The following is a 121,240-nucleotide window of genomic DNA, read 5'->3' as shown; positions in this document are numbered from 1 at the left end:
AGGAGAATGGACCGCTTTCCAGAACCCAGAAGCCACGTGCAGAGACCTCGCATGCTCCCCAAAGCAGTACCCAGAACCAGGGGCTCCACTTTGGTGCTCCCTGCTGTGGTCCTTGGGGGGTGGTGCCCTGGCTCGGTCCACACCCTTAGAAACAGGTCCCAGCCCAGCTCTGAAGATAGCGGCATCTCCATCCAGGCTAGCTGTCTGTGGTCTGGGCTGGGGAGGAAGTTGCCCCAGGCAGCCAAGGGAGATCCTTGCCTCTCCTGGAAGCTCACCTGGGACCCAAGTCGAGGATGGAGAACACAGCAGCTGGAGAAGAAGGGGTGAGGAGTGGGTTCAGCCAGGAGTAGGGAAGACATGGACTGTGTCTGTCCCAATCACCCTCTTCTCCTGTGGGGGGAACTTTGAGAATGCTTGGAAGTTATGGGATCACATTACCCCCATTAAAGAAGTTGTGCTATCTTTCCTGCGACCACCTTCTCTCTCTGCCCAGATTTCTTGCCCCTCTTAATGCTGTGTCCCACCATCACCACCACCTTTTTGAGTGAAAGAGCCTTGTAAGCCCAGAATGGGTCTCACCTTGTGGGCACCTGGACCCTGGGTGGCCACTGCCTGGAAGGTTGATGACAGCACAGGGGTCAGATCTTGTGCACTTGAACAGCCTGACTTCTAACTCTGGCTTTAGACTGACCGCCAAACCCACCCTCACAGTATCTTCCAACACTGTCCAAACCCAAATCCAAGCCGAGTCTTCACATTCTCCCCAAATGTAACCACATCCTCACCTCCAACCCTGCCCATTTACGGACCCCCAAATCTATCCTCTGTATGACTCCCAGCCCCTCTCACAGACTGACCCCTAGTTCTATGGTTCTATGGTTCTATGACTCTCAAACCTGACCAAGATGGTCTGGCCATGATGTGACCCTAACTCTAATAATTAACCAACTACTGGTAACATTCTGAGACCCCACAATTCTATTCCTACACATATACTCAGCATATACCTAGGGGAAACTTAAGGTCTTGTGTTCTGTATTCTGCGACACCTGTACAGCAATGTTTATAGTGACATTCTCTGTAATAGAAAAAAATTGAAAAGAACTTGTATGAGTGTCTATCATATGTAAGAAATTACCACAAACTTGGTGGCTTGAATTATTTATATATTATTGGCTTGAATTAATTATGTATTTTCTCATATCTTCTGTGGGTCAAGAGTCTAGGTGTGGCCAAGCTGGGTTCTCTGCTTCAGAGTTTCTCCTAAGACTGCAATCAAAGTGTTAGCTAGAGCTGTGGTTTCATCTGAAGTCTTGACTGGGGAAGGATTCATTTCCAAGTTTACTTGGTTGTTGACAGGGTTCGGTTCCTTGTAAGCTGTTGGGCTGAAGGTTTCACTTTCTTGCTGGTTGTTGGGTGGTGCTGCCCTCCTTTCCTTCCCCTATGGTCATGTCCAGTGAGTATGCTAGCTTACTTCACCAAAGCCAGCAAAGGAGAGAGTTAACAGAGTCTGCTAGCAAGATGGCAGTTACAGTCTTCTCTAATGTCATCATGGAAGTGACAGCCATCACACTTGTTGTATCCTATTTATTAGAAGTAAGTCATGAGCTCCAGACCACCTTCAAGGGGAGAGGTACACATGGGTGTGAATCCCAGGAGACAGGGATAATTGGGAGCCATTTTAGAAGCTGTCTACCACAAGGAGGAAAAAGCAATAAAAGGATAACAGCTAGGACAGCAGTTACCTTTGAGAGGAAGCAGAGGGCAGAGAGGCAAGAAGCATGCACATAAGTTATTTGTAATGTTTTAGTCCTTGGGCAGGTGGTGGATTTATAGGTGTTCATAGTGGGCTGTTTAGAGAAAAGCAGGAGAGAGTGTCATGAACTAAGGAGTATGTGCAGTCCAATTCTGTTCACCTGAGTTCCTAAAATAATAAACATAAAAATTGAGAACGACTCCTGACCTTGATCTGAGCCTCTTCCCTGCACTCAGCTTGGTCTTAGGTTAACACTGTCTTCAGCCTGATCTTCTACCTTCCCCAAATTAACCACCAGCCCTCACACATATTGACCCCAGCTCTAGCACTATTATTCTGCTATAGTTTGTCTTGAGTCTCCAGAGTTTTGTTCTCTGAATCCATTGTCATGGAGCACACCTGTAGACTCCTGTGTGTGGAGCTGGTAGGAATGGTGTGTAGAGGGGCTTGGGGACCAGGAAGTGGGGTAGGGCATGGATCTGCCTGACAGGGACACAGTGGGCCCAGAATACAGGTTTTGTGGCAGGAGTCCCCTCTCAAGAGTCTGCTAGCTCCCTCCATGGCAGAGGCTGGGCCAAGTCCTGGAGGTTCCTCTTCCTTGAGTTCCTCCCCTGACCCCAGCTATTCCTAGTATCCAGATATGCCTGAATCTAAAATCATATTTGACACCCTACAAATTAAGTTCCCAAAACAATGGAGAATTTTATTGAATGTTTCTTGGGAATAAATATGAAAGTGGGTTACATCACACATTATAATCCTATAACTCTTCTTGAAACATCCTTCTTGTTCTCCAAACTTCCCCTCTGATAGCCATTGTAATATTTCTCCCCCTCTGATCCTCACACTCCTCTTCACTTTCTGACCCACATGAAATCTGATTTCTTCTGGATCATTCATGAATTCATTCATTCCTCTAATGTTTATTTAGTGACTACTATGTACTAAATGCCAGGAACACAAAGATGAATATAAAACATGATTTGTCTCCCCCAGTGTTCACAATCCTAGAAGAGGAGAATGCATGCAAAGTGGTACTTAACATTTTTTGTTATTCAATGTTTTAAACAGATAAAATACACATAATTAAAACACACATAAAAAGTAAAATGTCTCCTTGATGCCCACAAACTTCAATAGGCTTAACTTTTTTTTATCTTTAGTTTTTGTACATTCTGCCAGAATGTCTTTTGGTGAATACAAGCAAATATGCACATTTATTGTTATTCTGCATCCTCCTCTTTTTTTTTTTTCTTACCATAAAGGGGAAGCATATTACCCACACTATTCTGTGTCTCGATTTCCATTCAATATGATCTCTTATAGATATGTGATAGCCAATGTTATATGCCAACTTAACTGGGACACAGGATGCCCATAATTTAGTCAAACATTCTGTGAGGGTGTTTTCAAATGAGATTGACGTTTAAATTTAAAAGTAGACTGAGTAAAGCAGATTGCTTGTCTTCATGTGGGTGGGCCTCATTCAATCAGTTGAAGACCTGAAAAGAATAAAAAGGATGTCTCTTCCCTGAGTAAGAGAAAATTTCTTCTTCTTGATGGCCTTTGAACTAGGATTTGCCTTTTTCCCCTGCCTTTAGACTCTAACTGAGATATCAATTCTTCCTGTGTCCTGAACCTGCCAGCCTTTGGATTTGACTCTCCTAGTTTCCAGTTTGCTGACTCATTCTGTAGATCTTGCAACTTGGCAGCCTCACTCATCACATGAGCTAATTACTTCTTATAAATCTCTATCTGTATCATCTATACCATCTGTCTCTATATCATCTCCCCTTAGTTTCTCCAGAGAATCTCAACTAATGCAAGATTTTTCTATATCAATACATTGAAAATTTCCTGTTTTTAAATCCATAAAAAATTCTATTGTCTGTACAAAATGTAATTAATCAGTCCTCTATTTGGACATTTAAGTCGTTTCTAACCTTCTGTTATTAGTAGCAATAATGTAAAAGTGAAAAACCTCATACATTCATAGTTCAGTATTCTTTGCAAGCATTATCTGCATGACCAATGCCAGAACTGGGTTTGTTAGGATGAAGAATATGTGCATTTGTGATCTTGATATTGCAAAATTTCCTCCACAAGGGCATGGTTCCGAGCAGAGGCTGAAGAGTGATGGCCCATTGCCCTGCTTTGGTTTGCACAGTGTCATGTTTTTACAAAACTAACTGCTAATTTTTTTTTAAGATTTTATTCATTTGACAGAGAGAGAGAGAGATCACAAGTAGGCAGAGAGGCAGGCAGAGAGAGAGAGGGAAGCAGGCTCCCGGCTGAGCAGAGAGCCCGATGTGGGGCTCGATCCCAGGACCCTGAGATCACAACCTGAGCCGAAGGCAGAGGCTTTAACCCACTGAGCCACCCAGGCGCTCCCTAACTGCTAATTTTTATATTGATGAGGATGTGAGGCAACTGGAACTCTTTTACTCTACTGATGGAGTATGAGTAAAACCATTTCAGGTAATGGTTTGGCAGTTTCATATGAAATTAGACATATGCCTATGCTATTGTATTAGTTTGGGTTTAATTGGAGAAGCAAAAAGCATTTGTTACAGGAATTTGGCTTTGGGTAATTGTTAAACAGTCCCTGTAATACTGTTGTTTTACATATGATGGTGGAGCTTAAAAGTCCCCAAGTCAGGCCACTGGGAAGGAAAGATGAATATAAAGTCGGGGAGAGAAAGAACAAGCTGGAATCCATGAGCATAAGCTGGAACCTTTGATGGCACACCAGAACTCGTGTTGGTTCCCACTACCTCCAAACTTGATGATGTGTGTGTCCTGTAGGAGAGGAGGGTGCCCTCTGTTATCTGGCCCAGGAGTCAAAGAAGCTGGAGGAGGATCTGGGGAAAGGGGGAGTAGGCGCCAGCTTGTTATCCCAGGTCAACGACGTGTGTCAGCAATCAGCAACAAAGTTCATGGGCTGCAAACCTCCTGTCCAGATTTTGCAAGTGTATGGACACAGCCGCTGCTTTTCTTCCACCCTCCAAATCTCCTGTAAAAATGCCTGTTGTGGCCCACTCTGCTTGGAAAGGAATTCTTGGAAATGTAGTTCACCATAGCTGAGTTGACACATTATACAAGAAAGTTGTATGTTATAGCCCCAGCTATGTTCCATCAATTTCATTCCTCAGTATATACTCGGGAGAAATACATATGGATGCTTATGAAGACAGGTACTAGAATATACAATACAGTTTATACTATTATGGGCCAGGGCTTCTTTTGCTCAATATCATCTGTGAGAATCATTCAAGTTGTTGCATGTATCAGTAGAGGCTGTTCTTCGTCATTGCTATATAATAAGCCATCGTATTGCTTATATATAAGCCACAGTATTTTTAAAAATTCATTCTATTGTTGTTGGACACTTGGGTCAGCTTCAGCTTGGGGTTATTACCGATGATGCCGGCATGAATATTTGTATACCTGTCTTTTGGTATGTAACCAAACCGGTGGATTGCTGGGTCAAAGCATTGGTATTTTCAGCTTTATTAGATACGGCCTGGAAGTTTTCCAACAAGGTTACTGTTGTCCAATTTTTATTAAAAAGAATAGAGTCCATAATACCACGTTTGGAGCTGGAATAGATGTTTTACAGGTGTTCAGTCTGTTCACCTAAACTGGAGTTGTTCTTAATTCCTTCCCGTACCGCCGCAATATCCAGGGGGCCTATGGCTTCCCTCAAAGCTCTGTTAAGCCCCTCTGCACAGAAAGGCCCAGAAAGGCCTGGGCAGCACTCTGATGTTTAGCATCTCTTCTTGGTGCACAGACACACTGAACTGCAATGGTGCAGCCACATACCATCCAATCTAGCTTCCTCCCGGCACAAAGAATCACATTTTCTCTTGGAAGCTTTCCAGAATCATCTGCAATTACTGTGGCCTTGGGGCCTTCCCTGGGAACCTGTAGTCTCCCCAGGCATGGACAGCTCTGTATTGCAGGACCTTCCAATTGGCTAGTCAGTGAGACTGTCCAGCACCTAGGAGTATGAGTGTTTGGCAGGGACAAGAAACCACAGCTCTTTTTTCATGGTGTACTTCCTATCCTGAACTGCGAGTACCTGTGATTCCAGAGCCTAGCACAGCAACTTGATCATCATACACACTTAGTAAATATTTGTTTAAAGGAGTTGACGGGGCACCTGGGTGGCTCAGATGTTAAGCGTCTGTCTTCAGCTCAGGTCATGATCCCAGGGTCCTGGGATCGAATCCCGCATTGAGCCCCGCATTGGGCCCCACATTGAGCCCCGCATCAAGCCCGCATCTGGCTCCCTGCTCAGAGGGAAGCCCTCTTCTCCCTCTGCCCCTCCCCCTGCTTGTGTTCCCTCTCTCCCTGTCTCTCTCTCTCTCTAATAAATAAATAAAATCTTATTAAAAAAATAAATGAGTTGACTGTTAGGAAATAGCCCCAGGCAATGCCCAGTTAGCAGCTAGTCTCTCTGTTTTAAAGAGCCCACCCTGGGGTGAGTTTTGAGGAGAGTTGTCTAGAAAGACATAATAAAGGCAGGCCTTCACTTGGTCTTGAAGGGAGGGTGAATTTTGCCTATGAGAGGAGAGTGGGAAGGGCATTCTACGTAGAAAGATAGCATAAGGAGGGCATCAGGAAATCAATGCCTGCACAGATCCAGAAGGTAAAATCAATGTGAGAAAATAGGGATTGGCGGCCACAACAGCAAGGTGAATGTGCCAGTCTCTGGTCCCAGGCTATAATGTGAGCCCACGCAGTTAGAGCTTCTGTTATTTCAAAAGGGAATAAGAAGGGAAAGAGGGGAAAGAGGGAAAAGAGAAAGAGGAGAGGAGAAAAAGGGAGAGGAGGAAGAAAAAGAGGAGACGAGGAAGAATTAGAATCTTAAAAAAAGCCCCGTGTGGGCTAAACAAGATAGAACTGTAGCCTGCTTTGGGCCCGACTGTCTGCCAACTTCAGAGGCTGAAGAATAGAACAGACATGGGAATGCACTTTTGGGGGTGGTGGGGAGAGGATAGTGGGGCACATGGAATTGTGGGTTTGGGTAGTTAGAAAGCATCTGACAGGAGCGGATGGTCTGGGATCAGAATGCGGAAATCTCCCAGGGCCCACGCTGGAGGGCAGCATCTCAAACGCCAGAGTGCTCACCAATCACTCAAAAATGCTTCTAAAAAGTTTGTGAAGCTCTGCTGGACACAGTCCCAGCACACGGAGGTTTTGGAGCAGAGGAAGGTGTGATGGAAACAATAGCTTAGAAAGATTAATTTGCCAACAGTGAGGAGACCAGACACCATGGGGTAGGTTAGGGACCATAGGGATCTAGCGGAGAGGATAGGAGCCTTGGCGGTTCCCCAAAGGCGGCGACAGAGGAGGTCCTTCTCGACCCTCAGCCCTGCCATACCATCTCTCCCATAGTTACACTGATTGGGAGACGGGAACCTCGTGCAACGGACAGCTCCCCGCAGGCAGTTTAGGGACCCTGTCACAGCCTGCGAAATGGAGGAGGGGGACTGTTATTCAAGGACAGCCAGGCGCTTGGCCGAGCGGCGGCTGGAACACTTAAAGACCCTAGGGCCACGCCTCTCGCTCCCGAGCTCTTGTGCAGGTGCCCACACACCGCGCCGCTGCGCTGGGCTGGGCGCTTCCCGCTGTCATGGCGACCGCCTCCATGGAGACCAGGAACATTTGATGTGGTCCCCCGAGGCTCATCCCGCCAGCCTTCTTTGTTCTGATGCTTATTCGGGCCGGCCGGGCTCCCGGGACGCGTTTCGAGTCAGCGTGAGAGCGCTTCCTCCAAGGAGGGAGGATGGGTGGAAGGGGAAGAGGCTGAAACCCCGGGGGTCGCCGACTGGGAAGGATGGCGGGTTCCTCAGCTGCGGAACAGGACCTAGCGATGCCCATATCGATGGGCTTGTCGATGCGGGCTTGGAAGCCTAGGGAGAAAGGCGACCTTTAGGTGCCCCACTATCTCTGAGTTCGGCCTAACGGCCGCTCTAGAAAACAGAAGCCAGGAGAGCCCCCTTCCGAATTGGGGCCCAGGCGGGAGGGCAAACTCCACAGCTGAAGTTGGAACGCAGGCGGGGACTACTCTAGACGCTCCTCCTTCCCTCGCCCCTTTCTGGCCCACGCTGGCCGCGGGCCACAGCTGGCGGCGGGGCTGCCTTCATCGCGAGAACTCGCGGAGCGGTGGATAGGTGTTGGCTGGCCTGGCGCAGCCGCGGGCTCCTTGCACATGACACTGTGGCGCAACGCCCGTTGGCGGTTCTCTGGCGCCAGCTTATTGGTCGGAAGCGTCCTCGCCCCACCCCCTCGGCCGGCCAATGGGCGGGGGTGGGGGGCGTGCCCGTGAGGCGGGCGGCGGCGGTGGCGGCGCGGGGATCTTTCCTCGTGCTCGGCGTTGAGCCCCCACAGCCGCCGTGACCGCCACGGCTGCCGCCGCGGTGGACCCTGCCCTAGCGGCCCCGGGGTGCGCCCTGCACGGTGAGACTGCTTCTCCTCCAGACATCTCCCGGTTCCGCCCCGTTCGCCGAGGTCCCCTCCGGTCCTAGGTAGTTGGTAACTGGGAGCCCACGGAGCTGGGGCGGCGGCTCCGCACTGGGGCAGCACCCGGGAGTGCTCCGTGGCATCTGAGCTGGGGAAATGTCAGCCCGGAAGCCGCGGGTGACCGTTAGGTGGTGGAGCGGGGATATTTTCCGCGGCGCACTGTCGGGGGGACGTGTGGCAACGCGGGGGGGGGGGGTAGGGGGGTCCCCCCCCCCAACCCCCCCCCCCCCCCCGCTATTGTCACCGCCTCAACGTGTGACCTTGGACAAATAGCCTCTGAGACTCTCCTGCCTGGACGCCTTCGGGGAGGAGGGCGGTGATGTCGGGGAGTGCGGGCTCCTGAGACTCCTGCGTCAGCAGAGGTGAGGGTGGGGAGGGCACAGGATTATCTCTAGGGGACCGAGCTGCAGCCTAGAAGCCCAGGAGGGGTGTGATGGAGGGGGGGGCGTCTACCTGCATCTGTCCCCCCTAGAAGATGAGAAAGGGGCGGTGATGAGGCACCACACCCACGGGAATGGAGGCATGAGAGGACAGGGTCCTAAATCTGGGCCCCTGATGCCTTTGGGGACTTGGCCAGCACCTCCCCATCACCACAGCAGAAGGGGTTTTATTTAGATTCTGGACTTGGAGCCCTGCTGGACTGAGAAGAGAATCCTTGGGTTGCCTTTCCTCTTGAATCTTCGCACTGGCGAGTGGGGGTAGGGCATTTCTCTTCCTAGGGAGCTGAAGAAGGTCAGGGGCAAGTGCCATCCCCTAGACCTGGCCTGGCCTCTACTTCTTGGGGCCTTCAGGTGATGGGCTGAGGGCAAGACCGGGGTGGAACAGGCAATCTGGAGGCTGGAGGGGTCTAAGGTCCCTCAAGCTGGGGCATGGAGGATGGGAAGTTTTGAGGAGGGAATGGACATTTTGGGGAGACACCAGGGTGTGGGATAGTGGGAGTCTCTTCCCCAGTTGACCCCTGCTTGTGACAAAGCGAACACCGTACTTATCCTTGCACTTTTGGCCTGGTGGAGGGAGGAGGAAATGGAGTCACATCCAGAGACAGTGGATGTAAAACTGCCACAACTAAACCTGACATCCAGTCTTGCCTTTTTAGGCCTTGTTCTAGGTATGCAGTCCCCTCACTCTGTGCCCAGACCTATGTCAGGTTCTGGGGTCAGCAGGTCAGTGTGGTCTCGGTGGGAACTCTGTTTACAAGCTGGAACTTTTTTTTTTTTTTTTAAGATTTTATGTATTTATTTTGAGAGAGAGACAGAAGGAGAGGGAAAAACACTCCCTGCAGAGCAGGGAGCACAATATGGGGCTTGATCCCAGGACCCTGAGATCATGACGGGAGCTCAAGGCAGACACTTAACCCATGGAGTCACCCAGGTGCCCCTACAAGCTTGAGCTTTAATGGGAGACTGGACAGTGCTGCTGGACTGAATGCTTAAGCCAGGATTTAGCCCTGGGCTATGGTGAGGTGGGCAGCGGAGTCGGGGAGAGTGGAAGGTTGTGGAGTTTTGTGGCTCAGAAAGTCCTTGAACAGGTTGAGAATGGAGCTAGAGGAATGAATGAAAAATGAGGCCTCAAGGGTTTGGGGCCGTGCCCCCAGCCACAAAGCAGAGGATGAGCTGGGGCTGGCCCTGTGGTGCCTGGGATTTGGGGGCTGCTTCCGGGGCAGGGAGGTGGTATAGGAGTGCAGCTGTGGGATGGGGTGCCAAGGTGGCATGTTCTGGAGCTCCACTTTGCCAAGGACAAACTGTCTTGGCCCTCCCTCCAGTCTGGAGCTTTGGGGCTGGAGTCTAGGGGGCTGAGAACCCTGGGTTTCTGTGTAACTCCATTGGTCCATCTGTTTGCTCACTTGCCATGTTCTTGGGCCTTCTCATGCCAGAAGTTCCCTGGGCCTGGCTGAGCCCTGCCCTGGATAGGGTAACCTTGAAACAGTCTTTCTCTCTAAAGCTTCAAGGGACCGCAGCTCTCTGTCTCCCAGAGAGAAGGTTCTTTCAATTTTCCTGAGAGTAACTGAGAGCCAGAGAAGCCCCCAGGGCCCTTGTTCCAGCTTTCCAGCCCTCCCCATCCTGTGACTGTCCATGGTATCACAGGTGGTCTGTTGATAGCCCAGCTAAGCTGGGGAGGGGGTTCCTTTCATTTTTGTTGTTGGGGTGGGGGCATTTCTCACAATATATGCTCCTTTTACATCTTCCCTGATTGAAGGGGACAGACTCTCAGCAGTCTGCTCTCTGGCAATCCCTGGGGGACCCCGCCGGCCTGGGAGTGGGGGAGGAGGAAGGCAGGAAAAGGGAAGGGGGAGGGCAGCCCCTGAATCCTTGAGCTGTTTTCTGAGAAGCCTGAAGTCCCTGGGGCTTCCCCCTGAGGGCCATTCGTGACTGTTCCAGGATTAGCCTGAAGAGCCTCTTTACCAGTGCTGCCCTGAAATTGCTGTTGCTTCAGAAACCGGGCCTTTGGGGTTTGCTTTTGCAAAGATGAGGGCGGAGTGGAGAGCGGTGTCAGAGCTTCAGGTATCAGCTACACCAAACCCTCAGAGGAAGAGGTCACAGCCTATTCCTGTGGCACAGAGGAGGAAACTGAGGCACAGAGATTCGAAGTAACTTCCCATGCCGCCTGAATGTGAACCAAGACTGCTGGGCTCTGGAGCCCATGCTCCTGACCATGGCCCTGCTGTCTCTGTGGGGCTGTGCAGCGTAGGCTGCATTCAGGACGTGGCTGGCATGGGAGGAGGCCTGGGGTCTCCAGGGGAGTTCCTGTGGACACGGCTGCAGCAGGGGGAAGTGGATACCCTCTCTTCCTGCCTCTGATGAGGAATTGTGTTTGGATGAGAGTCTGGCTCCCAGGGGACGGCGACTGACAGGGCTCTCTGCTGAGAAAGGAAGCTTGTTTTTTCCAGCCTCCTCTGGGCCCTTTAAGTCACTTGGCTTCCATCTCAGTGTTCTCACTGCCCAAGGGTTATGGGGGTGCCTGAATGCCTGCTCTGTACTGAGCTCCGGGCAGTGTGTGAGACACCGAGGCTGGTCTTGCCCTCAGCGGGCATTCCATCTCCAGGGGAGTAACAGATTGTGGCAAGGCCATAATAATGCCCAGTGGGAGGCCGCACTCTGTGAGTTGGGGGGAGGGGAGTACCCTCTTGGGGCAAGAGTTGGCTAAGAGAGTGGGGTGGGGAGTTCCTCTTTCTGAGAGCTTCCTGTGTAGAGTCACTGGCTTTGACATGTCACATCTACCTAGAGTGCCAGCCAAGGCGCATCCTTGGGTTCCCCTTAGTTTGGTCATTCATTCATTGAACAAATATAAACCAGACACAGCTGCTCCCTGCCAGGTGCTGGTCCGGGTCCTGGGGACACAGAGTTTGGCAAAAACATAGTCACTGCCCTGGTAAGGTGGGGAACATGAAGTGATCCCAGAGGTGGCAAAGGGGATCCTTTTAAAGATTTTCAGGTCTGTCTTGGGATAGGAGGGGGACTGAGGCTAAGGTATGGGGTGGGGGACAGGAGATTGTTCCTGGTTAAAGGGAGGGCCTGAGTGACGTAGGCAGCCAATAGGCAGTGGCTTGGTGGTGAAGACAGAGGGGGCCCTGCATGTCCTGGGTCAGAATATTTGGGGAAGGAGTGCCCTGGAGCCTTTGCCCACCAGCCACAGGTTAAGAGTTTCACCTGGGCCTCTAGGTAGTATCTTGGGTGCTGGGGTGGCGGGGATCTTGTGGACATTGGTCTGTCATTCCCATGTGGCTAGAACAGCTTCTGCCCCCTGTGTTTGGTCATTTTTCACTTGTCCTGAATCTACTGCTTCAGGGGATGGCTAGAGTGGGTGGGGTGGGAGAGGCTTCTCTTCAAGGGCCAGGCTCTCTGGGGATAAGCTGAGGGCTAAGGGGGTGCCCTTCTGGGACTGACCCCAGATTGGCCCTGACCAGAGATAAGTCAGGGCACAGTTCCCTTCCCTGGACCGAGGCCTGGAGCTAGTTTTCAACAGTTGGGGTGGGGGATGGTGGAGTGGGTGCTGGCCTGGGACCTGAGATCCAAACCTTGCCTTTCTCTGTACCTCCCTAGGCCTCCTACCTGGGGACTCTTGGTGCCTGAGGTGTTTACCCTGCCCATGAGGCCTTTGGGGCTGGGTGGGCTTCTCTCACACTGGGAAGTGAAAAGGGAGTTGAGACCTGCTCCCAGGGCAGCTTGGTACCTAAGAGACCTCGAGGTCATGTCCTCTACAGGCCCAACCCTCAACTGTGAGGCCACCATGTGGTTTCTCTTCTTTCCCTGAATTAGCCGAAGTCATTCATGGATTATTCATCCCTAAATACTTCAGCGGACATCTCTGAAAAATAAGGACATATGTGTCTATACGATATAATTCCATTATTTCACCTAACAAGATTAGCTTTTCTTTCTTTTTTCTAAAGATTTTATTTATTTATTTGACAGAGAGAGACCCAGCAAGAGAGGGAACACAAGCAGAAGGAGTGGGAGAGGGAGAAGCAGTCTTCCTGCTGAGCAGGGAGCCCAATGTGGGGCTCGATCCTGGGACCTTGAGATCATGACCTGAGCCGAAGGCAGATGCTTAACAACTGAGCCACCCAGGCACCCCTGCTTTTATTCTTAATGTCACCATCTAAGATCCATGTGAATGTCCTATTCACATTTCCCAAATATCCCCTAAACGTCCTTTTTCTTTCTTTTTTTTTAAGACCCCCCCCACCCCATTTATTTTTCCTCTTGTAGCTGATGTGGTAGAAAAAACCAGGTCAGCATCCCATCGAGTCCCCTGGCTTGGTCTCTTTGTGTGTTAATTTAGAGCAGTGGTTGGCAAACTTTTTCTGTCAAGGGCCAGACAGTAAATATTTTAGATTTTGCAGGCCATGTGGTCTCTGCAACTACTCAAAGTAGCTTCGCTTTAGTGCAAAAGCAGTTTTAGACACCACGTAAACAAAGGAGTGCAGTTGTGTTCCAGTAATATTACAGAAAACAGGCGGCCGCCTCAGGCTGCGGCTCGGCCAGCCCCTATCTAGACCAACTGCTGCTCCTTTATTTTTCTTGCAGTTTGGGGGAAAAACCAAAATGATGGGTCAGTTCTGTAGAACATTCTGGCCTTCTGGGTTTGTTTTGTTGCTTTCCCCAGGCGTCATCTCCTCAGAGATGTCACTCACCTCAGCGTTTTCAATAAGCCAGAAGCTAGGGGTTTCCTTAGATCCAGGTCAGACATTTCAGGTAGGACCCCCTCGTCCGTGATGCTGTGACTTCATGCCCCCTCCCCTCAGGAAGCCTCTGTGTGTCAGGTTGTCCCACTGGGAGTGACAGGTGATTGAAGAGTGCGTGTCAGCACATCGCTCTGTTGCACACTTGTTTTGGTCCCCTGATGTGTCCGTGGGGCACTGGGCATCTGTGAGCACCTGCTTCCTCGACCTTTGCCCTCAGGGTCCGAGATTCCCCTGCCTCCCTGCCTCTAGCTTTTGTTTCTTTGGTGGTTGCAGAATTGTTTAGCATTTGTTCTTTCTTTTGTTGTTGAATAGTGAGAATTCTTCTGTAAAGAAGGGTTTTCCTTTAACCATCAGATGATTTAGTTACCTGAAAGGCTAAGAGGCAGGCTGAATGATTTCTCTTTATTGCCAATTTTCTTTCTTTCTTTTTTAAGATTTTATTTATGTGTTTATTTTAGAGAGAGAGAGCTCCTGCGTGTGGGGGCTGTGGGGCGTGGAGAGCAGAGGGGAAGGGAGAGGGACACCAGCAGACTCTGCACTGAATGCGGAGTCTGACTCAGGACTCTGATCTCACGACCCTGAGATCCCACCCTGAGCAGTAATCAAGCAAGAGTTGGGTGTTTACCCCGACAGCGTGACCCAGCCACCCATCCTTATTGCCAATTTTCAGAGAGAAGACTTAGGGTATTGCTACTGTCAGTGGTGACAAATGAGGGTTTGGGTTTGTTTATTTTGGTTTCTCTTTCTGTAATCTCTGTGAATGTTCCAATTTTATGTATTCCATCTGTTTCCATCAGTTGGACTCATTCTTCTTCTTGATGCTTATTAGATGGACCATCAAGGGCCAGGCTGCTCACACAGGCTTCCTGGAGTTGCCTCCTACTGCCCCTGCCCTGTGGCTGCCCTGGGGGAGCTAAGCCAGCCCAGTGAATCAGGCCAGAGGCCAAATGTTGCATTGCCATGGGACAGCCCCTTCCCCTGGCCCTGAGCCATCACCTGGAGGGAAGCTCCAAGGGCCCATCTTATGGGGGGCCCCCATTCTTACTCTGGATCAAGCATCCTGACCCAGCTGCACTGGGTCTGTAACCTGAATAATGTGGTGTCTGGCTGCAGGAGGGGAGAACCCCTGAGATTACCAGCATGAGAAGTGGCCTCTGAAAAGTGCCAGTCATGTCCCCTTCCTTTCCAAGCTGTCCTTCCTGCCAGCTTCGGGTGGGTTGTGTACTGGCGCTTTGGCACCCAGAAGTTGCAGTTCAGCGCATGCTGGCAAGGCTCTGGGTCAGTAGGGCATCAGGCAGGCATGAGGGCTCTTGGGGAATGTGGGGAGTGGGGGCAGAAGCCCCCCTATGCGAGAGGGTATAGGCAGCCCTTGGCTGTTGAAAGCAGCAGGGGGTTGGGTCTTAATGTCTTCCCCTGAAGGGAGGTCTCTGCTTTGCTTTCCACCAACCATGGGCCCTTGGGTGGCCTTGACCCCTGCCCTCCTGACTCCCCACCCTTCAGGCTCCTGCTGGTGTCCCCAGAGCATGGGAGGCTGCTGCGCTTGAGCGGCGGTGCCTGGCAGGAGCTGCATCTCTTACCCTGTGGCAGGGCATGGCAGCAGCCAACAAGGGTGAGTGCCTTCCTGGCTGGGCAGGGTTTGCACCAGTCTTCCAGTGGGCCCTGGCGGGAGGGCTGTTGTTGCATGTGGGGCCTGCATCGGCTGTGTGTGCGTGTGTGTGCGTGTGTGCGCGCGTGTGCGTGTGCGCACGTGTGTGCGTGTGCGTGCGCATGCGCGTGTCGGAGTGAATTACATTACATCAGTGTAATTATACCAGTGTTTGTGCTGGGTCCCGGCACTCACCCAAGCCTTAGCAGGGAACCAGAGACTCCAGCTGGCTCCCTAGTGTGCTGGTTTATGGAGGTGTCTGCCGTCTAGTCCCCATGTTCCAGCTTCCCTGTTCTGCTGTGGGGACTAGGGGGCATTAGAGCCTTGGGGTGAGCCTGGAGGCTGACGGGGTAGGTAGGGCCATAGGAGGCCACAGAAGGGAATTTGGGTTTCATTCAGGGTCCAGAAAGGCTCTTCAAGGGTTTTAGGCAAGGGAGGCCAGGTAAAATTTGAGGGTCAGTTCTGGGGGGAAGCTCAGCAAGGAATGTGGGGGGGCGGTCAGGCTGCCCCCTCCTGCCTCCTCAGACCAAGCCAGGCCTGGCCTAGTCTCACCAAAAGGGCTCTGGGCAGAGGTCTTGGGAGGCCTAAAGGCTGTGGCTGTGGGCCAGAGAGGATTGGGGTCCTGCTTATGGGAACATGTGCCTCCCCCAGCCCAGGCCCTCCCCACAGCTCCAACTGCTCTGCCTGTCTAAACTCCCTGCCTCCAGGCCTCGGAGAACGGGACCCAGCTAGGAACAGCTGATGGCCTTGTGTGTGTGTGTTTGGGAGGGGGGTGGTTAAGTAGAGGAGGGTAGGGTGTGTCTGGGAGGGGTCTGGGAGGCTCCCCTGGGTACCTCCATCTTCCTTGCTGGTGATCAGGGATGAGGTTTAGAGCCTCTTCTAGGTGGGCTCAGTGTGGTTTTTGGCTCCCTTTGTTTCTTCCACCTCCAGAAAGGTCCCATAGAGCCTGCTCCAGTCCTTGCCCTGCTCCTCCCTCAGGTTGGGGTCATCAAGAGGGGCAGGCAGGGGCCTTGGCACTGATAGACCTGGAACCCAAGGCCTGGGGCTGAGTCTGCACTATCTGGGGCTTGCTGAGAGTCTGCAGGACTGCCTCATCTCCTCTAAGTAAGGGGTCATACTAGCGAATCCCTGACACACCCATCCTCAGGGTGCTTATATTTTGTGGGAGGACTGGAAAGGTAGAGGGCCTTAAGCCTCATGACCTCCAGTATCCATTAGGATGTGGCTTAGCCCTGAAAGGAGCCCACCCAGTGGCTGCTGAGTGATGTCAAGGGCAGTTGTAGGGGGTGGGGGGGGCATGGGGGTGACATGGGGGAGTCGTCTCCTGGGGGTAGAGGAAGCCAGCAGCCCCTGGAGCCCTCTCCTCTTTCTCTTCCCAGGCAACAAGCCCAGAGTCCGGAGTATCCGCTTTGCAGCAGGCCATGATGCAGAAGGCTCCCAGAGCCATGTCCACTTTGACGAGAAGCTGCATGACTCTGTGGTCATGGTCACCCAGGAGAGTGACAGCAGCTTTCTGGTCAAGGTATGTGCCCTCCCCCCACCATCTACCTTGCTCCCTCGGCCTTTGCCTGGCCTTGCCTGGCTTCCTGGGCCTATTTGTTTCGTTTGCTTTAAGTGGGCTTCCGAGGCACATCTTGGTCCCTCCCTGGGCCTTGGTTTCCCTGTCTGTAAAGTGGGAGGTAGCAAGACTGCAACGAAATGAGTGCTTTTAGGATGTTACTCCAATAAAGTGGGACAGAGCTGTTGTCAGTGTCACCCCAAGAGCAGTGGTGGAAGGTGGTGTTCAAGCTTGAGGTGCCCAAGGCCTGGGTTCCGGTCCAGGCCTGCTGCTCTGGCACTGGGACCTCGGGCAGGTCACCTCAGTTTCCTCTTCTCTGAGATGAAGAACGTTCACACCCCATTGAGTTGGTGCAAGCATGAGGTGAAAGAATGTGTGTGTCATACAGGTGTGACACATAATTTTGCTGATGACAGGGTGTGACTTCTGTTACCCCCCTTTGCCAAACCTCTGGTGGCTTTAGGCTGTCTGTGGTTTTAGTGTTTTCTTATCACCCTGTGTCTCCTGGTGGGAGTCCCACCTCACACACACTCCATCATGGCTTCTCTGAGTGCTGGGGCACCGGCAGATCCCACATTCACTTGGGAGGGGCAGGAGGAAGTGTCTGGAGGGGACAGATTGGTGGCGAGACAGGGAATGAGGCCCTTAGGTTGGACAGTAAGCCAGAGCTCTGGAGATGAGTGGGAATGCCCCAGCCAAGGGGAAGGCATCTGGTCCATCGGGGCCTCCCTGAGGAGAGGCCCAGATTCATCATTTCTGCCCAACTGTAAAATCCTCACTCTTTTCCTACAGCTGGCAACTTCCTCCAGGGAATTAACGGAAGGAACCAAAACTTGAAAGAATAGCTCCTTCTCCCCCTGCCTCCCCGTTGCAAAATCCATTGACGTCCACTAGGGAAATTTGGAAGCTAGAGAAAACTGTAAAGAAATTTAAAAGCGTACACAATCATACTCTCCAGACAACAACCACAGTTAATAGTTAATATTTTGATGTGTGCCATTTCAGGACTTTTTTTTTTTCCCCTTCATTTCCAAAAACAAAAAGCTGGTATCACAACAGACATGCTGTTTCTTGCTTGCTTGTGAACCGTCTCCTGTCTAGGTCAGTAAATAATTTTCTACGAGATTTTCAAACTGCCTGATAATTCCATTAAATACATCATCATTGATTTAGCTGGTTCCCTATTCCTGGTATTATGAACATTTCTATTTTTTACTTAAATTGGGCAGCGATGAATGTTTTTTGAACATCTCTAAGAGTTCCTCTGGAAAACTCTGTAGTTGGTGCAGCTGGACCACAGGGTCACCATTGGCAGGACAGCCAGAAAGGCCTCTTGAGAAATGTGTCCTCCACCTGCAGAGTGTGGGAGCCCCTGGGCTGACCTTTATCATGTGGTGATGTCTGTCCCGCTGAGCTAAGTGCTTCCCGCAGCGAGTCCTAACAAGCCCCGAGGCCTGGACTGTCCGGCCCTTGCCACTGTGAGCACACGCACCCCCGCAGCCCCCAGACTGCACTCTGGCTAGCCTGCCTGTTCAGCAGCCACCCCAGCTTGTGTCCCGTCATGCGACTGGACTTAGCAAGGTTGGCATCTGTTTCAGGGGGCACTGCTTGCCAGTCACTGTGTATGAACAATGGAAATGGCTTGGGCCCGGAGTTGGGGCTCTGGGCACACTGATCCTTTGAGTGGTAGGCAGACATCCATGTTCAGGTGCCGGTGGGCCGGCTGGAGACTGACACAGATGGTCTTGTGTCTCTTTTTCTAATTCTGTCTCCTCCTCCTTCCTGTGCAATCTGTCTCGCCCATTATCTCCATGCGAGTGATGAAAGGACCAGTGTCCCTGACCCCAGGCTGTTGGCTCTGGGCAGGTGCTGGCAGGGGTGGGGCCAGGTGAATGGCCATCTTGTGGGACTTTGAACTTCCCCTTATGGGCAATGCCAGGTGCTTGCTATGTGCCACAGGTGGTAGGAGTGGCTAAGAGGCCTCGGGAGGGCTTTACCCAGGCCACACTGTGTGGTGTCCCCGCCAGTCATTGTCTGGCTTCCATGTCCTCATCTATAAAATGGGCCACCATATACTGTGGGGCCCATGAAACAGATGTTGAGTAGCAAGCTGGAGGGATGAGGTCCTCAGGCGAAGGGCTTGGAGCCACTGGGCTTGGGGTGTGGCCAGGCTGGAGTGCTGGAGGGAGTTAGTTCCCCCTCTGGGATTCCTAAAGCAGCAGGTACAGGGGCTCACAGGATCCTAGGTGGAAGGAGCTGCCAGGCCCTGGGGGAGGCTGAGTGAAGGTGCTTCCCTCTCTCCCCCGTCTTCTTGCTACAGGTTGGCTTCCTGAAGATCCTGCACAGGTATGAGATTACCTTCACTCTGCCCTCAGTGCTCAGGCTGAGCAAGGATGTCCGAGAAGCTCCAGTCCCCAGCCTACACCTCAAGCTCCTCAGCGTCCTGCCCATCCCAGAAGGTGTGTCCCCTGCTCAGGGTGCTGGAGGCCTGCTGTCCTCCAGCAGGGCCTGGGTGGAAGTGGGGGTGAGTGCATGGGGTGCTTCCTCTCCCCCTTCCAGGGTGGATGGGCAATTCAGCAGTTGGGGGACATGAGGCCTCTTTACAGGCTTGGAGTGTCGCATCTTGGCAGGTCCCATACCCCAGGCCTTGCTCCTGGACAGAAGTCCGTGGGCTCGCACTACTGGCCTGTGCCTGTGCATCACGTGGTAGTTCCCTCAGTAAGGACGGGCTCTGGGCCTCCAGCTCTCCCTCCTGCCTGCCCCTCAAGAAAAATCTGCCAGAGCCCCAGGAATCCTGGGCAGCTACGTCCTAGCACCTGCCAGTCACAGGCTTTGGACTTGGGGCTGCTTCTCCCTCCCCTGCCCCCGCCAAGAGGCTAGGGTGTCAGTTTCATAGTATGCTGACACCCCAGCTTCAGTTTCACGTCCCCCGACTTCCTCTTCAAGACCTTGCCCCTGCGGGGATTTGGCGAGCTCCCTCAGGCCTTTACCTCTTGCCACCTGATCTGCTGAGGGCTTGCCCTGTCCCTCTTCCCCATCACCCCCTCTCCCTGTCTGCCTTTTTGGGGAATCAGCAGGCCCTCCTCCTGGAAACCTGAGTTTGACCCTTGGAGCCCTAATGGGGTTGTCCACAGGCTGGAGGCATGTAGAGCTCAGTGAAGAGTGGGAAGTTTCCAAGGCCTGTTTGCACAGCCCTGGGGATGGCGGGGGATAGGTCATGGGCTGTCCTCGCTCCTTGGGAGGGGGTGGCCAGTCTTGGTGGCGGGTGGGGGCCGGGGGGGGCGGGGGGGGGGGGGTGGGGGGGGGAGACCATGGAGGTGCTGATGACCTGGGCAGGTTACAGCGTCAAGTGTGAGTACTCGGCACACAAGGAGGGTGTCCTCAAGGAGGAGATGCTGCTAGCCTGTGAAGGAGGCACCGGCACCTGCGTGCGAGTGACAGTGCAGGCGCGCGTCATGGGTGAGCTTTCGAGCCTTGGGTCTGGCTACAGGAGGGGGGTGCCAGCTTGGCTGCAAGGGCTTTCCGCTCTCCCTGTCTGAAAAAGGTGTCCTTACCCTGGCCTAGGGTTCGCAGGTGCCTTTCTCCCGACTCTCCTAGCAGAGCCCACAGGGAAGCGTGGGGGGTCTCCTAAGAGTGGGTGGGGCCAGGGCCCAGCCCGGCATTCTGATCTGTCACCTGCCTTGCAGACCGACACCATGGCACACCCATGCTGCTTGATGGGGTCAAGTGCGTGGGTGCTGAGCTAGAATACGACTCCGAGCACAGCGACTGGCATGGCTTCGACTGAGGCCTGCGGCCCTGCGCGCCTTGGGGCCTCACAGCCTTAAACCCCACCTCATCTCCCCGAATGCTGTGTGATGTGGCTTCCTCGCCCCTCCCCAGGGTGGGGGCGGGGGTGGGGTGTCCAGGGGCCTCTCACCTCTGCCTTCATTGTGCCACCTCCCTGCCTCTCCTGTGTCCTCCTCTCCCACTTCCTCCTCCGTGTGCCTCAGTCTCCTGCTGGATGAATTGGGTTGAGCCCCCAGGGAGGCTATCTGAGGAGGGGAAGGGGGGGCCTGGGGTGGGTTCTGCCCTCCCCCCACCCCAAGCCATAGGGGCTGTAGCCAGGGCTTGGGAGAGGGGGGCGCTGGCTCTGTGACGCCGTTGTCACTCCCGTTATTGCTGCTGCCGTCTGGCTTTTGCCGTCCTGTGCCCCCTCCCTCTTTCCTACTGCTGGCCGAGCTCAGTCGGAGGGAGGCACAGCCCCCATGTCCTAACCCCCAGGCCTGTGTTACTTGGTTTTTAAAGGACTGATTGGGATAAAACCCTAAAGAAATAAAACTTTCAGTGGATACCGGAGGCTCGCCAGTGTTTGTTCTCCAGGGCTCTGAGAACACCCAGTCCTCCACAGATGGGCTAAAGAACAATTTTGGCTGTATTATTCTTTTAGGAGATGAGGGCACTCCATGGTATTCTAGCACCTAGCCCCAAAAGAAGTATGCAAGCTAGGTATTTTAAGCCTGGGTATAACTCACTAGACTTCAGATGGGGATGGGGTCTTCTCCCTAGGCCAGATAGAAGTCTTAGGGAGTAAGTTCTGTTTGGGATGTTTGCGACAGAGACAACAGCACCCCCTTCTGGTCAGTTCCCAGAGCTGCGCAGAGTGGAAAGCACTCTCCCCTTTTTGAACCCAGTCCCTCTCCACTACTCTGTTGAGGTCCCCTCTTGTGAGGTACCAACAGGCTATACCTTCACCTTAAGCATAAACGCTTTATTGTCACCTTAGGGTTCTTAGGCAGGTGGGGCAGATGCATGTCATGGGTGGGCAGGGAATGTCCCAATGGCACATTGAGTTGATTGCAGAGCCAGGATCAGCCCTTAATTCTCCTTCTGTCTCCCTGCAGCCCCCCAAACCCTACTGCCCTTTGATGGCTAGGACAGGGTGCAACTGGGTCATTCATGGGCTGCCCTTGGGGCCTTCTTAGAAGAATTAATCTGTCCTGAAGGTTCCCCCCAGCCAGCATCCCCCACATCCTCTCATAAGTGCCTTCATCCTGCATCCTCCTCTTTAGCCTGTTAATTGAGAAAGTTTAAAAATTAACAGTCACACTTGGATGGTCAGTACCACATCCAGAAAGGTCCTCTACCCCTGTGTTACTTGTGCTAGTCTCCAGCCATTTTTCTGCCCCATAGGGCTTCTCCGCCCAGCGCCCTGTGCTGGCTGAGCCTATCAGTCCATGCACTGGGCCCTTCAGGCCCAAGCCCTGCATATCCTCCGTCCTCCTGCTCCCCCTCCCGCAGCGGCCCTGCTCTGCCTCCCAGCTGCCTCCACCTCCCACCCCTTTACCCTCACCCCCCCCATCCCCAGTTCAGGCCAGGACTTGGTCTTCTGGTGCATTCTGCCTTCGGGGTCACCCCTTATGGGCGCACCATCTTACAAACCTCTTCTGACTCCTTTATCTCAGCCCTTGCTTGGCAGGGCTCTAAAGCCTTCCAGTCAGCCGCCCCGGGCCCAAATCCAAAGCGAGAGTCTGTCCCCACCCATCCTGCGACCTCAGCCCCCCGGCAGGAGGGCGGGGGGGGGGGGTGGGAGGGAAGAGGCGCTGACTTCAGAGCCAGCAGCTCTGTCCTCCGCAAGCCGACGCCCCAGACCCCCAATCGCAAGAGGGCGGGGCCTGGCACGGAGTCGGGCTGGCACCGTGTCCTCAGTTGGAAAGAAAGTCGATGGCGGCACGCACGGAGCGGTTGGTGCTGACGTCGACGGCGGTGACCTTGATCTCGGTGTCGCCAAACTGCATGGCGGCGCGGATCTCGCGGCGGCCGGAGGACGCGCCGTCGGCGGGCTCCAGCTCTAGGCTGAGCGCGCCGCACTTGCGCACGCCCGGGTCGGTGATGAAGCGCGCGTCCTCGGCGGTGCAGCAGTACAGGTTGATGAGCACGCGCCGCTGGCCCGGCCGCGCGGGACAGTAGCTGCGCCGCACCTCCTCGCCCAGGGCTACCGACTGCTCAGCGGCCACGAAGCGCTCGAAGACGTCGGTGCACCAGCGGCGGCCGTCGCGGACCAGCAGTTTTTCGGGCGGGTGGCGCCCGGCCACGAAGCGGTTGAGCACGCCCACGCCGTAGGTGAGCGGCGAGCGGCGCACGCGCACCACGCCCGGCGCCTGCCCGAACAGCACAGCGCCCTTGAGGATGGTGAGGCCCACGTCGTGCGGGACCACCACGCGCAGCCCGCGGGCGCCCAGTGCAGTCTGCACCGCGTGCTGCAGCACAGCCGACTCCGCGAAGCCGCCCACCAGGAACAGCAGCTTCACGCCCTGCACCTCCGGCCTCGCCAGCAGCGCCTCTGCGGGAGGGGGCAGGGTGGGGTGCAGAGAGGAGGGAACGCGGGGTGAGAGCGAGCCCCAGCCTCTGAGGCCGCTGCGGTGTGGCCACAGGCACCTCCCCTCCGCAATCCCGTACCCAGATGGCAACTAGACACTAGCTCCTACACCCTCAAACGGTAGCCGCGTTCTGGGGAACATGGAGTGTTTTCATTGAGTGCTTCTGGCAGTCGTCACGGGCTCTGCTTCTGTGGCACTCTGCCCCCTTTCCTCTCCCACCACGACGTGGAGGGCGACAAGGATGTGCATTTGCGCGTACTAAGTGCTCCTGCCGACTGTGCACGTCTCTAGATACTTGAGGTCATTTAAATCCCTGGGATGACACTGGTACTATTACCCCATTTTATAAACAAGGAAACCGAGGCACCTGACCTCGGTCAGAGAAGAGACTACACACATCATCCCGCCTAGTTCTTAATACCCACTACACTGTGTCCTCCAGGTGTTTCAGATGATTCTGGGTCTCATTTCAGTGTACGGGTGTGTGGAGGCTTCCAGGCATTATCAGGAGGTGGAATCATTCCTGCATCTGAGCGTGAATGTTGGGGTTAGTGGAGGACTCAGGCAGGCACTCACCTATATGCTGGATGATCCCACTGACCGTGGGCTGAAAGAGCTCGTTCATGGCCTCGCAAGACATCCTGAGCATCCCCTGTGAGGACCATTTCACGAAGTTCACGCTGTTGGTGAAGGGGGCACAGGCTTATCGGTGGGGGTCTGGGGTTCTACCCCTACTCCAGGCCAATGTGCCTGGGTGCTGACTGCATAGTGTGTGTCCTCCCAGCCTCACTCCCCAGGGGCTTTAGCTGCCTGCCTGGTCCAGTTCCAGGCATGAAGTCCCAGGAGAGGAGCCTCCCTTTGTCTCTGGGCAGAAGAACCAAGGCACACTGGCTGGCACCGTGTGTGTGTGTGTGTGTGTGTGTGTGTGTGTGTGTGTGTGTGTGTACGCGCGCACGCGCACCTGTGTCCACTGTGGTGCGGGGAGGAGAAAGATGTCAGCCCTTCCGCCAGGGCTCAAGATCCTGGTCCCAGTTCCTGCCATGGATTCTAGCTGGGATGTTCATGCCCCTCTCCTGCTGTCCGCTGGCAAGAAATGCGCGCGGGGCAGTGGCGGCAGACTCCCACTGTCCTCTGGGGCCCACGTCCTCCCTTGTGGGGGCCTATCCCACCGGCAAACCCTGCTTGAGTCTGTGGTCCCCAGACCCACCTGCTCCGGCGCAGGGCTGTCTCCACGTTGTGGCCTCGCTGTTTGCGGTAGAAGTCGATGAAGGAGAATGGCAGCGAGATGTTGAGCGCCCCTGCGCGGTGCGGGCCTGCAGTGCGTTTGCGGGCCTCGAAGGCGATGGTTAGATCCACCCAGGCTGCTGGCCGTTGCCTTTTGAAGGTGGTGATGAAGTCCTCACCGAAGATGCGGCCCAGCAGCTGCTCAAAGGCCAGATCCACGCCCACCGCGCCATAGGGACCGCCTGGGGTTGGCAGGGGTAAAGGGGGGGGGGGCATCAGCGCAGACTTCACCGCCCAGGGGGCACAGGCGGGCCTGGGCATGCTGGCTATGAAGGGTGCTGCTGGCTGGCTACTCACCAGATGCCTTGTAGAGCTCCTTGAGGGTGCCATGTGGCTGCTCCAGCTGGTGCACGGTCAGGTCCACTGTGCCTCCTCCGCAGTCTGCCACCACGTAGCGGTCTCCTGCGGCGCCGAGCGTGAGCACACACTCCTGGCCTGCTTTGCACCCTCAACTCTGCCTCTCTTCCAGATTCACCCAGCACCCAGCACCCAGCCCTGCCCCAGCCCGGAGCCTTGCCTTCAGGGAGGATGGGGGGGTGGCTCTAAGGGGCTTCAGGTGCTTGGACCTTAGACCAGGTAGGGGCACCAGGTTTTGGGGGAAAGTGTTTCCAGGACTCTGCGACCATCCGCGGAAAATCCCAAGGAGAAGTGGGAGTTAGGGGGGCAGCTGAGTGGGATGGGGTGCAGGTAACAGTGAGGAGATGGCCAGGTTAGATAGAGGCAGCTGATGGAGGAGGAGGGGTGGGATTTTTAGGGTCTGACACCCACTTGGCGAATGTTCCCTTGCCCCCATCAGTATATGTTCCCCGCAGGAACCAAGAAACGCCCCTCGGTCCCTCCTTCCCCACCTGCTTGCATCTCTGCCCACAGCTCTCCAATGCCAGACTCCACCAGGAAGGTGCGGCTGTGGCGGGAACGGCGCAGCTGCTCACGGGCTGGGGGTCAAGGTACAGCAGGACGGTGGGGTTAGAAGGAGGTGCCTCAGCTACCATGCTTGGCCCCGTCCTCTCACCAGCACCCTCCATGAGCATCTGGACCAGCCAATTCTGAAACTCCTGCTCTACTCCTAACTAGGAGAAGGCAATGCTGAACCTTGAAGGGTCCAGAAAAACCCTATGGGGTAAACTCAGGTGCTGTGACCAATAGCTGAGGGGAAGTATTTCTGGCTGGAGGACATTCCCTTAATGCAGGCTGGCTCACAGCAGTGCAAGATTGGGGTTAGGACAGTTTGGAGGACCTTGTGTGGCCAGGGGAGGAGGTCCTGAGGGGTCCAGGGGGGTCATGGGAGATGGCATCTGGGAGAGTGACTAAGATTGATCATAGCTATCTCAGTGCCCAGTGCGGGCACTGGAGCTTGAGCTTAGTAGCAAGAGCTCGGGGCTATTGTGGGGGGGAAGGGGGATGACAGCTGATGTACTAGGATGGGAGAGGTGACTGGTTCAGGGGCTGTTGAAACTCTTGAAGACCACCTTGGATCAGAGTGGGGGCTGGTTTTCTCCTTTGTTAGTACCTGAGCACCTCCCCTCAGGACAGGTGGTTTCCCCTACCTTCAGATTCAGGACTGGAACTGAGTCCTACCTTCCTCAGACAATGATCTCCTAGGGCAAGGTGAAATCTCTGTCCTCAGATTGGACTCCCCCAGATCAAGGCTGTGCCTCCTCCCTCAGACTGAATTCCACCAGAGATGTTTCTGTCCTCTCAGACTGGGCTGGAGAGGGTTGGGGCGGCGGGGGGCGGGGGGCGGGAAGGTTGTCTCTTCTTCATGTCGGACATGGCTGAGCCTCTGGCCTCAGTGTCCCTCTGACCCTCCCAGGGCAAATGTCCTACCATTGGTCAGTGCCCCTGGGGGCAGCTCACCCTGCCGGAAGCTGGAATCGATGGAGCGGCGCTCACCCAGGCGTCCACTGCCCGGAGCCCGGCTGCTTAGGTCCAAGAGCTGGTGTAGACGCAGCTTGCGGCAGTAGACAGAGGCAGCCTCTGGCTCCAGGGCGATGAGTAGTTGCTCTGCATCCTCCCTGGACACCAGGCCAGCCTGGGGATAGGTGGGGGGCAGGGCCAGGGAATATCGTGGGCCAGGTGTCACACCTAAGACGGCACCTCTGGGAGGGTAGCCAGAGCCTGTGGAGCTCCCAGTTCCTCCCCATCACACCCCACTCATGGTAGGCCTCTCAGGCCCCTCCATGGCACTCAAACTTGGAGCTGCCTCACAGCTACCCTGTGACCAGCGTAGGGAGGGGCACAGCCACAGCCGAGAATACCATGGCATTGCCTAGCAGGAAGATACCTTAGTGAAAACCTAGAGCACCTGGGATCTGCCTCTCCAAGCTGCCCAAGGTGGCCCAGGCTGCAGCAAGGTCCCCCTCACAGGTGCAGGATAGCCAGCTGAGCACTGGCTGAAGGTGTTAGCTCAGACCCCAGCACAGTGGGTATGGGGATATAACGGTCAGACGGTGTGTGTGGGGCGTGGTTCCCCTTTGGCTCACTGAACCATTTTCCTTCACCAGGCTGGTGCCAGACGGTAACCACAGGACTCCCCACTCCCGGGAGAACTCTGTTCCCCAAGAATCGATCTAGGCACCAGGAGACAATCAAACAGTGAAATTGCAGGCACCAGGACAGGCCAGCTGAGGGGAGAAAAACACTTGGGATTTGTTATTTCCTGTATCAGGACAGGGGATCCCTGTGGGAAGTACTTTAGGGTTTTGTGGGATTCCCTGGATTCTGATGAGGTGGGGGTTGGGGATGGGTGGGTGTAGAGACTTCCTGCTCAGGGTCAGCCCTTCCTGAACTGGCAGCCAGGGAACAGTGTGGGAGGAAGCAGGGTGGATAAACCGGCAGGGGGCACGAGGGTGGGGGGTGTTTATTCTGGCTGGGCACAGCCTTGCTTTCATCCTGGTCTCTGCAGGGGGGATGCCCACCGCCTCAGGGTTAGCTCCTTCCGGTGACAGACCTGGTGCCTGGGCATGCCTGGCCAACAGATGTGTGGGGGTTGAGGGTTCTGGTATTTTCCAGGGGGTGTACCAACAGGCCTTTTAGAGGTCCTAGGGCATCTTCCGGAGGGCCCAGGGGGAGGACCAAGCAATAAGTCTTGCTCTGGGAGGCTGTGCTCCCCTTCTTCCCCACCCCATCTCACTGGAGGTGGGGGGACTTGAATTGTGCACCACTTCCTATTCTCCAGACCTTTGGGCATCTTATGGTAGGAAGCCCAGCAAGCATTGGTCCAAATCACCTCCCTCCATAGCTGGCGGCTCCTGTGTCCCAGCTGCCCCCTTCTCTGGAGAACTGCCCTCAGCTGAATGGAAATCACGTCCCTTGGAGAACTTTCTCCCACACCCCAAGGAACCAATGACAGGCTGATAGGGATGCATGAAAAGCCAGCCACCTTGCCTCACCGTGGTCAGCTGCTGGGTACTTCCTCCAGTGCTCTCCATGGGATCAGGCTGAGGCTAGACTCCGGTTGAGACCACATTCCTGCTCAACTCTTTCTCCTGTCCATTTCCCTCACTCTTGCTCCTGAGAGCCCTTTTCCAATACACCCCATGCACAAGAATCCCTATCTTGGGCTCTGCTTCTAGGAAACCTGACTTAAGACACAGGTTAAGCTGGCCTGGGCTGTGCCTCTCGTCCCTCTGCTCTCTGTTCCTGCAGGCTCACACCCTCTCCTGGTAGCAACAACCCTCCAAAATGCCCAGCAGGGGAAGGCCAGAGGTCTTTGTGCAATGACTGGTCCAGGGTTGTGGGTAAAGGATGGTCTTGGGGGCCTCCCTGGAGCCCTCCCGAGTGACTGCCCCCTGCTCTGCCTGCCCATGCTCACCAGGTAGGCAGCCTCACGCATGAATTGCTTGGCGGGCTGTTTCCAGATGGCGGGGACTGTCAACACCCAACGCACAGTGTCCTTCTCTGGTAGCGATGGGCACTGCTCCCTCAGCTCCTGGAGTAGGAGGGGGCAGTGAGGGGTGGGCTGGCTTGGGTTAAGGGGGTGTCTTCAGCCTTCTTTGTATGGGATCTGGAGGAGCTAATCATGCCTCAGGAAGGACTTCCCAGCTGAACTGGAAGAATTCCTAATGCCCCCCTCCCCAACACCTGTACATCCCATGCAGTCTCCATCAGACGGGAAGGCAGGGGCTGGAGAAGATGGCTTCTGAGCCCTGATGGATAGGCTGAGAGGAGACGATGGACCTGGGGGTCCGTGCCCCAGTGGGGAGGGATGGGGTCACAGCGCACCTGAAGGGCATGCTCCTTGAAGAAGCGCAGGGCGTGGGCGAACACCTCCAGGGCAGGCATTTTCTTTCCATTCACAGCCTCTAGCTGGGTCTTCAGGGTGAGATCCTGGCAGGGACACAGGCAATTCGGCAGAAGGCCATAGCTCTGCCCCCACTTCCTGACCTCTCTCTCTGAAAATCACCCATTTCCTGCTGCTTCGCCTCTAGAGTGTCCCCGCTAATCACACATTAGTTCTATCCCCAGCCCCTCTCGTCAGCACCGCCTCTCCTCTAATCCTAGCCCCACCCCCAGCCCCGCCCCCACTGGCTCCCAAGCTCCGCCCCCTCATCCTCGCCTCTCCTTTTACCTTTGCTCCCCTTCCGTGAGCCCCTCCCTTTCTACACATGCTCCCGCCTCCCTGGCTGGGGCGGCCCCGAGCCAGGATGTGCCTTACCGTAGCGCTGTGGATCTTCATCTTGAACTTCTCGAAGTAGAGCCAGTCTCGTGCCTCCTCAGGGTCCAGATCGTGGTAGTAATCGCGGGCGGTGTAGCCAAAACTGTGAAAGGCGCCCTCCGGGGTCAAAAGCAGGCAGGTGGGGGTCTTCTGGTGGGCCACTCCTGGGTCCCCGCCCTCCCATTTTCTGTGGAGGCACAGGGCTGTCAGTGTGGTCAGCGAAACCCTCCCTTCGTGGGGTTGGGTACTGGCTTGGGGATCACCTATGCGACCTTGGGCAGGCCACCTAGCCTTCCTGAGGTTCAGTCTTCTTACACGTAATATGGAAATAATAATAGTACCTACCTCTTAGGGTTCTTGTGAAGATGGTGCTGGGCATCCAGTTAAATCTCCATAAATGGTGTTCATGGCATCCGCCCTATCCCTGGGGCCACAGCACCTATCAATATCCTCTGCTCCTGCTTCCTCCCATGAGGTACACCATTGGACTTCGCCTCCCCGTACTCTTAAGCAGAAGCAAGCCTGCCTAGGTCTGGCCTCCTCATGGACCCCTAGAGGACCCTAGCAGAGGCTTTCTCCCAGCCAGACTATTCGCCCTCCTCCAGGCTGTCTTCCACCACCAAGCTCCTTCAAGGCATTAATCATTCCTATCTGACCCACCTCGGCAGCTATACCCCAGCTGACTGTACCTCCAGCAGTACCCTAAAACCTGAAACAGATTCCAAACCTCCCCATCTGCAGGTGCCATCTGGATCTCCACCCAGAACTCCCTGTCTAGTTCATTGGCCTGGCAACTTCTTTCTCCCCTTCCTCAGAGGCCCTGACGCCTCTAGGCCAAGCTTATCCCTGCAGGCTTTAGGGGAAGGAACTGGGAATCCAGGCAGAAGGAACAGTATGTGCAAAAGTTTAGAGGTGTGAATGATCTGGGAGAACCAGCTATAGGTTCTATGCAGCCAAAGAAAATCCAGGAACGTTAAAGTCAGCTAAGGAAAAGTGTCAAATGCCATGTCTGAATTCTGTCTTGATGGGTCTTAAGTAGAAGAATGAAGAGTCAGAACCACATCTGCCATTAGAAAGGTCCCTGGTTGATCTTTGTGGTGGCCTCAGTGATGACCACTGTTCAGCTGCTGGTACATAGCTTTTTGTTCATGCCCAGGGCCTATACACCCTTGCGGAGACTGGCCAGGGCATGATAGCCCAGATCAATGCTCATGCAGACTTGTTGGAGAGCATCACTCCAAGGAGATCAAGTCCTGTTCCTAGCAGGCACAACTCAGAAGATGAAGCTTCCAGGGCCAGTATCGGGTGGAGGCTCTGACCACTCTGGAGTAGAAGTGATGGATGGAAGTAACGATCCATATGCTTGGAGGGAAAGTCCGTGGTTCCCTGGGCTGTGCTGGGAGAGTATGAGGGCAGACCCAAAGTGGCCAGACAGGAGAAAAAGAAGACAGGACAGGCCAAGCAGTGGGTGCAGAACTGGTGTTTTGTTAATGCTTTGCCCACCTTTGGCCAGAAGAAGGGCCCCAGTGCCAACTCTTAAATCCTTAATCCTGGCTTTCACTAATAAAGCCATTTAGCCAGTCAAAAAAAGAGAGAGAGAGAGAGGGAGAGAGAGAGAGAGAGAAAGAAGAAAGAGAAAGGAAGGTCATTAGTCTCCAGGTGGCAACAGCTTGGGGGGGAGGAAAAATGGAGAAGGAAAACCGGAGAGAAGGATATTTATTGCTCCTATCCAGGTGAGAGAGGGTGAGGCTGAACTTAGGGGTGGTGGCCATGGAAAGAAGTGACTGGGTGTTCCAGAGATATTAGGAAGATAGAGATTACAGGTCTCGGTGGCTGGTAGGGGTGGAGAGGGTATGGGAGGAAGCCAAGATGTCCTCCAGTTACTTCCAGTGACTGTCCCCTCCACAAGACAGAGGGACAGCGTCCTTCCTTGGTCCTCAGCCCCAGCATGGAATCCAGCATGGCCTCAGTCGCTTACACTGACGAGCCTGAGCCTGCCAGCTGGGATACCCTGCAGCTCCTAGAGGGCTGTAAGTGCCCGGAGCCTGTGTGGCCTTATGTGGAGGTGGATGGAGCAGAGAAAGGGGGAGGATGGTTCCTGTGCATACAACACAGGTCGGTTGTATCTGTGGGGAAGTGACCCTTACGTTTGTCTCTCCATCCACCCTGCCATCTACCCTCCCAGGTCCAGGGGAAGCCCCTTGGCTCCCCTATCCCAGTCTGGGTTAGAGCTTTGGGGTCTTCTAGAAGGCTCTTCCACTTATTGGCTGCAGCTACACTAAGACACATTCAAAGGATCAGGGTCTTGAGGCCTGGAGGGGAGTGTCAAAAAATGGACTATTCGGGGGCACCTGGGTGGGTTAAGCGTCTGCCTTTGGCTCAGGTCATGATCCCAAGGTCCTGGGATAGAGCCCCACATTGGACTCCCTGCTGGGGGGAAGCCTGTTTCTCCTTCTCCCACTCCCCCTGCTTGTGTTCCCTCTCTATGTCTCTTTCTCTCAAATAAATAAATAAAATCTTTTTAAAAATGTGTTGCTCAAATAAAGCTTGGCTACATTAGAATGGGTTCTTTGCACATCTCCTTCCCAACAACTGTGTGACCTGTTACCTCAGTGACCCCTCTGATCCTTCACGTCTTTGACCTCCACTGAGGGGCTCACCCTAGCAATCTGCCTGTCTCCCGCACACACATCCCAGCACAGGTGTTCAAGGAAGGCTAGTCATCACAGCACTTTTTGTAATAGTGAACGATTAGGGGGAAGAAGCCTCTTAAAACCATCAACAGAAAAATGGGCGAATTATGACACACCCGTACTGTGGGATACTAGGCAACTATTAAAAGAAATTGTGGCTGCAACAGAAGCTGATACAGAGAACAGGCGTGTCAACCAAGATGCATGCTCAGAGCCCAAGGGAGCTCGAGCCCAAGGTGGCTGCCTTCTTTGTGTTGTTTGCTTGGTGCCTTTTCTTTTTCCTTTTTAATGAAAAAATAATGCAGGTGGATTTGAAAGCAAAAGAAAGAAAGAAAGAAAGAAAGAAAGAAAGAAAGAAAGAAAGAAAGGAAGGAAGGAAGGAAGGAAGGAAGGAGGGAGGGAGGGAGGGAGGGAGGGAGGGAGGGAGGAAGGAAGGAAGGAAGAAAGAAAGAAAGAAAGAAAAAGAAAGAAAGGGAAAAAAAGAAAGGAAGGAAGGAAGGAAGGGAAAGGAAAGGAAAAGAAAAGAAAAAAGATGAAATTGTGGCTTTATGTGTTGACACAAAACATCTACAAAATAATGTTGGAAGTTTAAAGTAAGGCAAGTTGTAGGATATCCCACTTTTATTTATTTATTTAAGATTTTATTTATTTATTAGACACAGAGAGAGAGATCACAAGCAGGCAGAGAGGCAGGCAGAGAGAGAGGGGGAAGCAGGCCCTCCGCTGAGCAGAGAGCCCGATGTGGGGATCGATCCCAGGATCTGAGATCATGACCTGAGGCGAAGGCAGAGGCTTAACCCACTGAGCCACCTAGGCGCCCCTCCCACTTTTATTTAAAAAAGTACATGTATATGTATATATGCATGTGTACAAGGGATGGAGGGAGCTCTGGGCAGACTCCATGTGGTCCTCAGTGACAGTCCTTCTGAGACCAGGCCCAGCCCCGGGACTGAGGACCCCGGACCCCATCTCCCAGCCCAGCCACCCTCACCTCATCATGTGGATGGCTTCAGGATCACTGGCGAAGCTGAAAGCATAGCCACTGGAGGTGGTGCCAAAGTCGATGGCCACCACCACGGAGAAGGGAGCGTGCTGGGGGGCCCGGGTCTCGGGCTTCTGTGAGGGCGAGACCCAGAATTAGGCAGCAGCCAAGGGCTGCGTGCCCGAGCCCCTCCTCTTCTCTGGCTGTGTTCCCAATGGGCGCTGCCTCCAGTTACCTGCCCAGGCTCCCCTCCCTTCCCCTCCCCAGGCTCCAGGCTAAGCCCTGAAGCTGCCAACTATGCAGAATCCCAAGGCCTCTCAGGTCGCCCTCTGCAGCTCCTGCTTTCCTCTTTGGGTTCCCGCCTGGCCGGCCTGACCCCACCCCCAGCTCACATCTTCTCAGGGCAGCTCCAGTAACACATGGACCTGTGTATATTTGACCCCCCAGATGTCTGTGGCCACAGTGAGACAACCAGACTCTGTCAGTTTTATGGCAGAGGAGAAAGGACAGTGCACAGGCCCACTGCGGTTCCTTCCCTCTCCCAGGCCAGGCCTGGGCTCCTGAGAACAAGGGAATCCCCAGGCTGGATCATTAGGCGGAGGCCATCCTGGGTGGGGTGACCCAGGGAGTTCGAGGGAGGGTTACATCCTGGATACTTCAAGCTAGTAGTTTCCAAACTAATTTTTAGCAATGTGTCTTGTCTCTCCCAGATATAACTTGTATTCAGGGAGGGCTGTGGTCGACAGGAGGGGGAGCAACTCTGGGAGGCCGAGTGCTCTAAGGACCTGAAGTCACTAGAGGCTCAGAAGTCCCCCAGCCCTAGGCAGGCTCTGGTCCACGGATGGCATCCTGGAGCGGGGCTGTTTGGGTGGTAGTTACGTGGGGCTCACCGGAGTAGAACTGTTACCCCTACAGTCCTAGGTCACCGGAGGCTAACTCTTCTGGGGGGGGACATGAATGGAGTGTGCAGGGGTAAGAGGCATGGTGCCACCCCCAGCCCAGCCCGGGCCCTGCCAGGCCTCTGTCAAACACCAGGCCTTGTTCTCTGGAGCACGACCCATCTCCATAGCACCCAGGCCACCCACCACCGGGAGCCCTGCTCCCAAGCTTACTGGAGACTGCGAGGGTGTGAGTGGGGCAATGCCACAGCTTTCCTGGGTCCTTGGGGAGCCGGGCGGGCTAGGCACGGGGGACCGCTCAGGGCTGGAGCCTGCAAAGAGAGGGCAAGTCACTCTAGCACAATCAGGGTCGGGGCGGGTGGCCAGGCCCTGGGAGGTTCTCCATCAGTCCTTGCTGGACTGAGGCAAGGGACACCCTGCAGGGGAAGGGGGACTAGTGGGGGAGGGGAGGAAGGACAAGACTGAGGCAGGGGCAGACTAAGGGTCTGTTATCCATCTGAGGTGACCTTCCCCTACAGGGTAACCCATACCTCACCTGGTGTCTTCCCCAGCATCCCTCAGACACAGCAGGGGAGGGAAGAGACAGAGAAGCACTATGGGGGATGGGGGCGGGGCGACCTAAGTCCAGAGACAGAAGGGCAGGAGAGATGGGGTGGGTGGAATCCTGGGGTGGAGGGTAGACAAACCAGAAAAGGTGGGGAACTGCAGATGGAACTGAGGCCGAGGTGGGGCTGCTCCGCTCCCCAGTAGAGTTTGGCAAAATGGTTCTAATCAGGACCCTAGGGAGTCTGCCTCCTTCCCATCCTCCCTCCCTCCCTCCACTAAGGGCCAAGCATAGGTCCAGCTGGCTGCTTGGTGAGGATCGAGAAGGGGAACAGTACTTCCCGTGGCCCAGCCCTGAGCTGGGGGGTGTCCACAACACTAGGAAGTTGGATTCTGAGCCTCCCTTCCCCGTGACACACAGGAACCTGGAGCCGGCATTTGGGGGCAGGAGGCCACAATGAAACCCTCTCGCAGGCTCAGGACCGAGCTGGATCTTTGCTGGGAGGGAGCAGAGCACCTCCAGAAGGCAGCCCAGAGCATGGCTTGGAGGATCAGGCAGCTTAAGGGCCTGCCTGGCTGGTCATCCCCTAGGTGTGGGCTGGTGGCTCCTCACCACCACACTGGGCCCTGAGAAGGCCCCTGCCCGGGGTACTGGGGCGTCCTGAGATTCAGGTGTAGGGACAGGAAGGCTGGCCTGGGAGGCTGACAGGGTCTGGTGTGAAGACCGGTGGACATGTTGAACTGGTCTGGCGGGCTTCAGGCTGAGCCAGGCCCGGGGCCTGTGTTCCTTCAGCAGCTGTCCTGCCTTGTGCCCTACTAAGTCCCCACTCTCCCTGGCGTTGGGGTACCCCAGGAACATATGTGAGGCATGAGGGGACTCGAAGAAGTGCCTGGCCAGGGCCAGAGTCTGTCTTGAGGTGCCGGAGGGTTCTCCCAGGGCTGCTTTTTTCTAGGTGGCAGGTCCAGGCTTGGGCCCTGCCAGCAGCCCCAGCTTGAGAGGCCGAGCTGCTATGGCTTGAGCCTGGGAAGGGAGGCAGGAAGGAAGGCCCAGCCCGCCAGGGCTTTGTTAATGGACTTCCTGAGGAGTGTCCCTCCTGCCTCCTGGCCTCCCACCCCTGCAGAGAATGTACAGCCTGCTCCCAGGCCAGGCCGCAGGCCACTGCAGGCATATACACGCAGAATTCCAGGCGTGCAAAGCCACCTGCCAATACACACGCTCTCACACGAGGCCCTGCACACAAAGACCTGCCCGCAGGAAGACACAGACACAGACACACACACTCATACCAGGTCCCAGGTACACAGATCCCGCTCAAGACACCCACACTCATATAGTCCTGGGCACACCCCCCCCCACCGTGCACACACACACTCAAAGACCCACACTCACGTACACAGCCCTGTGTGCACCAACCCTCCCTGCACACACACACTTGCTCAGCAATCTCTTCTGGGAGAGGCACCCATGGGCAGACCGGGGGTGGGTCTCAGTGCCAGGGTGAGTGGGGTGGTGGGTCAGGGCCAGGGTTGGGCTGGGGGGAGGGGAGACTTACCAATGTACAGCCCCTGCAGACCCATGTCTGGGACCGCCAGCATCTTTGCAGACCCTGGGACTGTGAGCAGGGACAGACAAGCAGAATGGCATTTATTTGTTCCCTTGTTTCCTCCCTCAATGCTTATTTATTTTCTTTGCTTGCTTTTGGCGGAAGTTCTTTGAAGCCAGTCCCAGGCATAGTGTTGTTTCACCTATAAATTCTTTAATACGTCTCTCCAGCAGATAAAGACTTTAAAAACAGGGCCACCGTGCCGACCTCACATTTAAAAGTATGAACAGTAATTTCTCAGGCTCATCTAACGTTCAGTCCCACAGTCCCCACTTGTCTCAAAAAACCTCTCAACAGCAGCTTTGTTGGAATCAGGTTGTTCCTGCATGTTTTCAAGTGCCCACTCTGTGCGAGGTGCTGGCGGACATCTGCAACCCAGAGAGACATTGCTGCTGCCCCAGAGGCCCACAGCCTGGTGGGGAGACTGATAAGGGTCAGAGAATCACCCAAGTGCATTTGAGGTTACAAATGATGCTGTCAAGGTCACAGCTGGATACAAACCAGGCAGAAAGGCTTGGTAAGGCTGGAGAGAGAGGCTGGGCTGGGCTGGGCTGGGCTGATCCTGTAGGCAGGCCCCTTGGGGCCCCTATTTCATTTATTTATTTACTTTTACTTTTGAAGATTTTATTTATTTATTTGAGGAAAAAGAGAGAGAGAGAGCACGTGTGAGCAGGGGGAAGGGGCAGAGGGAGAGGGAGAGGGAGAAGCAGACGCCCCTGCCGAGCAGGGAGCCCAAGGAGCTGAGCTCCATCCCAGGACCCTGAGGTCATGACCTGAGCCAAAGGCAGACAGACAGCTGAGCCATCCAGGCAGTTCTTGGGCTCCCTATTTTAGATCTGGTTTTATATGAAGAGCAAGAGCAAATCTGGAAAGGTCTGATGTAGTAGAGTAGAGATGGGGGTGTGACCTGCGTTTTACAAAGCCCCCCAGGCTGTAGGGAGGGTGCAGATCGCAGCAGGTGGCCGGGAAGCAGAAGCCCCATCAGGGCTCCAGGCAACAGAGGATGGTGGTGGCTGTGTGTCTTGAGACAGAGGTGGAGTTCTGAAGATAGAGGTTAAAAGTTAGAGGTTAAGGTTAAGTTAGAGGTTAAAATCAACAGGGCTGGGCACCTGGGTGGCTCAGTGGGTTAAGCTTCTGCCTTTGTTCGGGTTGTGATCTCAGGGTCCTGGGATCGAGCTTGGCATCAGGCTCTTTGCTCGGCAGGGCGCCTGCTTCCCCTCCTCTATCTCTGCTTGCCTCTCTGCCTACTTGTGATCTCTCTCTCTCTGTGTCAAATAAATAAATAAAAATCTAAAAAAACAAAAAACCCAACAGGGCTGACAGAAGATGGCCAAACTGGATAGGGGGGCTTTGCAAAGAAGCAGGTGTCAAGGGTGACGTTGTCTGACTGGAGCTCGGAGGTGGACAGTGAGGTGGAGAATACTGGTGAAGGTGGGGCTGGCAGGGGCCAGGGGCAGAGTTCTGGGTGCACTTTTGCAACCGTGGAGAGAATAGCCCAAGGGGCCGGCTGGTGTATGATGCAGAGCTCAGAGAAAGCTGAGATGGAGAGGCGCCTTTGGGAGTCTTGGTTCCTGGGGAGGGGGCCTGATGGGGAGTCGTGCGGGAAGAGAAGGAAGCACCAGCACAGAAGGCTGGCTGGGGGAAGGCCGGCTGCCCGAGGAGTCCAGATGCCTGCTATGGTTTCAGGAAGATCTCAGATCTAAGAGATGCGCATGAAATTAGATACCTTTAGAGGTTATTTGATGAGTCTCGAAACACCTGTTTTAATGGCCCAGGGCCAGCATTTTGGCAGAACGATGGAAATGGGGTACAAGTCAAGGGAGCCTAGGCAAGAAGTGAGCAGAGTTAAGGAGGACACAGCGGGCACTTACAAGAAACTTGGCTGAGATCAGGAGCTGGTGGGAGGGCAGTAGATAGAGGAACAGAAAGCTCGAAGAGGGGGGGATGGGTTTTCATTTTCCTTTCTAAGATGGGAGGAACCTGAGTTTGTGTCTCTGAAGTTCTAGGGGCTGGGCTAGAGGCAGCAGCATTGCAGCCCCTGTACTGCAATCAGAAATGCAGAACCTCAGGTCCTGCCCAAGAACTACTGAGTCAGAACTTGCATATTAACAAGATCCTCCGTAGTTCTGGGCACATTCGAGTTCTAGAGGTGCTCCTTGACGTGTCCCTGGGCCAGTCATCACCCATGCCACTATCCTCACCTGTGGGCCTGGCAGTCCGCCCAAATTAAGGTGAGGCTGCTCAGAGCCCACTCCCTCTCTGTAGTCAGTGGACTGATCAGGAGATTCGCTAACAGAACACAGGCAGACACAGATCTGGACGCCATGACATGTAAGCACACGCATGAACATGCATGTGCATGCTCTTGCTCACACACAGTTGACACAGCCCAGCCCCAGGGCAGACGGACACTCAGGCATGTCCAGAATATTCCCCCATGGCCAGCACCATAGAAATTTCCAGACACCTACAATCGTGCTGCCACACTGTTGTGGCACACGTTGGAGGCCCAGGAATGAGAATCACAGGGAAGATAGGGGCTGTTTGTGGGCACTCAGAGTAGCAGGGTGGTGCTCAGAAAAGGGAGAGCAAATAGTGGGCATGGGTATGAGCCTTGAGAGCCAGACACAGGCTCAGCTCAGGGGAAGGGAGTGGTGTGCAGGAGGTGGTTCTCCCCAGCCCCAGCAGCTGATTCTGCGTGTCTTCCCAACTCTGCACTGATTGACAGTACCTGGGAAACTTGAAACCAGCCATGATGGAAGCATTTACACCACCGAAACTGGCAAACACTATATATCAGGTTTTGGTTTCTCTGAGAGAGTTGACAGTGAAACATTCACCAGCGCACGTGTGGCTGGATCAAGGCCACAAGGGAGAAGCCCTATGTATGCTTGTCTCGATTCTTCAGCAAACACTGAGCATTTCTTTCTTTGTGTCAAGCTCTGTGCTAAGTGATGTATGTGGACACAGAGTGCCCCTCCTCGGGGGTCTCAGGGCAGACAAGGGCCTATTACGGCATCTGGTCAGAATACATCATGTCACCTCTCTGTGCTCCAGTGTCTATCCTATAAAATGGGTCACACAAGGGCTTGTTAAGACTGACAAGTTCAGGGGGCACCTGAGTAGCTCCGTCGGTTAAGTGTCTGCTTTCAGTGCAGGTCATGATTCCGGGGTCATGGGATTGAGCCCCACATCTGGCTCCCTGCTCAGTGGAGACCCTGCTTCTCTCTCTCCCTCTGCTGCTCTCCTGCTTATGCACGCCCTCTCTCTGTCAATCAATTAATAAAATCTTAAAAAAAAAAAAAAAAGACAAGTCCAGGTAAGGAAGGTGGTTGATAAAGGCAAGACTTGGACAGATGAGAGCAGTTGTTCTTTTCCTTCATAGTATGGATTCTGACTTTTCTCTTGTTATAAGTTTTTGGTCTTTAAAAAAAAAAAAGATTTTATTTATTTATTTGAGAGAGAAAGATAATGAGAGAGAGCATGGTGGGATGGGGGCGGGTGACAGGGAGACAGAGAAGCAGTATTAGCAGGCTCGTGGAGCAGGGAACCTGACACAGGGCTTAATCCCAGCACCCTGGGAATCATGATCCGAGCCGAAGGCAGACACTTAACAGTTACCTGACAAAGCCACCCAGGTGCCCCAGAAATTTTGGTCTTATTGAGACTTATTCTAATCATTCTGAGTTCTTTAGCGAGGGAGAGAGGACTTGAATCCATCTGTGTTGGAGGAGGATCCTGATGATTCTTTTTTATTTATTTATTTTTAGTTTTCATAAACATATAATATATTTCTATCCCCAGGGGTACAGGTCTGTGAATCGCCAGGTTTACACACTTCACAGCACTCACCAAAGCACATACCTTCCCCAATGTCCATAACCCCACCCCCCTTCTCCCAATCCCCCTCCCCCCCCGATCCTGATGATTCTTTGAGAGGTGGGGGTAGAAGGGGGTGGCAACCTTATGTGTCTTTGGGACACCTCCCTACCATGCATACACACCCAGAAACATTTAAGGACAGTGCTAATCATGAGGCACTCTGAGTGGGACTCGGAGAGGCACTCTAATCATGAGTGCTAATCAGGACAACACTCGTTCCCCAAAGCTAGGACTGGGCAGTAGCCACAGCTGGAGATGGGGCAAAGTAGACCCCCACCCCAGGGGCCCACTAATTTCAGACTGGTGATGCTTAATGGGTTTGAGTATAACTGGGTAGGGCAGTTTGATTTACACAGAAAGTAACTTCATTTCCTGGCAACAAGCACAGGCTAAACTCTGGCCCTAGCCTGACCCCTACCCTGCTCACAGACAGCCCCTTCACCCTCCTATGGACTGACCCCTAGCCCTTGGCTTCATATTGCTCTCTCATCTCCAGCTTCATACTGACCCCTGGCCCTGACTTCTACCCAATAGGTATGACCTATCATTCACCCGGGGCCAGGACAGGGTGTGGCTCAGTCCAAGAACTTGGAAACCGAGACTCCCATTCCAGAATGCTTCCCAGACTCACAAAAGCCAAGGACTTTGGGCCTGATGGAGAATATTCTCCAGGAATCTCTTCCTGGAGAGGGGAAATTAAGGCTGGATACTTATGCCCCCAAAGAGCACTGAGGGTAAGTGGTGTTGCTGGATTTCAGCGCTCCACACATACCTGTCCTCTGCCCATGAGGACAAAGAGCCCACCCAGATCTTTACAGTATCCCTCTCTCCCCTGCACACTTCCCTTCACTGGACCCTGCCTCTCCCATCCACTGTTTTCTGCTCAATATCCTGCCAGCTCTTTAACGGAACAGGACCCTGTCAGCCCACAGAGAGGCCACAGGCATTTCTCCCAAGCCACAGACTAGACCAACCAGGGCCAAGGATGGACAAATGAGAAATGGCACCCAAAGGGCTGTCCTAGTCTGTCTATGGAAAGGAACCCTCAAGGAAAGGGACCATGAGGAGGCTGTGGGGTAGGGGGGCTGCCTCCTGGGCTGGGGCAGGGGGAGGCATAAATGGCTTCCCACGGGGCCCCTCCCTGTCCTCAGCTTTTTTCCTCCATACATCCTGCCCCACCCCCGTTGGGTCCTCATCACGGCAGCAGTCAGTTCACAAACCAGTTCACAAACAACCTCTGTCCGGCAGAGCCCACTGAAGCCCCTCCCATCCTCTGCCCACCAGTACCCCCTCACCTCCCTTACCTTATGGGGCTCCAGGGCTGCACTTGGTCTCACAGGGAGACCATATTTTAGAGCTCACCCCCTCCCAGTCTCTCTGCCCCACAGGAGCCTGCTTTACAAACTGGGTCCACTGCCCAGACATGGAGCCCAGACGCCTGGCCACCTGGGCCCCCCAGCCGGCCTAACAGAAAGAAACCAGAGGTCCCTGTGCGGGAGGCCTGCCCACAGTCAGGAACTGCAGCATCCTGGCCACTGTGCCACTCTCGAGCTTCCCAGACCATAGGCCCTAGGAACCCCCTCCCTCGACCAGGTGACCCCCACCCCCACACTCAACCCCAGGTCTGGCGTAGGCATTGTATCCTCCACAAACTGGCTTACTGGAGCAGACCTCCCAGCTCCCAAACCCCACCCCTACCGCGGCACAGGGGTCTACTCAGCCCCCCAACCTCCGCAGAGCCGGTGTGGGGTCCCGACGCCAGGGTGGGAGCCCACGGTCGCCGCTCCAACGGCTATTCTGAACCCGCAGCCCCACTGGAGAGAACGGCTTGAAGGATCTGTCCCCAGCCCGGCTGCCCCGGGTTAGGAAGTCTTTCGGGGGACGGGGGGGGGCCCTCAGCCGACAGGCTGGGACCCCCAGGACGGCACACACCTAGACGCCGTTCTCCTCTGGGAGCCCCCCCTCCCCCGCTCAGAACTCACCTCCGCCCTCCCGACAGCTCGACCTCCGTCCAGCCGCCTCGATCCCAGGCCCGCAGCCCGTGGTTGTGCCCCGCCGCGGCGGCCGCTGCCCTCGACGTGCGCCCAGCCGGCGCCTCCCGCTCGCCCCGCGCCGCCCACCCCGGCCGCCGCCCCCTCCCCCAGGCCGGATGGCGGTGCGCTCCCGGCCCAGATGTGCGAGGCCGGGGCGGGGCCTGCCTGCGCTGGCCTCTCCGAGGGGCCCACCCCGGCCCCGCGTCCCCGCCCCTCCCTGCGCCCCTCCAGCGCCCCGCCGCCGCTGCGCCTCCCCACTCCGCCCAGCCCGCAGCCCCGGGGGTGGGAGGGAAGGGTGAGGAGGGGAGGTGGAGGGAGGGAAGAGGAATTCCAGACCCCTCGTCGGCCTCCTGCGGCCGGCAGGCGGCGGAGGGGCTCCCCCTCCCCTCCCCAAAGGGCCCACCTCGGGGCTCAGCTCAGGCCAGCGCAACTCGCGACTCCCGAGCCTAGCCGCTGGTGAGGGAGGGCCCTGGCCCAGACCCCTCCCGTCCCCTGGCCCAGACTCCTTTCAGTCCCCAGCCCATCCTACTCTCCTCCCCCCCCCTCCCCCCCCCCCCCCCCCCCCAGCCCTAGCCAGGTCTCCAAGGGTCAGACAGAAAAGGCGGAATCGAAGGTGAGGTCAGCCCCTTGGGCCCCAGGTTGGGGCCTAGCTCTGTCCTTGATGAAGCTTGGGGCATTGAGGAAGGGTTCTCGAAGGCTGGGGCCCCATTTCTGGCAGGGGGCTCACTGGGAACTCACCCAGCCTCCTCAAAGAGCACCCAACCCCTTTCCTTAGAACGCTCATAGCCTTCCAGTCCTAACCAGGCCCGGGGGGGGGGGGGGGGGGGGGGGGAGATGCTCGGACATGGCTCCAAACAGGGGTTTGCCAGATGGAGACCCCTCTCAGCTAGGCCCCTCTAAGGCAGCTAACTTACCTTGCCCTCCATCACCTCTTGGTTCTGGAGGGCCTAGGCCCGGCCCACTGCCCATCTAAAAGCTCGTCAGCTAAAGTGTCACATCTCCTGGGCTTGTTGCCCTTCTTATCCAGGTCACTGCCCTGGAGCACCCCTGCAGCAAGGCTGGGGTTGGGATGTGCTGCACCAGAGGGCTTGGGACGTCAGTAGCTAGTCAGTAAGCCAGCAAAGCATCCAATCAGCAGCCTCCACTGGCTGCTCCGGGGAGTGTGTGCGTCTGCGAGAGTGACTGCGGCTCTGGATGCCAGTGACTCCATGTTCATGTGTTAAGTGCGTCTCTTGGGATGTCTGTGTGACTGTGTCTTTGTGTCTGCGTATATGATAGATGTGTGTCTTTGTGCATGTGTTTGAACTTGTCTGGGTGTGTGACAGGTGTGTGATGGGGGCTGTCAGCCCTTCATGTCATTTCAGAGGCTGAGAGAAGCCTGGGACGGCAGAAATGGCTGCAGGGGAGTATATGGGGACAAGGCAAAGGGTCTGGCCCCTCCAATGCAGCCTGTCTCTCCTTTTCCTTTGCCCTTCCACTGTGCTTTCATTCCCTCCCCACCTGGAGCTCTACCTATTGGCTCATCTCTGAGGGCTTCGCTCTGAGCAGGAGTAAGAAGACTCATGGTAAGAGGTTCTCAGCCCGCAGCATCCTCCCACTTGGCAGCCTTCCGTCCCCACCCCTACCCCCCTTTTCAGGCCCTCTCAGTGTGACTTGGGACTCACAGGCCCCACCCTTGGGCAGCTTCCCGTCTAACAGAAGAGAAGGATGGCAAATAATCCCAGTGAATCCTCAAATTCGAGAATGTTTGACTCAGTTGCCAGCAGGTTTGGGCCCTGGAGGTCATGCACAAGGATCCTGCAGAGCCCCTGCCTTTACCACCCTCTCTCTGTGCACTTGCAACACCCTCCTCTCCCCTCCCAGGGCCACTTTGGGCCCACCCACTGACCTTACCGGCTTTCTGCTTCTCCCGGGGTGGGGAAGCTGGAGGAAGGTTTAGCCTCTGAGAGTATCCTCCCAGGAGCAGCCTGTCTCCAGGCCAGGTTTTCCCACTCTGACCTTGGCTCATCCACTCTCTCGAGGACGCCCAGCCCTTCCAGCCCATTTCTATGGTGCAAGTGAAGGTGATTCTCCAAAGTGCAGGCCTGGCCCCATCCCTTCATCACTTATATTCTCCGTGGCTCCCTATTACCTACAGGAGAAGATCCAAGTGATCCAAGGTGTGGACTGCCCTTGGTCGACCTCTCAAGCTCTCCTTCCCAGACCTAACCTCCAGCCTCATCTCCAGCCCTTTGAACACAAGCTCCAGAGCTCTGTTCCCCCTGGACCAGGCCCCTAGCCCTGACCTGCTCAGCAACATTCTCCTTTCCCTTGAGCCCTCGGGAAGAAACTGGCCCCTTGGACCCTGCTGTGGGTGCTGTGTCAGTTGGGAGAGGCCCCAGCCCTGGTGATCACTAGGGGTCTCTCAGGAAAATGCAGGATTGAGAAGGCAGAAGCAGGGCTCTCCTTTCCCAGTGCCCACAGCCTGGCCCAATGTGGCAGACCAGCAGGAAGTTTTAGCCCAGGGCGTCTCAGTCTCCCCTCCCTCCTGCCCAGGCCTGGCTGCTTGCTCTGCCCCAGCTCACACCGCCCCCCCGCCCCCCACCATGCACAAATACACACCAGCGGGGAAGGCCGGTGCCGGAAGACTTATTCACCAGTAGACTTTGTTGATTGAACCCCACAGTGTGCTGGTGCCTAGCTGGCTAGCTTACCCTGCCACCAAACACTTGGCGACAGGGCCCTCCAACCTCATTGTACAGAAGAGAAACTGAGGTTTGTGGGAGAACTGGGCACTGCCCCATTCGGACCCAGCAATGGCCTCAGGATCTATGTCCTTTGCCGTGTCCCATGCTGCAGGAGGCTGGCAGGGGAGGATGGTACCTAGGCACCCAGAGGTGGCTCCCTGATGGTTGTCCGGCCCTGCCTGCCCCTTCCTGGGCACAGGAGGGCTCCTGGGACAGAGGCCTCTTGAGTGTTCCTCTACCAGATTCCTGAGGTGCGAGCTTCCTTCCAGGAATTACTCCGCCTGCCCCCACCCAGCTGCACTTCCTCTCTGTGGCCCACAGCCACATCACTTTCCTTATCCGAGATGGGAGTGTGGGAGGCCCGGCCTGTGGCCAGCCTTGGTAGCGCCCTACCTCCACTGTCATATGGGCAGCTGGCGCCTCTTTTTTCATAAAAAAGAAAGCCCTGAGGTCGCACCTTCCTGCTGAGCCTCTCCAGCATCCTGCCCCCAAAGGACACCCAAAGGACCAGAATCGGCCCCTCTTCTGGAACTCTGCACCAACACTGTCCCACTTGCAGCCCCTTCTCCATTTTGATGTTATTAGGGTTCCCAGCAGGAACATCAGGAAGACTTCTTAGAGGAGGTGACCTCTGATGTGAGCCCTGAAGGATGACTGAGAGTTATCCATGAGGAGAAGTGGGAAGGACATTGCAGGAGGAGGAAATGGTGCAACTAAAGGCAAAGAGGGCAGGGTTTTGTGAGGGAACAGAAAAGGACCAAGACTCGAAGGGAACAGGACATGCTGGGGAGAAGATAATACCTCCATGTCAGCCATGTTAAGCTGGAGGAGACTGTGAAGCTGCCCCCTCCCCGGATATCTATTTTCTTGTTCTTAACTATACAATCTTCTCTTTTTAGCCATGCACATGGCCACTCAGCCTAAAGAAGAGATATCCCAGCCTTCCTTGGGGATAGCCACATGACTAAGTTCTGGATCATGAGATAGAAGCAGAAGCGATATATGGTGTCTTCCAGGCTTTAAATGCTGGTGGGTGCCTGTTGTTCCTTGTTCTGCTTTTCTCCATCCCACTCCCTGGAATGTTGATGGGATGGCTGGAGTGCAAACCACCATTTTGGAACATAAGATTCCGGGGTAACGGAATAGTGCCCTGCAGAGAGACTGGCACTTGAGCGGTATTCCCATGACAGCCTCGGGCTGTGCATATCCAGATGTTTAACACGGAAGAAAGAAACCCTTTTGTGGAGGACGCTGTGTTTTCAGGCTCTGTTACTCACAGCAGGATGTAATACTATCCGATTCGTCCCCAAAGAGAAATGTTGACTGGGCAGTTGGTTTATGGATCTGGAGCTCAGAGCCGAGTTTTGGGTTGCGGGTAGAAATTTGGCAGTCGCCCTCATGGAGATGGTAATTGAAGCCACGAGAGTGGATGAGATCACCCAGGCAGTGTATGCAGTGTGAAAGAGAAGAGTAGAAGGCTTCCCGGGAGGCAGCCCACCCCACCCTTTTGCCCACAAAAGATGACCCTCTCTTTGCGTCTCAGTGTCACCCCCTTCCCAACATCACATTAGGAAGGTTATGCCTCCCAGAACACTTTTTGTTTTTTTTTTTTGTGATGCAGAGTCAGGATGGAAGAGGGCTAGCGGAAAGATGTGTATGGATGGGGTTGGGAGAAATTTTAGTTTTTCAAGTTTTTGCCAGTGTGTGGCAAAGTGGGTGGAAGAAGAAAGTGTTTTATAATGTGTTGTTATAATCTAAGTATCCCTTTCATGGTATTCAAGAAACCACACAGAACTTGAAATTTGTTGAAATGATTTTTTGGTTGCCAGACTGGACCTCTTCTGTCATAACATCACCCAGAGACTGGTCCATTTGGATAATGGCTTTAGAAGGGTTACACGAGTATTGAAAGCCATTAGAGCAGTGTAGGTGAAGGAGAAGCTTGGGCCAAGGACACGGGGGTTTGTACGTTATAGAATCCAGGGGCAGAAAAGGGTGCACTGGGGCCTCACGAGGGCCTGGAACAAGGAACTGGAAATATTTCAGTAGCCATCGAGCTGTCACCTGGCCACAGGGAGTCTCCTCTCTGCTGCTCTCTGCATATCTGCTAGATTCTTCTCTTGTTATAGATTGCCTTTTAAAAAATAATTAATAGATTTTAGCTAGTATTATTTTTTATTATTTATTTATATAGTTTAGTTTTATTATTTATGTAGTTTATTTTATTATTTATTTATATAGCTTAGTTTTTTTTTTTTTAATACTTTATGTATTCATTTGAGAGAAAGAGAGAGAAAGCACGAGCAGGAGGAAGGGCAGAGGGTAAAACAGACTCCTCGCTGAGCTGGGTGGGAGGTGGGAGCCTGATGTGGGGCTTGATCCCTGGACCTGGAGATCATGACTTGAGCCGAACACAGACACTGAACCATCTGAATCACCCAAGTGACCGGTTTTTGTTACATTTTAATTGAAGTATGTTGACACACAGTGTTACATGCGCCACAGTGATTTGACAGGTCTGTACGTTATAACTTTTCACCACAAGTGTAGCTGCCACTGGTCATCACACAAGGCTATTACCATACCACTGACTATATTCCCTATGCTGTAGTTTTCATCCCTGTTACTTGTTCATTCCATAACTTGAAGCCTGTGCCTCCTACTCCCCTTTACTCCTTTTTGCCCATCCCCCACCCAATAGATTTTATTTATTTATTTGGGGAGGGAAGGGGCAGAGGGAGACGGGGAGAGATAAGCTTAAGCAGGCTCTATGCCCAGCCCAGAACCTGACACAGGTCTCCATCTCATGATCCTGAGATGATGACCTGAGCCAAAATCAAGAGTTGGAGGCTTAACCATTGAGCCACTCAGGTGTCGCCCAATATATATATATTTTTAAAGATTTTTATTTATTTATTTGACAGACAGAGATCACAAGTAGGCAGAGAGGCAGGCAGAGAGAGAGGAAGGGAAGCAGTCTCCCCACTGAGCAGAGAGCCCGATGCGGGGCTCGATCCCAGGACCCTGGGATCATGACCTGAGCTGAAGGCAGAGGCTTTAACCCACTGAGCCACCCAGGCACCCCTAGATTTTGTTTTTAAAAATAGTTTTAAATCTTGTTTTTAAAAATAGTTTTAAATCTTCAAAATATTGAGTGGATAGTACGAAGTTTCCATATATTCCTTGTACAGTTTCCCCTGTAGTAACATCTTGGGTTAGTTTTGTGTATTGGTTACAATTACTGAACCAACATTGATACATTATTAAGTACAGTCCATAGTTTCCATTAAGGTTCACTCTTTGTGTTGCCCATCTATAGGTTTTGAAAAAATACATAATATCATGTACTCACCATTACAGTATCACACAGAGTAGTTTCACTGTCACAAAAATCCCCTGTCCTCCATTTATTTATCTGTTGAGGGCCTGGTATCCACAGGCAAAAAATTTTTTGCCTTTTCCGGAATCAAATAGTTGGAATCATACAGAAGGTGGTCTTTTTTTTTTTTCCCCTAAAGATTTTTTTTAAAGATTTTATTTATTTATTTGTCAGACAGAGATCACAAGTAAGCAGAGAGGCAGGCAGAGAGAGGGGGAAGCAGGCTCCCTGCTGAGCAGAGAGCCTGATGCAGGGCTCGGGCCCAGGACCCTGAGATCATGACCTGAGCCGAAGGCAGAGGCTTAACTCACTGAGCCACCCAGGCGCCCTTCCCCAAAGATTTTATTTATTCATTTGAGAGAGGGAAAGAGAAAGAGAGCGAAGAGGGGCAGAGGGGAGGGTAGAAAGAATCTGAAGCAGGCTCCACACTGAGTGCAGCCGACGCCGGGCTCGATCCCACAACCGTGAGATCATGACCTGAACCGAAAATGAGAGTCAGACACTCAACTGACTGAGCCACCCAGGAGCCCACAGAAGGTGGCCTTTCCAGACTGGCTTCTTTCACTTGGTCATATGCATTTAAGCTTCCTCTGTGTCTTCTCATGGCTTGATGGCTCATTTCTTTTTGTCAATAAATTACATTCCCTTGTATGCGTGGAACAGTTTATTTATCCATTTACTCATTGAAGGATATCTTGGTTGCTTCCAGTTTTTGGCAATGATAAGTTAAGCTGCTATAAACATTTGTAGACAGAGTTTTGTGTAGACTTGAGTTTTCAGCTCATTTGGGTAAATATCTAGGAGTGGATCATATGGTAAGACTAGGTTTAACTTTGTAAGAAACCCACCAACTGTCTTCCCAAGTAGCTGTATCCTTTTGCATTCCCACCATAAAAGAATGGAGGTTCCTGTTGCTCTGTATCCTCATCAGCATTTGGTGTTGTCAGTGTTCTGGATTTTGCCATTCTGATAGGTATGTAGTGACATTTCATTGTTGTTTTAACTTGCAATTTCCCAATGACTTAGGGTGTTGAGAGTCTTTTCAAATGGTTACTTGCCAGCTGTGGATCTTTGGTGACATATCTGTTCAGATCCGTTGTGCATTTTAAAAAGACTTTTTAAATCTAAGGTAATCTCTGCACCCAACGTGGGGCTCGAACTCACAACCCTGAGATCAAGAGTTGCATGCTCCACTGACTGAGCCAGCCAGACACCTTACCCCTTTGTGCATGTTTTTCTGTAGTTGTTTGTTTTCTTATTGTTGAGTTGTAAACTTCCTCATATATTTTGGATACAAGTCCTTTATCAGATACGTGTTTGCAAATATTTTCTCCCAGTCTGTGGCTTGTCTTTTCATTCTCTTAACAGATTGCCTGTTATTTATGTTTTTCTTCTCCATGCATATGAGCATTCCTGAATTTATCTGCCCTCTTTTCAGCTATAAGCAGAGGCCTAATAGTGTCACTTTGTCCCAGTTCCAGAGTTTTGAGAGACACTATTATTTGACAGTCTGGTGAAGTGGGAAATTAATTTTGGCTGAACGGTCGTGTGGTGGCATTAAGGCAGCTGGAAAGGAGTCTGGGAAATGCAAATGTGGTTTTCCATCCCCTTCAGTACAGGCAGACAAACTAGAAGGAGGTGGGAATGGTGCCTAGTGCCAACCCTCCATAGAGACACAGGAGATAGAGGGAGGTGGGTGGTGGGGTTCGGATATGGCATAGTCTGTGTAGACAAAGAAATTCAACCGGTACAGGATGGGACAAAATGGAAGACAAAATTTCCTACACCCGTTCCACTCCTCAAAACTTTTTCTATTTTTAGATAGTCCAGAGTTTTAACATTATAGTTCTAAAGAATATGCTTTACCTCTATTTCTCGGGGTGCCTGAGTGACTCAGTCGATTAAGTGTAATTTCAGCTCAGGTCATGAACTCAGGGTCCTGGGATTGAGCCCCGTGTCGGGTTCCACTCTCTGCGGGAAGTCTAGTTGGGATTTTCTCTCTCCCTCACATGTGCTTTCTCTTTCTCTCAAAACAAAACAAAACAAAACAAAACAAAAAAAAAAACAAAAAAACAAAAACAAAAACAAAACAACCCCAAACAACTACCTCTGTTCCTCAATTTAGTAAATCAAGAGCATCTAATGATACTTCATTGTTAATGCAAGAATTTAAATCACACTAGCTCCCATCTCCCCCCCAAGCCCACTTTTTCAATTTTGTTGGCTATATTATTATCACAGTCTCATTTGCTGTTATTTATAGTTCTGATCAATCTATATTTAAGATTTATTTATTTGAGAGAGAGAATGTGCACACATGAGCAGGAGGAGAGGCAGAGGGAGAAAGAGAGAGAGAGATCTTCAAGCAGACTCCCTTGACTTGAAATCTTCAAGCAGACTCCCTGCCATGGGGCTTGATCCCAGGACCCTGAGATTGTGACCGGAGCCGAGATCAAGAGTTGGTGGCTTAACCTATGACTATGCCACCCAGGTGCCCCTGAACAATCTATATTTAAAACATAGACAACTTCTTGAGCCCCATCAATACGTAAAGATAATTAACCTCTCTAGTCCACCTGCCATCTTCCTTCCCTACCCCCATCTAATTTCTTTTGGTTTTACTTTCACATTTCCATGGCCAAAGTTTACAACATTTACATTTTGTTTTGTAATTATAACTAAATCTCCCATTCTTTACCTTCAAGTTGATCCAGAAAACTGAAAATCAGCCAATTTTATGATTATATAAACATCATTTACTACAGAACCAAGTAATGGGATAGCTCCATTGAGAAGGAAACGTAAAGCCATTCTCTCCATCCTCTGCTGCCTGAAGAGCATTTGATGTCTCAAACATCAAGGTCAAGCAGATTTTCTTTTCTTATACTTCACTAATTGTTCAAAATCATGCCTCACATGTGTTTGCTTCATATTCAGTGCCTGGAATAGATTTTGTTGTTTCTGGTTTTCTAATTGCCTTTCTTTTTTCTTCCTGAGAGAAGAAACAGATGTTGTTTCCATTATGTTACTGCAAAATCGACTTGCCATGCACACATTCCCATCCCTGGGCCCTTTGTCTGTGTAGTGAGATGTGGTAACTGCTGTCATGTTTATCCAGCTCTCCTTTCCCACCCCTTTCTTTCAGTGAACTGCTGCTTCCCCAGTCCAGTTTTGTGATTTGATTTGTTTTTGGTTTTGTTTCCGATTGCTGTGCCTTCAGGGGTGGGCTTGTACACCAGGCCAGGGAGTTTACCTTGATGGGGACTCATCTGAGGGCTGAAAACACAACCGAGGCAAGGATAAGTGGAGTCTTTCTATAGGATTTGATAAGTGGATATTGGGAAAGAGAAGCACTCACTCCTTTAGCTTCAGGTAAGTCTTGATCCAGGGACAGCAATGTCATCAAGGACCCAGGGTCACTATACATCTTTCCTCAGCCCTCAGTGTTGTCTCCATCCCTGGCTCCTCAGAGTGGACTGTCAGCAGCAACATGTTTCTCTTGTGTATAAAATGGGGGAAGGGTGATCAATTCCACCCAATCCACAGGCTTCAGAAATCAGAGGGAAATCAGAGTGTTTTAAAATTTTGTTATTATTTTTTTTCTAGCAAAAGAAAAATTTTGGACACCCAAACCACAGATGCTCACACTCCTTTCTATTGAGTTTGGTTTTTCTTAGTGATTCTATTTTAAATTTCTAAGAATTATTTCTTGCTTTTTTTTCATAGCTTCCTCTATTTGTTTTATGAATATAATAGAATTAGACTCTTATTAAGTTCTCTTCTGTTTGAATTATCTGTTTCCTCTGGGATCAGTAAGTCACTTTTTTTTGGTTTATTAAAGAGAGAGTATCATTGGAAGCAGCCCAAGTGTCATCAAAAAATGAATGGATAAAGAAAATGTAGTATATGTACACGATGGAATATTATTCAGTCACAAAAAAAGAACGAAATCTTGCTATTTGCAGCAGCTTGGATGGAGCCAGAGGGCTAAGTGAAATGAGTTAGCCAAAGAAAATTCATGTGATTTCACTCATATGTGGAATTGGAGAAACAAAACAAACAAGCAGAGAGAGAGAGAGAGAGAGAGAGAAACCAAGAATCAGACTCCTAACTCTAGAGAGCAAACTGATGGGAAACTGGGAGGAGGACATGGGGCAAACAGGTGAAGGGGATTGACACTTATCATGATGAGCACTGAGGAATGTATAGAATTGTTGAATCACTATATCGTACATCTGAAACTAATTTAACTGTATGTCCACTGGATTGGAATTAAAATAAAAAGATTAATAATAATAAGAAAGAAGCAGTAGAGTTGAGTAGTTCAGGGTGCAGTGCAGCAAACAGACTGCCTGGGTTCAGATTCTGTGTCTCTGCCCCCTCACGAGCTGTTTCAATCTTGACCAGGCCAATGTACTGTTCTGTGACTCAGTTTCCTGCAAAGTGGAGGTCACAAGAGCATCTAGCTCAGGGCATCGTTACATGGTTACTGAATGTCGAGGCTTAGACCACAGCCAGGCGCACTGTTGTTGCACTCAGTTGTGGTTTGCTCTGCTTTTCTGAATCTTGCTTTTGTTGGGTTTTCTCAACTGGCCAGTAATACCTCATGGCCAGTTCGTCTTTAGGAAGGGAGGGCAGGGCTGGCTGGTATTGGTATGGATGGAAGGGATTTTCTCTGCCCTGGAGCGTTAGCAGGGGCAGACGGAGAAGTCCATATGCCTTCACACTGTCCGGGAGCAGAAATGAGTGCATGAGCAGGGGAGGAGAGCCAGAGGGACAGACCACAGGCTCTCGGGTGACTGAGGGAAAGCCAGGGTGTGCTTATGGGAGCGGTCACCTTCGTGGGGAAGTGGGAGCAGTCTTTGGCTACTCTCACGGCACCCACAGAGCTGTTCTGACATTCCAGGCTTTGTGGCAGGCTCTTCACACTCACACAAGCTGTCCCGACGTCTCCGTTTTCAGAGTGGTTGAGTGACTTCCCCCGGTCACACAGCTGGTGGATGATATGTCTGAATTTGAACTCAGCTCTGTGGAAGGCCCAGGCTCCTAACCACTGAGCTATGTGACTCGCATCTGTCCCCAAGCTGACCACAGCAGGCCCTGAGGATCTTCTTTGGGCCACTGTGGGCTGAGCTGGTCATATGCCTCGGATATTGCTGTTGGATCCGAAAGGACAAAGGTGAGGAAGCAGAGGGCTCTGGCGCCCTCTATGGGAGATAGGAGGCTCTACAGAGATGCTGTCAGAGTTGAGCAGGGGCCTGCGGCTGAGATCCCAACAGTTCCAAGGAATGAGAGATTTTATTAGGACCCTGGTTGCTCCATAAAAAGGCAGGGCTTCATCCCTCCACCACCCACTTCTTAATAATGAATCTCTAGTATTTATCTGGGCACATCATCTATTGGAATAAAGACATAAGGCCATGTGACTAACTTCTGGCTAGTGTGATGTAAGCAGAAATGAAATAGGCAATTTAAGGAATTATCCTTAAAAGACGGGGGCATGGCCTGCTTTGTTCCTTCCTCTATCTTGCTTTCTGGAACGCAGATATAATGGCTGGTTTTCCAGTAGCCATCTTAGACCATGAGTGGAAGCGGCTCATTGAAGATGGCAGAACACAAAAATTAAAAGGGTTCTAGCTTCGTCACAGTTGGGCAGTTGCCACATCAGCCTTGATGCCAACACTTACTATTTTATTTAAATCCCTATTAATTCTAATTTTCTGTATTTTAGCCAATATTTTTCTTCATTAAAAAAATATATATATATGCTTGGGGCGCCTGGGTGGCTCAGCCAGGATCCTCAGGGTTCTGGGATTGAGTCCCACATTGGGCTCCCTGCTTGGCAGGGAGTCTGCTTCTCCCTCTGCCTCTCCTTCTACCTCCCCCTGCCTGTGCTTGAGTGTTCTCTCTCTCTGATAAATAAATAAATAAATAAGATATAAATAAATAAATAAATCTTTTTAAAAATTATGCTTATTTATTCCAGAACAAAAGTAAAAATAAAACATGTTATCCACATTTTACTAAGAGTAGCACCATGAAACCATGAAATAAATTCATTTATTAGCAAGATTTAATTTCATATTCAAGATTTCCCATGTCACGCATTGTCACTAAAAACATAATATGTGGCATCTCTGCTCATGCTCTTTCCTAATCCTGCAAGGTTCTATTATTTTAAGATCTGTTATTCTTAGGACAGATTTTGATCTGATAGTTTTAATTGCAAAGAGATGGAATTTCAGGATACAAAAGCCTGAGAATTGTTAAGAGAGTTTCTTTTCACCGACCTTTACTCCTTCTGTTTTACAATCTCCAAACAATAGGGATATGAAAGTGGCTTTGCACGCCACCTTCAGCCACCTGCCTGAGGCTGAAATGTCAGCTTCCCGAGTCAAGGGCCTGAGCTGGCATTGGCTTCAGGGGATGGAAGGTGGATGCCAAAGTTGTGGGCCTACGAGTTACAGCCAAAGTCTTGAGAGAATTTCTTTTTTTTTTTTTTTTTTTTAAAGATTTTATTTATTTGTCAGAGAGAGAGGGAGAGAGAGCGAGCACAGGCAGACAGAAAGGCAGGCAGAGGCAGAGGGAGAAGCAGGTTCCCCGCCGAGCAAGGAGCCCGATGTGGGACCCGATCCCAGGACGCTAGGATCATGACCTGAGCCGAAGGCAGCTGCTTAACCAACTGAGCCACCCAGGCGTCCCGAGAGAATTTCTTTCTTTTCTTTTCTTTCTTTCTTTCTTTTTTTTTTTTTTAAGGAACACACTTTTTTTTTTTAAAGATATTTATTTATTTGACAAAGAGAGAGGGAACACAATTGGGGGAGCGGCAGAGGGAGAGGGAGAAGCAGGCTCCCCACCAAGCAGAGAGCCCGATGTGGGGCTTGTTCCCAGGACCCTGAGATCATGACCTGAGCCAAAGGCAGGCACTTAATGACAGAGCCACCCAGGTGCCCCTTGAGAGAATTTCTGAGCTCTCACTCCAGTGGCTGGAGTGAATGGAATGAGCTTTGTCCTTTCTATTATTTTCTTTTCCTTTTTCTTCTTCTTTTCCTTTTCCTTTTTCTTTTTTCTTTCCCTTTCCTTTTTCCTTCCTTCCTTCCTTCCTTCCTTCCTTCCTTCCTTCCTTCTTTTGAACTGTTTTAGGGTCGCATCAAAACGAGAAGAAGACACACAAATTTCCCATATGCCTCTTACCCCCACCACATGAATAGCCCCCCCCATTATCAACATCCCCTGCCAATTTGTTGTCACCGATGAACCGGCGTTGACATCCTAATCACCTGAAGTCCACAGTTCACATTCGGGTTCACTCGGTTCTGTACAGTCTGTGGATTTGGGCAGGTGTTTAAGGACATGCGTACGTCATGGTACTATACAGAACAGTTTCACTGCCCTAAAAAATCCCCTATGTTCCACCTAGTCATACTTCCCTCCCCACTAGCCTCTGGTAACAACGACCTTTTTGCTGTCTTCCTAGTTTGGCCTTATCCAGAACGTCATATAGTTGGAATCAGCTGCACAGACCTCAAGCTCAACCAGCAAGTCTCATTTTGGGGTTGGAGGGGGAAACAATGGAAGAACACATTGTGTTTTGGTCAAAAGAGGAAATGACTCAAAGTTAGGAGAGTTACGGGGGGCTGCAAAGAGGCCAGAGTAAGTGACAGAGTGCTCATATTTGTGGGACTTGAGGATTTCAGGGCAGAATGTCAGGAGACAGTTGCTTTGGGCCACTGTGACCTGGGATCCTGGGTTCATCCTGATTCAGCGTTTCATGTCCTATTTGATCTGTACCTGTGGGTTTGCCCCCAGGGTCCAGGGGGCCTGATCTGCCATGGTTGGGCTCTCCACCGCCATAAATATGTAGGGGCTGAGTTGAATTAAATTTGGGCTGTGAAATGAGAACTGTGTTGTCATTTGTGGCCGCCGTTGCTTGGAGCAATGAACACCCTTCTCCATGTGCTATGTGTCTGGCAAATAGTAGGCCATCAATGAAATGGGCTCCAATTAAAAAAAAAAGTCATTACTAGCCATGGTGGAGGGTTTCTTTTTCTGCCTCAGCAGGGGTTGGGGGATGCTGAAATCACATGTGGGTGTAGTGGGGGTGTGGGGGTGTAGGAGAGACAATGGGGAAGGGAGGGGGAACCAGAGACACCCTTCCAGCCTAAGGAGTATCCTGGAGGTTGAGGGCCCTGTGTCTCCCATGACTGGGGCCTGTTTCTTGGCGGGGTGGGGGTGGGGGAGTTCTCGGAGAGTCCTGGCAGCATTGGGGTACTGAGAGGTTCACAAAGGGCTTGGAGAAGCAATACTTGCATCGGGGTGCTCTGTAAAGCTCCCTCACCCCAGGCTGGGCTTGTCTCCTTCTCAGTTGTCAGGAGGACCATGGGTAGAAAGTTCCCTTCCTCTTCTCTTGGGCTCCCTAAAAAGGCCAGTGGCCGCAAAGAAGAGGAGAATGAACATGGCCGGTAAACAGGACACCCCCCCACCATTTCATTTTGTCTGAGAGTACACCCACTGTGGCCCCAGATCCCACTTCTGCTTGCTCAAGTCCTTAAGGGCCTTCCCAGGGCCCTTCCCCTGCCTAGGAGGACTTTCCTGTCTTGGTATTATGCAAGGCCTCCAGCTGCCTCCCTGACCAGCCTCCAGACTGAGGCTTTGGGAAAAGAGGAAGCAGCCTCTGAGCCTGGATCTCCTCTCTTGGGGTGGCAGAGCCCTGGGAAGCCACCAACACCACGAGCATCTGGCCCTCGTTCCTGTTCTTCTTCCTGTGGTTCACCAGCCTTGCAGCCCCTTCCCCCTGCAGAACAGGTAACCCCATCTCCGGAGTGCAAGAGGAGGGCTGGGAGAGGGGTTGGGCTGAGACTTGCTGGGGGGCATTGGGAGTGGGTGCTGGGCCCCAGACCAACTCAAGCCCGAGATACTAATCAAGGCTGCAGTCATTACTGGAACCCCCAAATCTTCCCCAACCCATATCCCGGTCCCAGTCCTCACACCTGTCAGCCCTCCCTCACCCTCAGCGACACCCCCAACATTTCCATCATTTCCATGCAGCCTCAACCCTGACCTTCATCCTCTCCCGACCCATCACTCTCCCCTCCACGTCCACCCAATTCCATACCACACTGCAGCCGAAATTCATCTTCACGCCCGCCCTGGGGCCACCCACCATTCATCTTGGCCTCACAGGAGCCCAGTCCCACTCACTGCCCTCATCACCACTTTTTCCTCCCAGCAGGACCCCCAGCACTGCCTAGCACAGCCTGGGGAGCAGGAGTTTGGGCCGGAACGAAAAACGAGATGTGAAATCTCTACTGCCCATTTCAAAGCCAGGCGACTTCATTTATGGGCTATAGGGCTTTTCAAGCAAAACGTTTGGCTTATGTTTGGGGCTTTCCATTTTTATGAAGATCATATACTCTGGAGTCGCCCTCCTGTACCCTGATTTCTTATCTGTGGGGAAGGGCACTCCAGATGGCTGTATCCCCTCATTTCCCTCCTTCTGCAGCCTGATAGGGAAGTTGAGGGGGGAGCCCTGGTACTAGGAAATAGAAACTGAACCCTACATAGCTGTCTGTAGTGAAACTACGTCTGCCCTTCCTTCCCCAGGCCAGACTGGGCTCTGGGCTCAGAGGTCAGGGTTCAGCCAGCCCTCCCCACTTATCATGAGACACTTGGTCTCACATAGACTCTACCCGCCCGCCCACTTGCTCTCGCACAGGCAGCAGCAGACTCGGGCACCCACCTTCCAGGCCATCCCAGTCCCACCCTGATGCAACATATACCAATTTTGAGAGTGGGGATTAAAGCCCATGTTCAGAGCACCCAAGACTTGAAGCTACAAAGATGAATCTCAGAGCCCTGAGCTTTCTGAGGTCTGGGGAACAATCCTCTCCCGGATGGTCATTGCTTAAGGAAGAGGTTGTTTCAGGCTTGCAGGGCTCTGGTCCCCCAGGACACCCACCCTCTTTCCCAGGACTGGCAATCACCCCTTTACCACCAGGGGGCGCAGGGCGCCCACCAGTACACCCAGCTCAATCCAAGCCCTAGGAGCACCTATCCCCTAGCCCTGAGGTTTCCAAATAGGGACAAGGGTCTTCCATTCTGGGGTCTGTCTTGCCCCTTCTTTTCCCAGGAAGGTTCTCTAGGACGAGGATGGTCTTTGGGGTGAAACAGTTTAAGTCAATGAGTTGGACTCTGGTGGGACTTACCTCTTGGGTGTTGGGGCTGGGCTAAGTGTAGGTGACACCTACATGATGTGATTTGGGGTGGTTCTAGAAGGGGTCCTCTTTCATGTTTCAATAATCTCTGCTCTGTTCTGGGGTCAGTAGGTCTAAAATCCCACCATTTCTCCTGTAGTTTCAGCATTGTCCCTTCCATGGCCCCAAATGGGAAGAGCAGGGGCCCTGGGGCCGACATGCCACCCTCTCCCTCGTGTCCCTTCTGTAGCAGAGCTGACCTTGTTACCCACCCACCCCAAACATGCCCTGAGCTGCCTTTCAGCCCAGCATCTGGACCCTAGTTCCAGCCTGGGCCAGCATGAGCCTCTCCTGTGGCTCCTCCATCCTCCTGGGAGAGGGGCAGGCCTAGAGCCGCCTAAAGAACTGGGGACGAGCCACTGGGCCTCAGCAAATGACCAGCACTGTCAGCTGGGTTCCCTGAGGAACAGTGCTCTTCCTGGCCTTCCCATGCCTTCGCCTTTGCCCCACTCCCTGCAAAGACAGCCCTGCCCCCTTCACACTTGGCCAAGTACTGTCATCCTGATGGACAATTCAGATCCCATTTAGGCCCTGGGTGTCTGCTCAGCCCCTCCCCAGGAGTGCACCCTGGTAGCCGCCAGAATCAGCTGGGTCCCATCCTGCGGCTGATGGGCTGGGGGCTGGGAGATGTTATGAGTTTCCTGTCCCCGCTCCCAGCCTCCTCAGGCTCACCCCCTCACTCTGCCAAGTCAGCGTTTAGGACCAGGGAGGATTACGAAGTTGGCAACATGGGTTTTTGTTTGTTTGTTGTTGTTTTAAAGATTTTTTTTTTTTAATTTGAGAGAGAGAGCACATGAGTTGGGGGGGGCAGAGGGAGAGGGAGAAGCGGGCTTCTTGCTGAGTAGGGAGTCTAAGGTGGGGCTCGATCCCAGGACCCTGATATCATGACCTGAGCCAAAGGCAGATGCTTCACTGACTGAGCAATCCAGGCGCCCTAGCAACATGGGTTTTTGTATGCATGTTGTAAAATATACTTAACATAAAACTTACTGTTTTAACCATTTTTTAAGTGTTCAGTTTAGCAGCATTAAATACATTCATTATATTGTGTAACCATCACCACCGTCAATTTCCAGGAATTTCTCATCATCCAGAAGAGGGACTCTGCTCTCATTAAACATGAACTCTCCACTCACTCCTCCATGCTCCATTCCTTGTCCCTGTAACCTCTAGTCTGCTTTCTGCGTCTTTGAACTTGCATACTCTAGGTACCTCATATAAGTAGAATCATGCAATATTTGCCCTTATGTATATGACTGGTTTGACTTAGAATAATGGTTTCAGGTTTCGCCCTTGTCACACAGGTCAGAATTTCAATCCTTCTTACGGCTGAATAATATTCTTTGTATGGATGGACCACCTCTCTTTCATCCATTCATCTGTGATGGGCGCTTGGGTTGTTTCCACGTTTTGGCTATTGTGATTAACGCTGCTATGAACACAAGTGTTCGATTATCTGTTTGAGTCCCTGTTTTAAAATCTTTTGGTTGAGGGGCACCTGGGTGGCTCAGTGGGTTAAAGCCTCTGCCTTTGGCTCAGGTCATGATCCCAGGTCCTGGGATCGAGCCCCGCATCGGGATCTCTGCTCAGCAGGGAGCCTGCTTCCTCTTCTCTCTCTCTGCCTGCTTCTCTGCCTACTTGTGATCTGTCTGTCAAATAAATAAATAAATTAAAATCTTTTTAAAAAAATCTTTTGGTTGGTATCTGGAAGCAGAATTGCTGGATGCTACGGTAATCTATGTCTGACTTTTTTTTTTTTAAAGATATTTATTTATTTATTTATTTATTTATCAGCGAGAGAAAGAGCACAAGCAAGGGGAGCAGCAGGCAGAGAGAGAAGCAGCCACCCCCCCTAAGCAAGGAGCCTGATGTGGGGCTCCATCCCAGGACCATGAGCTGAGCTAAAGGCAGATGCTTAACCGACTGAGCCACCTATGCACGCCTATGTCTGACTTTTGAGGAACTCCCAAACTATTTTCCACAGGGACTGTGCTATTTTACATTCCCACCAGAATGTAAAGTGGGGAAACGGTGCATGGGGCTTCCCATTTCTCCATGTCCTCATCAACATTTATTATTTCCTGGTTTTGTTTGTTAATAGCCATTTTGATGGGTATGAAGTGGTAGCTGGTTGTGGGTTTAGTTTGCATTTCCCAAATGATTCATGATGTTGAACATCTTTTTATGAGCTTTTTGGCCACATATATCATCTTCGGAGAAACGTGTGTTGAAGTTCTTACCCCATTTTTTGATTTTGGGTGGTTTGGGGTTTTTTGTTTGCTTGTTACTGTTCTTGTTGGGTTGTAGGAGTTCCTTACATATTCTAGATATCAACCCCTTATCAGATAGATGATTTGCAGGTATTTTCTCCCATTCTCTGGGTTGTCTTTTCACTCTCTTGATAGTGTCCTTCGATGTGTACAAAAGTTATAAGTTTTGATCAAGTCCAATTTATCTATTTTTTCTTTTGTTGTTTGTGCTTCTGGTGTCATACTTGAGAAGTCATTGCCTGATCCCAGGTCGTGGAGATTTTCACCCATGTTTTCTTCTCACAGCTTTATAGTTTTGGTTATATGTGTTTCTGGGATCTCTTGCCCTCAGATTCTTATCTGTGCCACCCCCTTAGAGCCTCATCTCCAGCAGGGCCCCCCAGTGGCAGAAAGCCCACCTTCTTGTACATGGTAAACAGTAGGCATTTAACTCTGGGATATGTGTTGTACGGGGCTTGTGCCCCTGCCCAGACTGCCCTGCCACCAACTCCAGACACCCAAGGACCACACCCCTCTCTTGCTCACTACTGAAAGGCCTGAGGGCTCTGCTCTGCTTCAGGGTGCATGTCCTCAGTCCCAGCTTCTGAGAAATGGGGGTCACAAGCTGCCAAAAACAAGGCGAGCACAGAGATGGCTGTGGGGTGGCTCCAGGAACCCCACGGGGGAAGTCCCAGCTAGAAGCCACCTTCAAGCTGCACCTTGAAGACTGAATAAGGTTTCAGCAGGCAAAGATCATTTGTGGTGGGGGCAGAGCTGGTCAGCTGGAGAGCCCACATGTAGATGGGACTTGGCCACAGACCACGTATGTGGCCAACAGGGAATGGGGGCAGAACTGGGAGTAGGAACCCTGAGGACCTTTCAGGGATGTAAGTAGCTCTCAAAGAAGCACTTTGGTCAGTGCTCAGTCAAGCCCCATTAGGGCCTACAGCTGGTAAGGCTGGTGGTAAGGAGACAAGTTTCAAGCCATCATTCTTGCTGGGTGCCTTGGAGTGAGTCCCTGGGCCTCTCTGGGCTCTAGTTCCTGTTGGGCTGGGTAGTGGGGAAGAGGTGGGGAAGTGGGAGGAAAGAGAAACAGATGTTCATCTGCTCTGGGGGAGTGTCCTTGAGGGGTTGGGAAAGCAGAACTTGGGGTGGGGCTGAGGGACACACAGAGGGCTTTCTGGGGCACGACACCAAGTGAAGGTATTCCTGGATGTGGTCCGCGCCAGGAACGTGGGATCCTGGCTCCCTGCTGCTGGCTGTGCTAGGAGTCCTTGGCCACCCAGCCCTCTCACTGGGGTTAGGTGGGGGGCAGCAGAGCATGTGGGGACTCAGGGCTGGACTCTCTGCAGACTCTGAGGCTGAGGTGCCCTGAGGTGCCCTAGGAGGCCCTTGTGTACCCAACCAGCACACAAGGTATGTATCGCCTCTTAGGCACCAGAACCAGTGTGAAGCCTGCTATGGACTCCCTGTTCTGGCTTCTCCAGCTGTTCTCATCGATTTCAACAGGTAAGCTGTGCTGGTCTCGCCCGGCTCGCAGGGCCTGGCCGTGGGCAGACCGCACTGGACCTGGTCATAGGTTTGTCTGCTGAGGTCGAAGGAGGGCTCAGGGAGGCAGTGGCTGGGAGGGCCCCCCTGCTAGGGGGCTGCTCCAGGGGTGCCCAGCTGGGGGCTCATCTGGGGACAGGTCTGAGGGCTCTGCATGATACCAGGTCTTCATCACTCTCCTCTCCGTCTCGCCCCACCCTCAGGCCTGTCCTCATGGGGTGTCTCCAGTCCCCAGAATGTGAAGGGCGTGAGGGGGTCCTGCCTCATCATCCCCTGCGTCTTCAGCTTCCCAGCTGATGTGGAAGTGACCCGCGGCATCACAACCATCTGGTACTACGACTATGCGGGCCAGCGGCAGGTGGTAAGCCACTCGGAGAACCCCGAGCTGGTGGAGGCACGCTTTCATAACCGTGCCCAGTTCTTGGGGCGCACAGAGCACAAGATGTGCAGCCTGCTGTTGAAGGACCTGCAGCCTGAGGATTCAGGCTCCTACAACTTCCGTTTTGAGATCAGTGAAGGCAACCGCTGGTCAGATGTCAAAGGCACTGTGGTCACTGTGACAGGTGAGGGGCAGGGTGAGCTGGCTATGGCCTGAAAGTGTGTCCCAAGCTGCTACTGGCCCCATTGACTCACAGCCCCAACCCTCAGTCTAAGTCCATCCCCGGCCTCTCCCAGCCCTGCATCTCCTTTGCATTCACCCTGAGTGGGGCCGGGGGTCAAAAGTAGTCTCTCCTTCCTCTTGAAGGACCCTGCCCAGGTCTTGCCCCTCAGCAGGAGGGCAGGAGGCCTCCTGTGTGGTGAAGGGGAGTCCTGAGCCTCTGGTCTTTGTCTTCAGAGACGCCTGAGAAGCCCTCCATATCCTCCCTGGCGGAGCTCCATGAGGGCATGGAGGCCTACTTCAACTGCTCTACTCCCTATGCATGCCCGGAGGAGCACATCAGCCTGCAGTGGGAAGGCCAGGACCCCGAGCGCTCGGTCACCTCCAACCTCCAGGATCTCAGGCCGACAGGCATCAGCCACCTGGAGTCCCTCCACATGGCCCTGTCGTGGCAGGACCACGGCCGGACCCTGCACTGCGAAGTCTCGGTGGCCAAGCAAAAGGCTCGGAGCGAGATTCACCTCCAAGTGCAATGTGAGAGTGCTGGGGGCCCCACCCTTGGGACTGAACGCACATCTATGGCTCCCCAGAGGAAACCAGTCTCTTCTGTAGCCTGTAGAAAGAGAGCCCTCGCCCCTGAGGCAGAGCCAGGTGCACTTGGACCTCCAGGCTCAGCCAGGGGGAGAGACGCTGCAAAACCTTAAGAGCCACATTGAATGGCTCCCTTGTACCTCGAGTCCCTGAGGCCAGGTTGGGCAGAGAAGGGGAGACACGAAGAGCCAGAGAACTGGGGGCCGGGGAGGGAGGCCTTGGGGATTTAACCCAGCTCTGGAGGCTGCTGTGTGTCGGGGGGAGGAGGGTTCACCCTTTTCTTGCCTAAGGCTACTCAACAAAGAGGAGGTGGGAGGAAGCCTGAGTTTCTACTTGATTATGGAACTTCCCATCACGGTAAAACATGGCGGCCTATTCTAGAACAACTGCTGTTCACAGGCATCATCAGGCTGGCTGGGTCCACCACTAGCTGAGCAAACTGGGCAAGTTACTTGACCCTTGGGGCCTCCATGTCTACCTCTGTGAAGGAGAGGAGTTGTTCTCAAGGAACTGTTATGGAACTTGAAGGAGTGCTTAGCACATACTGACCACTCTAAGATATTAGCTTCTGCTATTTTCATATATCCCTAGATAAAGCATTTGAAAATAATAGCTTTTATAAGCCTATTTACATAGCCAGAGGCTTTGGAACAAGATTTCTAGAAATGCAGATGTGCTGTATGGTTGGCTCCTTCCTTCCAAACGGGTTAACCATCCTCTGCCTTTGGCCCCCTTCATGAAGTGTTTGATTCCTTGCCAACAGCTACCAAAAGCGGCCTAAGCAGGAACGATGGTGCTCATGATCCCTAGATAGAAGAGAGGGTGATGGCTAGTGTCACGTGGCAGAAAGCCTTAGAAGGCAGTGCAGGCTGGACGCTAGGCCTGCATTATTAGGCCCTTGGTGGAGAAGGAAGGAATCAGAACCTCCTCACGAGGTGGGGGGCAGTGTCTGGCAGGGCTTCTTGGAAGAAGAGAGAAGTGGCACCACTGTCTTCCCTGGGCCCTTCCTCTGACGCCACCCCCCCCCACCCACCTTGTGCCTTGCAGATGCTCCCAGGGGTGTGGAGATCCTTCTCAGCCCCTCAGGGCGGAACATCCTTCCAGGTGATGTGGTCATACTCACCTGCCGGGTGAACAGCAGCTACCCCGAAGTTAGTTCTATGCGCTGGATCAAGGACGGGACACCCCTCCAGGTCGAGGGTCGTATGCTGAGGTTGTCCCAGGCAACCTGGGATGATGCTGGTGTCTACATTTGCCAAGCTGGGAATGGCGTGGGCTCTTCAGTCTCGCCCCCCATCAGGGTCCACATCTTCAGTGAGTCCTGGGGGAGCCCGGGTCTTGACTAGAGGGTGGGGCGGGGTCCCCAACAGGCCCCTGTTGCTCAAGGGAGCTAGGCCAAGGTGCCTTCTGGGACACAGGTGTGGAGTCCTAGCCCTGCCCCAGATAGATGACAAACCTCCCCAGCAGGGTGGGCGGTTGCAAGAATCCCAGTAAACAGGACAAAGAGATGCGGTGTCCACCCAGAAGGGGCCTGGTACCGAGCATGCAGGGATTCAGGCTGATTGACTACAACCCCAGGATGCTGGAAGATGTCTGGGTGTCCCCCAGCATGCCCTCTGCTGCCCCCACAGTGGCTGATGTCCAGGTGAGCCCGGCAGGCCGCATCCTAGAGAACCAGACGGTGACACTGACCTGCAACATGCCCCAAGCAGCCCCCAGCGAGCTGCGTTACAGCTGGTATAAGAACCACGTCCTGCTGGAGGATGCCCACAGCCACACGCTGCGGCTGCCCTCGGCCTCCAGGGCCGACACCGGCTTCTACGTCTGCGAGGTGCAGAATGCCTATGGCAGAGAGCGCTCCGGCCCTGTCAGCGTGGTGGTCAGCCGTAAGTGGCCAGGGTGGAGCTGGGGACAGGGGCCCCACAGGAGGGTGAAGAGCCTGGGCCTGGTCGACTCTGAGCTCACACCCCAGCTCTGCAACTCTGGGCAAGCTTTCACCTCCCTGGGCCTGGGTGTTCTCCTGTTTTAGACCACTTTTCATTTTGAATGAGTTAAGCTTACAGAAAGTTGCGAGAAGAATACAAAGAATTACCATACACCTTTAACTCAGATCATCCATTTATTAACAGTGTGGTACATTTGTTCTCTGTCTTTATTTATTAATTTTTTTTAAGAGTGTTGGGGGGTGCCTGGGTGGCTCAGTGGGTTAAGCCTCTGCCTTTAGCTCAGGTCATGATCTCAGGGTCCTGGGATGGAGCCCAGCATCGCATCGGGCTCTCTGCTCAGCAGGGAGCTTGCTCCCCACCCCCCCCCCCCTCCCGCCCGCCTCTCTGCCTGCTTGTGATCTTCCTCTCTTTAAAAAAAAAAAAAAAAAGAGTGGGAAAGAGAGAGCACAGGTTCATGGTGCGGGGAGGGGCGGAGGGAGATGGGGAGATAGGATCTTAAGCCGGCTCCACGCCTAGTGTGTTAGCCTTCTTGGGCTTGGCCTCACCACTCTGAGATCATGACTTGAGCTGAAATCAAGACTTGGATGCTTAACTGACCAAGCTACCTAATCGATTTTATTTTTTAACAATAGTTTTATATTTACAAAAATATTGAGCAGATAGTACAGAGGTCCTATGTATCTTTCCTGGCACAGTTTCCCCTATCACATCCTGGATTAGTGTTGTGTATTTGTTATAATCACTGAACCAACACTGATACATTATTAACTAAAGTCTGTAGTTTACAGTAAGGTTCACTCTTTGTGTTGTACTCTTTGTGTAATATCATGTACTCATCTTACAGTATCATACAGAAGAGTTTCACTGCCATAAACATCCCCCGTTCTCCATTTATTTATCTGTTGACAACCACAGGGAAAAAAATTTTGCCTTTTCCAGAATGTCAAATAGTTGGAATCATACAGAAGGTAGTCCCTCTCTCTCCCTCTCTTTTTTAAAGATTTTATTTATTCATTTGAGACAGAGAGAGAGAGAGAGAGAGAGAGAGCACGCATACACAAGCAGGGGGAAGGGCAGAGGGAGAGGGAGAAGCAAACTCCCCACTGAGCGGGGAGCCCGATGTGGGACTTGATCCCAGGACCCTGGGATCATGACCTGAGTGAAGGCAGACGCTTAACTGATGGAACCACCCAGGCACCCCTTTTCTTGCCTTTCTTGACATTGAGACTTGAAGAGTACAGGCCAGTTGTGTGGGTGTCCCTGTTTGTGTTTGTGTGGTTTGTGTAGACTGAGCCTGCACACCCGGGCAGCAACAGCATGGGTATGACGCTGGGTCCATCCTGCTGTGTCACGTCAGGGGGCATGTGATGACAGTGTGTCCCATTGCTGGTAGTTCCTCACCCTGGCCCCTTGGATGAGGTGCTACCCGCTGCTGCCTGGCAGTTTTCCCATCCTCATAGTGGGCCCCCGAGCCCCCACTCACAGAGTTGCCACAGCTGTTGACTGAGAAGACAAAGAGACTGGCTCCACTCAGGCACAAGTGTATTCGACCAGCCCTTAGGAGCTCTGGGGTTGCTCCCTTCATGGGGTATTGCACGGTCATAGCCTATAAAGGGGGATCCGGGATTGCCCCCATCTGAGGGTGACCAGCACTCCCTCATCTCCACGCAGACCCGCCCCTTGCCCCGGACCTAACCGCCTTCCTGGAGACACGGGAGGGGCTGGTAGGTATCCTCCACTGCTCCGTGATCAGCGAGCCTCTGGCCACCCTGACGCTGTCGCACAATGGCCTCATCCTGGCCTCCACGCCAGGGGAGGGAAACCACAGCTCACGCTTCAGTGTCTTCTCCGCCCCCAACTCCCTGAACCTGGAGATCCGAGACCTGGGGCTGGATGACACTGGGGAGTACACGTGCTCAGCTACCAACTCCCTGGGGAAGTCATCGTCCACCTTGAACTTCCAGGCCAAAGGTAAGACAGGCATGGGGAGGGGGGCTGGTGAAGGGACACCGAGGAGGAGGCCTGCTCTGGTCTTCGTCCCAGGAGTCCAGGGGACTTAGCTGAAGGGACGAACAAGCTGGTTGGTTTAAAAAAAAAAAAATCACATCAAAGATCTGGGCTATAACCACCTGGGAGGTTCCTGAAGTCAAGGCAAAGGGGAAACATGGCAGGTTGCATTATTCCTTTTGTACACATTTTAACTCTGAACTTGAAGGGCCCTTCATATCCATTGGTTTTTTTATTTATCAAACGTCTGGGGCAGGCTCTGCTAGGAGTCCGAGGCAGGAGGAAAAATAGAAAAGAGCGGTCGTCCATACCTTCATGCATGCATTGCCATTCCCTCCTTCTGAGGCTGTGGAGGACAGAGCTAATCAATTGTGCCAGATTTTTGATGGAAGCCCGGGCTCTGGCTCACAATCCTTCTCGATCAAGCAGCAGCCAATAGATTAGAATTGGCATTGAAAGACAAACTCTCCCGATACCAAGACGTTCATGGAGCTGATGCCACAGAGTCCAGACCTACCTACAGTCATGTGGGGAAAGGAGAACCCTGGAGGTCTTCCTGCAGCCGGTGGCATGGGTACAGCCGGATGCAGGAGACCTGAGCCTTCCTTACTCCCTCCTCTGCCAGTGGCCCACCTCCTCATCAGCCCCACAGCAGAGGTGGTAGAAGGCCAAGGAGTGACCCTGAGCTGCAGGAGTGGTCTGAGCCCATCGCCTGACATCCACTTCTCCTGGTACCGGAATGGAGCGTTGTTTCTCAAAGGTTCCAGCAGCAGCCTTCACATCTCTGCGGCCTCCAGCACCGATGCCGGCTCTTACTACTGTCAGGCCAATAATGGCCACAGGGACAGCGGACCCTCCTCACCTGCCATCCTCACTGTGCTCTGTAAGTAGTCTTCCCACCAGCCCCTGCCTACCTGGGGAGGGTCAGCCCACAGGAGCCCGCCAGCCACCTCCACCTCCTTCAGGCCCTCCCACCCCGGGGTCTAGATCAGGAAGGCAGCCACGGGCCTGGGCACCACAGAGCTGCCTGCCCAGGACTGAAATGTAGGGAACAAACCTGGGGCTTGCTGCCTCCCCATATCCTGTCCCTCAACCCCAGCCTCTTTAGGGCCCTCTACTTTTAGCCTTAAAGGCACCATGGGTACCCTGTCCAAGTTTTGTCCTGAGCTGGCCCCTAGGACACCATAATTCCATATATGTGCACACACCCTTTGGCTGCGCTCTCACAAGCTCCCACAGCCTTGACAGCAGAACCTCTAAGCACAGGAACTGTGGCCTATCAAGGGTGGATGCTTCATATTAACCTGAGGGGCCAATCAGAAGCACACAATGTTATGCTAGCCCATACGACACCCTTGTCCAAGCTAGAAAATGATATTCCTTCCTCTGGGAAGACTCAGTACAGCACTAGAGCACAGCTGAGCATGAGGGCCATGGGCCAAATTCCTCCTTCTTTGGTTTGGTTGTCCTTGTGCAGTGAACAACCTACACAGCTGTTCATGGCAATTCTGAGCACATGCCTTTGTTTGCTGTGTTGCGGGAACCTAGCCAGCTTTGAGTGGACGTGGAGAACCCTGTGGAGGCCACGAGATGAATGCCTATGCTCTTCCTCCCTACAGATGCTCCACGCCAGCCCACCTTCACTGCCCAGCTGGACCCCGATGCTGCGGGGGTTGGGGCGAGACGTCAAGGGCTCCTCTTGTGCCGTGTGGACAGCAACCCCCCAGCCCAGCTGCGGCTGCTCCACAGGGACCATGTCGTGGCATCTTCCCTGCCATTGGGCTGTGGGGGCTGTTCCCAGCGCCTAAAGGTCACCAGAGCCCCCAACCTGCTGCGTGTGGAGATCGGTGACCCGGTGCTGGAGGATGAGGGTGTGTACCTGTGTGAGGCCAGCAATATCCTGGGCAACACCTCTGCTTCCACAAACTTCGATGCCCAGGGTGAGTCAGTGCAGGGAATGGGTGGCTCAGGGTCAGGGGCTGGTACGTTGGATGCTCCAACTCTCTCTGCCGTCCAGGGCAGGTCTATTGGGTGAAACCACTTCTGTTTGGCCACGGGAGCTCGTTTTCCTCCCCTACCCCATGGGCATGCCAGGGAGGGGTCTCCTTCCTGCCTTCCCCATGCTGGGAGGCTGGGCCCCCACCCCAGGGGGGAGGCAGTCAAGGGGAGGCCTGTCTCAGGTGGCCTGTGCTGCTCGCCCTCCAGCCACCATCCTGGTCATCACCCCATCCCACACGCTGCTGGAGGGCACCGGAGCCAACCTGACCTGCAGTGTGAGCCGGGAAGCCGGCGGCCCTGCCAACTTCTCCTGGTTCCGGAACGGGGCGTTGTGGGCCCAGGGCCCCCTGGAAATCATGACGTTGCTGCCTGTGGCCAGAACGGACGCTGGCCTCTATGCCTGCCGCATCCTCACCGAGGCCGGGGCCCAGCTCTCCGCCCCGGTGCTCCTGAGTGTGCTCTGTGGGTGACGGGCAAGGGCAGGGTTGGGTGCTTGGAGGGTGAGGGGGTGCGCAGTGCGGGGGAACGGTCGTGAGGGGCAGAGCACGGCTTGGGCGTGAGCAAGGGCAGGCCTGGACTGCGTGGGCGGAAGGGAGGGGCACAGAGTGTGGCAGCTGCGCTGTGGTGAACAGGACGGGGCGTGGCCTGAGCTCCTTCCTGTCTGCAGATCCCCCAGACCCTCCAAAGCTGTCAGCACTCCTGGACGTGGGCCAGGGCCACGTGGCTGTGTTCGTCTGCACTGTGGACAGTCGCCCTGTGGCCCAGCTGGCCCTCTTCCACGGGGAGCACCTCCTGGCCACCAGCCTGGGGCCCTTGCTCCCGCTCCGTGGCCGCCTCCAGGTCAAAGCCACAGCCAACTCCCTGCAGTTGGAGGTCCGAGACTTGAACCTTGGGGACTCTGGAAGCTATCGGTGTGAGGCCACCAATGTCCTCGGATCCACCAATACCTCCCTCTTCTTTCAGGTCCGAGGTGAGTGTCCGGTCCCTAGGGCCCACGTGCCCTGGGGGCTGCTCTGGCCAGGCTTTGGGCTGTGTCATGTGGATTTGGGGTAGAAATGTGAGCCTTTTTCAGTGACGGTTAGGGGAGTTTCTAGCCAGCCAGCAGGCCTCCCTTGGTCTCCAGCTCAATACCTTTCCCCATAATCACTTGGGTCATCCATGCTGGGTCCAGCTCACTCTTGGGACAACGGCCCTTGGCATGACCTAAACCCCTCTGATTTCAATGTTCTATGGGGTCAAGCCAGCATCTGTCCAGAGCTAACTTGTGCAGGCACTGCACCTGCCATGGGGTTGGAGGTCCCATAAGCTGGGCCTTCTGGTAGGTGAGATATGACCAACAGAGTGAAACTGTAGCTCCAGGTAGTGGGTGGTAAAAGCCGGGACAGACGAGGGCAGGGGAGTTGGGAGAAGGACGGGGGGGGCATGGAGCTGAAGTGGAGCCTTTGGTGGTGGTCTCATAGGGGGCCTGTGGCTCCAGGACATAGGACTGGGGTCCTTGTGTGGACAAACACATAGTCCCAGGTTGGGGGAGAGGGCATGGGGGAGGGTCCTCACCTGCCCTTGGTTTCTCCCCGCAGGAGCCTGGGTCCAGGTGTCTCCATCACCTGAGCTCCAGGAGGGCCAGGCTGTGGTCTTGAGCTGCCAGGTGCCCGCAGGGGTTCAAGAGGGGACCTCATACCTCTGGTATCAGGATGGCCAGCCCCTCCCAGAGTCAAACTCAGCCACGCTCCGCTTCACGGCCATTACTCTGAGCCAAGCTGGGGCCTACCATTGCCAAGCCCAGGCCCCAGGTTCGGCCACCACGAGCCTGGCCGCACCCATCAGCCTCCACGTGTCCTGTAAGCTTTCATCCTGTCCATGTTTCTTGGGGGGTGAGGGACACAAGGGACAGATAGAGGAGGGGCTGGGCAAGCCCTGCCTCCAGCGAGAGTGCTAGAGAAGGGACGGGGGGTCCTGACCGCTCCCCACCTCCTGTAGACGCCCCTCGCCAGGCCACACTCACCACCCTGATGGACACGGGCCCTGGACGACTGGGCCTCCTCCTGTGCCGTGTGAACAGTGACCCTCCAGCCCACCTACGACTGCTTCACGGGGACCACCTCGTGGCCTCCACCCTACAGGGTGTGGGGGAGCTGGCCAGCCGCTCTCCCCGGCTGCAGGTGGCTGTCGCTCCCAACACACTACGCCTGGAGATCCACAGAGCGGTGCTGGAGGATGAGGGCGTCTACACCTGCCAGGCCAACAACACACTGGGCCAGGCCTTAGCCTCTGCCCTCTTCGATGCCCAGGGTCAGTGTGAGGGCGTGAGTGTGTCTATGGGGGGCTCCTTTAAGAGACGAGAGGAGGCTGAAAAAGGTTCTGGAAGCCTGAGGGACAGGCAGGTGGGCTGAACATAAGGACAGCCTCCATTCTCAGCCTCCTTTAAGGACAAATGACTCCAGACTTGGCTTTCACGGAAGAGCCTTTTTTAGAAACAGATGTTTGCCTGGATGTCCAGTGGATAAATCAGAAAAGGAAGGGCGGGATCTTCAAGGAGAAAATACTGCAGCCCAGGCAGGCTTGGGTTCTTCTTCCATGTGCCCATCAGGGTCAGGGAGGGCTTAGGGTACCCGGGGGCCCTGCAGAACCCTGGTTGGGACCACTTGAGAGATGGTGAGCTGTTTCCCGTGTTCAATCTTGAGCCCCTTGTACGCGTTTCTCTTCATCATGGAGACAAGCGGCTTGCTTTACACAGCTTCACAGTCTAACCCGTGTCCCCGGCCCTCTTCCTTCCCCAGCTGTGAGTGTGCAGGTGCGGCCTAGGGCCGTAGTGCAAGAGGGGCAGCTGGTGAACCTGACCTGCCTTGTGTGGACCTCGAACCTCACCCAGCTCACCTACACGTGGTACCAGGATGGGCAGCAGCGCCCAGGTTCCCACTCCATCCTTCTGTCCAATGTCACGGTCACGGACGCTGCCTCCTACCGCTGTGGTGTGGTGACTCCTGGCCAGGCACCCCACCTCTCCAGACCTGTCACTCTGGATGTCCTCTGTGAGTTTGGTTAGATGCAGGGTGGGACGAAAAAGAATGACGGCGGCCCACAGGGATCAAGGGCATGGCCAGAGCCCCACAGATGTCTGACTCAGGAACCCAGACCCCATCAATCTGAAGAAGCCCAGGACAAGGAGCGTTGAGTCAGGGTCAGAGGGGATAGCTTCTTTCTGGGCAGAGGAGCCTCAGTTGGGCACCTGGGGGCCCTGCGATCGGGAGCCAGGGCTCTCCTGCTTCGAATGCTGCCTGTCAACTGGCCTCCTGGGTGTGGTCTCTGAACTGTTTCCTTCGGTGTCCCTATAGACGCTCCCCGCAGCCTGCGCCTGACCTACCTCCTGGAAAGCCGGGGCGGACGGCTGGCTCAGGTACTGTGTACCGTGGATAGCCGCCCACCCGCCCAGCTAGCCCTCAGCCATGCTGGCCACCTCCTGATGTCTTCGAGCACAGCCTCTGTCCCCAACACTCTGCGCCTGGAGTTGTGGGAGCCCGGACCCAGCGATGAGGGGCTCTACAGCTGCTCCGCCCACAGTCCTCTGGGCCAGGCCAATGCCTCCCTGGAGTTGCGTCTAGAGGGTGAGGCAGGGCTGGGGGCCGAGCCCAGCGTGGGGAGAGGGACCAGCTGTGGTCTCTGGCTGGGACTTGCTGACCCTGGTCTCCCTGGTCCAGGTGTGCAGGTGACCCTGGCTCCATCCGCCGCTGTGCCTGAGGGGACCCCCGTCACAGTGTCCTGTGAAGACCCCGCCGCCCGCCCACCCGTTCTCTATGCCTGGTACCACAACAGCCGTTGGCTGCAGGAGGGACCAGCTGCCGCCCTCTCGATCCCAGCGGCCACACGGGCTCACGCGGGGGCCTACTCCTGCCAGGTCCAGGACGTCCAGGGCACCCGCAGCTCCCGGCCCACCGCCCTGCAAGTCCACTGTGAGCCAGGGCCCTTGACTGGGGGTGCCAAGGCTGAGAGCAGGCAGAGGGCACTTCTGGGCCTTCGTGGGGGTGGATGCAGGACCGTAGCAGATCTTGGAAGGGGCATTTGGGAAAAGAAGAACATTGGTGATGAGAAAAGAAGCCCTAGAGTCCTGTGAACCCCACCTGGGGGACTCTGCCCACGAGGTGTCACTTTGAGGAATTGACCTTTCATCCAGAGGCTTCAGCCTCACCAATGCCAGGCAGGTGGGCCATGGACGGTCCAGGGTTTCCAAACAAGGCCTCCAACTATGTGCTCTCGTGCTCCCAGATGCCCCTCGGGATGTCGTCCTGTCGTCCTTTCGGGACTCCAGAGTCGGCTCCATGGCCGTGTTGCAGTGTACCGTGGACAGCGAGCCCCCTGCTGAGCTGGCCCTGTCCCGTGACGGCAAGGTGCTAGCCACCAGCCTGGGGGTCCACGGCTTGGCATCCGGGACAGGCCCCGTGCAGGTGGCCCGAAATGCCCTGCGACTGCAGGTGCGAGATGTACCCTCCGGTGAAAAGGACACTTACATGTGCACAGCCCACAACTTCCTGGGCTCAGTCAGCACCACAGGGCAGCTGCAGGGGGAAGGTGAGTGGGCCAAGGGGGAGGAGAAGGGCTCAGGCACAGCGGTGCCTTGTGTATATGAGGGGCGGGCTGACCAGAATGGATAGCTAGTGCCCTGCCCCATCTGATGGAGGAGGAACCGCTCTCCTTGGAGACCGTTGCCCAGCCTGAGGGGAAGAAGCAGCCTTGCCCTTGCAGAACTCTGCAAGGGAGAGCTGCAGCCGTGTGGAGGGCCCCCCAGAGACAAGGGAGACAGAGCCCCGCCCTCACAGAACCCAATCTGGGGTGGAAGCACAGACCTGCTCTGGGGAAGCCTGGGGTGGGAAGAGAGACCCAATCCTACCTTTAGGGGGTATAGTGTGAAGGATGAGATGGAGCCCCATGTTTGGGGAGTCCCATCTCCGAGCAAGACTCAGCCTCATCCATCAGAAAGCCTGGTTTGTGGAGACAAACCACCCTGTCCCAGAGGTCCCCAGTGCAAGAGATCTCAGTATTTTTTTTTAAGATTTTTATTCATTTATTTGAAAGAGAGAGAGAGAGAGAGAGAGAGAGAGAGGGAACACAAACAAGGGGGAGTGGGAGAGAGAGAAGCAGGCTTCCCGCTGAGCAGAGAGCCCGATGCAGGGCTTGATCCCAGGACCCTGGGATCATGAGCTGAGCCAAAGGCAGGTGCTTAACTGACTGAGCCACCCAGGTGCCCCAAGAGATCTCAGTTTTTTGAGACAGCCACAATCTTACCTCTGTGGGCCCCAAATCAGAACAGATGTTCCCATAATGCACCGAGGCCTCTCCGATGCCCAGATCCCACCCACAGGCTCCCTGACCTCCTCCTGGTCCTTGGCCTGCAGGGGTGCGTGTGGTGGCCGAGCCGGGGCTGGACGTGGCTGAGGGGGCACCGCTGAACCTGAGCTGTCGCCTCTCTGGTGCCCTTGGACCCATGGGCAACTCCACCTTCGCTTGGTTCTGGAATGGCCAGCGACTACATGTGGAGCCTATGCCCACCCTTGCCTTCGCCCACGTGGCCCGCGCCCAAGCCGGGGCGTACCACTGCTGGGCTGAGCTCCCCAGTGGGGCCACCACCTCTGCTCCAGTCATGCTCCGGGTGCTGTGTGAGTACGACCCTCCACCCCCTGTCCACATCTCACCTGCCTGCCTCGGGTCCTCCTCCTCTTCTGCCTGCAAAGAGCAAAGACTTTGCAGGGATGGAGTCCTGGGTTGGAGGACTCCTGCTGCCTGCTTGTGTGACCTTGTACATCCCTGCCTGGCTTTTCTCATGTGCAAAATATCAGCCCCCTCACCCAGTGAGGAGCCCAGGGGATACTGCGTGCAGAGTGCCTGGGTCCCCGCTCCATCCCTCATCCAGGCCCCCATGCAAGGATCAGCCAGTTGTGGCTGCAGTCACAAGCCCCCCGGAATACAGAGCTTCAGATGACAGCCGTTGTGTTTGCTCCTGATGCTGGGGGTCAGAAATTCAGGGGGAGCGGAGCTGGGCAGGGCTTCGGCTGGTCTCTGTCATTGTCTCGTAGCTAGCTGGTTGAGGATGGCTGTATTCTCATGGCCGGCAGCTGGGGCTGGCCTGACCTTCCTCCGGGGTTGTGTCTGCAGGAGGCCAGAAGCTGTGAGGCCCCTTGAGGTCTAGCCCTGAAGCCACATAATATCACTTCTGCTTTCTAGTGGTCAGAGCAAGGCACAGATCAAGGAGAGGGGCAAGGGGTTCTACCCCGTCATGTGGCGAGCTGCAGTCATCCTGCCTGGGTTGGGAGAGGGGGCAAGAATTGGTGCTGGTGTTCTGCAACTATCACACCCCTCTGTGTTCCCACAGACCCTCCTGAGAAGCCCTCCATGACGGTCTTCGTGGAGCCTGAGGGCGGCCTCCGGGGCATCCTGGACTGCCGAGTGGACAGCGAGCCCCTAGCCAGTCTGAGTCTCCACCTCGGCAGGAGGCTGGTGGCCTCCAGCCAGCCTGGTGGGGCTCCCGCCGAGCCCCACATCCGCGTCACAGCCACCGCCAACGCCCTGAGGGTGGACATGGAGGAGCTGAGGCCCAGCGACCAGGGGGACTACGTGTGCTCTGCCTCCAATGCCCTGGGCTCTGCGTCCGCTTCTACCTACTTCGGAACCAGAGGTGGGGGGTGGGGGGAGGGTCTGTCTCCCAGGCCCAGCTCTCGGGTCCAAAGGCTTCCTTCTGAGGTCTTCGCTGAATCCTTTCTGCTGTGATCAGTTTGTCTAACTAGTCTAGCTTAATGCTCGGTTGCAAGGGAAAGCTTCTGAGATAAAGTGAGAGCTAGAATGGTTTTCATCTCGGGGGAGTCCCCTTGGGAGGGAGCTCTGGAGTCCTGGAGCCGCCGCCTGAGCCTCACCCCTGCATTCCAGCCTTGCACCGTCTGAGTCTGTTCCAGAAGCTACTCTGGGTCCTGGGGCTGCTGCTGGGCCTCCTCTTCCTGTTGTTGGGCCTGGGGGCCTTCTACGCCTGGAGGTGGGTTCAGGGCTGGGGTGGGGGGTGGGGTCACCTCGTCATCCCCCACTTCCCCTCAACATTCCCTCATGTCTCTCTTACCAGATGCACGGGCTCTGTACTTTCTAGCCTGTTCCTCTTCTTCCCACTGCTCCAAATTTGGGAACTGCTTCTAGAATCGTCTTTCAAGCCCTCTTGCTGTAGTTTTCTTTCTTCATCTGGAGCCAATCTGTGTAAAGAAAGGGCTGGGAGGGAAGGAAGAAAGATAAAGTCCCCCACTCCCCACAATGCTCCCACTGCTCTGTTCAGTGAGCTATCTGGGGCTAAGTAAGCGCTTGGGGTCAGGGGAGGAAATGGGGGTAAGCAGGGGAAGTGAAGAGACCCTCTGAGTCCACTCTTGCTGTTGCAGGAAACAATTTTGTAAGCTGAGCATGGGTGAGAATTTGGTGGAGATGACTTCTCAGAAGCAGACCATACAGGTATCCATCTGTCACGTGGGCCCAGGCAGACAGGATGCCTGGCTAACCCACTGGGCAGGGCTGGCGCACAGAGACAGCTCTCGTATGTAGGATGGGCCCTGGGACTAGGGGGAGACTGGGGAGAGAATACAAAGAACCAGGGACCTCCGGAAAGACAGGGAAGCCACATTTTGAATGGGGCACACAACAGTCACGTGTTTGCTCGCCAGGCATGATGGGTATACTGTAGGCCAGCATGACTGTCGAGTTCTCTGTGGGAGCTGCTGGTAAGGTGACCGGGGCAGACATTCTGACATAGCAGCTTCTCCTCGACTTTCAAGATGCATCTTGGAACACAGAACCCCACCTGGGTTCTCTCTTCCCTACTCTGCAGTCTGCCTATCCCCTGGTCAGGGGTGAAGGTCTGTTTTCCCTTCCCAGGGACGTGTCCCCTTCTGCAGATCATCCGGTTTTGTGGAGGGGGGTGGGGGCAGGGCTCACAACCTCATTACCAGCCAGGCACATGCTCCCCAGTCCCCAGGGGACCCTCACCTAAGGCTTGAGGTCTGGGGAACTGCCCTCCAGAGTTAGAGGCCATGGGATGACCACTCCCAGAGCCCTCCTTGTCACTAGGATTTTCTCTGCGGGAAGCTCACTGATCCTGATCCTGATCCTGATGCAGCCGCAGGTGGGCCCTAGTCCTGTGCTCTGCCCCTGAGCTGATCTGTGGCACTGTCTACCCTCAGGAGGAGGAGGTCACCAGAAACTGTGACGACCTGGGCCTCGTGAACAAGGCAGCACTGAGTCCTGACTCCCTCTGTGAAAACAACTCTACAGCATCTGACTTTCTATGACCCGGATCCAAATCTCTTGCCAAGAAAAATGGGCATGGAGAAGTAGAGGTGAACCTTAATCTACCCAGGAGGGTGCTGGCCCTGGGGGACTCTGAGGATAAACAAGTGCCCATGTTGTCTACTTGTCTTTTCCTTTTCTCCGGATCTCATCTCTCCCTTTATCTTCCAATGGATGGCCCCTCACATCTTTTCCCTCCAAGCCTACCCTGAACTTTTTGGCTGGATTAGAAAAGATGAGGAGCTTCCTACATCCTCCCAGGCCGACCAGAACACTCCATAGGAGCTGGACTAGAAGTTAGGCTGTACTAACAAGAGACCAAATACATTAACTTCAGCATGAGGACATGTTACTTCTCTCTCCCATACTAATCTGGATATGCTATGGTAGTTTAAGGTGTCAGAATTTGGGATCATTCTATCTTCTTTTTCTCCATCCCCGAAATGGTACCTTTGACTGTGAGGTTCATGGTGGCCCCACTGTGTTGCCATTCCCTCCAGCAAGAAGAGGAGTTTGAAGGCACAACCATTCCCATTGTGGACAGAAGTTGCAGGTCATTTTCACTCACTCTCCATTGGCTGGAGTTGAGTCAAGCAGCCACCCCAAGCTGCAAGAGATTCTGAGAAATATAGTTTTGGTTCTGTTTCCAAAGGACTCCCCAACCATGGACTCATCCCCGAGACTTCTGACATTGGTGAGAATGCTGCCGGCAGGCCACGTTTGCAGTGCCCGTCTACTGAAGGCCAGGACGTGTCCCTGGTCATTCTGTTCATGGGCTTCCCAGAAGAGGGAGTCCCTCTCACACATTTAGACTGAGGAAATTAAGATGGTTTGGTGTTCCCTAGGGAAAAGGCATGCCAGGCAATGGGGTTGCCTGAGCAGGCATTTTATCATGCCCTTGGAAAAAGAGGGGCCCCCATTCCTACCCCCAGTGAGTGTGGAGAGCATCCTTATTTCTGCTCCAGGGACATCCCTCTCTGTGATCAAGTGGGCTCACTCGGTCTTCCTGGGGGCTTCTGTGCCAGGGGCTGTTAAGCAGAATGAGGGTCACAAAGAAGGAATAACTTGCTCCCAGGAAGTCAGTGCCTGAGAGGGGCCAGTTCTTGGGTGGGCTAGTGTCTCCCCTCACAGCCTGGTGGCTGATGGTAGGAGACGCAAAGACCCTGCCTGGGATTTGGGTTGAGAAACTGGGAGAGTAGTGGTGAGATGTCCTAGGGGCTAACAGGTTGGAAAGAAATTGGAGGCTGAGTAAGCTCCATGGAACCGTGGCCCGAAGCTTCCTGGTCCCAGGTCCCATTCCTTGCAGTGCCTGATTGCCAGACTCTTCCTGGGGGAGCCTGTCTGACATGTCCTCCCAATAAACACCCATCCTGTGATATTACCAGAGTGAGTCTCTGTCTTGCAACCCAAACGGCTGCACCGCAACACAGATCTGAATGTGAACGCAGCTCGTTCTGAGAGACTGACTGCTGGAGGTGGCCAGCAAGTGCAAATTACATGACGTTTGCCACAAACTACCTTATGATCAAGAGATGAGCGCTCTCTCCTGCTCCTTGAGGCTCTAGGTCCTGCTCACCTCCTCGGTCCACATGACCAGCACCTCGCTTGGCACGCAGTACGTGAGCACTTAGTAAGCACTGGTTTTTCCATATTGTTGTCTGGGGGGAGGGGTGGGGGTGGAAAGTGTGCACTATATCCAGAGGTGGGACAGAGACAGAGCAAGCCGAATGTGGCCAGATGTTCTTAGGCTATCCAGGGAAGAGAGGGTGAGGGGAGGATTCCTTCTGCACATCTCCAAGGGGGCATAGGTCCACCTGGGAATGGAAGGTTCTCAGAGGTATTAGCTGTGTCTACCTCTGGAGGTCTGAGGCACCTCAAGACTTCTGAAATAAACTTGTACTTCAGGTGTGACACACAAACAGAAAACTGCACACACTATAAGCACACAGCTTGATGACTTTCCAAAAAGTGATCAAGCCAGTGCCACTGCCACCCAGATCAAGAAACAGACCAGCACCAGCACTCCGGAGTCTCCCTCGAGCCCCCTCCCAATTGCAAGCCCCCTGAAGTGAACTTCAAGCTTGCTATCTAATACCAGGGATTTGATTGGCTTGTTTTTGAATTTTATATAAATGGAATAATATAGAATGATAACTTTGGAAAACTGTCTGACATTATCTATTAAAGCTAAAACACTCCTGCCCTCTGACCCTGAAATTCCACCCCGGGTAGTTACGCCAAAAGAAGAAGGGATCTGTCCACCATGAGGCTTGTAGAGGAATGTTTATAGTCACCCTGTTCTGGGTCATTCTTCAGAATGCGTCTTGTTTACAGATGGTGAATGTCACCCATTACGTAAGCACTTTGAAAATTTAACTCTCCGTGGTTTGCCTTCTGCCCAGGACACTCCCCAGTGTCCCCCTGGAGAGTGACTCCAGCAAGACACTGGAGACATCATCTTTCCCACAGTGGCTACTTGTGGGATCCATCTTCCTCAACTTTGGTCTAGTGGCCCCATCCCCTCCTCTGCAGCCTCCAAATAAATAGTTGCTTGGAGATTTCTGCAGAAAATTCCTCGGATATACTTAGACATAGCTCATCCGGGTTGGGAAGGCGTCCACGTTGCAAGGATGATTCCAACGCCCACACGGCTCTTAGGCTACAAGTTCACCTTGTTTTCTTAGCACTGACTGTGTGCCCCGTCCTGTGTCAGGCAGTAAACAAAGATAACCCCAGACCCTGTGGAGCTCAGGGTCTGAGGGGAGAGAGACAAGGAAATGGGCAGGGAGAAGCATATGCAGGGGGCGGGAACCAGGCTTTGGGTCAGCAAGAACCCCTTGACATAGAGGCACCAAAGTCTAGGTTCGCAGCGAGAAGAGGAGCTCACCAGTTTGCTCTTTTCTTGCCCGAGAGGACCCTGCTGTCCACAGTGAAGCCTCTGCTCCGTGTTCAGAGTCTGGCTGCTCCGGAGAGTCTGCTCTACTGCCCAGGCTCCCAGCTCATTTAGAGCTCAAGCCACCTCCAAGTCCTCACCAGGCCCTGCTAGGCTGCACATTTGGTATTGTCCCATGTCTGTGATCTCTGGGGCTTTCTTAGCTGTCTCTCTCTTCTTCCTATTCAGGACTCCTTTACCACAGTTAGGACTGTGTGTCTGTAATTTCCCCTTCCTCGGGATCCATATTTTGTTCTGGAATCTCTCATTGTGCTCCTGGTTCAAGATGGAAGCCTAGATCGCCCTGTCCACCCCAATTCTTCCCCAAATCCTCCCTAAGAGGAGACAGGATGCCTTGCTTTCTGCTCCCTGTACCACCCCACCCCCACCAGCTCATGTCGAGGGAGGATCAGGGAATTCTGTGCTTCAAGGGTGGCCTCTGCTGCTGGGGGAACTCGTGGCAACCCCATTTACTCATCCACAGAGGGAAGAGTTGATGTCTCTCCAGCCTGCCCACATTGGAACCCCCAGCATGACCAAAGCCGTCTAGGTCTATTTTAGGTCTGGTTCCCAAAGATGAGGTTTCATGTGCAAGCGATGTCAGGCTGTGCTCCAAGGGGGAAATCAGTAAAGGGCTGAAGAGAGCAAGACAGGTGAAGGCAGGAAGCTGGGGACACACACACACATAAATGTCCACAGCAGCATTTTTGGTAACATCTCAAAACTAGGAACAACCCTCATGTCCGGCAACAGTAGAATCAATGGGGAAAATGTGATAGTCACACAACTGGATGCTAGTTAGCAATGTAAATAACTGAACTACAGCTACACACAAAGGCTGAATGCATTTCACAAACTGAAAAAGATCTGCAACTCACACTCCAGACAAAAGATGAATCTCCCTTATATATAAAGAGTTCCTTCCAGTTGTTACGAGAAAGACCAACAGCTCAGTAGAAACATGATTCAGGGAACAGGAAATATAAATGGCATGTAAGTGTTTGAACAGTTATTCAAGTTCACTGCTAGGAGAAATGCAAATTAAGACTGCACTCACACCTTCAGACAAGCGTATCACAGTTTGAGAACTGTGTCGGTAAGGTTGCAGGCCAAGGCGCCCTCTAGATACTGCTGGTGCAATTGTCCATTGGCACAAATTGAAGGGCAATTTAAGTGTATCCTCCCAAGTCATAAAAACACAAATCTTTTGACCCAGGAAGCCCATTTTAGGAAATCATCTCACAGATGAGTTTGTGTATAAAATTATCCATCACAGCCTGGATTGCAGTAGCAGAAGGCCTGGAAACCATTTACATGGCCAAGAGGGGACTATATGAATGAGGGGCAACATTCAACTATAAAAAAAATGGCGGGGACACACAGCCACTGGAATAACTAAAATTAAAACAATGAGCAACACTAAGTGCCAGCAAGGATGGAGAGGAACTCGAACTCTCCTCCACTGCTGGTAGGCATGTAAGATGGTACAGTTGCTTTGGAAATGAGTTTCTTTCAAACTTAAATATGCCCTTGCCATAGGACCCTGCCCTTCTACTTCTGGGTCTTCACAGATGAGAAATGAGAAATGAAAACATAGATTCATATAAAACTTCACAGCAATGTGTAGCAGCTACATGTAGGAGAGTCTCACGCTGGAAAAGAACCCAAATGCCTAACTGGAGAATAGAGAAAGTGTGCTTTCCTCTGCCCATGGAACATACTCGGCACTACAAAAGCAAACAATGTCGATGAATTTCAAAAACATAGAAGGAAGAAAGCCAGACACAAAGAGTACATGCTTTGTAGTTACATTTATACGAAGTTCTGGAATAGGCAAAGTTTATGTATAGACACAAAGCAGATCAATGACTGCCTGGGGCTGGAAGTGGGAGAGAGGGACTGGGGAGGGGCACAGGAGAACTTTTTGGGGACGATGGAAATAGGTCTATCAGCTCCAGGCACAGCTGGACTGGTCTGGCCAAGGAACCTCCAGGAATGCAACCCCACTAGCTTACAAGTAGTTAATCAGTACTACCTTAAGGATATATTTACCGGATGTACCTAATGAAACCTCTACCAAAAAGAACAAATATACTTTTCAGATTCCAAGCCTCTTGAGATGAAGAAGACCTCCCAGGGAACCAGACAAAGTGGCACCAGGGCACCTGTTAACACGACCTCCTGGGCCTCCAGTCAGGGACAGCCAACCTTCTCAGGACAGTCCTGCCCCCAATTTTGCCCTTAAAACCCTTCACTTGCAAGCCACTGGGGAGATCGGGACTTTAGAGCATTACTTTCCCATTTTCCTGGGCGGGTCTGTACCAGTAAATAGCTAATCTTTCTTCACTGCAAAAGTTCTGTGCCACTTTTACTTGCCTGCTGCCCACAGGGTGGACAAACTCTCCTACTTGGTTTGGTTACAGAACATTGTATCTGGATTATGGTGGTGAGTACAGAGGCGCATGAATTTATCAAGTTCATCTAAATGGACACTTAGAACAGGTGCACTTTATTTTTTTAAAGATTTTATGTATTGGGCGCCTGGGTGGCTCAGTGAGTTAAAGCCTACGCCTTCGGCTCAGGTCATGATCCCAGGGTCCTGGGATCAAGCCCCACATCGGGCTCTCTGCTCAGCAGGGAGCCTGCTTCCTCTTCTCTCTCTGCCTGCCTCTCTGCCTACTTGTGATCTCCATCTGTCAAATAAATACAAAACATCTTTTTTTTTTTTTTAAAAGATTATGTATTTATTTGAGAGAGAGAGCGAGAGAGCGCGAGCATGGGTGGGGAGGAGGGGCAGAGGGAGAGGGAGAAACAGGCTCTCCACTGAGGAGGGAGCCTGACTCCGGGCTGGATCCCAGGACTCCTGAGATCATGACCTGAGCTGAAGGCAGAAACTCAACCAGCTGAGCCACCCAGGTGCCCCAGGTGCACTTTACTGTATGTAAATTATCTTAATAAAGTTGACTTGAAAACCTGAAGTAATGATAATAGGATACTAGTAAAAACCATAAGACTACTTTACATGCACTGATCGGAAGCACCTCCGAAGTGTAGTAAGTGGGGAGAAAACGGTGTAGAGAAATGTTAATAAAAGAAAAAAGATATCTGTATCGTCTTGGATGTGTGTAAACTAATCCAAAACCTACACAAGGAGCTAAGGATAGCGGCTTTGCATTGGTTGGGGGATGTGGGCTCAGAGGGTGGGAAGAAAAGGGAGGGATGATTCCTGTACATCTTATCATATTTTGTTGTATATCAGACCTACACAGGGTTCCCTATATCTGCTGCAACTCTTCCTAAGGGAACGTCCGCATTTGTTCCCCAAAACAAATAGATTTGCGTAAGAGTTCGCACCCCTCCTGGGGCACCTGGGTGGCTCCGTGGGTTGAGCGACAGACTCTTGGTTTCAACTCAGGTCATGATGTTCCCTGGTGAGATTGAGCCCCAGCTACACCGTCCCCCCCACCCCCGACTCAGCGAGGAGTCCCTTTTAGATTCTCTCTCCTCCTCGGACCACCCCTCAAACAAACAAACAAAATATTAAAAAACATATTTAAAAAAGAAAGTTAACACCTCTCGCTATCAGAATACGGCTACTCGTTCTCCGGATTTACTACTCAGTACACAAACCTTTAAAGAAAGAAACAGATGTTGCCAAAGCAGGAGGGATCCCCTGCGTCTGGGAGTCTGTGGCTTTGCGCAGTTGTTCCCGGCGGCCACCCCAGGGACAGGGGCTGCCCGCGCCCGCCTCGCCTTTGCCGGGCACCAAGCCCGCAGCACCGCGGCTCCACCCGCTCCCCCGACCCGCGCGCAGGGGCTGGCGGCCACCCCGACGCCCAGGAGCGTTCGGAGCCGCCGGGGCACCTGCCTCTCGAGGGCGCCCGCCTCCTTTCTCCTCGGGGCACTTCCGCCGGGTTCGGGCCAGGGCCCCTCTGGGCAGGGTCGGTGAGCAGGCGGAGACAGATGTCCGCCCAGGGGACCAGGGAGGGGGGCGACCCGAGCAGCAGCAGGTGGCCCCCAGCCCTGCTCTCTCCTCCACCAGCCCCCGATGGCCCTCAAAGGGCCTTCCGAGGGGCCCCGCCCCATCCCCACTCCACACCCGCTCCGCCCCGGCGGGGAGAGCGCGCCCAGACCTACCCCGCGGCTTGGCGCTGGCGGATTCCCGAGGGGCCGCACGGATTCCGCCGACCCTGCTCCTAACCTTAGACGGCCGCTCCGGTTCCCCGAGGGCGCACGGGGTCTGGCCCGGGGCCAGGGTCGGGCGGATGGGCTGCGGGGTTCCGTGCGGGGTGGCGCGGGAGGCGGCCGGCCGGCTGTTCTGGGCGTGGGTCGGCCTGGATCCAGCCAGGGCGGAGCCGGGAGCCGGGAGCCGCGTCGTGGAGGCCGGGGCGCTCTCAGCGATGGGCTGGGGGTCTCGGAGAGCTGGAGGGTCGCGGGCGTGGCTGCTGCTGCTGCTGCTCTTGAGGCTAACTTTGCCGGTGTGGGGGGTCAAGGCGTTTCAAGGTGAGTGCGACGTCCCCCGCCTGGCCGGCGAGGTCGCTGTCAGCCACCACGGTGGCTGGGAGGACAAGGGAGGGTCTCCGCAGGACCTGTTCGGGGACTCTCAGCTGTACTTGGGCTGGCCTTGTGGCCCAGACTGACACACTCTGCCCAGATGCCACAGTGCCAATAACAAAGCATTGGCGGGGTGGGGGGTGGGGGGGTCCCCTCTGAGCATCTGCCCAAGTTCCCAAACTCCTCTGCCAGGTTTTTCTCCCTTGACCACCCCCAGACTCCACCCACCGGTGTGGACTTTCCCGCATCTCCCTCCCTGAGGCCCAGCGCACTGGTTGCCCAGAGCCCCTGCTGTGCCCTCAGACTCAGGCAGCCCGCATCCCAGGGCCTGGGGGGCAGTGTGTGTGTGTTGTTGATATTGTTGCCTTGTTTGATGAGATAGAGAGAGGTACTTCAGCAGAAGGGGCCCTGGAAGGTAACCTCCACAACCCCGGTGTGCAGGAGGACTGACTGAGTCCTGTTTCTTCTATGGAAGCACCCTGTGCAGGGACTGGAAGCACACCTGGGAGGGGGCAGGAATGGCCAGCTGGGCTGGGCAGCCTGGGGGCACTGGGTTCCAGAGCACTGTCGGGGAGTACCCAATAGGGATAGGGTCCTGTTCTGTCCTGGGGTCCCAAGAGGGTAGGATGACAGCCCTCATGCCTTTGGATGGCTGCTCCTCCTCAGCCTGGGGTGGGGGGTGGTTGGGAGAGGGTGGGATGACCCCTGAGATGGCGTGGAGAAGGGCTTTGTAATCCCCAACATCACACTGGCTCCCTAACCCTCATCATCACAGCTCCATCTCTGCCTCCCCTTCTTCCTCAGGGGTGCCATGAAGAGAATCCCCAACCCGCATGCACACAGGCACACCCTCTTCTCTTTACCTGGGAGGCCCAGGGCCAGCAAGAGGAAGTTCTCCACACCCAGTTAGTTCTCTCTGGGATGGGTTGCCCCCCACTTATGCCTCCTCCTAGATTCACTCCGATCCCTCCCCTACCGTGGCAACTGGCTCATCCAAGCCAGGAGGGCTTCCGGGAGAAGGGGACTCCTATAGCTGCTGCTATTCTGGGTCTCTGATCATGAGGTCTGGGGGAGAGGATGGAGGAAGAGAAAGGAGTTGGGGTGGCCTGGCAGGAGCTGGAACACTTCCACAGTCCGCTGTCTGAACATGGGGTCAGGGCTGGCTGGGTGCTGGGTAGCTGTCAGTTCTGGGAGCTGGGCTCGCTGCCCCAGGGATTGTGTCAGAGGACAGGGAGGGCTGCCTACAGGCTCTGGGCTGCCTGGGGCTTGACTCCTGCAGGGCGGTTGTGGCAAGAGCTGCTGGGACCCACTGTGGGGTGCGGGGCTTGGAGCATTCCAGGGGAGCATTCCAGAGCCTTCTGAGTAATGCTTGGCTCTGGTATTCCTCCAGAGCCCCTTTAAGCACGCAGGGCCTGGGAGCACTCAGGCTGTGTCCCCCCAGGCCGCCCCACCTTGAAAGATCCTGGAATCAGCCTTCTGAGCTAGGGTCCCTGGAAGTCCTGCTTCCAGCATGAGGCCCCCCAAGGGGAGTTCTGGACAAGGTGGGCTTCCGCAGACATCTGGCTGTTGTTTTTCCCAGATGGCGGAGACACAGGCATCCTCTCTTCACAGATCTCTCACCCCAAAGGCATCTGCTGCCCAGTCTAAAAATACCCCAGGCTGCCTCCCCTTTCCCTTCCCTTCTGCACTGGGGGCCTTGATCTCTTCCTTGTGGCCTCTGACCCCCAAACCTCCCCCAGGTCAATGCGGCTCCTACCTCCCCAGCTGAGCTATCGTTCCCAGGCTTTCTTCTGCCTGGTGGTCCCTCGGTTCCAAGGATACCCCATGGGTGGCCATCCTTTCCCGGGCTTTGAATGTGGAAGATGGAGTCTCTTGTTCTACCTGGCTGAGGTCCTATAACCTCATCCCTCCACCGTCCCCACCCCCTATGCTCCCCCTCATCTTTTACTCTGTCCTCCCCCCAGGAAACCACCCTGGAAAACCAGTCACCTTGCACTGGGTCCTGGATGGAAGAGTCAGGCGCGATGTCACCCTGGAGGAGCCGGTTAGTGCCAGCTCATACTTCCCCTCGCAGGGGCCCAGGGTCTCCCAGCCCCTCTGCCCCTCCTTCTTCAGCTTGGCAGTTTGGCTGGGGTCCTTTTGGCCCCTTCCCGGAGGGTTGGCAGGTGGGGGTGGGGAGATAGCTGGCTCACATGAGCCTTCACACATGGAAGTCATTTTCAGGCTTCCTCCCCCTTGCTCCCTCCCTCCCAGAATTATCCAGGCCACCCCCATCTCCCAGCAGAGGTGGAGCCAGAATTTGTGGGGCCTGAAACTTTTCAGGGACCTCTTTAAGAAAACACCCAAATATCTTCCTTTTGCCAAGTTTACTAGAACATGTTACCCTGTGGACACATTGTTGTTCCCTCTGGGAAAACTTCAGCCTCCCTGGCTCACGCAGAATCCACTTCTGGGCAGGGGACACTGGTCACTCTCCTAGTGTTGTCCAAGGGCCCCTGACTTTGTTTCTCCAGGATGCTCTGCCCTAGCTTCCTGTCAACGCCCACCCATCACTTCCAGAATAACTGTGTCCCCATCTGTATTGGTCACACAGCTGTGCTACAAACCAGGAGGCCAGTGCCCTTGGTATCCCCATTTCACAGAGAGGCAAACTGAAGCCCAGAGAGGTTGAGAAAGTGTCTAAGGTCACACAACCTGAGACCAGAAGCCCAGAACCCTGAGGCCCACTAAAGTCTGAAACACTTGTAACCATTAACCAGTGCCCCCCACCCAGATCTAGAGAGTCCCCTTCATCCTGAATTTTCAGGCAGGAGAAGACAACCCACTGTCTAAGCCAGCAAGGAGGAAGGCAGGTGGACACTGTCATTAAGGCTAGGAGGACCCCATAGGCCCCACAGCTTTTAACCTTGGACCTTCCCTGGGTCTCTGAGACCCTCAGGGGCCCCCATTCAAGCTGGCCCAAGCTTTGAGTTGGTTGTCCTGGACACCACTGCCAGAAGAGAAGTCTAGGCACATGCTGGGGTCACAGTGACTGTGGTCCTCCCTCCCGGTCCAGCCTGGGCTGTGATGAGGCTGGGTATCCCAGAAGGCATTGCTTTCCCCTGCCTCCGGGAAGCCTGCCAAGATGAGGACAGCAGGCAGAGTTGAGGCAGCGAGTCCCGTCCAAGAGGTGGCAAATACCCACATTTCAGGTTAGGGGTGGGGTGCGTAGTGAATAGCAGGGTCACCAGGAGGGCAGGAAGCAAGGACATCAGGGGCTTTAGGACAGAGAGAGGGGAGCCCGGGGCTGGTGTTGAGGTAGGAGGAGGCTTTCCATCTGGGGCAGCTGTCCGTGCTTGGGGCCAACATTTCTCCAACAAAGTAAGTGGCATTCTGGTCATGTGAGCTCATGCTTAGAGCCTTGGAGAGGTCTCTTGGCTGGGGTGGGGGAGCTTGTCTGCTCCCCACCTGCAGAGAAAAGGACCCCAGAAGAATCTGAGCCCCTTGGCCTGGGGCCCAGCCCAATGCATGGTGGGATAAAAGGGAAGGGCCAGCAAGGGTGGGGGCCCACGTTCCGAAGACACAACAGCTCTCCACGATGCTCCTGGGCCCACTCCAACTCTGGGCCCCCAGCCAGGCAGAGTGGACAAGGCGGGGCAGAGTGGGTATTCCCACAGGGTGGAAGAGGCAAAGAAGCTGTGGGGAAGGAGAGGATGGCCCAGGCTCGGCCTCCTGACATCTAGCTGAGATGTTTTCCTCTTGGCCTGGAATTGGGGGGGCGGGGTGAATGTTTACTCCACAGGCTCAGTGAAGCAGGTGTGGGGCAGGCCTTCAGGAGGCCAGGGAAATTTTTGATTTGTCAGAATTGGACAAGGAGGTAGTAAAGTCTGAATTCTACAGGGACTGGGGAGCAGCAAGATACAGAAAAAAGAGGTTGTAAGGATGCCCGAGTCTTCCACCCAATGTCTTCAGGACCCAACCGTCCTCTCCACTTAGAGCAAGGCTTCTGGATGTGAAGCAGGAGGTAGAGCCAGAGGAAGAGCCCGGTCACCCTGTGTAAGGCAGCACACCTTTCTGGGATGCCTTGTCTCACCTCTCCGGAGGACATTCACCTAGCGGGTTGTGTCAAATGCCTGTTGTCAGAACCAAAAGCACCCCGAGTTTGGGAACATATATGCCTGCATATTCTCACCCCCACAACCATCCATACCTACCGTGGCAAGTGGGGAGCCTGCTGCCCCCTGCCCCCCGACTCTCCCTCACCAGCCTGCTCCCCATCCCACCTGCGCCCTCAGCCCTGCTCTCCTTCTTGCCCAGGTCTTGAAGCTAGACTCGGGGCTGGTGGCCTTGAAGGCTGAAGGGCAGGAGCTCCTGCTGGAGCTGGAGAAGAGCCAGTGAGTACCAGGCTGGGGAGGAGGCTAGCAACCAAGAACAGCCCCCCACTCTCTGGGGGGGGGAAATCTGTGGGGGGCAGGGACTGAGGGGAACACATGAGGGAGGCTGGCTGGAGGGAGGGTCCCAGAGGCAGGGGTAGAGGTGACAGAAAAAGGCATGCCAGCCCATGACCGGGTCCCTCAAGGCAGAAACAGGCTGCTGAGGCTGGGTCAGGCCAGCTGTGAGGCACACACCCCACTCCAGCCCCAGGAGCACCTTGTTAGCTTCCTGCCAGAAATGAGTGAGCATCACCCTGTGGGTGCTCAAATCGGGTGCCAAGTCCGAAGAGACTCCGAGATGGATTCCATAGTTGGGTAGGTGCTCAGGGCTGAGGGGCAGCAGGGACAAAGGTGTGGTAGCTAGCAAATCAAGGCACTTTCAGGGGGAGGCAATTTGTCTGGCTTGCCTGGAGGGTCTCCATCTGCAGGGAAGGGAGCAGTGGGAAATGAAACCGGGGAGACCCGTTAGGGCCAGATCACAGAGGCCATTTTAAGGCTGAGTGTCCAGGATGAGGCAAAGGCAAAGATTCTGAGCTGGTGAATGAGGAGGCAGGGCTGGGCCAGGTGGGATGGGTGTCGAAGGTGGAGCGTGGGGTCTGGAAACCGCCCAGACGGAATTACCCCAGCTTTCATTCATTGAGTGCTTGTTTCATCAGACGCACTGTTGCAAGCACTCTACACATGCTGACTTCTTCCCCCATGGAGCCAGATGCACCAGGAACACATTCTAGTTCCACACATCTCAGCACAGTTCTTCTGGGGTTCAACATCCCCACACAGGAAAGGGGGTAACCACATCACCTACTCCTCAGGTTGAGTGTGTTGTGTGTGTTGGGGGAGCCAAACTGGAGAAGGTGGAGGAAAGACTATGAGGTGGAGAAGCAGGCATCGCAGGTCTTTGCGGTGGTCTGGCAGTAAAGAGGTCAAGGCGAGATGGGGGTTGAGGATTTTCTTTACAGAAGAGAAATTGACTCATGGTTCATTCACCTTGGTGAGAAGGACCCTGGAGAGATGGAGAAGAATGGTGGTATCGTTACTGGAGTGGGGTCTGAAGAAGGTGGGGATGGGGATTCCTGCTCTGGTGGGCAGGCAGGAGCAGCTGTGAGCAGGTGGGGATTCTCCTTTTCTCCGGAAGCATGGGGTGAGCATCACTGATGGACAGGTGGGGAGATATGTACGGTCTAGGAGCCAGAGAAGATCTGAAGGATTTGGGGGGCAGGAAAGAAGACAAGAGAGGGTTGACCAGATGCCCAACAAGGCTGAGCAGCAGGCAGGGCCACCAAGGGAGGTTGCTGCACTTCCTTGGCTCTGGGTCCCACTTCCTCATCAGTGTCTCCTGAATCCTCCCTCCTGCCCCTCCCCAGACCAACAGACCCAGATGCCTGCCACAGGTCCCACAGGGACCACAAACTCTTTCCCCATTCCTGCTCCTTCCTAGTGCCTCCCACACCCCCACTTTCCACACCTCAGCCATTGCCAAGGCTCCTTCCTGCCCTCCACCTTTCTCCCTCTAGTCCAGGGTTTTTCTGATCCGAGCAACGCACAGTGGTTCCTGTCCATTCCCGAACATCCACGTGGGTGCTTCCTCAGTGCTAGCATTCAGGGAGGAAGGCTGGGAGGGCATCCTGGAAGAGGCCAGGCTGAATTAGGTGACTCCTACAACACCCCCTTCCCAGCAGGCTGCTGGCCCCAGGATACACAGAAACCCACTATAACCCAGATGGGCACCCAGTGGTGCTGGTCCCCAACCACACGGTGAGATACTTCCATGGGCTCTGAGGACAGGGTAAGGGTGCGGGGGGGGGTGTACTCCCTGAGGACCTCTCCACCATTCCTTCCCCATTCTCCTCCTCTTCTTAAGGAGAGCCTGCAGCCAGCCCCCCACCATGCTCTCTCTCTCTCTCTCTCTCTCTTACGCCTCCCAGTTCAGCCCTGGCTGAGCTTTGGGGCTGGGTCCCTTGCTCTCCAGGACCACTGCCTCTACCATGGGCACGTGAGGGGCTTCCCTGACTCCCGGGTGGTCTTCAGCACCTGCTCTGGGATGAGGTGAGGCATTCTGGGGGAGGGGCCTGGGCCTGGGGCTGGGGAAACAGTCCCTTCTCACCTTTCTCTGCACTCCTCGAACCCTAGGGGCCTGATCACACTGGACAGGAATGCCAGTTACTATGTGCATCCTTGGTCAGCCAGAAACTCTGAGGCCTTCGTCACTCACAAGATGTTCCAGATCGGGCAGCTGCTTGGCTGGAAAGGGGCCTGTGGCCACAGGGATGCCAGGAACAAAGGGGACATGGCTAGCCTTTCTCGTGCCACTCAGGTCAAGGTCAGGGGCACCGACAGGAGTGGGAATGAGAATGCAGTAACGAAAGCCCTCCAAATCACAAGAAATAGGAATACACAGTCCCAGTTCAGGGCCTCCAATCCTAACATTTCTATCTGGAGGGTGAATAAACAAGTTCTAGCCATCTTTAAAGCTAAATTTGTGGGGTGCCTGGGTGGCTCAGTGGGTTAAGCCTCTGCCTTCAGCTCATGTCATGATCCCAGTGTCCTGGGATCGAGCCCCGCATCGGGCTCTCTGCTCCGCAGGGAGTCTGCCTCCACCTCTCTCTCTGCCTGCCTCTCTGCCTGCTTGTGATCTCTGTCTGTCAAATAAATAAATAAAATCTTAAAAAAAAAAAAAGCTAAATTTGTGCTTCCTGGGAATTGAGGTTAGCGGTCAGGACTCAAGCCTGGCAGCCTGCCACTGAAGGTCAACATTGTCTCTCCCCAGGAGAGGCGGGAGGTCGGCAGGAGCCCAAAGTTCTTGGAGCTGTACATTGTGGCTGACCACACGCTGGTGAGCCAGAGGTCCCAGGGGGCTGGCAGGGTGGGATGGGGCCGGTTCAGCCTGTGACACCCTCTTATGTCTGCCTTTCCAGTTTTTGACCCAGCACCGGAACTTGAACCACACCAAACAGCGTCTCCTGGAGGTGGCCAACTATGTGGATCAGGTTGGCGTTGGTGGAAAGACAGCCCTGATGGGGGTGACTGCCACATAGGCTGGCAAGTCCTGGGGCAGGAGGTGGGGGGGCTGGGAGATGGGGGGGTGTTGTGGTGTGGCAGGGTTGGAGATGAGGCCAGGAAACTGAGCAAACAGGCACCCCAGGGAGGAGCACCCGCACTGTGGCCCGTCCTGTCCTCACTCTCCCCACCCCACCCTCCTTCACCCCCCCCACCCCCCCTCACCCCCGTCTTCCTGTCCTCACCCCCGTCGCGTCCACAGATTCTCAGGACTCTGGACATTCAGGTGGCTCTGACCGGCCTGGAAGTGTGGACAGAGCAGGATCAGAGCCGTGTCACGCCAGACGCCAATGCCACGCTCTGGGCCTTCCTGCACTGGCGCCGAGGGCTGAGGGCACGGCGGCCACACGACTCCGCGCAGCTGCTCACGTGGGTGCCCCCAACGCCCACGCGGGGCCCCGACCTGGCGGCCCAGAATCCTGGCCCCTCCGGGTCATGCTGCATTCTGCCTTCAGGGGCCGCACCTTCCAGGGCGCCACCGTGGGCCTGGCGCCCATCGAGGGCATGTGTTGCGCGGAGAGCTCCGGAGGCGTGAGCACGGTGAGCTCCAAACCCCTTCCCCCGCCCCCTACAGCAGTGGGGAGCAGGGGGCAGGAGGCAGGGGGCAAGGAAGGGCTAGGGGGAGGAGGCGGCGTCCCGGCAGCCCGCCCCGACTGTCCCCACTACCTCTCAGGACCACTCGGAGCTTCCCATTGGCGCAGCAGCCACCATGGCCCACGAGATAGGTCACAGCCTTGGCCTCAGCCACGACCCTGACGGCTGCTGTGTGGAAGCGGCGGCCGAGCAAGGCGGCTGTGTCATGGCCGCGGCCACGGGGTACGAACGCCGCGGTCAGGCAGGGGCTGTGGGGGAGGCCCCGCGGGACCAGGGCGCTTTCCTTTTCTTTGGGAGAAATGGTTACGCTTCTATTTTCTCTTTCGTAAAATGGGGATATGATCATAGCACCGCCCTGAGAGTTCTTTATGACGCTTGAAGGGGGAAAAGGCAGAAAAAGTGGATTGTCAAAAGTATGAAGATTATTTTCAGAACATTCTAGCAAGGATTCTCCAGCCCCGGGAGGAACAGCTCTAGGTCGCGATCAGACCTCGAGTCCTGGGCTGCCTGGTCCTGGCGTGACGCCTTCCAGCCTCGGGCTCACAGCGTGACGTTGTGCAGGTTCCCTGCCCTCTCTGGGCCCGGCTTTTAGAGGCTCCGGGCCGCTGGTCGCTTAGGCAGTATGATTGCGTCCGGGGTCTGTGTGGCCAAGTACAGGGGGTACTGGTGGGAGGGGATGGGAGACGAGCAGGGGGCCGAGGGTGTCGGTGCCAGCACGCCGGATGCCCTTCCCCGCCCGTAGGCGCCCATTCCCGCGGGTGTTCAGCGCCTGCAGCCGGCGCCAGCTGCGCGCCTTCTTCCGCAAGGGGGGCGGTGCGTGCCTTTCCAACGCGCCCGACTCGGGGCTCCTCGTGCCTCGGGCGCGCTGCGGGAACGGCCTCGTGGAGGACGGCGAGGAGTGCGACTGCGGCGCCAGCCAGGTCAGGTCCGCGCTCCCGGCCCCCGGCGACCCGAGGCTGGCGCCCCACCCTCCCCTTCCCCAACGCCCCTCCGAGGTCTGGGGCGCGGCATCCTTACCGGCTGGTCCCCACATCCCCTTTTCGGCTCCAGGAGTGCCCGGACGCCTGCTGCTTCGCCCACAACTGCTCGCTGCGCGCTGGGGCCCAGTGCACCCACGGGGACTGCTGCGCTCGCTGCCTGGTGAGGGCGTGGGAGGCTCGGGGTGAGGGGTTAGGGGGCGCTTGCGAGCCCGCCTGTTGGTCTTGGCTGATTGGCGCGCTCGGGTCCCCCGGCGGGTGCCGGCTGTATTGGAGCAGGGGCCTGCCTGGCCCTCCAGCCTCTGTGCCGCGCTCCCCGTCTGGAGCTCACGGTCTTTTGTCCCTCTGTGCCTCGGCCAACCTCCCTCCACCTGCGTAGCTGAAGCAGGCCGGCGTGCCGTGCCGCCGAGCTGTGGGTGACTGTGACCTCCCAGAGTTTTGCACCGGCGTATCCCCTTACTGCCCCCCGGACCTGTACCTCCTGGACGGCTCGCCCTGTGCCGGCGGCCAGGGCTACTGCTGGGATGGCGCGTGTCCTACACTGGAGCAACAGTGCCAGCAGCTCTGGGGGCCTGGTGAGACTACCGGAGCACCCCGGCCCATCCTCGGATGTGCGCTGTTTTCTACTCTAGGGAAGATTGGGGGGATTGCTAGGGGGACGGAAGCCAGTGCGGTTTCGCCCATGCTTCCTCAGGCTCCAGCCCAGCACCAGAGGCCTGTTTCCAGATTGTGAACTCTGCGGGAGACGCCCATGGGAACTGCGGCGAGGACAGCAAGGGTGGCTTTGTGCCTTGTGCGCAGAGGTGGGGAGTGTAGGGGAGGGCGGGGAAGCTGGGTAGTGCGCTGGGGCAAGGACACATGTCACTGTTTGATCGCCCTGCACTTTCCTCCCCAGGGATGCTCAGTGCGGGAAGCTGCAGTGTCTCGGTGGGGAGCAGCGGCCACGCCCACCGCACACTGTGCCGGTGGACTCCACCATTGGACTAGGCAGCGATGAGGTGACCTGCAGGGGAGTCTTTGTGCTGCCCGGTGTCCAGCTGGATGTGCTCGACTTGGGCCTGGTAGAGCCAGGCACTCAGTGTGGACCTAGCATGGTGAGCCCTGCACCCTTCCCCCAGTGCCTGTGGGAGAATCACTCCCCCTAACTGCCCAGTGCATACACTGCCCCTAGGTGTGCCAGGACAGGCGCTGCCGAAACACTACCTTCTGGCAGCTTGAGCGATGTCTGGCAGCCTGCCATGGCCGTGGGGTGAGTGGCCAGAATGTGATTGGGGTGGGGCGGTGATGACCTTGGAGTTCCTGACCCTGTGGGATCCTCCTCCTCTCTTCTCCTCTGTAGGTTTGCAACAGTAACCAAAACTGCCACTGTGCTCCGGGCTGGGCTCCGCCCTTCTGCGACAAGCAAGGGTTTGGTGGCAGTGTGGACAGTGGCCCCATGCAGCCTGAAGGTGTGTCCATGGTGGACAAGTGGGGAGAGGCTGGGGAGGTGCCCCTGCTAAGTACTCAGACTTACCCTGTTGTCCACAGACCACAAGGCCTTCCTGCTGGCTGTGATGCTTAGCTTTGTGTTGCCGTTGCTCCTGGGGGCTGGCCTGGCCTGGTGCTGCTTCCGGTGCCCAGGATCCCGTCTCCTGCCATGCCTCTGGAGCTTGAGGAGGGATGCCGCAAGCCGAGGGTAGGCTCTGAGCCCACTCAAGCACTCCCTGCTCTGCAGAACTCAGCTGGGCCTGGGGAAGCTGGGGTGGGGTGCTCAGACCTTGCTCCTGGCTAACAGAGGAGGGGGTGGGCAGAGGTGGTAGAAAGGAGCCTTGAGCAAGAGGCCACAGTGGGTGGGTGTGGATCCCCATGGGGCCCCCAAGCCCCCCAGTTACTGTGGTTCAACCCCCTTGATCCCCTCTTCTGTCTCTCCCACCAGGGGACTGCCTCACCCTAGCCTGCCTTTGTTCTACCAGCTCATCCTGCCAGTCTTGCTCCACTGTGCCCTTCAGGACTTTCCTAGCCTCTCACGACTCCTCTGCCTTTTTCCACTTCCTCTGCCTAAATCTCTTCTGTACATCTTTCAAGTTCACAAATGCTAGGCCTGGCACCTCCTTTCACTCCACACCACTGCTTAGCTAGGGGGCTGGCTGCCCTTGTGCCCAGGGCCTGCTCCTCACCCAGTTTTCCGTGACCTGGGAGGAGGTCACATGATACCTAAGCAGGGTTGATCACTGGGTGCTGGGCAGGGGAGGCCCCCTAGGGCACATCTGACACAGCCTGACCTTGGGAGTGCTCTGGACAAGTTGCGGGCAAGGGCAGGATTTGGGCTAGAGACTGGGGCTGAGGGCAGCCCGGACAGGGGCAGGGCACCAGCCAGGTCCTAGGTCCCGAGAGGGCTTTGACACGATGAGCAGTGATTGCAGGTCTATGGGGGACGAGCAAGGTGCTCAGAGTTTGGTGTGTCAGCATCAGGGGGCCTAGAGGCCAGGTGCGGTGGGGGCACCCATGTATCATCACTAAGGCAGAGTCTCGAGTGCAGTGGATACTGTTTCGGAAAGAGAGCAAAGGACAAGGCAAGGCTCTGGGAGATGGGACGTGGGCACCCAGGCATGGCTCAGAGTCATCGAGGGTGGCAGGGCCACCCAATGGCAAGGGGCTCAGGAATATCTGATATTGGGGAGCACAGCCACCTGTCTTTGGAGCCTGAGTGATGCCAATATCTGGAGGGTGCCAGGATGTTGGGGTGATGGCAGAGCTTGAGAAAAATGTCAGGGCTAGAGAGAAATGCCTGTGGCCCTGGGAGGGCAGGAGCCGGACCTGGAGCCTAGAACCCCAGGGCCTCTCCCAGGAGGGAGCAGGAGGGGAAAGGGAGGCAGGGACATAGACCAGAAGGGTAGAGGCGCATTAAAGGCAGAACTCAGGTCAGGTGTGTCTGCTCAGGACCACTGTGCCAGCCTCCTGCCCTCTTATCCCACTGCTCAGGCCCAAAGATGGTCCAAACAGGGACTGCCCCCCCCAGCAGTGTTCACTCCATGGAATTGGGCCCAGCAGTCATTGGAGAACCCCAGCCCTTGGGTGAGAGAGGCACAGAAGGAGATGGGGACGGAAGTGAAGGATGTGCTCTTGCCTTCCACCTCCTTCCAGATGGGCCCCCCTCCTTTCCATGTAGCACCCAGACACCCTGAGGCCCCTGTCCCCACCCTGCCCCAGGGACTCCTGCCAGTGTCACAATATGTGGCTTCCACCCATTGCTGCAGACCTTGAGAACTCTGCCAGAGCCCAGGAGCCACCTTGAGGAGCCTTTGGCTGGGTGCCCTGCCTGCCACCCCAAGGTAGGCGCGGCCTTCCGCACATCACCCACCACTTCTGTTGCCCCAACTTGGAGGTTGCTGATCTTGGGTTATTATGCAAGTGAGACGTGACCTTGTGGAAGAGCATTGGTCATGGAGACCTGATGCTGGAAGGCCTTAGGGTGGGAGAGAGAGAAGTCGTATCTCTTCTTGGGTCACTGATCCTCAGTGAGGGAGGAAAGGGGGTCTTGGCCCTCAGGGGCAAGCCTTCCTCTTCATTTTCAGCGGGTCAAGTCCAGAAGCCGAGATCCTGTTGCTGGTGAGAGGGAGCTCCTGAGATGAGGATACTTACCGTCGACCGCTGGCAGCCTCTCCAGGGACTTGGTCTCCCAGGCACAGAGCCGCAGAGTCAGACCATCTGCACTTTGGCAGCCTACAAATTTCTTCCCTAAGTTGAGCTTGCCCACCTACTCCAGGACCCCAGAGCTTTATCAGAAGGTGTGCAGTGCTGTCCCCATTCCTTAGGACTAGGGAATCCTGGTAAGGTACATACTGCAGCCCCAAAATCTATCAGTCCAAGGAGTGAAGGTCATGTAGTCACTGACCTCCCGTCAGCAGGATGGGCATGACCCAGCCTCTGTCTGGGGAGCCCCGGGGGTCTCTGCTCCATGTACTTTACCCAGACCCAGGTCTGCAGAGACTGGTGACTGCTGGGCCAGAAGACAGTCCTCAGGGCCCTACAGTTCAGACGGAGTCCACTTCCCTGGAGCCTGGCCCCAGCAAACAAACAAAATGAAACAAAACAAAAAAATCCTTGGGACCCTCCTCTTTTGCTTTTCCTGCCTTATCTTGTCTCTTGGGCGCTTCCTCAGCCTCACACCTGTTCTTGGTCCTGCATTTGAGGTTTCAGAGGAGTGTGGGGTCTGCTGTAGACACTACTCACCCTCTCCTCCATTCCATGGGAGGGGATAGTGGGAGCTGTTTTAAAAAGGACACCCAAGTAAAAGTCAAAAGAGAGACAAGCTGCCTTTGAGCCTCTGTGAGTCTTTCTCTGTGTATCGATTCAGCCCCAGGGGGCTCCCTATGGGTCCTAAGGGGTGGTAGCTGGTGGGTGGAGCCTCAGATGGCAGCCAGGGCCCCAGAGGTACCTGGGCATAGGATGCTGTTCCCTAGCTTGAACCATCCCTTTGCCCCACCTCTTTTGCCTCCCTTGGAGATTCTGAGAAGCCACTTACTCATGGAAGAATTGCTGGGTGACATTCTGTATCAGTCAGCTGTTGCTATAGAACAAAACCACTCCCAAAACATAGTAGTAGCTGGAAACAACTAATTCTGTGAATTGGAAAATTAGGTGTAATTCAGCTGCTGCTCAGCTGGGCCAGGTTACTTCTGGGTTTGGCTGGCTGTTGGCTAGAGTGATGAGGATGAGCAGGCTAGGCACCCATTTTCCAACAGACTAGCTCAGGCTTGCTCATATGACAGCTGCGGAGGGTTCGAGAGAGCAGGAGCAGGAGTAGGGCAAGGCAGGTGATGCACTTACCTTGAACACCAAAAAAAAAAAAAAAAAAAAAAGTGATCAAGATTGGGGCACCTGGGTGGCTCAGTGGGTTAAAGCCTCTGCTTTCGGCTCAGGTCATGATCCCAGGATCCTGGGATCGAGCCCCGCATCGGGCTCTCTGCTCAGCAGGGAGCCTGCTTCTTCCTCTCTCTCTGCCTGCCTCTCTGCCTACTTGTGATCTCTGTCTGTCAAATAAATAAATAAAATCTTTAAAAAAAATGATCAAGATATATCTTAATGCAAAAGTCAAAAGATCAAAATTAATGCCAAAAAAAAAAAAAAAATCAATGGCGAACAAAATATCAGAATTTTAACAGAAGACCGGATCAGTGACAGTGTCATGCCAAGCCACTTTGGAACCTGAGGCAGAAGGAAAAATTCGTAATAGTGATCATTTCTCACCCCAGTCCCAGCCTTGCCAGAAAGTAAGTGGAAGCTTACAAGGCCTCTGGAAGGTTCTACGACTGGCACATTAAACTCCATAATGCCCTATTGGCACAAGCAAGTCACAGGGCCAGCCCACATTCCAGGGACTGGGAGAGAAATTCTACTTCTTAATGGGCAGAGCAGCAGAATCATGTTTCAGAGGGCATAAAAGCTTGGGGGAATTTTGACAACCAACCATTCCTGCCACGAGCAGCAGAGAAGAGGCAGCCCCAGGCTGGCTTCCGCTCCATCAGCCCCAGAGATTGAATGAGGCAGTTTTCTACAGCTGCCTTATGTCTTTTTTTTTTTTTTTAATTTATTTGAGAGAGAGCAAGCAGGGGAAGGGGCAGCAGGAGAGGGAGAAAGAATCTCAAGCAGACTCCCCACTGAGCTTAGAGCCTGATGATGCGGGGCTCTATCTCAGGACCTGATCATGACCTGAGCCGAAACCAAGAGTCAGACATTCAACCAACTGAGCCACCCCAGCGCCCCAAGCTGCCTTCTGTCTTGATTGTACCCATGAGATTTTGATTTATAATGATGACCTGAGTTCTGGCATGGAGAGGTTAATGCCACTGAAAGTTTTTATTACTTATAATTCCCAAGAGAAGGGTGTCACACAGGGCCATGTGCGGAACCACGACGTTCAGTGGGGAGGCAGAAGCAGGAGAGAGGGCAGAGCCTATACTAAGGTTTCTGCAGGAAAGGCAAGGCAGGACAACTGACCAGCTGTGAGGTATAGGGGTGTCTCTAATGGTCTGGTACCTGGCCCTGGGATGACTTAGGGCAGGGCAAATATAGATTTTGTAAGGGTTAGGAAAAAGGAGGTGGTTGGGGGTATAGACACCAGATTGGTTGGTCTGCATATGAGAGACATATTCATAGGCAAATTTTCATGAGCTCTAGGAATTAGGGTTAGAGGCAGTCTCTCCCAAGCTCCCTCTCCCCCACTCCCTCCAAGTCAAGATGTTAAACCATCATCAAATACAGAAAATAGAGAACATAATGAATACATCTCCCCACATTCTCACCCTTGGGGGGGTGATGTCTGGATCCCATGGGATTCCCACTTATATTGCGTGTCTCAAAATACTTAAAATTGCATGATAAAGAGAAAAACATTGCATGATAAAAACTGAATGATCAAATATTGGGTATGCCATGATAGCAGTCCTTTGAGGAAAATTTATAGCCACAGTATTTTTTATTCAAAGAGAGCTGAAAGTCAGGGGACAAAGGTCCACGTTTAAAAAGCTAGAAGCCCAAGACCAGATGATTTTGCTGATGAATTCTACCAAACATTTGAAAAAGAACTAATGCCAGTCCTTTTCAAACTCTTCCAAAAATTTCAAAGAGGAGGGAAAACCCCCAAATTCATTTTAGGAAACCAGCATTGCCCTGATACCAAAGTCAGCTAAGGATGATACAAGAAAACTACAAGCCAATATCCCTATTGAGTACAGATGCAAAAATTCTCAACCAAATATTAGCAAAGTGAATTCAATAGCTCATTAAAGGGATCATACACCATGATCAAGTGGGATTTATCCCTGAGATGCCAGGATGGTTTAACATATGCAAATCGGTAAACGTGACATACCACATTAATAGAAAGATAAAAATCATATGAGCGTCTCAATAGAATGCAGGACAAGCATTTGACAAAATACGACATCCTTTCATGATAAAGACAAAAAAAAACAACAACTGGGCACAGGAGGAATATAACTCAACATAACAAAGGTCAGATAATTGCAAACCCACAGCTGACATCATACTCAATGGTGAAAGATTGAAAACTTTTCCTCTAAGATCAGGAACAAGATAAGGATGCCCACTCCAACCACTCCCATGAAGCATAAATGCGAGCAGAGCCCTTAGGAAAAAAGAAAAAAGAATAAAAGGCCTTCAGATTAGATAGGGGGAAGTAAACTTATCTTTGTTTGCAGGTGACATGATTTTATTTCTTATTTTTTTACCTTATTTTTTCAAAGATTTTATTTTTTTCTGTTTTTTTTTTCATTAACATATAATATATTATTTGCCCCAGGGGTACAGGTCTGTGAATCGTCAGGCTTACACACGTCACAGCACTCACCATAGCACATACCTCCCCAAAGATTTTATTTTTAACCAATCTCTACACCCAGTGTGGGGCTTGAACTTACAACTGCAAGATCAGGAGTCACATGCTTCAACTGAGCCAGCCAGGTGCTCCAATGACGTGATTTTATATACAGAAAGTGCTAACAACTCCACCAAAAAAAAACTATTAGAACTAAACCCCAGGGACGCCTGGGTGGCTCAGTGGGTTAAAGCCTCTGCCTTTGGCTCAGGTTGTGATCTCAGGGTCCTGGGATCGAGTCCCACATCGGGCTCTCTGCTCAGCAGGGAGCCTGCTTCCTCCTCTCTCTCTGCCTGCCTCTCTGCCTACTTGTGATCTCTGTCTGTCAAATAAATAAATAAAAATCTTAAAAAAAAAAGAACTAATCCCCAAATTTGGTAGTTAGAGCATACATAATCAGCATACAGAAATTAGGTGAGTTTCTCCTCACTGACAAATGATCTTTAACAGAAATAAAACAACTGCATTTGCAATTGCATAAAAAAATATCAAGGAATAAGTTTAACAAAGGAGGTGAGAGACCTGTACGCTGCAAACTACAAGACTTTGATGACAGAAACTGAACAAGACACAGATAAATGGCGAGATATTCTGTGGTTATGAACAGGAAGAATCAGCACTGTTACAGGGTCCATCCTACCCAGAGCCATCTATGGATTCAGTGCAAGCCCTATCAAAATTCCATGGCATTTTCCACAGGAATAGAAAAGATTGCCCTAAAATGTGTATGGGACCACAAAAGATCCTGAGTAGTCAAAGCCATCCTGAGAAGGATAGATATAAGGGAACACTAACATTTTTGTTAGCAACTTTTCTTCAAGTCTAAGGTTAGTTAACAATAAAAAGTTAAAATTATAAAAGAAGGGGAAGAACAATAATGTTTCACAAAGTTGACAGTTTGGCATGGGAGAGACAAGGTCTCCTGGGGGTGGGAGGGGGTAGTGGTGGTGGAGTGTGTGTGTGTGTGTGTGTTTCCACCTAGGCTGTGTGCCTCCGGGACCTACCTGCAGGCAAAGCGGAGGAGGGGGCAGGGGGAGACACACTCAGTGGGGCAGGATGTTATTCCCACTACAAGGCTCCTCCCCATGGGAGTGTCCGAGTCCGCACCAACGCCGCTTGCCGCTTGGGTTCCCACACTGGGCTCAGTCTGCTGCTGGGAAGCAGACACCTGTACCGCTGGGATTCTGCTTTCAGTCGTCCTCCCCATCTGTTTGCTGCCTGGCATGGGCCTCTGCTTGGCACCTGCGCTGCTGCTGCTGCTGCTGCTGCTGGGTGAGTGGCTGCCTCCTCCCGCAGACCCCTCACCTCTGGCCTCTCTGCTTGATCTTCAGGGACAGAGTAAGGGGGCAAGAGGACGGTCTGGAAAAAAACCACAACCGCAGTGTGGGGCACGGGCAGTAGACCTGCATATGGGGTGTGCCTACACCGTGCCACCTGCCACTCCCCGCCTCCAAGTCCCATCTTGGTACCCGGTCCCAGAAACTTTCTTTTTCTTCTTGGGTCCCTTCTCCCACCTCTCTTACCCTTCCCCCATCTTCAGTCTTGGAGCTTCACACTCATTCCTTGGTGCCACGCATCTGCTGTTCCACCTGCTTGACTTCCCCTTCCCCAGCTGGGGCATCCCGGAGGGAGCCGTCACTTGACCAGGTGGAGCCGGGTGGGGAGAATGGAATCTGACAATGGTTTAAGGCCAAGGAGATACTGGAGCTGAGATGCACTGTTCTGAGGGTAAAGATGAGGCAAGGGTACTCCTGGCAGAGGGGAAATCTGTAAGCAAAGAAGCAGAGGTGGGACCAAGACCTTACGTGACACTAAGTGCTGCTGTGTGTGGCTGAAGCTGGGCATGTGAGGGGTTTGGCTGGGACAGAAGGGTAGAGTTTCTCTGCTGCTCCTGGAGTCCTGGAGGGGAAGAGGAGGGGAGGGGTGGGGAGGGGAGGGGAGGGGAGGGGAGGGTTCCCCTCTCTCCTGTCTACCCTCTCCACATACCTACTCATCCTAAGCCCTTGGTATCTGTTCATCCTGCCTGCGGAATAGACATGCTGCAGCCACACGGAGAGTCACTGTGGTTCCTGCCATCCAATCCATGGATCCTGAAAGAGGGGGCCAGGGCCAGATGGGGACCCTGCTCCCAGACCTGAAGCAGGAGTCACCTCCCTGCACACACTCAGTGAGAAGGATGGGGGGCCAGACTGGAAAACTTGCCCATGACTGTAGCGCTTCCAGGGGCTGAGAGTGCAGAGAGGGGCAGCAGAAGTCTGGTTTTGGTGACCCAGGTCCTAGGAAGGGGCTGCCAAGTCCCTTCCTATGAGACCCTTGCCTGGCCCCCAGAAGACTGCCACCTATCATGGACTATTGGGTCTTGTGGCTAAGGACAGAGCCCTGTGGCCTGACCAGAGGGTCTCTCTTGCCCTGACCAGAGGAATTCACACTCTGGCAGCCTGGTCTAAATGGGCCCTCTGCTGCCCAGAGCCCTTTCAGGGAATCCCTCTTTTGATTGGCTGGTGGAGAGTGGAGGGGCCAGGGGACACCAGAGATGGGCCACACGGGAGGATGAGAAGGGAGCATCAGAAGGAGTGGAAGGGCAAGACGGTAAGGGGCAGAAGGAGGCACCTGAGAAGGTCTGGAAGGTGGGAGACCCAGAAACCAATAGGGAGGAGAAGAAAGGAAGAAAGCTCAGCTGTCCCAGCGTGTCAAAAGAGAAAGAGGAGGGGCCACTGTCCTCAACCCATTTCTGATAAATGTCCATTAGCCAAGTCCCCAGAAGCCTTGCTCTGTTTCCCTCGTCAGCTGGGGCCTAGGAGAGTGGCAGGAGCCCCGCGGACCCCTCTTTGAACGGGTGTGGCCGTTCTGCGGAAGGAGTGGTGCCTGGGGAGGATGGGCTTCATTGTCTTGGGGAGGCCGGGCCGAGTCTCGGTGCGCCCGATCCACCCGTGACGTGTTGCAGGACTCCCCAGAGCCGGGGGCCGCCCGTCCCCGCGACAGAGGGGCGGTCAGTGCCAGCCGGTCACGCCTTCGAGCCACACTCTGCGCTCCTCCGGTTCCGCGCGCCCCGCGTCTTCAGAGGGCGTGGCCGGGGGACGCGGGGGAAGCGCGCTGGTAAGGCTCCCGGAGAACTGCAGCTGCCCGCCGCTCCCTCAGGGTCACCTGGCTCGGCCGGACGGAACCGATGCCTGGACGCGGCCGAGGCGTGTACGGCGGACGCGCGGTGCGAGCGGCTGCGCACCGAGTACGTGGCTCAGTGCTTGGGTCGGGTCGGGGCCGGAGGCTGCCCCCGCGCCCGCTGCCGCCGCGCCCTGCGCCGCTTCTTCGCCCGCGGGCCTCCGGTGCTCACCCACGCGCTGCTCTTCTGCCCGTGCGCCACCGCCGCGTGCGCCGAGCGCCGGCGCCAGACCTTCGTGCCAGCCTGCGCCTTCGCGGGGCCCGGGCCGGCGCCGCCGTCCTGCCTCGCACCCTTAGACGCCTGCGAACACAGTCGGATCTGCGGGTGCGGAGGGGGGTGGGGCTACGTGGGATGGGGCGGAGGCGGGGCGGGGCTGTGTGGCAGGTGTGAACGGGCTGCGGGAGCAGGTGGGGAGGAGACGGGTGGGGGGACTGGGCGGGGCCTCCCGCTCACCGCCCCTCCGTCGCGCCGCGCAGGCCCCGCCTCCTGGCCTTTCAGGCCTCTTGCTCGCCCGCCCCCAGCGCCCCCGACCGCTGCCTGCAGGATGAGGCCCCCCGCTGCCTGCGTGCCTACGCAGGCCTTGTGGGTACGTACTGCGGGGATCCGGGCGCTGACTGGGTTCTGGGCGCTGACTGGGTTCTCCCGGAGATGCCTCCGCCTGGGTGGGCCGATTACCCAGTCCTGGAGGTCCCAGCAGGCACCGCCGTCACTCCCAACTATGTGGACAACGCGAGCGCGCGCGTGGCGCCTTGGTGCGACTGTGGAGCCAGCGGAAACCGGCGTGAGGAGTGCGAAGCCTTCCGGGGGCTCTTCACTAGGAACCGCTGCTTGGGTGAGGGGCCCGGGTGGGGCGGCGCTGACCGCTCCTTCCCAGTTTCGGGCTGGCAGGAACTTATTTTAGCGGTGAGGAAACTGAGGCTGTTTGCGGCAGCCATGCAGGTGCACACCCTCTGTGCTGTCGACCTGCCCCTCCAGAAATCCGCGCCCAGTTATCCCCAGAGACCAGGTCACAGACCAAAGTAGGATCTTAGGGATGTCTAGGCTGGTGACCCTGAAGGCGGGTAGGGGTGGGAGGAAACAGTCAAAACAAGTTTCCGAGTTCCTGGAATGGAACCAGGTGAAATTCCTGCCAGCGCCACTTCTGACGTGGTCCCAAGCCCAGGTGATCTTGCTTTTTGGGTCTGAGTAAACTGGGTGGTCTGTGAAGTCCGATTCTGCCACTCACCCGCCCAGAGTTAGCCAACTCCTCTAAGCCTTTTTGTGCCCATCTGTAATATGGGGGTAGTAATCGGCACCCTTCCCTGTGAGGATGACAATTTGGAAGGCCTTGTCATGCACCTTCCATTCCAGAAGCCAATTCTTGCAGATATCCTATCTTCCTAACCCACCGCAGGAAGCCAGAGGTCTCTGTTTGTCCCAGAGGACCTGGGCCTGGTGCTGGGGTTTCCCAGCCTAGCCCATCCTGGCCCTCTTCCTCCATAGATGGTGCCATACAGGCCTTTGACAGTGGGTGGCCTCCAATCCTGCAGAACCAGCCAGATGTCCGCCAGGACCCTGAGCACAGCCTCCTGCAAGTAGGTGTAGGGAGGGGATGGTGAGCTGCCAGCCCCTGGCCTGGCTCCTTCCACACACTTCCATTCCAGGTGGGCTTGGATGGAGGCATGAATGGCCTGGGCTGGAGGTGGTGGAAGCAGAGAGCAGAACCCAGCTTTTACCTGAAGTGCACATTCTGGTCCCACCCCTAAGGTGTCCTCCGCAGATGGGCTCCTGGTGGCGGAATCCCTGCTTTCCGTGCTGTTTGTCCTGGCTCTGCAGCCCCTGCTCTGACTAGGACAGCCAACCTTGGACAACAACATCATACTGACAGCCATACTGCCTGGGATATAGGGCCCCATCTGCACCCTCTTGCCCCCTGAAAGTGGACTGGCTTGCCTCCCAAGCTGGCCCCAGTGCTCTTGCACTGCTTTCCTTTTTAGGTCTGGACACCCTGTGTGCCTGTCCCCTAGAGTGAGGGATGTGCGGCTGAGGGCCCGATGCAAAGCCCCTAGTTTCCCTTTCAGTGGGTTTCTTGGTTGTAGGTCCCTCTGTCCACTGACCTTGGAACAGTCAGGTTCTCCTACAGGGTAGGGATGGGAGGGGGGTCACCTTTGTAGCTAAGTCCTCAGTGGGGCCCCAGATCACCTACAAGTCAGAAACCATCCAAATTCCAAGAATTTTAAGAGATTTTTACCAGCTTCTCCAAAGAGAACATACCCTAAGGAGTACATCTGAACAGACTTACAGGTAAACTTTTTTTTTTTTTTAACATTGCAGCCTTTCATGGCACCCTCCCAGAGAGGCACCACCAGTCATGATATCCACCTAGGCCCCATCGACTAATGTTAGTAAGGTTCTTCCCAACCACGATATGCTGCTTGGTGGGCACCACCTGAAGTGAGACTCCAGTCCCCTGCTTTGCACTGGTCATGTCACCATCTTCCCTGTGGTTTAACCTAGCACTATGAATGGCAACCATAGCTCAATAAACCTGTATGCACTGAGACTGGCCTTGCTTTCCTGTGATCTGTCCTGGGATCCCGGAGACCAAGTCTGCTACAGGCTGGTATCCCTCTGCGGGCCTATGTGACCTCAGATGGTATCAGAACCAATCTGGCTACCTCTGCTCACCTGCAGATGCCAAACTGAATCAAACTATTAGATTCTAGTGGCAGAGATTTCTGTTGCTTTGTCTTCTCTGTTAGTACTTGGATTCAGGAACTATGCTTTCCAGCCTCCCTTGTAGCCAGGAGGTGGTTATGGAACACAGTCCTGGTCATAAGTGGAAGTCACAGATGAGGCTTCCAGGAGAGTTCTTGAAACAGGAGCAGATTTGTTGACTGGACCCCTCAGGCTTTAGCCTTCTCTCCCTTCTTCTTGCCCACAACTTGGTGGCCATGTCTGGGGACGTGGGAGCCATTTTGAAAATGGAGTCACATGACATTGTGGAGCCATTGCCCCAGCCACCATCTGCTGCCTCCCACTAGACTCTTCATTGTATGAGAGAAATAATACCTTTAATTTGTTGAAGCCAGTTTCTCCAAAGACATCTGTCATTTGCAGCCAAACACAGTTTCTGATTGTTCCACTATCACTTCCGGGGTGCCAGTGAGCCCTGGGGTCACTTGTACACAGAGCCCAGGCCTGACAGACACTTTAGAGTGGTGGTCATTTTGTCATTGTTGTTGTTGCTGTTTATTTCCATACATTCTGCCTGCTTCTGTCCATGTGGAGAGTCGAATTCTTTCCTGGAGTCCAAGGAAGTGTCTCATAAGGTTTTCACAAGCACTTGTACGTGGCCGGTGTGGGTGAGGGTGTGCCAGGGGCATTGTGTTGATCTGCGGTCCTGCGAAAGTGTTCGGGGTGGAGAAGGCAGAATGATGGGGGCCAAGTATGAAGTCTTCTGCCCGCTTCCTTCTTTCTCAAGAGCTTGGAGACACTGATGAGTGAAGGGTTACAGAGTCTCTGAGCTGCTCCTTCTCAAAGCTGGTTGAGGCTTGTCAGGGGCCGTGAAACCCATGTGGGCCATGTTGTTGGCGCCTTGCTCAGAGACCAATCTGGGCAGGTCGGGTGCCCACCACACCAGGTTGGGTGCTGGGGAGGTCGGGTGCTGACACAGCTCAGAGCTGCCCCCACTCTAGGAGAAATGCCTGTAAAGTTCTCTGCTCCTGAGGTAGACTGCAGCCATGGGGTGGAGGGACGCTCCTCTGCACCATTTGTGCTCCCGAGCTCCTTGTGGGATTGGGCTGAAGCTAGATCCCAGCTGAGACCACAGCCTCGCCTAGCACACCTTCCCCTGCCTGCTCCTGCCTCCCTCAGAGGTTCCCCTGAGGGCACTCCCTCTCCTAAACCATGGCCTGTGAATTCCTGTCTTAGGCTCAGTTTCTGGAGAACCTGACCTTAGACCAAGGCTTCCGTGCAGATCACACCCAAGCCCAGGCCTGGGGCTGTCCTGACCAGAACAAGTCACTGGCTCTGAGACTCTGTATTTAGCGCTCAGAGCAAACCCACAGACACCACATACGGCGGCAATCCACCAGCCTTGCAGCTGCAGCCAGTAATCTCCTTGGAACCCAGCACCAATCCAACCTGCTGGGGTATGCCCCTGAGCAGCCCGGGCTTCCGACACAGCTGTGTCCAGGGTTCAAGTGATGGTGCCCCGTTGGCCTATCCATGGCTTCCCTCCGTGGCCACGAAGGCTCTCCCTGCAGGATGCGTTAGAATGTCATCTGCAGCTGCAGACTGTGGTCTCTCCTTTTAGGGATCTCTGCAGAGAAAGGCTCCTCTCGTTCCCATCATCCACGAACTGAGGCAGGACCTGGGGAGGACCAGCGTGGGTTTTAAGCCTTTTCCAGGCAGCCCGCAAAGATCTCACGGAATGGGAAGGGCAGTTCTCCAGAGGAAGAGAAGGAGGGGTGCTGGGCAGGGGGAAGCTCAGAGTCCAGCCTCCTCTCACTTCATGAAGAAGGAATGTTCTTGACTCTCTTCACCTGCATGGGAATGGACACCTGTGTGTGGGCTGGGGAGAAACGGGCTATTAGGTGTGCTGGGAGCTGCAATGCGGAAAGCTGCCCACCATGATGGCGCAGTGGCCCAGATAAAGAATTACGTATCTTCTAAATGACAGGCCGCGTGTGTGAGTGTGTTTAATTCTAGCACTACATTTTTAAAAAGTTGTTTATTTATTTAAGGAATCTCTATATCCCAAGTGGGGCTCAAACTCACAACCCCAAGATCAAGGGTTGCGTGCTCTACCCACTGAGCCAGCCAGGTGCTCCCATCGCTTCATTTTTTTTTACTCCAATAATTAGAGTATTATGAACATGAAAAAAGAGCAGAACCTTGTAGAAAACAGTGGCCCTCTTCCAATGGCAGCTGGTGGTCTCCCTTCGGTAGTTCTTTCCAACTTGGGCTCGGGCTTTAACGAAATAGAGTCGCTTTATCATCAGACAGTGTGTCGTGGAAAGGAGGCTTCCTTGTTGGGAGCAGGAGGAAAAGGAAAGGTCTCAGGACTCCTTCTGCCTGGCTCTCTGTTCTTCCCCCAAGTGAACATTCCCACGTGGGAGGCTTAGGGCTATTTGGGGTGAGGACCTGGGCAGCTCTGAAGACAGAAGCCAATAGGAGGGGACCAGGCACCATGGTGTACAGAGGCCACCATCTGGCCACCTCTGGGCCCACTGACTTTCCAGGGGTTTTGTTGCTGGAATGGGCTGAATGGGGGCCCCAAAGCTATGTCCACATCCTAAGCCCTGGAACCTAGGACTGTTACCTTAGATGCCTGCAAAAGAGTAAACATTAACTAATACAGCAAAAGATGTGATTAAGAATCTGGACAGGAGGGGCTTGGATTATCTGCCATTAGTGGGCCCTAAATGCAGTCACATGCATCCTTATTAGAGAGGCAGGGGGAGATTGGATAGACGATGTGAAGACAGAGCAGAGCTAGGAGAGCCAGCGGCCACCAGAAGTAGAAGAGGCCGGGATGGGTTCTCCCCAGAGTTCCTGGAGGGGGTGGAAGCCTGTCAACACTGAGATTCCAGACTTTTGGCCTCCAGAACTGTGAGAATGAAATTCTGTTTTAAGCCCCCAAGGTTCCCCAAGGTTAGGGAATTTGTTACAGCAGCCCCAGGAAACCAAGAATCGTCGGAGTTCATTTTCCATCACTTCTACCTGAAGAGGTCTGCCTCATACACACTGTTCAATCTGGCCAGACGCCTCAAGGCTGAGTCCCGCTGTGGCCCTCGTGACCAGGAATGGGTCCTGTTCTGTTGGTCCACATCTGAGCGTTGGCCTCCGTGTCCTTCCAGATACCCCACTGGCCGTCACTCTCTCACATGCCCTCGGGGAGACTGTGGCCCTGGTGTCATCCCCGTGACTGGGCCTCTGCTAGCTGCTGTCAACACTGAGCCTCTAGCTGGCAGGTGACTGGGGGAGGGGGAGGAAGTAAGGCAGAAGGGCAGGTGCTAGAAGCATTCATGGATTTATTGGTGGAAACTTCACGGCTCATGAATGTCCACTCTGGCTTGGGGCCCGTTTTCTAAGTGCAAGTATGATAGGGAATCTGTTTGTTGTCCCCGTCCTGCCCTCTCAGCCCCCTGGCTGTCAGGCAGGGCCAAACTCCCAGCTGCAGCTCACTTTTAGAGGACATGTGGACATGGGTAGCTTAGATTTCCAGAGTAGCAGGAGGACGGGGGCCATGTGGGGTTTCAGGAGACATCCCGCAGCTGCACAGCAACTTGCCAATGAGCCCGGCATGTGTGTGACAGGAGACAGAGCCAAGGCCATCTTGCTGGCCCACAGGCCCTGGAAGGCCTGAGTTGAAGAATGTCTCGGGAAGCTGTTCTGCCAAGAACATGTCACCCCACCCTCAAAGGAGCCTCCAGTCCGAGGCAGACGATCCAGAGAGAACAATTAAGATGAGTATACACCAGAGCAAAATACACAACCTCAGAAGCTGAGCCCTCAAGGGGTCAGGATTAAGCAAACGAGGAAGGGCCTACTGGGTGTGCAAATGGACCCTGAGCCAGGCTGTCCCAAGCTCCCCGCATGGGACCTCAGAACATTGTATATGGTCAGCAGGTCTTCCGGTCTGGTCCCTTTCTTGTGTTGGTGACACAGGATAGGAGAGAATTCCCATCACTAACATGGGGCAGCAGGGTATGTCTGCTCATACCCAAGTTGCCCGCGTGTGTGGGTGGAGCTGGGGAATCAGACACCAGGAAGGACAGTGCCATTGGTGACAGCATTTTCCAAAATGATGACCAGTTCTGGGTGAAGTTCTGCAGAAAAAATTTGGCCTTCCTCCGATTTACACCATAGCTGCCTTTCTGGAAAACTGGCTCTCACACCAGCTCTCAGATCCTTGTGTTTGTAATGGGGTTGGGTTCCATGCTTAAATAATTAGGAACCGATGTTCTCATCTATACAAATACCCAGCAAGATGTTTTAAAATCGAGTGGGAGGTGGGTCAGTTCTTGGTTGGGTGGGACAATTGTGTGTGTCACAGGATGACCATCTTTAGGCTCACCCACTAAATCGCAGCAGCTCCTCCCCATGCAATGCAGTAACCAAATGGCCCCTACCTGTTCCCCAGATGTTCCAAGATGGGGCACTCGAGAACTATGCCCTACAGGCCTGGGCCAGGCCCAACTCCCAACACTGCTAGGGTAACCCATTTTGTTTTAGCCACTCTGGCCACTTTGGACCAGCTCAGACCAGCAGGCATGCCCTACCTCTAGGCCTTTGCACCTGCTGCCCCTCCATTTCTGATTGCCCTTGTTCAGAACATCCATGTGCCGGCTCCCACCTCTATTCAGCTCTCTGCTCAGCTGTCACCTGTCAGGATGGCCCTCCCCTGCCCCACTAAGTAAAGGAGCCACCCCTCCTGCATTTTCTGCCACCCCACATTTTCTGCCCCCTACTGCATCTGTACTTTCACAGAACTTACCATCTGACGTTGTACCCATTACCTGTCTCCCTAACTGCCTTGTATACTCCACGAGGACAGGGATTTTTGTCTGTTTCGTTCACTGAGTTCCCTGGTCCTGAAGGACACGCTCATGCAGGAAGGAGGAGGACGGCAGACGTGCAGCGATTCTGAACTCCTTTGGGGCCCTGCGGCGTGTGCCCTTAGACACAGCCTGCACAACCATCTCTAGACTGCACTTGGTTCTAATGGAGGCTTCCTCAACAGGCACAGCATTGGTTGGTTACCTTTTTAAAGGTCAGACTAATGGTTTCTTTGGCAGCGTCATTCCCTCCAAAACCTACACTTTTTTTTTTTTTAAAAGATTTATTTTAGAGAAAGCAAGCAGGGGAGGGGCAGAGAGGAGAAAGAGAGAGAAACAGACTCCTGGCTGAGCACAGAGCCTGACTCGGGCCTCAATCTCACTATCCTGAGATCATAAGCTGAGATGAAATCAAGAGTCAGATACTTAACTGACTGAGCCACCCAGGAGTCCCCCAAACCTACACTTAAAAAAAAAAAATTTCATTTATTTGACAGAGACAGCGAGAGAGGGAACACAAGCAGGAGGAGTGGGAGAGGGAGAAGCAGGCTTCCTGCTGAGTGGGGAGCCCAATGCAGGCCCCCATCCCAGGACCCTGGGATCATGACCTGACCGGAAGGCAGATGCTTAATGACTGAGCCATTTGGCCTCCCCCCCACCCCCACCCTTTTTATTTATTTCCCAGGCAGGCCTAGGGTCAGCGATGACATTCCTGATTCTTTCCTGGACGCCGTTCTCAAGTTGGCTTTATAGCTTTGCTTCCTTCTGGCCTCTCCCTCAAGATGCTGGCTTTGAGGTTCTGAGTCCCAGGCGGGAAGACCACACCCTTCACCTTCTTCTCACCTTGGGAGGCCAAGGCTTACCGGATCTCGGTGGATCGTGAGCGCCTCTTAGTGTTTGGAGACCAGAAGCAAGAGGAGTTGGCTTTTTCCAGCCCTGCGGGACCCTGGATTTCAGGATCCTCTCCCCCTTTCCCTTCAGCTTGTAAAGTGGCTAATTCCTTCTGGAAGTCAACTCCTCCTTGTGGTGCCTTGCAGAGAACAGTCAATAATAATCAACGCATGCCACATTCTGGGGTTGTTTCTTTTCTTTTCCTTTCTTTTTTAATCTTTTTTTACTTTTTCCCTCTGAGCTAAAAATTCAGCAGACACATAGGTTGCTTTCCAAGTTGTCGAGCTGGAACAGCCTACCAGATGTTTTGCCCCTGCCTGTCAGGGATCCCAGCTGCTCTGCTGCTGCCATCTGTTTGTTCCCTGCCGGCCACCTGGCCACAACCGAGGGCAAAGCCCTGCGTTGTAGGTTTCCATGATGGTTGTGCCGAGCTTCAGGGCACCAATCTGTGTAGCGGTAGTAAGAAAAGCCACTTGTTATAACAAAGCCCCAAATCTCAGTGGGTCGGTTAGAGTAGAAGTTTCCTTTCAGTGCTGCAAAGACCGGCATACAGCTCTTGCTGAGCGGGTGACTTGCCTCTAATTGGTGACTCAGGGACCCACACGTTTTCCAACCTCTTTGGCACCTGACCTCCAGGGAGTCCCATGTGGGAGCACTGCATGGGCCAAGTTTGGAACTGGTGTCCATCACTTCTTCCAACATTTCTTTAGCCACAGCTTACTTTATGGCCCCCCACCTAACCTGTGGGTCCAAAGGCAAATTCTTTTTTTTTTTTAATTTTTATTAACATAAATGTATTATTTGCTCCAGGGGTACAGGTCTGTGAATCATCAGGCTTACACACTTCACAGCACTCACCATAGCACATACCCTCCCCAATGTCCATAACCCAGTCACCCTATCCCCACCTGTCCCTGGGGATAGGGATCCAGCCACCATATCCTTGAGTTTGTTTTGTGAGATTAAGAGTCTCTTATGGTTTGTCTCCCTCCTGATCCCATCTTGTTTCATTTTTTCCCTCCCTACCCCCTACAACTCTCCGCCCTGCCTCTCAAATTCCTCATGTCAGGGAGATCATATGATAATTATCTTTCTGACTGACTTATTTCACTCAGCCTAACGCCCTCTTGTTCCATCCACATCATTGCAAATGGCAAGATTTCATTTCTTTTGATGGCTGCATAGCATTCCATTGTATGTATATACCACATCTTCTTTATCCATTCATCTGTTGATGGACATCTAGGTTCTTTCCATAGTTTGGCTATCGTGGACATTGCTGCTATAAATATTCCCAATGGCAAATTCTAACAGGTTTGGTGAACACAGGGCATTGTCTCTGCTACAAACCACGCTCCCACAGGTCTTCATCCTGTCCTAAGCAATTGGTGGCTCCCACGGCCCTTCCCCCTGAACGGTTTCATGGTCTTCTCCACCCTGGCAGTGGCCACCAGTCCCACCATTTACCTCCCCAGCCCAGTCCCATGCGCTGATGGGCCGGAGGGACTTAATGCCTCAATCTCCCTCCCCTACAGGAACCACGGCATTTCCTTGTGTTTCCTCTTCAGTTCTCAACTCCTCTTAAGCTGTTCTTCCTTCTAGGACTCCTGCCCTCCATACCAGGGTGCCCATGTACTGTTCTGACCCTGTTCCACGCACAGGAGCTGCACCCCCAGACACAGCTCTCTGGGTGGGAAGAACATCGGAAACATCCCAGGACACGTCATGGCCGTGGAGTACTCGACCTGTCAGCACACCTGAGATTGAGCAGTCTGGAAAACCTAAACATTCAGGAACCTGTGAGAGAACGAGAAGGTCAAAGACCAAGGGCACCTGTGGTGGCTTGGGCCTCGGCCTGGACTGTTCCCCACCCCTGTCGGCCCCCACTCCGGGGACCCTCCCCACACCAGGGCAGAGGTGCTCTTACACGACTGTGTCTCCCCAGCACAGTCATTTCAAGCGCAACACCGACTACAGTGGGGACACTGGGAGTCTGCTCACAGGCTGCACAGGGCTCTCTGTACCCCTGGCCCCAAAAGGTAGCCGAGGGGCCCACCCTGCTGGTTTTATACCTTGACCGTTACTGAATGCCAAGGGCTTCCTCTTAGTCTGAAAACTGGTGACCATTTTAAGCATTTCCCCCCTTTCTGTAAGGTTCTAATGATCAAACTGTAAAAATAAAGGAAAAGAAAGCAAAACAAAAAACCAAAATTCAACACTCGGAGCAAAAACCACATTTTTACCAGATCTACTTTTATTTCAGAAGGAAGTTTGTATTATAGTATTTACTTTTATTTATATACAAGTTCTTCACATTTGTGTTTAAAATGCACAGACCTCCCTTAATTATCTTGTTCCTGCTTAAATTAGCTGTTATTTTACAATACAAAAAATACCAAAAAATTGCAGTCCTAAATGTATGTATAACACCCACAGTCCCCAGCAATGAAATAGTTTACAATACTTACTCCATATTTACATGAGTGCAAGAGATGCTAAATTATACATATTAACAAACTAAGCTTGAATCCAAACCAAAAATAAAAACAAAAACAAAACCGTAAATACCTATAAAACAAAAACATTTCCAGAGCCAGAATTAATTCAACGAAACAGGCTTCACTAGTGTTTAGAATGTTTTGTGCACAAATTTCAGTTACTGAAAGTCAATGCCATTATTGCCTTTGAAAGAGAAGGCGCCAGTTCTCCTCTCCACTCCAGACCATCTCCCTGCAGGTAAGGGTGTTTAGGAGTTTGGATGATTCCGGGGAAATGTCTCTTGGCAGGCCTGCCGTCACGGTGATTTTTATGATTGGAGCCAAGTTTGGTAAATTGGGCACACATTTCAGACTGAGAACCGGCGCTTGGCCTGAGGACAGAACTTCTGCCTTCCTGGGTCTGTCCTCAGGGCGGCCAATTCTCACAGAAACCTCCACGAGAAAAGTTCTTCTGGGATGAGAGGCGCGAGTTGGGTCTTGCTGTCATTCCAAAGGGCTTTCCATCTTGGTCACTGCCCTTCGTGTTAGCTTAGGTTGTTAGTAAGTGCTTAGTGAGTATTCATTGAGGGAGTGGATGGTTGAAAGAAACTGAAGGATCCAGGGTGTTCTCGAAAATGACACCAGCACCCAAGGAAGTGAACCCCCAACCCCTCCCCAGATACACTCCGTTGAACCGAAGGAGCAAAGTACACTGAAAAGGTCCCATGACTTTTTTCTTAAGTTCGCCCCAGACCTCCCAGTGAGTATCCCATCGGGAGCTTCAGGCCCGATGTTCTGCTCTTTTCCTGCCCAGGGCGGCTCTCCCTCCAGGTTGGCTCGGGGGAGTACCTGTGGGTTGCCTTCTCTCCACATTTCCTCCCATCTCTTAGAGGGGATCTCACAGGGAGCGCAGACTTCTCCGCAAACTGTAATAGGACGAGTGGGAGATGGCCAGGTGGCCAGGCTGGGCGCACTTCTCCGGGAGGAAACGGGAGCTATGCATCAGCGAACTAGCCACCCTCCTCCCACCCCTGATTTTCAGAACAGGGAACCACCCTCCTAGGAAATGGTCGTTAAAATTGTGGACCAAACGGAACAAAAGGCAGCCTGGAAAATCCCTTTCTAGAAAATCTGATAGGGTCTTTGAACTGAGAGACTAAGAGAAATGCTTCTCAGGACAAGACTGGTCATCCCTGGCCAGACACAGCACCAAGAGGCTAATAGATTCACGACTCCCTTGCAGAGCCAGCAGCAGTGACAGCAACAGGCCCACTGCCTTTGATGCTCCTCACATAACGCTGTTTAAATGGGCTCCAGGCCTGATTTCTCCTTTGTGTCCTGACAGACGATTTCTGTTTTAGAATCAACCGATTCGTACCAGATGCATCTGGACACACTGGCACAATGGGGATGCTTCCCCCCCCCCCCCGCCCCGGTTTTGTTATCAATGTATCAGGGCCCAATGAGAGGACTTCTTCAGACCTGGATATCCGGTATGTGGCACAAAAACATATCAGGTAAAACTCAGACACCGTTACATTTAATAAAAATAACATTAACATAGTTTTCTGTTTTATGTACACTCTGAAAGTCTGAACATTCTGGACACTACTGTATAATTATGTACAAGTGCAACATTAATGTTTTCATGACTATTTTAACTTATATACAGGCTCTCCTGTGACACGCAGCCATCTCTCTGAAGTTCCAGATGATTCCCTCTGGGTAACTGGCTCCTAAGCCGAGTGCCTCCTTCTCCTGCCACTCCCTTCCTCTGGCCTGAGCCCCGAGGAAGCTGCCATTGGCTGCAGAGGATAAGCAGGTGGATTCAGCTGTTTCTCCACTGCTGGAGCCTAAGTAAACATCACTTGCTCCTTTTTCCTTCCTTTTTAAAAATAAACTATCTTTTAGGAAAAAAATAACAACAACAAACCAGGTGGCTATGGGACACGGTGCATGTTATTTCAAGGCCTGGGAACCCATGGGGAAGAGACTTCTTTGGCCAAAGAAATACTGGTCCTTTGAACAAACAAGGATTTTTCCTTGTGGGAGTTCCTTCTCCAGCGGCCTCCCTCTCTCTGCCAAGAGGCCTCATGGCAATTACAGGGGAAGGCGCCAGTCTGCGACAGGCTCTCTGTGGGTGCCGTGATGTGGAGCAGGGGTGTGGGAAGCTTGGAAGAGAAGGGGTCTTATCTAGAATTGTCTGCTCTTTGCCAATGATGTGAAAAAGCAGCTTTTTGAGAGGAGAGTCTCCAAGTAGAGGTGTTTTGTGCATCAGATAGTGTTTTAGGGTTCAACTTCCATGGAAACATCTTTCCAGGAAACTCTTCATGGGTGAGGGGTTGGTGCTGGGAAAGAGACAGCACTCCTACTCTAGGCACTGCATTTAAAGGTGAAATGCTGCAGTCTTTGCTCTTTCGAGTATTAATTTCTCCAAACTCACAAACGAGCGTGGTCACCTAGAGATTCATCCCTACGGGATAATGCCAGAGAACCCAAGTTTTGAAGCGGAAGGGAGACCTGGGGAGGCTGCCGCATAATGCCAGAATCCAGAGCACCATACACAGGGACCCCACAACCTGCAGGCAGTGGCCTGCGGAGAAGAGCAGGACTGCCCCGCCCCACTTCAGCGTGGTCACTTTCCACATGGCATGGTTATTCCTCCTCATCCATTTTCTCCATGTGCTTTTCATCCTTCTTGGTGGTCACTGCCCTGCCCACAGCCAGCACCCGGGGCTGGGAAGGCAGATGCGGGTGCCGAGCCGAGCCTCTCCTGGAGGAGAGCGGGCAAACCAAAACGTTCCAGGTCCTTCTCCAGGCTCTGGCCATGCAGTTCCACCCGCAGCCTGAGGATGACCCAGCAGCTCAGGGCAGGCTACAGGGCACACTGCTGCTCTGACGCAGGGATCCCAAGCGCTGGCATGCTCTTTTCTGCCCAAGAGAGACACATGACATGGACGAGTCCCTTCCTCAGTGGTGTCCTGGCAGGAGCGGCCAGAAGGGCTGGAGCCAATGTCAGGCCTAGAGTGGGGGGTGGGGGGCAGGGGGCACAAGAGGACCACACCTTATTTAGTGCTCTTGTCTTTTGACAGCAACATCAACAGGAGCTTTCACAGTTTGGTCATTTCTGCTTTCCTCTCAGTCCCTGCTGCTAGGTTAAACGTTCCCTGGGGTGAGAAAATTCTTTCCTGGCTGCAAATTAGATTTTAGAAAAAGAGCAGATTGCCAATGGTAGCTATTTAAATTTTGTAAGAATGCAGGAATGCAATTATGGAAAAACTTAGGCTTACTAACTCTCCAATTGCTAGATCTATTTCAAGTCTAGGCACTTAGTGTGTGTGTGTAAGTGTGTGTGTGAGTGAGAAAGAGAGAGAGAGAGAGAAAGAGAGAGACAAGAGAGAGGGAGAGACAGAGGGAGAGGATTTCAAATGGATTAAGACTAAATTAATCAAGTTGCTATAGAAAACTACCTATTACATCAGTTTACATTCTAGGTAACACTGCTGACCTTGACATTTAAAATAGCCCCCTTCTACCTTAGTTTGGTATGATTCAAAAGAGATGGACCATTGTGAGTTCTCAACTAGAAAAAAGCTACTCCCTGCAAGAGAGAGATTTGCCTACGTCGTGCGAGAATAAGTAGCACATCTTTTAAAAAAGATAGCAGGCTTCAGATGAGAACAAATTCATTCATCTGACTAGTTTTTAAAAGACCATGTTCAAGAACGACTGGTGGTGAATGTCTACTTGTAAACACTACATCTTTTGTTTTTTTTTGCAAGTTGAGACGGCCCCAAGAACAGTTTTCCGCAAGTGAACCTGAGTGTCGCTCCCAGCTCTCTCACTGGCTCTGCCCCGGCCTCCTCCAGCAACAACTGGATCCCCCCTGGACCTGCTATTCAATCCATTATTTCCTATGCAAAAGTAAAAGGTTAGATGCTGGAGCACAGATGGGAGAAACCGGCAAAGAAAGCTTGTGAACATGCAGAGGAGTCGGATGTGTCGAGGGTTTCCAGTCTTCGGCCCGCTCCACGCAGCGTCTCCCCGCCTGCCCCCTCCCTGCAGACGGCGCCGGCACGCCGCCCCCCCTGGCTCGCTCACGGAGAGTCCCCAGCCCAGCCTCAGATGCAGGTCCCGGGCTGCGCGGGGGGCTGCTGCTTCCGGTTTCTCACGGCTCCTGACTTCTCTTTGTACACTATTGGCATCTGCTGAGAAATGTCCACCAGGGCGCTGGCCACCGCGAGACCTGGGGGGAGCCACGGGGAACACGTGGTGAGGAGCAGTTTGCTTTGTTTTTAAACATAATTTCAGAAGACAGTTTTTTGATTTTTGTTTTTTTACATTCCCGGGGTGCAATGAGCAAATAAATAAGTACAGAGGGGAAAAAACCTTCCTTCATTCCACACTGTGCTTCCCTCCACCCCGGCATTGCTTTCAGTAGTTTTTATATATTCTTTCAGGGTTTAGTGATGCAAACACAAATGCATATCCTCCCCCCCCACCACCACTTTTTACACAACAGATGTAGCTTGCTGTTCAGCAGATCAACGAAGCAAAGAGCTCCGCAGGGCAGTTGGAGCACTGAGACAAGATTACAGTCACGCTCTAAGTGCTACATTTTTCCTGCAGGCCTCCAGAAGGGTGCCAAGAAAAAGCAGCACTCTGTCAGTAAATTCAGATTCATTCCACATCACCCAGCCAGCACTAGTTATTTTCGTTATCTATCCTATGACCAGGTTAGGACAGACTCTGGGGCCAGGCTTTGGAATACCTAAGGATCTTTAACCATCCCATGCCTCAGTTTCTTCATTTGTAAAATGGGGACAATAACGTACAGGGCATGTGTGAGGAGTCACTGAGTGAACCCACGAGAACATCTGAGAATGGTACCCGGCTCGTCACCTCACCACCTCCATCACCTTTGCTTTAGGGACTAGTGGTTCCAGTCTTCGTTTTGTACTAGGAACTGATTCACCTGATGTTTGGTGGGGAAGGCACGGGTGTGGAGAGCTGGATTCTCAATGCATGGGAACGAGCCAGTGGAGGCTCAGAGCCCTGCTGAGGTCCTCAGAGGCCATGTTAGGGCCGCCTGTTACTTCACCTATAAAATGGAGGCATTGGGGGCAGTGGGGATAGATTTTATGTAAAGTGCCTGGTGTGCAGTGGGGAATCCACTGTTTGGAAACACTGTTTTGAGCAAAGGCAGAGCCAGGTGCTCTGGGAGTCCAGAGGAAGGACCATCTAAAATAGGGGGTAGAGAAGAGACCATCTAAAATGGGGGGATGGTCTTACTTGGGGAGGGTCTCAAGCAGTGAGTAGGCCTTCATCAGGAATTGAGGGAGATGGGCTGGGCAGGAAAGGCCACAGTATGGCAAGCCTGTCACTTCCTACTCTAGCCAGGGCCTTGCTCTCAGGGAGCACGGGCTGAGCTGGGAAGTGACAGGAGACAATGCTCTGGAGTTCAGGTCATTGCGTCATTCTGACCTTGACATGGGTAAGGCTGATTTAGGAGCTGAACTCATATTCCCAGGTGAGAGCAAATCAAGCAGTTTCCCTGTGAAATGAAGACAATAAAGCCTGGCCTGGCTGAGCCTAAAGGCCTCGCTCGTGAGGACCCAGAAACCATTTCAAGAGCTCAGCCAGAGGTGGCTTTGGATCTGAAGGCTGCACTCGCTGCAGAGCTCCGGGCTGGGCAAGGATTCTAGAACATACTTTATCACAGACACGAGGCTTTCTCTGGCTAAGGCAACCCTGACCCCCAAAATCATTTCAACTGAAAGCTGTCTAAAACGTATGGTGCATCTTGTCTGAGGCATCCCTCAGAGTATTCCACAATTGATCAGGATATTTCCAAAACTGTATTCCATATCTCCTTGGCCTTTGATAAGAGGATGTCTATTGAAATCATGATCTGTGTACTTGATGGAATTGCATAAAAGAAACTGGTAAAAACGTGGGGCAGTAAAGTATTAAAATATTTATGATAGTTACATGAAAAAAGAAGAATAAAAATGAGATCTATACAATTATTTCAACAAAGCTGGCCAGGGCTGGAAA

The 121,240-nt window shown here is 53.8% G+C and overlaps 6 protein-coding genes across 7 annotated transcripts in view; 4 read left to right on the top strand and 2 right to left on the bottom strand.

Annotated features, from left to right (window-relative positions):
- The first annotated feature begins 8,098 nt into the window (after positions 1-8,098).
- LOC111141573 (chromosome unknown C20orf27 homolog) lies at positions 8,099-21,010 on the top strand. Its single transcript, XM_022494223.1, has 6 exons — positions 8,099-8,221; positions 14,970-15,078; positions 16,494-16,636; positions 18,993-19,131; positions 20,009-20,131; positions 20,359-21,010. The coding sequence occupies exons 2-6, from the start codon at positions 15,060-15,062 to the stop codon at positions 20,457-20,459; spliced, it is 525 nt and encodes a 174-aa protein (XP_022349931.1). The 5' UTR covers positions 8,099-8,221; positions 14,970-15,059; the 3' UTR covers positions 20,460-21,010.
- A 1,255-nt stretch (positions 21,011-22,265) lies between these two features.
- LOC111141487 (heat shock protein family A (Hsp70) member 12B) lies at positions 22,266-41,614 on the bottom strand. Of its 2 annotated transcripts, none has more exons than XM_022494080.1 (13): positions 41,558-41,614; positions 35,643-35,702; positions 33,760-33,857; positions 32,657-32,781; positions 28,973-29,159; positions 28,540-28,644; positions 28,130-28,246; positions 26,173-26,347; positions 25,164-25,250; positions 24,613-24,717; positions 24,239-24,497; positions 23,608-23,711; positions 22,266-22,994 (listed from the first exon to the last, which is right to left on the bottom strand). In XM_022494080.1, exons 2-13 carry the CDS (start codon positions 35,683-35,685, stop codon positions 22,357-22,359), a joined length of 2,043 nt encoding a protein of 680 aa, XP_022349788.1. In that variant the 5' UTR covers positions 35,686-35,702; positions 41,558-41,614; the 3' UTR covers positions 22,266-22,356. The 2 variants fall into 2 exon arrangements, with proteins under 2 accessions (XP_022349788.1, XP_022349789.1); XM_022494081.1 differs by having other exon boundaries at positions 28,130-28,243.
- Positions 41,615-61,675: 20,061 nt separating this feature from the next.
- Positions 61,676-78,893, top strand: LOC111141666 (sialic acid binding Ig like lectin 1). The gene is made up of 21 exons (XM_022494403.1): positions 61,676-61,724; positions 61,967-62,326; positions 62,599-62,895; positions 64,000-64,266; positions 64,584-64,838; positions 66,570-66,869; positions 67,531-67,788; positions 68,525-68,845; positions 69,111-69,365; positions 69,571-69,873; positions 70,481-70,741; positions 70,881-71,192; positions 71,681-71,932; positions 72,236-72,505; positions 72,599-72,850; positions 73,164-73,466; positions 74,291-74,551; positions 75,265-75,567; positions 75,816-75,918; positions 76,307-76,376; positions 77,102-78,893. Exons 1-21 carry the CDS (start codon positions 61,676-61,678, stop codon positions 77,207-77,209), a joined length of 5,160 nt encoding a protein of 1,719 aa, XP_022350111.1. The 3' UTR covers positions 77,210-78,893.
- A 5,631-nt stretch (positions 78,894-84,524) lies between these two features.
- LOC111141734 (ADAM metallopeptidase domain 33) lies at positions 84,525-97,344 on the top strand. The gene is given in 24 exon segments (XM_022494524.1): positions 84,525-84,642; positions 86,658-86,737; positions 88,990-89,066; positions 90,782-90,860; positions 91,075-91,151; positions 91,236-91,425; positions 91,873-91,938; positions 92,021-92,092; positions 92,365-92,531; positions 92,618-92,702; positions 92,836-92,978; positions 93,499-93,676; positions 93,807-93,896; positions 94,113-94,308; positions 94,428-94,536; positions 94,629-94,827; positions 94,905-94,982; positions 95,073-95,181; positions 95,261-95,408; positions 96,695-96,722; positions 96,724-96,787; positions 96,882-96,932; positions 96,935-97,044; positions 97,288-97,344. Coding segments are annotated over 24 exon segments (2,556 nt in total). The 5' UTR covers positions 84,525-84,539.
- Positions 97,345-102,334: 4,990 nt separating this feature from the next.
- On the top strand, positions 102,335-106,098 carry LOC111141320 (GDNF family receptor alpha 4). Its single transcript, XM_022493779.1, has 6 exons — positions 102,335-102,383; positions 104,250-104,595; positions 104,748-104,857; positions 104,969-105,103; positions 105,754-105,845; positions 106,018-106,098. Exons 1-6 carry the CDS (start codon positions 102,335-102,337, stop codon positions 106,096-106,098), a joined length of 813 nt encoding a protein of 270 aa, XP_022349487.1.
- Positions 106,099-118,555: 12,457 nt separating this feature from the next.
- The window catches only part of LOC111141420 (attractin), a 151,671-nt gene continuing 148,986 nt past the window's right edge, over positions 118,556-121,240 (bottom strand). The window contains exon 29 of the mRNA XM_022493958.1: positions 118,556-119,429. Within this exon, the coding sequence (XP_022349666.1) occupies positions 119,305-119,429 (125 nt within the window). The 3' untranslated portion in view covers positions 118,556-119,304. The remainder of the gene's footprint in view (positions 119,430-121,240) is intronic.

The sequence above is a fragment of the Enhydra lutris genome, unplaced genomic scaffold, assembly GCF_002288905.1.
Source record: "Enhydra lutris kenyoni isolate GAN:26980312 unplaced genomic scaffold, ASM228890v2 scaffoldscaffold6, whole genome shotgun sequence".
NCBI classification, from domain to species: Eukaryota; Metazoa; Chordata; class Mammalia; order Carnivora; family Mustelidae; genus Enhydra; species Enhydra lutris.
The sequence above is the reverse complement of the archived record's forward strand: the minus strand, read 5'-3'. Positions and strand labels throughout refer to the sequence as shown.

Bases quoted from the DNA above. Each gene is read 5' to 3' on its own strand.
- LOC111141487 (XM_022494080.1), bottom strand. From the start codon at position 35,685: ATGCTGGCGGTCCCAGACATGGGTCTGCAGGGGCTGTACATTG. The intron at 33,858-35,642 runs GTAAGTCTCCCC...CTCTCTTTGCAG, and splicing joins TCTGCAGGGGCTGTACATTG to GCTCCAGCCCTGAGCGGTCC. The intron at 29,160-32,656 runs GTGAGGGTGGCT...GTGCCTCCACAG, and splicing joins GAAGCCATCCACATGATGAG to AAAATGGGAGGGCGGGGACC.
- LOC111141320 (XM_022493779.1), top strand. From the start codon at position 102,335: ATGGGCCTCTGCTTGGCACCTGCGCTGCTGCTGCTGCTGCTGCTGCTG. The intron at 104,858-104,968 runs GTACGTACTGCG...AGGTCCCAGCAG, and splicing joins TGCCTACGCAGGCCTTGTGG to GCACCGCCGTCACTCCCAAC. The intron at 105,104-105,753 runs GTGAGGGGCCCG...CTTCCTCCATAG, and splicing joins CACTAGGAACCGCTGCTTGG to ATGGTGCCATACAGGCCTTT.
- LOC111141573 (XM_022494223.1), top strand. The intron at 16,637-18,992 runs GTATGTGCCCTC...TTCTTGCTACAG, and splicing joins ACAGCAGCTTTCTGGTCAAG to GTTGGCTTCCTGAAGATCCT. The intron at 19,132-20,008 runs GTGTGTCCCCTG...TGACCTGGGCAG, and splicing joins CGTCCTGCCCATCCCAGAAG to GTTACAGCGTCAAGTGTGAG.
- LOC111141666 (XM_022494403.1), top strand. From the start codon at position 61,676: ATGGACTCCCTGTTCTGGCTTCTCCAGCTGTTCTCATCGATTTCAACA. The intron at 62,327-62,598 runs GTGAGGGGCAGG...CTTTGTCTTCAG, and splicing joins CACTGTGGTCACTGTGACAG to AGACGCCTGAGAAGCCCTCC. The intron at 71,933-72,235 runs GTGAGTTTGGTT...GTGTCCCTATAG, and splicing joins TGTCACTCTGGATGTCCTCT to ACGCTCCCCGCAGCCTGCGC.